The sequence below is a fragment of the Cyrtonyx montezumae genome, unplaced genomic scaffold (assembly GCF_038088225.1).
Source record: "Cyrtonyx montezumae isolate F1298 unplaced genomic scaffold, pur_monq_1.0 scaffold_7, whole genome shotgun sequence".
NCBI lineage: Eukaryota > Metazoa > Chordata > Aves > Galliformes > Odontophoridae > Cyrtonyx > Cyrtonyx montezumae.
In genome coordinates, this window is record NW_027072078.1 from 35,138,409 (window position 1) to 35,280,479 (window position 142,071).

The 142,071-nt window shown below is 49.2% G+C and overlaps 2 protein-coding genes and 2 non-coding genes across 11 annotated transcripts; 2 read left to right on the top strand and 2 right to left on the bottom strand.

Annotated features, from left to right (window-relative positions):
- Window positions 1-32,168: 32,168 nt before the first annotated feature.
- NR4A2 (nuclear receptor subfamily 4 group A member 2) lies at window positions 32,169-36,581 on the bottom strand. 3 transcript variants are annotated; one of them, XM_065750867.1, is made up of 8 exons: window positions 36,432-36,581; window positions 35,698-35,820; window positions 34,668-35,533; window positions 33,983-34,112; window positions 33,790-33,878; window positions 33,098-33,300; window positions 32,601-32,779; window positions 32,169-32,513 (listed from the first exon to the last, which is right to left on the bottom strand). In XM_065750867.1, the coding sequence occupies exons 3-8, from the start codon at window positions 35,529-35,531 to the stop codon at window positions 32,257-32,259; spliced, it is 1,722 nt and encodes a 573-aa protein (XP_065606939.1). In that variant the 5' UTR covers window positions 35,532-35,533; window positions 35,698-35,820; window positions 36,432-36,581; the 3' UTR covers window positions 32,169-32,256. The 3 variants fall into 3 exon arrangements, with proteins under 3 accessions (XP_065606939.1, XP_065606938.1, XP_065606937.1); XM_065750866.1 differs by having other exon boundaries at window positions 33,715-33,878; XM_065750865.1 differs by having other exon boundaries at window positions 32,169-32,779; window positions 33,715-33,878.
- Window positions 36,582-45,262: 8,681 nt separating this feature from the next.
- TRNAA-CGC (transfer RNA alanine (anticodon CGC)) lies at window positions 45,263-45,334 on the top strand. The gene has a single exon. It is a non-coding gene; the product is annotated as a tRNA-Ala (tRNA).
- Window positions 45,335-45,530: 196 nt separating this feature from the next.
- On the bottom strand, window positions 45,531-45,601 carry TRNAG-GCC (transfer RNA glycine (anticodon GCC)). Its single transcript has one exon. It is a non-coding gene; the product is annotated as a tRNA-Gly (tRNA).
- Window positions 45,602-52,628: 7,027 nt separating this feature from the next.
- On the top strand, window positions 52,629-99,872 carry GPD2 (glycerol-3-phosphate dehydrogenase 2). 6 transcript variants are annotated; one of them, XM_065750859.1, is made up of 17 exons: window positions 52,629-52,722; window positions 61,713-61,820; window positions 68,182-68,353; window positions 72,127-72,251; window positions 73,242-73,339; window positions 73,926-74,089; window positions 85,260-85,424; window positions 85,930-86,074; window positions 90,295-90,488; window positions 92,874-93,008; window positions 93,290-93,465; window positions 93,847-93,978; window positions 94,226-94,384; window positions 95,229-95,341; window positions 95,427-95,505; window positions 95,782-95,880; window positions 98,864-99,872. In XM_065750859.1, exons 2-17 carry the CDS (start codon window positions 61,719-61,721, stop codon window positions 98,987-98,989), a joined length of 2,184 nt encoding a protein of 727 aa, XP_065606931.1. In that variant the 5' UTR covers window positions 52,629-52,722; window positions 61,713-61,718; the 3' UTR covers window positions 98,990-99,872. The 6 variants fall into 6 exon arrangements, with proteins under 6 accessions (XP_065606931.1, XP_065606933.1, XP_065606934.1 ...); XM_065750861.1 differs by lacking the exon at window positions 52,629-52,722 and adding an exon at window positions 52,864-52,881; XM_065750862.1 differs by lacking the exon at window positions 52,629-52,722 and adding an exon at window positions 53,147-53,168.
- The last annotated feature ends 42,199 nt before the right edge of the window (window positions 99,873-142,071 follow it).

Genomic DNA, 142,071 nt, shown 5'->3' on the forward strand with positions numbered 1-142,071 from the left:
GGAGAAAGTCTGTCCCACACACAGCAACCCCGGGCAGAAGTCACTTCTAACAGGTTACAACATGTGTAGCTTGCTTTTCCAAAGCCACCTTCTACTCTTTCTTCTTTCACTCAAAGCACTTCTAAAACAGAGTGCTGTAAAGCCAGTATCTTCCTATCTTTGAGGCCACAAAAACCAGAGGCTTGCTTTGGGGCCCATGCCTGAAATTCTCCCTCTCCCATGTACCAAATTTGGCACACATCAAATCCCCATAGTCAGACCCACACAGAGGGACCAACACATCCCCACTGTAAATCCCCCACAGGAACAGCAGTCCTTCAGAGAGAGCACCGTCCACCAACCTCTGAGCATCACATAAGGACACCATGCTTTCACCCAGCCCTGCAGCACTACAGAATCAGTAACACCTCCAGCAATGCTGAGGCACATCTCTACTGCCCAAAGCTTGGGCTGCTGCACGATGAACCCTGGGTAAGCAGAAACAGAGCCAGATGATGGGCTTCCACGGGTATGGAAGTGCAAAAGCTATTAACAAAGCAACAGAATCCCTGGAGAAGTCTCCTGCTCTGGTAAAGCAGCGTTACACAAAGGGAGGTCATCTGCACGCATGGGTTTGTTATGTTCTAGAGCATCCAGCACAACAAGCAGCTACAATCACTGCCCCTCAGAATGCTGAAGGGAACGCTCAAAGAGCATCATAAATAACTGCACTGCTTAAGTGAGCGTCAGATTGCCACAGATAATTCATAGGCAGAAGCAAGTCTTTCAGTTCCACCCCCACTCCACACCTTCACTACAGCTCCTCCTTTTGAACCATATTTTCTTACACCAGGAAAAAGGGACTGACCAGGGACCACCTGGCAGAGGGGTGAGGGCAGTCCTGAAGCACCGTGCTTCCTGCTCCCCATGAAAGCAGAGCAAGGCATCAGGAAGGACACCCCAGGGCTCTGCACTGCTCCGGGTACCTCCCACCCCATGCTCCTTTCAGACACAGCCCTTGCAGTCACCATTCATCCCTTTGTCGCCTTCAGATGGGATTACTGCACGAGACTGTGCCAAAAGGTCACTCGCTCTCCATCTGGTGCAGAATGTGGCAATGGGATTACTTAAGGTCGTCAGCTGAAGACAATATATCTTTATATCACCGTGGTAGAGGCCATCCTACTTCCTTATTCACCAGCAGGGCCGATTCAAGGCGGCGATTACGGCAAGAGATGAATTATGTGCAGGGAACATTTTTTTGACAAATGCACCACCCTCTTCTGCTTATGAATTATCCCTACATAAACTTCTGTTGATACTCATTTGTTACACTCATTTATAAGTTACTTTGATTTATTCAATGACTCATTTACAATAACAAGAGTAACTAAAGAGTGCTGACAGACCATAGAGCCTTGCCTTGGGCTTTTGTTTTCTGTCTGCTTGGTCGTTTCAGCCACACAGTGTTGTTTCCCATCAGTCAGTTATCCTACCATTCCCCAACAGCTTGCACACCCACAGCTAAGGGAACTCTGGATGTAAAGGCCTTTTGGCAGGGTGTATTCTTCACTCCAGAACTTTTCTGCTGAGCTTCTGAGAACGAGATGCCTCTCTGTTTCTGCAAGCTTTCCTATTACACATAGATAGGAATGTATTTTCTCTCGCTAGTCAAAGCATTCCTTTGCTGCAGATTTTCACACTCGAAACAATCTCTTTTGCTCTCAGATCTTATCTAACTTGTCACAGAATCATTGAATCATTAAGGTTGGAAGAGACCTCAAGGATCACCAAGTCCAACCATCAACCCATCCCACCATGACCACTAAGCACATCTACTTGAAGGAGCGAGTTCTATAAACAGCAAAACAAATGCTCCTGATTCTTAAACAAACAAGATCTGAAACTATTCTTTTAGAAATCATCACTGCCACTTTTCTAAGTGGTGCAGCACAACAATATGCTACGAGGAATACACTGAAGGTAAGGAACGGTGTCATACCTGCTGCCAGCACACCGGGCACGGAGCCCATCTAACACCCCCACAACGTTCACAGGTAAAGAGAGGATCTGCACAGAGTTTGACAATGTAAATTCTGTTTAGGTAGAACTCAGACAGTAAGATAAAGACCACAAAATCCATTTTATCATCCTCTTTCACTGAAGAGGTACAAAATCCTCTTTCAGTGTTTGCAGTAGCCATACAAAACCTACAGAGAGGCATGCACCACGTACAATAGGAAGTTATTATCTGTGTTCACACCATCTGCTGGTTTCATTCAGGCTGTCATCCAGACCCAGCACAGAAACACACAAGTGACCCCAAGGAAAGCCTGTGCCCATGCAGCCCAGGTGATGGTGGCAGCAAGGTGTGGGGCAGTGGCTCTCAGCAGGCACCAGCCCAACCCTCCACCACCCCAGGATGCTTCTAAGTGCTGCAGAGCATTTCACAGATAGCCTGTAGAAGTTGTTTGGTCCCAGAGTTAGCAGTCCACGTGTTTAACCCATTTGAGGACATCTGTAACTGAAGAAAACATTCAGATGCTGTGACTGCTCAGGAGGAGCTCTGCAGACTGCATGGGGCACTTAGCTTCATTTCTTGTAGATAAATGCCGAACATATTTACAGCTGTCAATGACAGATGTTCAGTGCAAATATTATTCCAGCAGATTTCTTAATCAGATGGTGTAATGTAATGCATGATAGCATCACTGTTTAAAAAAAAGTATGAATACAGTGAAAAAATTGCCATTCAAAAGGCAGAACTATTCCTGCAGAGTTCATAATGAACTATTTTTCCTCATCAACGGAAATGATGCCACAAGACACACGCAAAACTTATTTCCTCCTTGTCAGAGACCAAATAATTTAAAATTACATACATGTTCACCTTTATGTTCAGGTGCAGAGAAGCCCCGCACACTATGACCTGTGTTTGTTCAGCACCATGGAAACCATTTCACTCCATTATCCAAACATTATTTACATAAAACCGAGAGGGAAAAGGTAAGAGAAAATAAAAGTGACACAGGCAGAAATAATAACAGCGATCGGATTCATAGTGGAGAAATGGGCAAGGAACCAAGAGGGCTTTAATGAAATTTACATTCACTGAGGGTATCAGTTTATGAGGAGCTGATTGCATCAAGATGGGATAAGTCAAGGCTTTGTGAAGTAAGGTTTCCTTCTTCCCGCAGTAGCACTTGTACGGCTACTTCAGAGTGATGAATCTTAAACAGGGCAGGGAAACTCGGCACAAAAACCACCATGGTACGACAGGTAAACAAGCAGCAACTCTGTGATCACAGCTCGTTGGTAATGGGCAATCAAACAGCGGTCTGGAAATGAGACACCTCTATGGGAGAAACATTTTGGCTGAAGGTTGCAAAGAGCTACCTGAGAATCACATCCAAACCCAGTTCCCAAACCTGAGGGTTGCTGCTCTGAGGTTGCTCCTCCATATAGGCTGCAGCAGCCTGGCAGGGCTTTCTCCTTCCCATCCCAGCCTGCTCAAGTTCCCTGAGCCCTACTCCCCACCCTCAGCATTCAGGGCAACCAGAATATTGGGCCTAGCAGTAAGAGCTGAATTTAGCACAGACACTTCCCCGCTCATCCAGCTTGTGAAGCTGCTGAAGCCAAGAACTCGGCAAACAGGAAGGGAAAGCAAAAAACAAAACGGTGAGCAACACAAGAACTGCCTCATGCACAGATGCACCTCAATGGAAGCACAGCCTCTCCCAGGATGTCAGCCCCAGCCCTGACATCAGCAGCCCCACACACAGCCCCAGCACTGTGAGCCTCAGTGGGACGGCTCCCAGAGACATCCACAACCAACTGCTGGAACACCAATACTGCCACATCACTTAAAAGAAGTTAATTAATGCCTTCCACACATTTAGAGCCAAATAGCATGAGGTGTAAGTACTCACATTTCAGCCCAGAACTCATCATCCTTAATTGCAAATGCAATCCTCTTCTTCCTCTGTCATGTCTCACCATCAAAGGTTTCATAACACTGGGATGTTTTATGTGCTATGAAACAGATGCCGTGTTCTCATCTTAGTAACCACTACATGATAAGCAAGTAAAATAATTTCACATGTACCACACATGGTTTTCAATGGTGTGGAAAGAAATGCTAAAAGTAATTTACATCATCAACAGTTCTGAATTTTCAAGTGCAGCACAACACCTCTCCACACCACACCTGTGTAGTACACCCAAAGGACTTCACAACAGCAGAAAAACATTTGACCTTCAATGGAGTTCCACCATTGGCATAATACAAATGAAGAAGCTGGATAATCAGGATTAAAAAAAAGTTAAGTGGTTTCTTTCATTTACTAAAGCAGGAAGTATCCACTAGCATCCTGTCCTGATACATCAAACATCCTCAAATACATCCCACAGTAGTTACTGCTTACTCTAAACAACATGCACTTAGCACAGGCCTATGTGTATCAGTGAACTGCAGATGGAAAGACCCAGGCTGCATGAGAAGATACTTTCCCCACTCTTTCCCATCTAACCTGACAGCATGACAAACCGATGCCAGGGTGGTTGGTTTGTTGTTTTTTTAACCCATCGTTGCCTATCAGCAAGAGGACATCACAGGATGCACAAAGAACAATTTGCTACGGACACGAGCTCTGGAGATCCTATTTTCACTGTTTACAAACCCTTGCCATCCTGCTGACATCAAGGACTCACCCCAATCAACAGAAATGTGCAAGAACAAAGGAAGTTTTGGAGAACACAAAATGAGGACCGGGAAGAGACACAGGAGCAGTGAGACCTAGTTGTGTGCTAAAAAATACAAACCTCACTACATCAGAGATCAGCTTTAAAATTGCTTTAAAATTGCTTTGTTTGTTATCTCCATTGAGAAAGATACCGTGTCACCTCCTTCCCTCCGAACAGTTTTATTTTGATTTCTTTCTCTAGTTTCTCTCTGTGCCTCAGTTTACATGAGGAGAACGTACCCCAAGAGGAAAACACACTGACCCACGCTGCTGAGTAACTGAATGTACCCCACAACTGCAGACATTTAAAGTTATCCTAACTATTCTGAGTTAAAAGGGGTCTTATCAAACATAATAATAATAGCAATCCAACTGAAACACACCAGCTGGCTTTTTCAGGTTTGTTTTTTCTTACATTTTAAATTAATTCTACAGAATATAACAGACTTCTAACTCTTAATTTGTTAAGACCTCTATATAATCCCAAAATGAACCCCCTCTCACACCCTAAAGCTGACGAGGAGCAAGAAAGGTGGGATCTGCCTTATTGAGAACACCAATCTCAGCATCCACCTTCCAGGTGGAAGGAATTTGTCTTTCTGTACATAAAACATCTGGAAATGGGACTGTATAGGGAACAGACCACAAGGTGCACCTTCCCTGTGCTCAAACAGCCAGACAGGGCCTTGGGGGGCAGTGGGTGCCACATCCCACCCAGCTCTTCCCCACCACCACAGCTTTTGTTTTGAGACCTCAGTGAATACTTCCACATCTTCTCTGGGTGTTCCAATCAATATAAAAAATGAACTACACTTGGTAAACACCGTGATCACATCAATTGCTATTGTATTTGTAATTACATTCATTTATCAAATGTGCTACCAGGATGATCATAATAATCTCAACATATCCATAAAAACTATCTAACTAACATTATCTCAAGGTGTGCATGCATCTAAGTCATGAATCATCCAACCTGTGTTACAAACTTACTACCATAAAGCTACAGAGTATCTGGGGGAAAACTCAAATATTGAATGAAAATAGGATAAATATCATCCTCCTGTTCATCTGTAATACTGATAAGAAAAAAAACACAGGACAAAGGTTCAAATTTCACTTCAGCAGGAAAATATTTTGTTCCTGAGGTGTGGATGTCAGAGGGCACAGCAGAGTGACCTGACAGCAGTAAACAATGGTAGTAAGGAGTATCACTTATTCACAACACCTCACTCATCCTGCACCCATCCAGGTTTACTTTGAGAACACGAGAGATGACTGACATCACATTCTTGGATGCAACACACAATGAAAACAGCACATGACAGCACTTCTTCCACTCACCAGCAGTCTGATAGAGCCTGCATTCCTCACTGAGTCCTCAGACAGCTGAGGAACACATTTACTGAGTAAAAAGGCTTATGGATGACCAAAGGAACAAAACAAAAGTGACAAGCACATACCTGTAAGAATCTACCCTGTCTTCAGCCCAGGACCTGTTTTACATCTCTGTATTCCCCTGAGGGCATCTGAAGGATGCATCACATTGCCCACACTCAGGGAAATCTCAGAGTCAGTTCAATGGTAGAACTGTCTGAGCTTAGGGTATGCATCAGATCATCTGAAAATGCAAGTATGTTTCAAGAACGTTCATAATTTCACTGTTTGCCACCTGCATCATAAAGGGCAGTCATTGGCAAAGGTTGGTCTGATCTCTGAGCCCAGGAAGATAAAAGGCAGCTGTGGTTCCAGAGAGCAGAAGGCTCTGAAGTCTGCTCTGGATGGAGAAGGAACCAGAAGATGATATCTGTCCAGATCTGGATTCATAAGCACCTCCACCCAACCAAGGGCAGGCATCCCTACCTTGTGTAAGCAGCACCTCGTGTCTGCCGGTCACATCCACACAACCAGACAGGACCTTTCTGAACAATATGGTGTATTTTAAGGTACAGTTAGAAGCTGAGGGTAATCCTTTTACTCCTAGAAGCTTCAGACTGCCTTTCAACACCAAGCCAGTGTATATATTTTGCTTCCCTTGTATTTACAACACAAAGCAGTTCTTTCCTATTCAATCACTGATGTCCTGGAGCACAGTGACGTACAAAGCCACCCGGAAGCTGCCACAAGAAAAATGTAACCCATTAATAATGGCATAAATTAGTCATGGGGCACTTCCTTGCCAGCACAAAGCAGAGTACAAACTTGCAATGACATGGAGCACACTTATGGAGATGTTCTACAGCTATCAGGTATGAAGTTGCACCATTTTAAAGATGCTATACAGCTACAGGGCTGCACGTAAGGGAAGAGGGCTTCTCTGGCACGATGCACAGGGTGTGAGCATCACAGTCTTATTCACAAGTGACGCCCTCAACCACCACCAGATGTTCTGCATACACCTGAGCCCTCACCCTGTATGCATGTCACACCCATTAAGTCCCAGGAAGTGACAACGATGCCAGGAGCATGCCAGCAGATGAACCCAGCCTGTAAACCTCCCCTTCACTTGTTGCAGCCAATTCTTGCAGGCGAGGTTTGCCTGGTTCCTTCAATATCTATCTCTGGGAAAAACTACACCTGAAACATAGTGCACTAGGTCTCCCTGACAAACACATTTCTGAGGTGCTCAGAGAGGACCAGAAGCTCTCAAAGAGCACTGAACCCAACCTCTGCCATTCTCTGCACATGTGGTAACGCTGACTGTGACAGCCCAAAGCCCACTGGAGCCTAGGGAGACTTTTTTCCCCCCCTCTTAGGAATGGATTTTGAATCGTGTCCTACAGGAGCAAGTGGTGCTGAGCCAAGACCAAAACCACAAGCTCGTTACAGACAACTTCATCTGTGAATACACAACAGGTCCTTAATCTTCACTTCTACATTTGTTTTTGAAGCAAAAGAAAGCAAGCTGGATAAATAACTAACAAAAGAACAACCCTGAAGTGCTCCATTTCCACTGTTTTCTTTGAAACGTGGTGGTCTCCCCCCCAAACTCCATCAAGCATCAACGAATGGAGAAGAGACAGAAAAGTAACTAATTGATAAAGATCCACTAAAAGAGAATTGGCAGTATCATCTCAGCTATTACGATTGATTGGTTAGTTAAATGTGTGTTTATAGTCAATTGCCCTGCAGATAAAGAGGTGTTTTAGCCTGAGCGGTACTCAGGTCACTAAGGAAAGACGCAGGGTAAGCCCTGAGCAATCCCTGCTCCTAAAACGGGCGCCCACGCTGAGTCCACTAACAAATCCGAGGTGCTGAAGCACTGCCTGTTGGGTGCTCTGGAATATTAAGAACACCGTGACAAGGTGTAATCTGTGACAGGGACACAAGGGGGGAAAAAAAAAGGAAGAGAGGGAGGAAAACAAAAAGTGCACCCACGGTGGGAGCAGAGCCGCGCGCTCCGGGGGGAGGGGAGGGGTGCGGAGATAACAGATGGGTCTACAAAAATACAACGGCACGATTCGAGGAGGGACGGTGACTTCACTAAACCTAATAAAACCGAACAATTGGGAGAGAGGGAAGTTTCCAAACCGAACCTGAGAGCAAAACCGCGGGGGAAGCACACGTGCAGCAGCTCCGCGCCAGACCAGACGGAGGCTGGCTTCCGGTCCGGAGCCCCGCCCCCTGCCCCCACCCCCCCCCCCCGAAACCCCCCCCCATTAACTCCTCGTTACCCAGCATGATGCTGGGATGTGCAATACCGGCATCAAAACCTCATCACACCTGGCAGGTAAAACGTGTTTGATGACAGCTAAGTGTGAACACGGATGGATTGGCTGCGCACAAAATGCATCACGGGCATCCTCAGCTGCACATCAGCTCTGGAGCATGATCTTTGTAACATAGAAGTACACTACCAACGAAGATAAAGCTGAAAATCGAATGAACACAGGGAGAAGCTCATTCTAGACAACGTTAGCTTCCATTTGCTGCCACCAGCTGTGAAGATGTCCCATGCATCCACTGTCTGCCATTACAACAGTAATTAAGTCTTGGGAAAGGATTACAGATGGCACCTGCCTTCACCCAAAGGCAAGGCTGAGAAACACAAACATCACCTGTGTGATGCAGCTCCTTCTGTACAGACTCAGGATTCTGTCAGGAGTTATCTGTTGTCTGCCTTTCAGCAGCTTCCCAGCACCCAACATCAGTGGCCACTCACAGCGGAGCAGTCAGCACATCATACTGCAAGCAGCCCACAGAGCCCAAGCACCAGGTTGAGCACACACAGACCTCCTGAACAGAGGAGATAAATTCAGTGCCACTTCCCTCATTTCCCCTTTTCTGAGGAAACAAATCTGTCTCCATACAGTTAACTTCATCAGAGAACTTCAACTAAGATTTGGAAGACGCAGTGAGCTGGAACGAGTCTGAGCCCAAAATAACAGCTCTGGAGAAGTACTGTCAGCACTGTGTGAGCCAGGAGGATGAGCTACGTCCAAAGAGCAGCAGTACAGAGCCCGAGGTTTCCATAGCTCAGCTACACACTGGGCCTGGGCACCGACGGGTGAACAGCAGGCACTGTGGGGCAGCCAGGCACAGGGCTGTTTGTCCCATCTGCAGCAAAACAGCTCTTTAGAAAAAAAAAAGGCAGCCCTTACTAGATTTCCCACCCCGAGTCCACTTAATGCAAGAGGGGTTTGCTCACTTTGCTTTTTCTGGGAGCAGGAGTATCTTACTCTGTGGCCACTTGCCATTGTTTTTATGTTAAACTTTCATTATATGCAGGCCTTAAACTCACAGCATCATACATAACACCATTATCTTCCTGGGATGTGCATTTCAAGAGCATTCTAACCAGCAGCCTTAGCTCTGCACAAGAAGCCCTGCATTCCTTATGGACAAAGCACAGTGGTTCTGCAGCTCTGCTGCTGTACTCCTCTGCTAAGAGCAAAACAAACACACTAATAGGACTCGCTTGGCTGCACCGCTGCTGCTTGTAAGGCCGTGTGTTACTGGTGCAGAAGCACCAGGCTGCTGGGAGCACATGGGATCCCGGCCAGGCCAGGGAGCAAGGGAAGCACAGCACGTGTGTGTCCTGGAACACAATCACTGCGTCACACATCTCTGAACAAGCAGCGATCACACCCGTCTGCGATCTCACATACCCTTCAACCTCACTTCAAAACCACAAAGAGCCTCAGGGCAGCTCGGCCCCACTCAGCATCATCGTGTGATGCTCAGCCGCTCATCCCGAGGCTCAGGGCAGCTGCCTCCGCACACGCATCAAAGCTCGAAAACTGGTGTAATCACCATTAAAAGATGGTCGCCTCTGCAAGTAAACACGATTTGCCACAGCCGTGCCATCACGAGACCCCACCGCAGCTCCCCGCGGGGACGAGCCGCACCCGCAGCCCGGGATCCCGCAGCCGGCAGAGGGCAGCGGAGGGCAGCGCCGGAGCCGCCGCCCCGACGGCAGCGTTAACGCCGCCGGGTTGCTTCTGAAGATCTGTTTTTCAGACTTTTGCTGCGAGGAGAACTCTTGCCGCCGCCACCGCCAGACCCGCGTAGCGCGTTACAAATAAAATAAAGGGTTTAAGAGTCGCATCAGCTAGGAAAGCGTCCCCCCCGGGGGGTGGAGGAGGTCCGTTGTGCAGCACGCTGCCGTCGGGGCTGCCCGGCCGCCCCCTGCCGTAGGGTGAGCTCGCCGGGATCGGAGAAGGACCGTGGCGGTCAGATGGCACGATCCACTTGGGATCCAGGATACCACGATGCTTTGGGTGTGGGGGCATATGTGAGCGTGGTAGCAAACAACCGAGGGAGAGCAGGGCAGGCCTAAAGGATGTGGGCAGAGAACCAGAATTGCACTAATAAATGGAAGGCCTTGCCCTGGAAAGCTATTGTATCTCCAGGCCTCACTCCTGGGTGCCAGATCAGAACTGTATTTTCACCAAGAAAGCTCTTTCAATGCTTTATATAATTCCCTTTTTGTCTGATGCTTCATACCCAATTTCCACACAACTCAGAACTACCTGTGCCATCCCAATCACACATGCTCCGGAATGCATCCTTCAAAGCAAATACAGACCCCCAGAGCACACAGAGCTGCTGGGAGCAGAGCCCAGTCCTGCACACCTCAGCTGCAGCCCTGTAGCGTCCTTCTGCATTTATCTCCCTGATTGCAACTCAAGGAGAGCACTGCAGAGGTGTCTGCTTTTCCACAAGCACTCCACACAGCCCTGGATGCCAGGCAGACACACAAAGCCCTACAAGTGTGGCTTTCCTACTACAAACAGATAGCAAAACAAGAGAAAAAAACATCACTTTAAGCAAGGTGGAGAGCTGTTTACAGCAGCAAAGAATAGTGTTCAAGTGCCAATTATCCTAAACTTGCAGGAGAAAAACATTCCAGGGTGAGCATTGTTCAGCTGCTGCCTTACATTCATCCTTCAAAACCTGACATTTATTCCCCGAACCTTAAAAACTCCCCTGTATAATCAAAAGAACCTTCCAGAAGTGTGAGAGCTCCACCCTACAGAGCACATGGAAACCTTCATTAAAGCTCCACTGAAAAACATGAGTGCTGTGCTACTTTTTCCACAGCAAAAAGTTAACATACAAAACAACACATTCTCCCTCCCATATCCTCCCCTTGAAGATGCCCAAGCCACAGCAAGGCAGGAAAAGCACACTGCCTCTTCAGAACTGCCATTGAAAGCATTTATGGTTAATTTCTTTTCTCTGAGATTGAAGTAAGAAACCAAAAAGTCCAAAAAGTTGCTGCAGAGCGCCGGATTTTTTTAAATGTCAAAGAGAAATGCAATAAACATATGCTAAACTAAGAGCATAAGCAGATGATTCAAGAGCGAGTCCAGCATTAGGAAGTACCTCTTGTAAGGTAAAATGCAATCATCCTGCCAATGAAAAGCAGTCAGTTACAACAAATGCTGTGTGAATGCATCTCGTATGCTTTCTGTGCCACGCACACACCAAAGCAGAACTGTTGAATTGGTATGATTTGCATGGGAGAATTACAAACGAGACGTAAAATACTCTTTTGAAATGCAAGTTATTTTTGTTTAGGAATTATCATGGTCCCCTGCATGCCAATCACCAGGCAAGGCAGCAGGAAGCACAGAGCACACAGGATCACTGCCTGTTCTGCACCTTTATCATCACATGTGCTTTTTATCCTGTGTACTCACAGGGCACTTTTTTCCCCCAGATATTCAAGCTTATTCCAGCATCTAAGTGTGCAGAACCACACGATGGAAGCTAGCTATTAACTGCTCCTCTCCACCCTATTTCTAACCTCCACTTTGTCACAGATGCCTCTGGACTACTCATTTCATACAGGCAGTTTTCTCAGCCCAACTTGTTTAAAGCAACCCAGTGACCTCATGCGACTCAGATGCATCAGGAAGGGAAATAAACCAGTGAGCTGTTAGCACAGTATCTGCGGATGTTGAGAAAAATCAAGTTCTTACTCATTTTCCTCTGTATGGAACTTCAACTGAGCAGACACCTATGTGTTACATCAGTTAACTCTTGACCACGGTATACTTAAATGTGAGGGACACTCCTCAGAGCCTATTGGGAGACCAAAGGGACGGAAGGAAATGTCAGCTGTCCAGTGTTTCTAAACACTTTATTTGCAGCTGAGGCCAAGAAGGCCAATGGCATCCTGGAGTGCATTAAGAAAAGCACGGCTAGCAGGTCAAGGGAGGTGATCCTCTCCCTCTACTCTGCCCTGATGAGGCCTCACTCAGAGTGCTATGTCCAGTTCTGGGCTCCATGGTACAAAACAGACAGGGATCTGCTGGAAAGAGTCCAGCAGAAGACTACAAAGATGATGAGGGGTGTGGAATACCTCCGTTATGAGGAGAGAGTGAGAGAGCTGGGGCTGTTCAGCCTTGAGAAAAGAAGACTCAGAGGGGATCTGATCCACGTCTATCAATATCTGAGGAGCGGGAGGCAAAGGGACGAGGCCGGACTCTTCTCAGCAGTGTGTGGTGATAGGATGAGGGGAAATGGCCACAAACTGAGGCATAGGAAGTACTGTACCAATGTGTGTGGGAACTTCTTCCCAGTGCAGTGACGGAGCACTGGAGCTGCACACAGAGGTGGTGGGGTCTCCTCTGCAGACATTCAGTACCCATGTGGACGCAGCATGCTCTGGGTGGCTGTACACTCAACATCTGGACTGCCAGATAGAAGCATCTTCCCCACAAACATATTGCTTTAATGCTATGAAGACAGCATCACAGCTAACACTCACACGCTCATTAGCTGTGAGAGTGACTCATCATCCTGCTGTGCCAGCGCTGCATCTCTACGCTCCATCCCAGCACTGCTCCCCTTCTGTGTTTGCTGGCAGCAAGACCACGTGGAAGCATTACCAACCAAGGACATGTGGAGCTATGGAAAATTCCCCTTCCAAGTTTATAATCTACTGGTGGAAACTTATTGATTTATCCATAGCAAGAACTTTTACTACACACTGGAGAGGAATAAGTTTATGTTTTGTTGAGACACCACTTTGGCAACTATTTTTCTGCTTGAAATTCCAGTGGGTTTTTTTGCTCATGCTTCTCTGATCCTATTCAGGAGGAGACAGGACACTAACTCCACCATTTACAGCTGCTAAGATGCTACATATGACCTGAAAACCACTAACTTTTCCCACCACCTCCATTTCTTCCAGTTTCAGCATTCCACTTCTGCAAGCTATCATTCCCTAGGTCCAGGAATGAGTCAGTGGTTGAGCATCAGAGCTAGAGTTACTGTTGAGAACTGGAGAAGGTGAGGCTTCAGGATTAATCCTGGCTCAAGAGAGCAGCAATGCCACTCACAGCCTGGAATCAAAAAGAACACGCCTAGTTTAGCCAGGCTTTCACTGGTCTGGTGCCAAGAATGTGTTGGTCAGTGCTGGTCAACTAACTCCTAGTTTAGACACATTTGCTTAGGACTTCACTAGCATTATTTGTCATAATTGCATCTTGAACATTCCCACTGTCAGCCTGTGTTGTCACCTAAAGTTAAGTGAATGGTTGAGGATGAGTCGGCCATCCAGGCAGAGAACAGCATGCTGCACTCCAAGCTTACATAACTTACATAACACGTGCATGGATTTTGGTTTCCAGGATGGAGTACATGTTCTGTCTACAACTGGGGACAGACACGGGCACGTGAGCCAGGCTTACACCACAGACTACAGTCTGCCCAGGAGAAAGGTCAGACCTGAGAAGTTTATCAGGTAATCCTATGAAATACTTCTATATATCAGAAAGCACCACTAGCTAGACTTGTAGTTAAGAACATCCATGGGGAAACAGGCATTAGAAGAAGCAATGAGACATTTCAAAGCAGCACAGCACTTTGGATTCATTCTCACTCAGAAGAAACAGATCATTTTTCCAGGGACTACCAAACCTTGCAGTTGATTCATAACTCATGGCCTGGTTTCAGAGGTAGCAGGTAATCATTTATAGAGGAAATATAGAGGAAATGGCAACTGCTCTGCTCACAAAGAAACAAAATTGTTTCTGACAGGTTCTCAGCAACACCAGGCAACTTATTCACAGGTAGGCCAAGCATCAGACACAGAAAGAAGAGCTGAACTCACAACTCACCCAGCTGATAAAGGGGCTCTCTGGCTACTCCTCCTCAGGAAGCAGCCCAGGTCCAGGAGATACTCTCCCCTCCATTGCTGGCTCTTATATGAGCCCAGAGCAGCTCCACCCTGTGGCCAATCCTTCTGGTCAGGTGGGGAGCACAGGTGCAGGCAATGTTCCTATGCTCCCTGGGCCAGCCTCCTCCTTCACCTGGTGCTCAATCACCATTTCAAGTTGTGACCACACAGTTCCCCTAGAACAAACAAAGAGAAGCATCAGGCTTTCTGCTGGATAAACATATGCAGCTGTTTGCTTCACTTTAGAGAGAAGCAGATCTATCCCAGATGAGTTTCAGGTGATGGAGGTCTATTCAAAGCCGAATCCTTCTACTTCACAACTCCAATGATGATGATGCTTTTAGTCATGAGGAGTGCCTCTACACAGCAGTTAACATCCCCCCAAAAACCCAAAGTTCAGCTGTGCTAAAGAAACTGTGATAAGAGGGGACAAGCTTCCATGGCCTCAAACCAATACCTGAGAAGGCAATCTCAAAACCTTCAACCTCTCTAAGGAGTGCCAAACAACCTCATGTTTTCTGCTGAATTTCCTTTGCTGTCTGGTAACTGGTTCTGATCCCAAATCCTCTAAGCACTGTCATCCCATCAGTGATGGCATAATGAGCAATAAAACTCACAGCTATTGTGCTTGGATTGGGTGGGATGTTTTGATTCACTTTGTTATAAACAAGAAGGTAAAGCAGACAGCAGTACAGGATGAGCAAAACAAGATACAGGACTATCTGCTTGGCAGGAACATGCAGAAACTGTGAACATATTTTCCCTCTAACTTTCAATTTCAGTATCCTCTATTGCCACTGAAGATGAGCAACTCTGAAGGTAGGGCTTCTCACTTGGGTTTCTGCACTCTTAAAATAAAGGCAGGGCCAACAAAAATTGGGCTTGTTAACTACCATGGGCTGCAGTTATATCCCCATGCTAAGATGGGTAAACCTGTCAGTACATGTTATGTGTACTCTTTGGGCTTCTTCTAGCTCGATGCAGGGTTTTTTGTTAATTACTTTTGGACTCCAGCATGTTCTAAAACAAATAAGCAGGTATGAGGAGGTATAGCATTGGATTGCCATTGGGGTGGAACTTGGGGGCTGCTCAGGTGAGTGTTTGCTCCTCAAGTGCTCCAGAAGCGACAGGGATTCCCTCATCCCATTCTAACATTCCTAATGCCTATGGCACATGGATGACCTGATCAAATAAAACGCACCCCTGACTGATCAGCACTGATGGCCACTATTTACTTTCTCCCCTGGTTTCTATAAAACTGAGTATTTTGTTAATATTCCTGTGAATTTCCAGTATCTGTCAGCTCAAGCAAATCTATTCTCCATCAAACTATATATTTAAAGGAATATCTATAGCAGGTACTCTGTTTCCACCTCATTTTGAATCAGCACTGAATTAAAGGCACCACAGGAAGGCGAGGTGTGCACAGACTCAGAAACACGTGGAAATCTGGCTTTGGGGACATTTGAAAGCACATCCACCAGAACCTGCTTTTAATCCTCAGGTGAATGTAATTTCTTTTGCCAAATACCTGCATGACTAGATCCAAGACCCCTGCCTTGGAGTTCTGCAGTCACAGCCCTGTCTTTCAGCCACAGCTCAGCACAGACTTGGCTCTGACAAGCTGCTGGCATCCATGGCAAAGCCTGTTTTCAAGAGTCCAGCGGAGACAGACAGACACTGTGAAGCATGCCAGTACGCTGCTGAACAAAGGGAACCATCCTCCCAAACATCCATTTCTTCATCGTTACTTCTGTGAGCAGCAAATGATCAGAACTCTTGGCTGGAGCACTTTGCAAGGGCGGGGAATTCAAAACCAGTATCCCAGTTTGGGATCTGTTCACCCACTGTGGATTTGAGATCTGCCTGCAGCAGCTGCCTTCTGCTCCTTCTGTTTCCCACAGCGGAGGAAGCGAAGCACTGGCAGTCCCAAAACAGGACACCTTCCTCTTACAGGGAGTTTTTACATGTATGCTCACTGAATACAAGCAACATAAGAGCTTTGGTCATGTAAAGGGGATCGGGTAGGGAGGTAAGCACTCACAAGCAGCTCATGCCTGGATTCCTTTAAAACAAATTTTTAAGCAACTGAGCTGTTGTCATACTGAAGTGAAGGTGCCTCGTGCCTTTCTAATTGCTCCTCCCATATCTGCCTCAGTAGCACCGTTTTTGTTAATGGACTACAATCAAATTTCTTCAATTTATTCCACATTCCTCAAAGTCTGCTAGTGTAAAGAATAATCCTTCTGAGCTACTGCCTTTCATGCGAACCCTCAGGTGGGTTCCAAATATGATTATATGATTACTAGACCCTACACATTCACTGGTTTCCATCGTATCTATCATACTTGCTTCATTTCCTAAGAGAAAGGGCCTGATTCATTAAAAATTATATGCCCCATTTAAGCAGGTTTTCTGCATACTTTACTCGGGAAAAAAAAATGCTGAATGCGTTTTTTTTTTTTCCCCCACATAAAAGTATGTCCTTTTGGTGATTTATTGACCTCATAGAGCCGGCGGAGGAGCAGCTGCCCCGAGGCCAGGCAACCCCCGTGGGGCAATGGGCACTTCCCACTGCCAGCCGTGGCTTCAGAGCACCGAGGGTCGTGTGCCCTCACTGCCTGCAGTATTTAATTGTTGTGCCTCTGTATTCGAGCGCCGTGACTCAGCTTGAATTTCCTGGAACGGCGGAGTTCACGCTAAGTTTCATTTCAGTTTGGAAAGACACCTCCCCAAGTATCTGTGGGTCACATGCAACCCAGAGACGATGGGGGGGATTTTTCTTTTTGCAGAAGCACAGATTTTCATATTACTGTAATTCATCTGTCTTTATTACTTCAGAGACTTAAGTGATCGTTTGCTGTTAGCCATGCCACGGTTAAGCAGAGGCACTTTTAATAATATAGGGGATGATATTCACTCCTGGGCACAGAAGGCAAACAAGGTTTCCAGCCCACTTGGAGGCCTCCACGTGGAGTTTGCACAACGAGGCACCTTTGCATAACCTCTGTATTATGACAAATTTCATGGCTGAGGGGGAAAAAAAAGGTATTTTCAACGCTTACCTCACTAACCTGCTGCTTCTTTATCGTTCATTTTCGGTCTGGGAGGGTGGCCTATGGGATGAGGAATGGGATATTAGAGGTATGACATACATGGGCAGGCCTCTCTAAGATGAGAAGCTGAGCAGTGAAACCAATATCTCAGCAGATATTCCAGCACAGCGAGGAGCTCCCGCTGACCACGTCTTGAGCTGCTGCTTGAAAATACAGCAGACATGGAGCTACGAGACCTGGGGGAGAGAGGGCTCTGCAGTATTCTCCGGGGCCATCATGAGTTTGTTCCAATGAGTTCTCTGCTGTGTTAATCCAGCAAGGTTCTGCACAAACTCTTGGCCTGCTGGAGCAGGGACAGCCCTGAAAGGCTCCTTCCTAGGGGCAGCTATTTCTAGTGCCGTGTGCCACAGCCCCCATGTCTTATCACAGCGATCCATGATGTGACTGTGGGTCCCACAGAGCCCTTGCTGTGACTGCGTTGTGTTTGGCACAGAAGCCAAACCCAAGACTTCTATGCCCAGCTTTTATTTCGCCTGACAAACACAGTTAATACATCCCCTTGTATAATTCTAAGATGAAATTAGAGAATAAAAAGATCACCAAACTGAGCAAAGTGATCTATCTTTAAGGTGATGTATTTCGTGCAATTGTCTCCAGTCTCAGCTTCAGAAGGCAGATGTTAACACATCAGAACACTGCTATTTTACACCGCTCTTCACCACAAAGACCAACAAAAGCCAATATTTTTTTGTCCAACACAAGGAATGCTTCTCCTGTATCACGCTGTTACAGTATCTTTATCTTTTATGCCATAGAATCTATGACTGAATCAGACAGATCCACTGTTGCAGAAGACAGTTACTTGCTAACGTGTGCAAAGGATGCAGGAATAACAAAGGCCCTGCAGTCTCAGTCTCTGTGGATGTCTGAATGTTACATGCATTAATTGCTTCTCAATTAGACAGTGCCCAGCAGAAATGCCAATAGGGAAATGCACTCTTCCACAGCCGTGTGAACCATTACCATGTAGGCATGCCTGGGATGTGGCTGAGTTAAAATACAAGTTGTCCATATACCAACAGGGGATCGAAAGCTTTGACTTGCAGCTTTTAAGATTCTTTCTGAACTCAGTGCCTGTACGGCATGAGGAGGGGGCAGTCATCACATGGAATAACTTTAGCTGCTCACCGAATGCTGCTGCACACCGAAGCTCCCCCGCTCAGAACCTGGGTTACTCAGAACTGCACCATTTCAGCTATTCTCTACCTGTTTTTCAAAAGCTATCTATCCCACAAGCTGGCAAAAAACAAATGGTGGCAACAAGCTTTCACCTTGGCAAATGAAAAACTTATCCATCATCTCTAACAAAAGTGAAAAAAAAATAAGACCGCTTTCTGTGAAATAATTAGATAAATTATACAGCAATCAGAGCTGGACAACAAACATTTAAAGCTGAGGGCAAACATCTTCAGCCGCTATGAGCTCTCATTTCTGCATTCTAACAGCACGCCTGGGTGGGGGTTTTCAAACAGTTTGGATCCCATTTCATCAGAAATGCAGATGGAAGTTTTCATGACTGCTGTGACAGTTTCCCTCCTCTCTGTTTAATACGCTCTCTCAGCACACGTTTTCCACTTGTTTCACTCTCCAGACTGGTGTCCCGACTGAAAGAATAACCATAACTTTGCAACCACTCTCAGTGCTCCCGTCCTGCCATTGCAGCTGTGCCGTTGTGCTGCGCTGAGCAGCTCATACTGCAACAGCTCCTTCTGCAGACACCGCTCAGCCTGCACCTCCCTGGTCAGGCACATTGGATCTCGTTTTGTGCCATTCCTCACGCACAGCCTTGCAATTTTGTCTTCTGGATTATACCCTCCAAACATTTCAATATGTTTAGATCACCGAAGGAAGCTGCTCTGATACCCACTGCGTCTCCCTCCCCTGTGCTGAGCGTGACATTCATCCCAGCACACGGGGGAAGTGAGATTAAATTGTCGGGAGCAGTTACTGGGAGCAGTGCCTGTGACAGGGAATCAGATCCGGGAAGGCGGGGTGGGAGGGGCCGGGGAGCCCTGCAGATTGGAAGGCCTGATGGAGTTTGGGGGGACGCGCTCGGAATCCATCAAACCCTGACATTTGAGGGAGCTGTATGTTTTGCTTGGGAACGGTACAGACCCTAGCGAATTGTATAATGGAATGCGTCTCCCCGATGTAATCAAAGTTGACCTAACAGATTTGTCTTTCTGGCCGTACAATCCACCAAAAATCTTTACTGTAAGGAAATCAGAACCAGATTCTAATGACAGAGAGAAAAATCACTTTTTAAAAACACGGCAGGCCCAGAGAAAGCAACTCCTACCAATTACAGATATGGCAACGAAAGCCACCTCGGGAAGTCAGGGGCTCTCCTGCTCACGGCCCCAAGGACCCAACAGCACTGCAGCCCAGGCCTGATGGGCACAGCACAACACACCTGCAAGAGTCACAGCCCAGAGTGTGCCCATGAGCCTACAGAACTGAAAGCACCTCCTGATGCTGCACCTGAGGAACTCAGTGCTGAGCCTTCAGCACCCACCTCCAGGTGACACAAACAGCCAGCAGGAATGGGAGCTCCTGCTTTCCAAAAGAAGCCCAGCGTGTCCAACCCGCAGCCCAGCTGTGTGGCAGCAGAGGCAGAACCTTCCCACTGACATCCCATTAGGCGTTGTGGCCGTGTGACAAACGGCAGCAGAGGGACACTGTGACCAAACGGTGTCCAACGTGGGACTACGAGTGGAGCAGAGCTGTCACTGAGTTCCTCCATGCAGAAACGTGGTGCCTGCTGGCATTCATCGGTGCTTGTGAATGCTGATGGAGACCGACCTGAGGGTGTGAGCACAGTGAGAGGGTGCTGCGTTTCAGCAGGGGTGACAGCAACAGTGGGTTACCTCCTCTGCTGCAGGGTTTGAAAAGCACTGTGTGAAGTCAGTTGTTCATTATTGAAAAGAGCTCATAGCTAATGGTGCTGATCACGTAAAAAAAAAAATTAAATTAAATTAAAAAACCACGGTGTTTTGTAGTTGAGAATTTGTTCTATCACATAGTGTTACCCTGCTCATCTGTTGTAGTTTCCAAGTAAACAAACAGGAGGCATTACTTTTGGAGCAACATACGCATATGTAGCCTAAGACAAATCCTCTTCACTCAACACAGCCCAGGTAAACCCAAAGGTTGGACACTGCAGCAGAAGGCAATGGCAGTGCCTTCTACTGGGATACAAGTGCTATGAACCTATGAACCTATGACAGAGAAGAAAAACCAGCTCAGCCCTTCCAGCAACCAGTGAGAGCTCAAGAAGAGTGCAGTCTCTCTGGACAGATGCTACTCTCTCAGCTGCAAACCCTTACATGAGGGTGAGGAGGGGCAGATCCTGGCTTCATCCCTTCTGGTCACCCAGGTGAACTGCTTACACCTCATGCTGTGCCAGGGGAGGGTCAGGGTGGGCATAAGGAACAATTCCTTCTCCAAGGAGTGGTCGGGCACTAACACGGCTGCTCACAGAGTGGGGCTCACTGTGCCTGGGGGTGTCCTAGAGCCGTGGGGATGTGGCACTGAGGGATGTGGGCAGTGGGTGTGGTGGGCGGGGGATCTGGAGGTCTTTTCTGACCTTAATGATTCCATGCTTCTCAGAGCACGTGAAAGATTCCTGAGGAGAAGTGCTGATCTCTAAGAAGCTCAGAGAAGTGGATGCAGAAACCCAAATGCATATTGACAACTAGCACGGGAACCTAAATGAAATGCAGCCACTGCCAGGCTCACGGGTGCACACAGTAAGGCCGGTCAGATTACATTCGTTAAAACATGTTACTCAATTAATTTTTCTTTCTTTACTGGATAATCTCCTTGATGAATCAGTGCTTCTGGTAAGCACTAAGCACTTCTGCACCACACTGACACTGGCACGAGCAAAAGCAGCTCTGTCAGGAGTAAGAGCAGTTCCCAGGCCCAGAAGGAGCAGCCCCTTCCCCACGGTGCTCGGGGCCCCAGAGCAGCCCTGCTAGCTTCCATCCTCCAGCAACCTGCACTAATTTAAACCAGCAATATGGATGATGACGCACGCGTCTATTTCCCCCGGCTGTGTTAGTTACCGAGATCCTCCCCGGGTATTAAATATGAGATGGGAACTATCGAGGCCAAATTTTTATTTACAGATAGTTACATGACTAGTGGAAAACGCTAACATTTCTAAAAATGAGGCTTTCCTGTAAGCACCATCAATTTCCTTAAAATGTTTGCTGTGAAACCATTATCTCAGAGAAAAGCTAAACACGAGAGTACAGAGACAGAGAGGAGATATTTCTGCATCTATTTGAAGAAATCTCATCCATAAAGAAGCAAATTGCCATGGTAATTATCACCATCTTTCTTGTAATTGTAAGAATAACTGTATGTGGTTCATACATATGGACCTCTCTCGTCCCGTTTGCTTTAATTCTCCCTAGAAAGAAATGATCTTTTATGGAGCAGAAGCATTAGATGTGTTCTGGCAAGCAGGAAGCGGCCGCTCATGGGGGATCTGTGCCACAGAGCCCTGCCTGCAGACCTGGGAGTGCTCTGGTTGTGCTCCAGAGCAGCACGAGCAGGGACTAAAGCACTGCAAGTTCTAGGAACACCAGCTCAGCATTGAGCAGCAAAGCAGAGAGCTGTCTGCACGTCCACTGGGACGAACAGTGGCAGACAGCCTGCTTCATAGCGGGGTTGGTCCTCATCACATCTCCTCAGAGCTAATTGCTGCAGAACCAGGGGCTTTATCCAAACAATGAACTATCTAAATATCAGGAGGTGAGCAAACCAGGGAGGGTGAGGGCTGGGGGAGGCAGGTTTTGTTTTGGGAGAGGTTAAGTGTGACCCTGCAAAACTAAAAACCAGATTTGCGTTGTAAAGCTATCCGTGTTTGGTTCTTCTAGCTGCTCTTCCAAATGGCCAAAGAGTGAGGCCCAGCCAGTCAGCAGAAGGAAATGATCACAGCCTCCTCAGTGTGCTTCAATAAACTTGAGTGCTTATTCCCCAAGTGTCAGCCAGACATCAGTAGGCACAAGCTGGACATCTCTGGGAGCTGGGCTTCCTTGCTGCCCCACCCCCAGCCATGAATGTGGCCTGGAGGAGCACTATCTCTACCTGCAATCCAACTTCTGTGCGTTACCCCGCAGCCATCCTACCCCACAGGCAGCTTCCCAAACATCCTTCCATAATTCGCTTGCCACTGCCTCCTCAAATTGAATCCTAGGCAAACAACGTGCACCTAATTTGTGCTTAAAGACAGGGAATTAAGAACCACAACTGCCTTTGAGAGCTTGTATCGAGCCACACTAGCGGCCTGACACAGGGGCTGTGGACAAGTCTTGGTTGCTTTCTAAGATTGAGCCACGTGCAGAGCTGTGTTCATTATTTAAGGGCTACTCCTTCACATTGCAGACATCTTTCCTGCAGGATGTTCTCTCTAACTAAATGAGATGGGTCCATTTTTCTTTCCAAACAGCATCAACGTGGACAGAGATTACCACAGGGAATGTTATTAACAACAAATCCACGTGTTGTCAGTGGAGGACAAAGGGAGAGGCAGGGTGCAGAGGAGGGGTTGCCCCACCTTGGACTGGGGCATTTTTATTCTGTCCTCAGACCAAAAACCTGAAGCACTCAGCAGTACATGAAATCCCATCCTAGAATCGTAGGATGGTTTGGGTTAGAAGAGATCTTTAAGATCATCCAGTTCCAACCCCTCTAGGCAGGGACCCCTCCCTCTAGCCTAGGTTGCTCACAGCTCCATCCATCCTGGCCTTAAATGCTTTCAGGGAGGGGGCACTCACATCCTCCCTGGGCAACCTGTTCCAATGTCTCAGCACCCTCACGGTATTGAATTTCTTCCTAATTCATAGTCTACATCTATCCACTTCCAGTCTAAAACCATTTCCCCTTGTTGCTACCTGCCCTTATAAGAAATCCCTCCCCAGCTTTCCTGTGGGCCCTTTTCAGGCACTGGAGGGCCACTATAAGGTCTCAGAGTCTTCTCTCATGTTTAATTATTTTTGACTCATAGATGACACAGCAATTCCCCTTTTGAAACACAAAATTAGAAATCTGATCCTCTCCTCCTGCACAGAAGCGTGACTGTCACTGTAACATTATTTATGAGTGCTGTAAGCAAAGACATTGATTTCATCCACATCGTCAAAAAAGAGCTGTTGTGATGAGCACCACAAACAGGTGCTGGGCCGGAGGAAGGCTTCGACACATCTTCTAAAGGTGCCACTCTTTGTAATCAAAGTGGCAAGTCAGAATGTTAACAGAGAGCCTGAGCCACGCCGTGCTACACGTGCCTGGAGTTGACCCGGGCTGGCGATGGGTGGAAGGATTGAGCCGTGCTCCTGCTGGCCCTGCAGCGAAGCAGGCTGGATGCAGCTCAGACACACTGCAGCAGTGGGTAAACACAAATCTCTGCAGGAGACGCATCCGTTTTTCCCCTATAAATGCTTTCGAAGCCCCGGCTTCCAATGTTTTGGGGTCCTCGGGGCACACTTCATATATTGTTTTTAAAGCTTATTACAGACCCTGGGGAGGGAAACTTAGATCCAATACAGTTTGACAGGTAAAGGGCATTCTGAAGACTCCATAAGCATACCTGCTACAGGGGGAATGCGCTCACAGTGCAGAACACCCTTTCCATGCCGTGCAGGAGGACGTCTCGCTTGCAAGCTTTATCAAACATTCCTTCCCACAGATGAGGAAAATGGTACATAAAATAAGTGAAATGATGAGCGCTACTTCGCTCCTTTTGATCCTCGCTGTCACCTCGGTGCCACCAGGCCAGCTGCAGACACCACGAAGCACAAAGCAGCATCACAATATCCTCTTCATATTTGAAATAAAAATATACTCTCCATATACGGAGCACACGCTCCAATTTCCTCCCCACGTATTGGACAGTGACCATTCTCCAACTGCAGAAGTCGGGATTTACTGAGATATTGCAGGGGAAATTCGCGACAGGAGAAGCTGATGAAAATAATACAGAGGTGTGAATTGTGCTCTGTGTTAACACAGCAGGTGAGGGCCCAGCTCTTCCAGCCCTCCATTCCCAGCCCAGTGCTGCAGGGACAGCTGAGAGCAATCGCCTTCCCACCTGGCACAACGCTCACATCAGCACTGAAGGAAAACCAGCTGAGCCTCCACAGGACCTAGGGCTGGTGCTGAGGAGCACTGTGTCCTGCTCTGGGTTACTTGTCCCTACAAAAGTGATGTTTTGCACAGCTTCAACCCAGGAAAGCAAAGGTATCTGGTGGATTTTTTCCCAAGCTGACGTCTCTTGGGAATCCATCTCCTTTCCTTCACAGCGTGCACATCTACACAGGGAAATGCTGAATGCTAAACATCAGTACAGACACTCTCCCCAAATCCGAAATTAAGCTGTTGTTATTGCACTGTTGGAGGAACTGGACGGCTACTAACCACAGTTTAACTAAGATCGAGTGTAAAATCTGTTTAATAATACTCGATACCTCCTCTATCTGGGAGATTATATCCTGCATTTGCAGGGCATTGACTCAATAATCTAATAGGTCTCTTCCAGCTCTGACTTCTATTAGCCTATGAGTTATAACAAAAGGACCATTAGGCAAACCATAATTGTGGAAACAGCCTTTGACACGTGAGACTAAATGCTGCTATGGCACAGGAGAAAAAAAAACGAAATTAAAACATGGACGGACAATTGAAAGCAAAGCTTTCCCTTTATCCAAGTGTTACCTCCCTTGATTAAAATCAGGAAAAGCCCTCAGGAAGGCACGGAGAAGGCACACTCCCTCCCTGCACTGCTGTAGGTGCTTTCCATGAGCTACTGGCAGCCCCACCTGAGTTAGTTCTCATCAAAATCAGATCCTAGGAAACATCCGAGCGAGGACTGTGATGGCTGAACAGAACCCACGGGGGAAAAAAAGCACAACCCCAGAGGCAGAGCTTGCTGGGTCAAGGAGGAATGCTCCTTGCTTATGGCAACTTCCATCTCCTCTGGCTGCAGTGTGCAGCACTGACCACAGCCCAGACACAGCCACCACGGGTCAGCAGCTTGAGAAGCCCTGCCTGGGCCCTTCCATCACCTCTCCACTCCCAATCCCCTTTCCAGTTTTCCTTTGACTCCCGCAGTAGATCGCTGAGGAGGAGCTTCCAGAAACAGGGCTTCTTCCCAGCCCTGTGCCAGCCAAAGTCATAACCTCCTCTGCAGTGCAGCAACACGTGGCAGATGCCTACAGTTCATCCCAGCCAGCAGCCATCACTCCCTGATGTCTTCCATACCAAATATCCTCATGCCACCTCTTCACTTTTGTTTGTAGTTCTGCTAAAGCACAGCTCTGAAATAAAGGTACTGTGGGAAACACGTATTTCTCATTCCTAACCTTACAGGTGATCAGGGAAGTAACGTGAGTGCGTGGCATTGATTTGCTTTTGTTGGAAACGAAGTAAAAATTTTCGTTCCTGAAGTTCTATGAGCTCCATTTGAAATTACCACAACAACTGAATGTGTAAAGGTTTTGCAGGAGCAAAGACACCCGTGTACGACTTGAAATTAGCTTGTAATAGACACAACTGTGCTTTATTATCCTCCCTTACGCCCTCAGTTGAGCAGGAGATTACCCTTGCCAAAAAAAAACCTCACAAACACATGGTTTGGAGTTCCTATTGCTCAGGAGCCTCCGCCACCACGTACAGGGATGATGGTACAATGCCATGCTCGCACCATCAGCACCAGTACTGCTGTGTGCTCAGTGCTGCCAAGCAAAGCACGTGGGGCAGTGCTGGAGCAGCACACAGGGATCACACCTCCAGCACTGGGAGCTCCGTGCAGGGAGCACCCAACTCCCCGTGGACACACACAGATGGTAGCACAGTGCCCGGTCCTTTGCCTTCATGACAGTGGTGGGTGTAGGGAAACACTGTGATTCGAAAACGATGGTCTCAAGTTGCAGTGTCATAAGGTCAGAGCACGTTCAGGGGAGCACTGAGCCCTGCCCCGTGTGCCCAGCACACCCCCACCCTCACGCTCGGATTTGTGCTATTACATACAACAGCAAAAGTGTCAAAACAGCTCCTAAACCACTGGAAACGCTCTGAACCCAATTTCCCCAACAGCTCAGTCACCGCTTCGGCTGCTTAGGGAGGGATTTAGAACCGGATGAGCACAAAGCAGGGATTGCAGGCGGCCCTCCTGCTCCCTGCCCCACCAACCGACCCCGACCGGCAGCGCTCAGCCCGGGGGAGCACATCGCAGCCAAATGGCAGCGGCCTGCGGGCAGAGCTGCGGAGCGGAGCGGTGAAGCAGAGCGGCCGTGACACCGCTGCCCGCGGGGCCGCTCACCTGCCCTGCACCTGCGGGGCCGCGGCTGTCACCCCCTGACGGCGCCGAGCGGAGACAAACCGGGGAAACTGGGACGAAAAAATGTCAGCCCTCGCGGACCCGGGAACAGGCTGCAGGAGAATAACATTTAGAAGGGTTCCTAAACCACGGCAGCGTTCAAACAGAGGCATCGCTGTGCCGGGGGCGCTCAGCTACTCTGCAAGTTCGGCAAACCTCGCTTGCATCTGCCCAGGAGATGCTGTGCAGCGAAGGAATCGAGTTTGCACCTTCTCTTTTCAAAACGCAGTCCAAAAGGCACTGCAGAGCTGTGCAGGGCACACGCACGCAGCCTGCCGCATGCACGGCCCGCAGAGCACCGCGGCTCAGCCGGGGGACGGACCCTTCCGCGTTTTGTTTGATAAATGTCACAGCTGCTCTCTGCTTTCCGACTGCACGCCAAGCACGGCCCGGCTGCAGCTGGGATCCCAGCACCCAGACCCCCTGACAGCCACGCAGCCCGGAGGCAGAATGTGCTGACACACCTCCCTCAGTGCTTGGGAAGGACTGCAGGGCTCGGGCTGCACGGGATGAAGAGGGGCACTCAGGCCTAGCACTTCTTGCTGCACACACAGCGTGTCTGTGCAACACCCGTGGGTCACACGTGGGAATGCTGCCAACCCGAGTGACAGAGCACCTCCAGATGATTCGGTGTTTCTCGACGCGAGCAAGCCCGTATTTCTTCAGCAGGACACGCAGCGAGCTCGAGGCAGCACCTCGGCCAGCGCTGGAAGCAGAGCTGCTCCAGGAAAGCCATTAGTTCATCACCAGATGTGCAGCGCTGTGATTTGGGACATCAGCACAGCTCATCCCAACCAGCCCCGCAGCACAGCCGCACCCGGAGCCGACAGGAGCTGCTCCAGCATCGCTCCCACCCGACAGGAGCACCCTGCCCGCGTCCTGAGAGCTGCTTCACCCCGAGAGAGGGAACGGAGGGGCACGGCACTGAGCACCCAAAGCATCCACCTGGCCCTCTGCATCCTTTCAGCACAGAGAAGGGCCTGCGTTTACCAACAGGAGTGGCTTCTGGACAGAGCACTGAGTGCATACGAGCCAGAAATAAGCCAAGCACGAGGCCTCCCCACCAGCCACGCTGTTTACACCCACCCCACATTTGTTTTAACACAAACGCTTGGCACGTCTGCTATCCCACAGAAAACAGGGCGTTAAAGGCAGGCACGGCCTTGCTGAGGTGAGCCCTGCTGCCTTGCTGCTGCTCTAACAATCCCAGGCACTCACACCCCGGCTCTGCAGAAACCCCTGCTTCTGATTTCACAGCCCTGCATGCCACCACAACCGGGGAGGGGGACACGGGAGGAGATCAGAAAATCAGAAAGAGCGCACCGTATAGGAAATGTCAAACACGTCAAAACATTCCTGAATACCAACATCTCCCTGCGCACCGCAGCCAGCCATGAAGGTTACTCAGGGCTAACGTTTTGGCAGATGCAGATGCTGCAGCAGCAATCACCCACAGGTGCATCCGAGGCGTGCAGCCAGCGTGGGGACTTGTGCTACCAGGGAGCAGAGAGAAGGCTGGGATCACACGAAGCACACATCCCCAGCTCTGACTTCCCCAGACATAAATTCCTGCTGGCTGTTCCCTGCGCCTGTGACATATGCGATGAGGATAATTAGGTAAAGGGCTAAGAAAGCAAGTGTTGCTGATTGCATTCCAAAACTAATAAAGCTCCTGCGAGGGTGTCACGCCTGTGGTAATTCATCTCTCCCATACGGCGCTCAGAAAAGGCAGTCCCAGGATATGTCGCGACAGTGCCTCGGTCCTGAGCCGTGAATCCCAGCAGCACCGCAGACGTTGGGATGGGTGGGACGCAGAGCCCCACGCACGCGTGGCACTGTCTGGGCTGCAGACAAACACAGCTTCCATGAAATGTCAGGAGAGGGCACTGAGCGAGCCGACACCTGACCTGAGCTCACCCCGGTTTGTTTGGCACCTTGAGAGCTCCAGTGTGTTTTGGGGAATCACACACGAGCGCTGTCCCCTCTCTGAATCGTGGGGAGAAAGGTGCCTGGCAGCGGGACGGCCCGCGGTGCCGTGCGGGAAGAGGAGCACACCGCTAGGTGAGCACGGCAAACAGGCTCTGTCCCGACGCAGTGCTGCTCTGAAGGAGCCGCTCTCGAAGTCAGCGCAACGTACAACCAAAGAAGTCGGGTAACAAACTGACAACAAACCCGAAAAAAATAAAGGAAATGCCGAGGGGACGAAGCGGAACGGCTTTGTCTGCCGTCGCACGCAGGCCGAGCTCACAAGGCAGCCCCAAACTAACAACGATTCACGCCGTTACTAATCGGGGATGCTTTACATCTGAAAATAACGCCGTCGGATCAGACCGCGGCGCGGGGCTCGGCCGTGGGGGGCTGTGCCGATCCGACACGGGAGGGGCCACGCGCGGGGAGGAGGACGGCTGCTGTCCCCGGGGTGCGGGGCACCCGGCGCGGCAGAAAACTTAATTCAAAGACGCGGCCGAAAGAAAGCATGGAGTGAAAGCCTAAGAGAAAGCTGGACCAGGTGGAGTCTCGGTGTGAGGGTTAAAGTCTCCACGTCGTCGGCGTTGCCAAGCTGCACACCGCGGCCAGCACGCTGCACCCGCACCCGGCCCGCACCCGCTCAGGCACCGGCCCTGCGGCGGCACTCGCTGCTTTCGGCGCTTACCGGGAATCCGCTCCTCCTCGTCCATCCCAGCCATAAAACCTTCACACCCGACGGTTCCGTTCCGGCCTCTGCGTCGGCGCTGAGCGGCGCGGGCGGCCCCGGAGCGGCACGGGACGGGGGGAGCGAAATGGGGCAGCCCCCAGCGGCACACGGCAGCTCGGCCGCGGGCGGAGCGCACCCGGAGGGGCACACGAAGCTCCGCTGTGCTCGAGGAGCCGCCGCCGCAAGAACCGCTCTAAACCCGACGGGGCCCTGCCCCGCGGATCCGCGCTCCACCTGGGGCCGCCCCACACCTGGGGCCGTGCCACCCGCCCGACCCCTGCCCCTAACCCGGCCCCGGCCCCTAACCCGGCCCCCGTGTGCTTCCCCGCTCCCAGACGGGGCCGCCGTCGATATCGGCCTCTCCCAGAGCGCCCTGCCCGCTCTCCCCGCCGGCTCCGGCCGGACACCGCGTTCCCTTCCCGAGTGCCGGTGCCCCCGGGCTGCCCCGGTCCTCCGGAGAGGAGGGAACCGGCCCGGAGCGTTCCGAAGAAAGGCTTCGAAATAGCCCTGCCCGTGCTAACGGCCGCGGCCCCGACGGGACAACGCCTGAGGTTCAAGGGCAGCACTGCGGAGCGGACAGTGCCCGGGGGCTGCAGGAACAGGGGGGGGGAGAGGGTGGGGGCAGGGGCAGCTCCGCTCAGGGCACGGAGGGGACTGTCTCTGCCCGCCGGCTACTCGGGCACGCGGTTGCGGGAAGCATCGCAAAGAATCGGAGGGAGCTCTCCGAGGAGCAGCGCTCCGACGGCCGTTTCATTTTTCCCCCGACGCAGGAAGCTGAACTCCCCCAAATTCCCCAGCTCCGATCCGGGGCCGATCCGCCGCTCCCCGCCCGCGTCCCGCAGCCCCCAGCGCCGCTCCGGGCTGAAACCGACGAGGGGGGGGAGGGGGGGAAGGGGGGGCTCAGCCCGGATTAGTTCCTAAGCGCGACGCTGACCGCAGCCGATTCCTACAAAGCCGAGTTGCGTTTCGCTTTCCCCGGAGCAAAGCTTCCCGGGACCCGCAGGTTTTGCGGTGCGGCCGCAGAACCGAAGCGCACCCCCCACCCCCCACCCCCAGGGCCGCCCCGTCCTGAGCTGCGGGCACACGGACCGGGGCTGAGAGCGGTGCGGAGCCCCCCGCGACAAAAAGCGGCCGAAGGACCAAAGCTCTCCGAATGAGGATAAAAAGCGGCGGAAGGACCAACCTCTCCGTGCGGGGCTCTCCTCCTCCTCCCGCAGTGCCGCTGCGTTCCGCCGCACGATACTGAAACGAAACCGCCCCGTCCATTCTCGCGAGCAGTTTATTACTACATTGTCAGGCTATTGTCCTTTATTTGCAATGGGTGCCGGCGCTGCCGCTTCTCACTTGGACAGAAAGAAGACGAGATTCTGTTCGTTTACACGTTTTATTGTTGTAAACATTAAAATTGTCTTTCTCAAAGAAAGAGTTATCCGCGGGAGGGGGGAAAAAAAAAAACCAAAATAAAACAAAACAAAAAACAAATCCGCCTTTCTAACTGTGGTACACCATAGAGGAAAAAAAAAAAAAGGCAGCGACCTGTATCATGTGCCATACCGGAAATATACAAAGAAAAAATACTACAGTATATGGCAATATTAAAAATATTACTCCAACATAAAATAATATATTAACCGACGATTTTAGACATTTAAAAAATATATATATATAACCAACAAAACAGAACAAAAATTCAAAGTGCTCAGTAATCTCCGGGGAGTTATGTCTATTATAAGCACTCTGGGAGCGGCCAGAAGCTGCTGCATGCAAGGTTCGTTTCGCTTTAGACAACAAAATAATCGAGATATAAACTTCTTTCCTTTTAATCAACATCAACAGTACATACAACACTTACAAACAAGGAATGTGGACGGTGCTTACAAACACTATGTGTCCCTCTGCGAGGAGCTGGGGTTTGGTAATACTTGTGCCCACCTATTTTACAACTGAGAAAACGTTTGAAGCTCAGAGAACTACCAGTCCTTATAAAAGCTAACAGACTACATAGTGTCTGAAATACTATTTATAGAATATAGACATTACTGAAATAGCAAGTGCCTATAACATCGCCGCCCTAGGATCGTCACGCTTCCCTCGCACGGAGTCATCCGCTTTCCCTTCTCTTTATTCTGCTTTTTCATCCGTTATTTTCCCCCCTCCCCCCCTCCCCCAAACACGTTCAGCTTCGCTTCGTTTTTTAATTCTGTAGAATTGATTCCCATATTTATTCGTAGCTAGGCACGGGTTCGTTTTGAAACAGCCAAACCGCATCTGATAAATGTACAAGCCTTTCCCTTCCTTCCTGGCATGCCACCCACGGAACATTTAGGATCTGTGTATATTACAGCTTTCTTTTACAGCAGAAAACTTTAGTCTTTAGGAGGCGAGCCCTGCGGGTCCCTCAGCGCGTGGGCTGCCCCGCTCGCTCCGAGCCCGGCGTCGCCACATCGCTTCGTCTGTTTAACCAGAAGTCCTCAATCATAAACTCAATCTATAAGCCGAGAATAAAAAGTTTATACCATGGGATTTGTGTAGTCCGAGATCTGCAGCCGTGGGGCCCCAGAGCCCAAGGCCCCGTCGCGCTCCGCCCGCAGGAGGCTCAGCGCTCCCTGGGGGGCAGTGCCGCCCCACGCGCTGCCTCGTGCCCAGGTGAAGTCCCCTTCCGACGGGCGAAGGTTCCTCAGGTTCAGCGTCAGTGCACGGGAAGAGTCTTAAAAAGGTAAAGTGTCCAGGAAGAGTTTGTCGATTATTGCTGGCGGTGGCACCAAATCCTCCAGTTTCAGGTAGAAAATGCGCTGCAGCCCCTGCGTGCAAAGCGTGCGGAGTTCGGGGAGCTTCCCCAAGAGTTTGGACAAATAGTTGGGGCGATTCAGGCCCCCGTTGTTGAAAGTCACATGGTCCTTGAGACAATTCACTATCTTGTTCTGCAGCTCTTCCACCCGCTTGGGTTCCTTGAGCCCGTGCCTCTCTGCGAAGCACACGGAAGGGGACGGGGCGTTACGGGGCGACACCGTGGGGCGGCAGTGGGGGCAGGGGGTGGGCGAGGGGCACTCACCTGTCACCATGGCCAGGGCGGCGATGCAGGAGAACGCCGAGATGTCGATGTTCATGTTCTGCAAGTTGGAGGAAAACTCAACGATGGAATCGATCCATTCCCCGAAGCCACGGACGCACTGCAGCCGGTGCAGGACCACCCCGTTGCAGAAGATGAGCTTCCCCTCCACGGGGTTCGACCTGCGGGGAGCGGGACAGCCCCAGCACGGAGGGGGGGGAGCGGGTGAGAGTGGAAAAGCAGATGGGAAAAGCGACAGAGAGAAAAAAAGAGAGAGGGCAGAAAGGGAGGAGGGGGTGGGGGGTCGGGGGGGAAGGGTGAAAGGCGCAAAGAAGGAGACGATGGGGGGAGAAAAGCTAAACAACTAATTACTCGAGGAGCAATAAATGAAGGATTTAAGAGGCACCTAATTACCGCGGAGTTAATAAAGCACGGCTCCATTAACCGGCCCCGGAAGGCTCTGCTCCCCACCGGCCGCGTCCCGGCTGGCGGCCGCTCACCTGTACGCCAGGCGCAGCACGAAGAGCTCGAGGAAGGCGGACTCGAAGAGCAGGTCCTGGTCGGTTTTGGGCAGGTCGGTGAAGCCGGGGATCTTCTCCGCCCACCCGCGGATGATCTCCATGGAGCCGGTGAGCAGGTCGTAGAACTGCTGGATGTGCTGAGTGTCGTCCCCGCTCATCTGGTAGTCGGGGTTAGCCTGGAACTGGAAATTCATTTGGAAAAGCGCTCAACGAGGTTCTCCGAAGTATATAACCCGTGAAATTGCTAACCCCGTTTCTAGGAGGGGAGCCGGGTTTTTCTAACAATTAAATCTCTCTCTGACCACTAAGGAAATTAGATGTTCCGGGGCAATTAATTCCATTAGGAACGGCACGACGAGGTCGCCGCTTGCAATATGCAAATCGCCGTTTCCCCGCAGCCCCGCGCGGGGCCGCCCCACGGGGACGGCCGCACACCCCGCGAGGACAGCGGCTCAGCCGGAGCTGGGGCGGCCCGGAGCGCGGCCGGGGAACGTCCCCCCGCCCGCCGCAACGCGCTGGGGCCGGGCCGCCCCGCTCCGGGCTGCGGGCTGCGGGCGGCCGCGGCAAGGTCCCAACGCGAGCTCGGTCCAGCTTACCCTGGAATAGTCCAGGCTGGTCATAGCCGGGTTGGAGTCGACATGGGCTCTCACCAGCGCACTGATCAGACTCACCGGGGGAGAGGGGGGAGAGGGCTCCTGGGGGCTCTTCGGTTTGGATGGCAAGCGACCCCTCCGGCCTTTGAGGCTGTCTGTGCGAACCACTGCAAGAGAAGCGCGGCTCAGCCGCCCCGACGGGGCTCGGCCCGGCCCGGCCCGGCTCGGCCCGGCTCGAGGGGCCCGGCCCGGCGCTGAGCCCCGCACTCACCCTCCTTCACCATGCCGACGGCCAGGCACTTCTGGAAGCGGCAGTACTGGCAGCGGTTCCGGCGGCGTTTGTCCACCGGGCAGTTCTTGTTGGCCAGGCACACGTACTTGGCGTTCTTCTGTACCGTGCGCTGCGGGGCGGGACGGGACGGGACGGGACGGGACGGGACCGCGATGTCAGCGGGGGTCCGCAGGAGCCGCCGTCCCCATTCCCCGCCGCCGCATTTCTCCCTAATTCCTTTCCTTCTCTTTCCTTTCCCTTCCTCATTTTTTCCCCCCATTTTTAATTTTTCCTCCCTTTTTATTTTTCTTTTCTCTCTTTTCTCTCCCCACCGCTCACCCCTCTTTTTTTTTTTTTCCTCTACCTCCTCCTCCCCCCCGGCATTTCTCCATTTTTTTTTTTTCCCCAGAGCATTTAACGGCGGAATATTGACAGCGTTAACATCTGAGCTAACCCCACAGCGCTTTATATGCCGAGAGAAGGGACGGAGGCGCTCAGCAAATACACATCCGTGGGCACTCATACTATTCGCGTCCCTTGGAGACCTTCTCCATTCCAAACGATCCGATTATTCAATCAGGACGCCGAAATAAAGAGATCCTTTCGCTCCGCCGCGGGGAATTCCGCTCTGCCCCGGCCCCCGCCCCGACCGCTCTCCCCCCCCACCCCCAGCATCCCCGCTCACCTTGAAGAAGCCCTTGCAGCCCTCGCAGGTGCGCACGCCGTAGTGCTGGCAGGCAGCGTTGTCCCCGCAGACGGCACAGAGCCCCTCGTTGGACGGGGACCCCCGCGACGGCGGCGAGGGCACCTGGCTGTCCAGCAGCTGCGGAGCGTGGCCCAGCGGCAGCCCGGGGAAGGCCATGGAGGGCTGCTTGCGGATGGGGCTGGGCACGGCGAAGGGCTGCCCGTCCACGCCGTGGTGGGGGCCGGCCGGCTCCGCGTTCATGGGCACGTGGAGGGGCCCGTCGAAGCGCATCTGGCAGCTGGAGACGGGCGTGCCGGGGGGGGACTGCTTGAAGGAAAAGAGCGAGAGGCGGGAGACGGGCGCTTTGCGCTGCTCGATCATGTGCGTGGTGGCCACGTAGTTGGGGTGGAAGTTGTGCAGGGAGCCGGCGTCGTCCCACACGGGGCCGTGCTGCACCTGGAAGCCGGGCGTGGAAGGGGTCGGGGGCGACGAGGGCTTGTAGTAGACGGAGCCCGAATGGGCCATCACGTCGTCGGGCTGGGGGGGCAGGTGGCCGTGCTGCTGGTAGCCGTGCATCTGAATGTCTTCCACCTTAATGGAGGACTGCTGTCCGGACAGGGGCATTTGGTACAAGCAAGGAGGCTTCACGTCGTAGCTGCTGTTGTAGTTGTCCATAAAGGTACTGAAGCTGGGGAGAGAAGTGGTGGCAGTGATTTCAGTGTTGGTGAGGTCCATGCTAAACTTGACAAACTCCGGAGTTAAGAAATCGGAGCTGTATTCTCCTGAAGAGTGGTAACTGTAGCTCTGGGAGGCCGGGCTGGCTCCTTGAGGCGAGGACCCATACTGAGCCTGAACACAGGGCATGGCTGGAAACGAAACGGGGACACACACTCAGCCCGGGCGGCTCCGCGCCGCTCCCGGCACCCGGCACGGCGCGGGGGCTGCGGGATCCCCGCCCGGCTGCGGGATCCCGGCCCCGCACCGCGACCCCCGCCCCGCACCGCCGCTCGGGCTCGCGGAGCTCACAAACCTTCAGGCGACTTGGAGGAGTTTTCGAGGGAACTAAAGGCGGACAGCGTCGGGACGCGGCGGGGAGCGAAGTTTCCGCGGTGTCAGCGCTCGGAGGGGGACTCCAGCCTGCCCGGTGCGCCCGCTGCAACACACGCGCGGAGCCGCCCGTCAGATGCTCGCGGGCACCGAACGAGAGAAGCACCGTCCTCTCTCCTTCCCCCTCCCCCCCCCACTCCGCCCCAACCCCCGCCCGGCCCCGGCTGCGGGAACGGCTCCGGCGGCTGCGGGAGGCGCGCGTGGGCGCGGCGGGGACGGGGTCCGTGGGGGGGGAAACTCCGCTCCGCGCACTCGGGCGGCTCTGCTCTCGCTTTTCTGGCAGAGGGAACCGCTTCGGTTTTTCCTCCCCGCCGCTCACGTCAGAGCCGCCCCGCCGGGAGAAGAGAGGAGCGGAGGCGGCCGCACCTCCCCGAGGTCCCGGAGCCGCGGTGACATTTGGAGTCCACCCCGAGGGGACACGGCTGACGGCGAGCCCGGATTCAATTCAAAGCAGACGGAAAGCACAGTCCCAAACGGTGCGAGCCGCTCCCGGCCCGCGCCCAGCCGGGAACCACCCCCCTCCCCGGAGCCGTACGGCCGCGCCCGAGCGGGGACACGCGCCGAGCGCGGCCCCGCCGCCCCACGCATCCCCCGACGGCGGCCGCGCCCCACGCGCGGAACGCCACGGGCAGCGGTGCGCGGTGTCGCGGGACTCACCGGAGAGCGGAGAGGGCATCCAAGCGGCGGGCAGCGGCGGGAGCGGGGCCGGCACGGCTCGGCACGGCCGGGGCACGGCGGGACTCGGCGCGGGAGCGGCAGCGCAGCGCCGTGCGAGCGGAGCGCTCGGAGTGCCCTTCCCGCAATGTGCCTTTGTTTATGTGCGCTCCGCGTTCCCAACCAACGTGCACCTAAAGGCTTCGAGCGTCACCGCGCGTCAGAGCCGCCCGCCCAATCAGCCCGCCGGGGCCGGCCGCCCCGCGCCGTTGGCCGGCGCTCGCTTTGGTAAATTTCCGACGTGACATCACCGCGAGTCACGGCTTGAGGTGGGCTCGGGCCGCCCCTCGCTCCCCGCCCTCTCCCCGCGGCCGCCGTCGGGGGTTCCGCGCGGGACGCGCCGTGCGGCGCTCGGAATGCGCGGCCGCTCCCGCAGCGCCCGGAGCAACGGGTGCCCGCAGCGGAGCCCACCCCCCCCCGCGAGGCTCCGGAGGGGGCGGACCGCGGGGGCGCGCCCGGGGATCCCCTCCCGCCCCGTCGGCGACGGCGCCCTAAGCGGGGCGGGGCGGGAAGGGCGTGGCCTCATTTGCATGAGCACCGCCTCATTTGCATGGTGCGCGGCGGCGTCACCCGCGGGCGAAAGGGAAAAAGTGACGGCGGGGCGGGGGGGGAGGGCGGGGATGAGAGGGGGGCGGGGCCGTGACGCAGTGGGCGCCGCCATTGACGCAACCGCGCGGCGCGCCAAAAGCGCCTGAAATAGCCCCGCGCCCGCCCGCCCCGACGGGGCCCACGCTGCGGGAGGGAATGGCCCGGAGCGCCCCGCGGAGCCCACCCGACACCGGGCTGGGAGCGGCTTTGGAGCGAAATGAATGGGATTTGGGGGAAAAAAAAAAAACACAACGAAACAGAGATGCACTCACTTTGTGCGGCGAAAAGAAGGAGGTGAATACGGACGTCTGGCGGGTGCTCTCCCGTAGGACCCTGATCCCGTGCGCGGCTGCAGCCCAAAGGCTCTTCCCAAGGGCTGGGGCACCGCGCTCTCTCCAGCTCCCCAAAGGAGACGGTGGGCTGTCCGTCTCTGCTCCAGGTAACAGCAACAGGACAGGAGGTGATGGCCTCACGTTGTGCCAGGGCAGGGTCAGGTTCTGTACTGCTAAACGTTTCTTCCAGAAGAGCACTGGCACAGCTGCACAGGGAGTGGGGGTCACCATCCCTGGGGGTGGCCCAGAGCTGTGGGGATGTGGCACTGAAGGACGTGGGCAATGGGCACAGTGGGGGTGGGCGGTGTTGGTGACCCTGGAGGGCTTTTCCAACCCTTCTCCACGGCTCTGTGGTTCTAGGGTTCTGTGAGCTGGTGAAGATGAGGAAGGAGACCCCATCATGCTGCAGCAGCGCATGGTGCCGTGCAGCACAGCGTCTGCAAGCCGACCCACACAGCAAACCCTGCTAGGGCCCAGAGAGGCACCGAATTACCATATCCTTCCAACAGATGTATTAGAAATTGCATTACTCTCCCTTAAAAGTTCTGAAGTTAACAGCATAAACTTGAAGTTGAGTAATTAAGTAATCCTTATATAGACACTTATTAAAGTATTTATACATATTATCTTAAATCTACATCTATCATTTTGCCAATTAAAATTAGGACTTTAATTGCAATTAAGTAATTTAATTGCCAATTGAACAGCAAAATTGCTAAGTGACTAATTTTAATGCCTATTTTAATTACCAATCATGACTGGGGAGGGAGCTAATCAAGCAGTATCAGAGTAATGATGTGAAAAAAAAAACGGAGAACAAACATTTGAGACTCGGTGCCTTTAAAAAGAACTCCAAATTAAATAAATGCAAACACAATTTCATACATGTGGCGAAACGTCCGTATTTTGGTACCTGGATGGGAGAGCACAAAGGAGGTGTTGAATTAAAAAGAAACAGCCCCAGGGCTGGGTTTGGGGAACAGGCCTGGCCTGGTAGTTGGGTTTTTGATGTAAGCTCAGAAATGTGGTGGATCGCTGTGTGGGACACAGCAAGGGGAGAACTGCCCAGGCCCAAAGCGGTGCTGGAGGTGGAGAAGTGCAGGAGCCCACTGGTGATGGTAGCATGGGTCCAAGTACGTGGCACCACCTGGGCTGGGGAGCCCGAACACTCGGGTGCCTCATTCCGCATCTATTTACACCGGGAACCCCGCCCTCGGGTTTCCCTACGTTTCTGAACGAGCATCATCCCTTCCCTGCCCTGAGCCCTCCCATGACACCACGCAGAGCGGGCGGTGCTGAGCGGCACCGAGCGCTTCCGCATCCCCTGGTCCCGGCTCAGGGGGTGGGGGTGGTCCCCAGCCGCTTCCCCCCCCCCCCCCCCTCCGGAGCCGCTCCGCCGTCCCCAGGACGCGCGCGATTGACACCCGTCGGGTCGCGAGGCTAAACGGCCCATCTGGCACCGCTGCAGCCCATATGCTCTCTGCCCATCCGTGCTTAAGCTGCCATTAGCAACATCTGCACTCCCAGAAATCCAGCTGTGCGGGATGCTCCGCGCTGCTTCCCGGCGGGCGGAGGGGAGGAATTGGGGGCGGCCCGGCCCTTCCCCCCCCCCAACCCCCCGCGGGCGGTGGCAGCGGTGGCGGTGCGGCTCCGGCTCACGTCCTCCGGAAAGTCGGTGGGCAGAGGGGCCCGCGGATTTCTCTTACATAAAGCACACATCTATGCGCTGGAACAGCCGCCCACGTCCCTGCTATAGCACATACGTAGTTGGGGTTTTGAACGCGACAAAGACTTCCTGAAAGGTTTGGAAATGCCCGAAGTAGCGACTTCATTTTTACAGCTCCCAGGTCCCACATCCCATCTCCCACACCACCGCTGTCACACCAAAGTGACAGCAGCAGGGCTGCACGGCTCAGCCCTACAAGTTACTTTGCTTCCAGTCGGACGTATGAGTGCAACGGTTCCTCTTCTCTCCCCAGACTGACGTGTGCAGGACGTGCAGCTGCATGCAGACCCTGACTGAGCTGCTCGGTGCCTTTGGCCACCAAGCTGGGCTCCTAGGCAGCCTGGGGACAGAGCCAGTGAGAACCCCACACCTTGTGTCCCAGCCCTGCTGCCCTGTGCTCCCATCCCTGGGCACACGGGATGGGGGCTGTGGTGCACACTGACAGCCACTTGCTGTTCTGCAGCCCTGGAAAACCAAGAATAACAGCACTCGGGGAATGTGGTTGTGTCACAAATGCTCTAAAATAGCACAATTACACACGGTTGTTTTTTAAATCCTGTATTATGAGTATTAACCAACAGCACCCACAGAGATCTGGAAATATCTTTCCTTAACCAAGCCCCTTCCCATCGCTGGGGGTCCCTGTGGCCCTCTTAGCACTGAGCCGTGGACTCATCACAGATGGTGGTGAGCAGGGGCACTGGGGCCTGGGGAGCTGTGCAGCTCCTTCCACGTGTGACTGGAGCAGTCACTGGGGACACATGGCACACTGGGTTAACAGTGAGCCAAAAGAAGTTGTGTTTTGGATGGCAGAACTTAGAAAAAAAAGTACTGTAAAAATCCTAGACTGCACGGTTACTCATTTGGCTTACACAACAGCCAGCAAAATCAGCCCGTATTGATGGGATAAGCAGGAAGAAGTATATTAAGTTTGCAGAGCACAGCGTTACAGTACAAGGTACCATTGGAAAAAAGAAATGCATGGATGGGAGAGGGAGTGTCTTTATTGAGGCCTCATCAACATTTGGCATGGCAGAACGTGCAGGTCTGCCCTCCTCCATTATCTGTGCACCCATCAGCTCCCGGGAGTTACTTTGATGAAGGAATCAGAGGAAAATTGGAAAATACCTTCAGCTCAAGGCCTCAGTCAAGTGCTGTTATTAATAGCGTGCTTAATTACGAGTGGCATCAAAATCAGGTGAGTCTGGGAAGGTAAGATGAAGGGGGAAAATTGCCGTAAGAGCCTCTGATTAGTGAGTAAAACACAATTAGCCGTTCTCAAAGAGCAGCAAAGCCCACACCTGATGACCACCACCTGCAGCCCAGGGCCGTGTGTCCTGCAGCTCATGGTGCGTGGGGCTCCGTCCTCATGCAGAGGAGGAGGATGAGGATGGGTGGTCCTGCAGAGGTGTGCACGAGGTCCTGCGTGCAGTGGGTGCTCGGGTGCAGGGGCTGTGTGTGGCTGTGTGACAGCTGCTTCCCTTTGCTGCAGGGAGGCACATCAGCCACACCTGGGCTCCGTGTCTGAGGTTAGGACATTTACAATGCACACGCTCCAATCTCCTGAGCAGAGTCGGTGTGTGCACCAAAATCGTTCCTTAGTCCCTCTTTTTAGCAGGTGCCTGAATGTCAGAGGTACAGGGTAGGATGCTGTGGGTTGGGATCTCTCTTTTTTCAGATACTGGTGTGACTACTGCTTTATCTAATTGAAGCTCTGAACTGTATAATACTCCTTATTCTCTGACTTCGAGGTCTTAATGAACATATATATTTTTTCTGTTTTCTGACAGTACTCCTGTTAACTTGTGCACAGGGATAAAGCTCTGCTACTTCTGATATATAATTAAACATCAATGAAATGAGATAAAAAGTGAAGCTTCTAGTTATCTTGGCTTAAGAGTGACCCGGAAACAGAAATAAAATCCAGTTGTGTATATATATATATGTATTTTTGCATGAAACAGAAGTGTTATGGTTCTGCAAGGTGCTGCAACTGAGCCTGAGGGCACTCATCCCCCTCTGGTGGGGGAGGGCACTGAGCAGTGTCAGACAGAAAGCTGCCATCCACTGGACATGACTTTTCGTCCGTGCAGGAATCCAAGCTTTCAGTGATATTCAAAGTCAGCATCATGCATGGAAAGAACTGTTGGCTGCTGTAATCAGCAGTGATGAACAATCACGATGGAGTGTTGTTAATACAAGGCTGCACCTCCAGGTCAGTTTGACTGCGCGATTGTGTGAGAGTAAAGACCTCCACACCTCATCCTGCAGTTAAAATTATTTACTCAGATGATGAGCAGGAGCCTTGCCTTGGTGCTGTGCAGTGCCAGGCCACCAGGAAGGATCTCAGCTAATAGTGGCAGTGATGCTGTGGCTCAGACTGTACGAGTGTGCTGTATGCTGCTTAACAGCAAGTGATGCAATTCAATGGAGATATATATTCCCAAACCTTCTGCAGGAACAACAAAGAACTCTTGTTCCAAGAGGGAATTCAGAATATCTCTTCCTTAAAAATACAACACTTAGCAAACAAATGGAAGGAAATGTATTTTTTTCTTCTGTGTTATCCTTCTGCTTGCTGTGACAGAGTGAGAACTGCAATCACGGAACGAGAGGGTTCACGAAGAGATCCATGCTTAACCATGACAACAGGGGTGCACTTCTGCAGGGCTGTGGTGTTTTCCATGATAGTGTAGTTGGGCATTCCCTGCACAAAACATGAAGGACAGTGCCATGCTGGCTAACAGCAGCCTCTGTCCCGGCTTCACAGGCAGCACTGTGAGCTGAGTTGCATTTATCTGTCCAGATGCATCAGCTTGATCATCTGTGCAAACGTGTGCAGTCGGCTCCACCCCTCCTTTCTGAGTTTTACACCAAGTTCCTGTTTGCATCAAATCCCAGGCTGCTGATGTCCTTCTCTGGCTCTGCGGGAGAACAGCTGAGGTTCCTCTGACTGAATGGTGCGGATTTCCACCTGCTCCAAAGGGGCTGGATTTGGATGAGGAAACCGCTGTAATGTTGGGTCATTAGTTGGTCAGCCAAACAATTCCTTCCAGGCTATCATTTATTTCTGCCTGCAAACCCATTGGATCTCCCAGCTCAGAGCTCTACTCCCATTTTCTGCCTTTTAATCTCCTCTTTTCACTCTGACTTTCAAAATTCTAGCTATTCAGTGGGAACAACCAAAGCCAGGTGAGCACAAAGATTTTGTGGCACATACTGAATGTCTGGAGACCAACAACAGACCTCCTGGAATGGGATTCCTCCTTTCCAAGCAGTCCACCACGACAAATAAGGGACTGAACAGAAAGAAGAACACTAAGGATAAAGGAGAAAAAGCAATTTGCATTTGGAAGGTGTATGAGAACTGTTGAATCACGGCCTGAACCACTGATGGATCACCTGAGATGAGCCCTGAGTCAGCTGCAGGAGCACAGGTGAAGGCAATGCACCTGTGTGATTGGAGGGGTGGGGTCTGGCTCCACCTCTCCCAGACCCCATTTAAGGGCTGACCACCACTGGGGAAAGATTTTTTTTTCTTTTTGGAGGTTGCTCCTTTGTGAAGTTTTTCCCTGCAATCCTCAGAGATGGGTGAGCATTCCTCTTTATATCAATTATCTCTTTTCCATCCTGATAGTCTTTCTAATTATGCTACGTATAAAATATATCAGCTAATAATGCCATTTGGTGCTGTTCATTTTGTTAACTTCATCCCTTACAGAGGGATTATGAGTGTGACTTCACTCAACGCTGGCCTAGCACGTGGGCAGAGCTTCCTGAGTGTGGCTCTTAGCACTGCATTCCCTGAGGTTGAAACTATTTGCTAAGTGCTAGAAGTTGGGATGTTTTGTGGTTGTTTAACTGCAAATCACAAATCTGCCCTCGTTTTTTTCCCTGACATGCTTATTATTGAAAGATGGTTTGGTGAGTGTCTGAGTAAGCAGTCGGTGTTGTTCCCAAGCATTGAAATTTGTCACTTTGGGTACATCTCTCTGATCTCTGACAGTGTTTCCTGCAGGAGGACAGGAATGCTAAATAAGGCATAAATAATGCAGGAGATCTGTGAATAATCACCCGAGCGCTTGAAAACGAGTGGACAGTGTGATCATATGGTAGAAGAAAAATAACGTTAGCTGCATATTTATCAATGCCTGGTGCCATTACCAGAGGATCCAGCAATAGCTCAGAGCTTCTAGGAGACTGCACACGGTGCTTCAGTACCCAGAAATGCAGGGAGAGGGCATATCTCCAGAGCAGGGAGCTTGCTTGGGCTGGGCTGGTCTGCAGCTGCATGGGGTAATGACCAGGGATGGCAAACAGCACCGATGAGATGAGCACTCTTCATATGTTTCTCTTGTGCTGCTGTGTTTTGGCTCTGTCTGTTGTTGAATTGGTGTGTCTATTTGAAGAAGGACTTTTCAGTGCAAATGTTTGATCCCAGAAACAAATGCAATTGTAGGAAACTATACCAGAAAGAAACACCTCCATCCCACAGTTGTGTTGGAATCGCTCTCAAGAAGTCTGCACTTCAGGTGACTTCAGGACTGAACTCTTTTTGGGCTGAATGAGAGGGATCTGTCGGCTCCATCAGGAGAAAAAGTGCTGCGGAAAATACAGAGTGAATATAAATGTGCATCTAATGAGAACTGACAGAAAATCTGAGCAGGTGCAATGGGACAGCAGCAGGGAGGAAGGAAGGCCCCACCATGCACAGCACTGCTGCTGAGGAACGAGTTAATGCCACTGAGCAACAAGCAGAGGGACGGCTGAGAACACTGACGTTGTTGTTCCCTGATGTCAGCACAGAAACCCAAACACAAAGAGGTGAATGTAGTGCTATGAGAGGGCCCTTGAGAGAGCTGAATGTTGGGCCTGTGCTGGGGCACCCAGCACAATTAGAAACCTCTTGGCATGGGATGACAAAGTGTTTCCTGGAAGCAGGGGCTGCAGCCAGCTGTGGGCAGGCAGGGCTGCATGCGTGGGGCACTGGGCACTGCTGGCCCTGTGCGCTTCTGCCTGTGGTACGAGCAGGCAGTGTTGGTAGGCTCGAGGAGATTCACATCCATAAAGGATTTGTGATGTTTTACTCTATAGCTCAGTGTAAGGCGTCTTATTTCCTTCTGTAGGATCCACACGTTGAGCCTTTCCTGAATGGTTTAATTTAGGATGCATTTGGTGGGTGGTGCTCTGAAGGATATTTAGATCTAGCTACAGTAGAGACATTGCTTTGCTTTAATATAAACTGCACATCAGGTCTTCTGTGTGTAATGTGGGGAAAAAAAGACAGCGATCTCCTAGAAGGAGTCCAGTGGAGGGCCACAGGGATGATGAAGGGCCTGCAGCATTTCCCTTGTGAGGAAAGGCTGAGAGACCTGGGGCTGTTCCGCGTGGGGAAGAGGAGGCTGAGATGGGATCTGATGTTTATAGATATGTAAAGGGAGGTGGGAAGCAAAAGGATGAGGCCAGGCTCTTCTGAGTGGTTTGCAGCAATAGGACAAGGAGTAATGGCCTAAAACTGGAACACAGGAGGTTACGATGCTGACGTGAAGGAGAGCTTCCCGGTAAGGGTGACGGAGCAGTGGAACAGGCTGCACAGAGACGCTGTGGAGACGTGCAGGACCCGGCTGGATGCCTGATGTGTGACCTGTGGTAGGGCTCCCACTTTGGCAGAGGGATGGGACTCGAGGACCTCTTGAGGTCCCTTGCAACCCCTGCAATTCTGAGTAGTGTTCATTGCATGGGTTGGCAGTTGGACTCGAGCTCCTCGAGGTCTTCCCCAGCCGTGGTGGTTGCATGGCAGCGTGGCTGTCACCCTGTGGCCATGCCCTGCCCCGGCTCTGTGCTCAGACTGCCGGGCTCTGCTGGCGCTGCCTGGGTTTCATGGTGGGGGGCAGATGGGGTTCCTGAGCTGCTGCCACAGAGGCACAATGTTACCCACACGGTTCATATTTATTCTAAAACCCACAGGAGGGTGAATGAGAGGAGAAAAACCCGATGTACAGGCTTAGCGCTGTGTTTTAACTCAGGGCGGGCCGGAGAGGCCGAGTTAGCGCGGCTCGCTCCGCCCGGCCCGGCCCCGCGCCACGGCCCGCCCTCTCATAGCGTCCCGCGGACCCGTACCTACAGCCGGGGATGTAGCTCAGTGGTAGAGCGCGCGCTTCGCATGTGTGAGGTCCCGGGTTCAATCCCCGGCATCTCCAGCGCTTCTTTTGCTCCGCCCTCCGTTTATTTTTCCGCCGCCGCGGCTCCAGAGGCGAAGTCCTCGCGGAGGGCGGGAAAGCAAAGCGGCACCGCAGCTTCAGCGGCCGAAAGAACGCCGGGCGCTCCTCCGCAGCGGCCAAATAATGAGTACAGCCATTACAGGGAGGAATAAAAGGGACGCAAAACGTTTGGAGCTGCATTGGCCGGGAATCGAACCCGGGCCTCCCGCGTGGCAGGCGAGAATTCTACCACTGAACCACCAATGCGCTGTGGAGATACGTTCAGCTGCTCTGCCATACAGCATATCAGCACTTGGCTTTCTGCTTTTCTTCCTTTCCCTTCTTTGGCTTTCTGCTTTTCTTTCCCTTTTCCTCTTCTCAGATCCGCGCTCACGATCATACCTTCAGCCACTATTTCCACCAGAAATGTTTTTAGAAAGTTAGCAATACTTCTATACATTCCCTCCCTCCCCCCAGATTAAAAACCCTCTTACTTTGTATAATAAGTTCATTATCCCTTAAAAGCATTCATGCCGAGTAACAGCAGGTGAATTCTCGTTCCTTTCTTGTGCTGGGAGGGCTGTGCCACACCACCAGCAGAGCTCAGAGATGCTCTGAGCACAGCCCTGCTCTGGGGGACACAGGACGTGGTGCAGTGATGAGCAGTGGTGTGACACTGACATAATGCCATCGCCACTCCTTGCTCCCCCAGACTTCAACTTCTGGCTTTCCACTGGCAGAGAGTAACAGAGTAAATGCATCAGGTAATAATTCTTATTTAGGCTGTGCTTACGGTTCAGCCCTGAAACGCTTTTTCCAGAACAAGAAGTCCCAAAAGAAGTTAGAGGTGGAAAACGCTCACACTGAGAAGAATTTACCTTCCAGTTTTACTGAATGCAGAGAATGATTTTACAGAGGATCTGCTCTGAGCATCCGTGTGTGCTGGCTGAAGGGCTGCAGAGCCCTTGGTGCAGCAGGGGGGTTTGGCCCTGCTGGGGCATTGCTCCAGAACATGCTCTGGAAGCAGTTGCTTGAGCAGTGTGGCACAGGAACTGTACATGAGAGAGTGCTGAATGGAGAGAATCAAGACCTGTAATGATAGGAAATGAGTAGAACATTGTTCTCTACAGCTTAGCTCAAAAATCTTTCTGGAAGTTAAAGAGATGCCATAGACCTTCAGCAGAAACAAGGCAAAACTTGTTATAGGAAGAAAGGTTATTCTTAGGTCTTTTTATCCATCAAATAGGGTTCCTCCCATTCCAGGTCACCTTTAAAAGGGCTCTGCTCCTGCTGCTTGTGGCTAAGGCTTGACACAGCATCTTCCTAGCAGCTCTGCTGCTGCTGCAGGGTGGCAGTGATGAGCTCAGGGCGTTGCTGCTGCTCCTGCTGTGTGCCTCTGAGGAGCCCAGGGGCACTAAGAAGGGCATCTCAAGTGTAGATGGCACAGGTACAACAGGAACGAGGTAATGATTTTCAGACAGGAAGCAGTAAAACTGCTCAAATCAAGCTTAAAACTGGAGGTGTGAGAAACCTGGGGTGCAGTAAGTGGGCATCATTCATTCCCTCTTCCCTGTTAGGTATGGCCATACATGGCCATGCACCACTCACAGTTACACTGGGGTTGTACCCAGCTCTGTATCGCTACACAGAAATAAGAAAGTGTGATGCTACAAGCATACCCCAACTACTCAATCTGATTCACATCTTCATGCTGAACTGCGTTAAAAGGAGTTCTTGTAGAGCTAATTCCTAAGGAATAACTCAAACTGACCTGAAATGTAACAAACTGCCTGGCCACCCCTTCTTTGCATTTAACAGACTAGTACTTAACTCTTAATATTGCCAGGAAAGTCCAGACAACACTTACAGCTGCCTCAAAATAATAACTGCAAGCCTTTCAAAATGGTTTCTAAAAGCTTCTTAAATAAAGGCTTCCAAAGTGTGTTATTGTCTCTGTTTCCAGAGTGCAGAAAATGTATACCATCCCTGGCAGCCTCCGCTGTGCACAATAGCATGCACATCAGCTTGATTTTAACAGGCCAGAGAGTAAGTTGGGTGCTTAAAAATACCTACCTACCTAAAAAGACAAATGATTCTACACTGTGGAGCCTTCAGCAAAGACCGCTGAGACAAAACAAACAAAACAATTGTGGTAATCTTTTAAGTAAGACTTATAATGTAGAACAAGTTGTCAGAGCAGGTTACAGCTTTAAGGGCTAGCAATTTTGACAGTGTCCCTTTGAGCACAGGAGAGCACAGGGACTGGCAGGACAGCAAAAGGTCACTTGGTCACACGGATCTGCTGCTTCTTTTGCGTTCATCTCCATACCCACTAGGCTTGTCCCAATTAATTATTAAAATCTGCAGGGAAAATACTGCTGTATATAAAAAGGTACAGTCTTAAATTCTGGGGAAGCTGGAGGATGGCAGAGTGGTCAAAAGCAGTGCAGAAAAGCAGCTGAGCCATGATATCCAGCCCACAAGCCTCAGACACAAACAGAAGTCATTTACATCCAGCAATGCTTCTGCACTTCAAATACCAGAGAAAGGGGAACTCCAGGATTTTCCTCCCTTTGTCTTCAGCTCAACAGTGCAGGATTACAAAAGGTCACCAAACCCAAATTGACAAGATATATGTGGATATTTAAAACAACTTTTTTTTTTTTCCAACGTAACTATTGATTTCTTTTGCTAGTGAACTGCATAAGTCCCTTACAGATCTGTGGGTGCCCTAAAGATGTCTGTTCCAGACAGGATTCATATGGCAGTGAGGCAAAGCTATCCATCAGCAGTGCTGGGGAAGCAGACATTAGAAGTGGACAAGAGAGTCCCATCCTCTGTTTCTTCATTGTTGACTGGAATCTCAGGGTAAGGCTTTGAAAGTGATTGTACATACCCTTGGACAGGTTTTCTAATATTTTTCCCTAACCAATGCAGCAGGGAAAATGTGTGGACAAAAAGCACGTGGGTACATTCACTGGGCTGGTCCTGGTCTACCATCATCTCAGAGAAAAAAATACCAACATGCATTCCAAAGAGCTTTTCCCATTGCAAATTCTGCACGTAATCTCTCATTCTGGAATACGTAAAGAGAAAATAAAATAATTATTTTAAAAATATTGTTCTCACATCAAATCTTTAAACAGAAAACACACATCACATCATCAAAGCAGCAATTCTAAAGTCATCACCTTTCTTCTCTCTCTGTCAACAATTTTGATTTCTTATTAGACCTAGCTCATCTGTAAGCCCCAGAAAAATAGTGACAGCCCTCCTGCACACTGCTGCTTTCCATTGCCTGGTTCTCCTGCAGTTAAGATGCCTGTGCTACCATTGCAGGGAGAGGCCAATTAATTATTGTGTTTGTTCTGCAACAAATAATGGGACCTGTGACCTTCTTCTTTTAAAAATGCAATTCTTGCATTTGCTCCCATGACTCAGCCCTGATTTGTTATCTTTATATAACAGCAAACAATAAGACATAATTACGATGATAACAAATTATTTCCGTTTTCGTAGAAAAACTGAGCTGCTTTCTCCTTTCAGACACACATACGGATAAACACAGCAGAGCTTTTAAGTGCTGGGTGCAAGAGGAGAAATATTCAAACACTAGCAATACAGCAACACAGCCCTAGTTCAGGTGGTAAATGGCGTGCCTGGGAAGAGGCAACACCCTTTTACTTCCAAGGGATAGCTGACACACAGCCAGCAATGGGAACACAGCTCCATGTTCAATTGGTGCTTTCACTTCCCAGCAGTGGGACCTACCATGCATCCTGCTCGAAGAAAGCTCAGCACAGGTCCTGCTTCTGCCTCTGTCACTTCCTTTCAACTTCTCTGCGATTACTGCCTCTCTCTCCTCAAGAAGACATTTTCCTATAGACAGATCAGGAGAAAACATATCTGTGAATGTAGGAACAGATTTTCTTCCTATGATACATAACTCTGGCATGCAGTCAGGTTGCGACGATAAATCTTTTTCCCTATCTTCCCTTGCTAATGAAGAGGAACTGCCTCTGGGGCTAAGGACAGAAGGTGAACTCTCCCCGCTTGCAGTTTACACCTGCTGAGCACATGATTCCAGGCATCCTGAATTCCAGGCTGGCAGGTGGCCCAGCAACCAAGCCACATGCACTCAGGCTCAGGAGCTAATATTTTGATCTAGACATTAAATAAAACACCGACTTGGAGGAATTCTGTGATGTGCCAAGGCATAACACCTCTTTTATTCTTTTTTAACCTGTTAGAAATCTTGCACTGTGGAAATGCAAAGACCAACAAGCAAGACATCCCAGCTGTTTCTACAAAAGTTTTCACTCCTGGGATTTCCCTATGGTGAGAAGAGTAGCTCTCCCATTCCTCCCCCCTTTACAGTTGTGCAGGTTTGGAAGAGATGTCTGGATGAGGAGCTATGAGATACAGTTTAGCAGCTTGTGGTAGCAATGGTAAGGGGAGGACGGTGGGACTTGATCTCGTAGGTCCTTTCCAACCTTGTGATTCTGTGATTCTAAGAGTTCATGAAGGTAGAAGTTCTGAGTGGACAGATTTAGTAGCCACACCCTGCCTTGTTCCCAATCAATCAAAAAGTGCCATAGATTGGTGCTGACAATGCAGCCACATCCAGGTGGACAACAGCCTTCAGGACTGCAAGTGTGAATCCTTGCTTCCTAGTCCCTAGAATAACTGCCATCTTCTGGGTTGGTGGTTGTTTTTGTTTTTTTTTCCATTTCCAGTTCCTTCTGATCAGTGGAGATATTCCCACAGATTCTGCACCTATGGAGTACTAATTCCAGCTATCCCTCGGGATCTTGTTTCCTTTTCAAAGGAAAAGGCAGTACCACACCCCCTAATTTCTTTGGGATTAAAACTACTTCCAGCCCAAATATCCATGACTTTGCAAAACTTCTGAAAGCCAACCCATGCAGTTGCTCACGGCCTTTAAATGCCACCCAGAGAGCTGATAGCCATACTTAACTATTGCAGCTTTTAATTTAGCTCCTGGGGTTACATGTGACCCACGGGGAGGGATTGGGTTCCCCATGGCCCCTCAGAAAGGACCTGTTGCTGACATTTAGCTGCCAACAGGAGGCCGGAGCACACCCCAGGGATGTGGGTGGGGGGGAGCCGTGCCCATTGCTCATGCCCACAGCAGGTTGTTTTTCTGTGCCTGATAGAGAGCACGTCTCTTGCTGCCTGTAAAGCACATTGACTAAGCAGTGAGTACAAAGAACGGCAATAAAAGCAGTTTCTGGGAGGCAGCCAAGAAGCATGGCTGGAGGCTGATGCCTGGAAAGCAGAGACTTGCAATCAGCAGGATCCCACATCCGTGGCATCAGCTGCACGAAGACACGGGCTGGGCACGGACAGCCCTGTGGGGAACTGGTTTTAGACACAGCCACAAATCTGCTGATGCTTTGGGCTAGCAAAGGAGATCCTGAGCACTGGTGGAACCGTGACTTCAGTACACTCCAACGTACAGGACAGCCAAAGGTTCGGCCAGGAGGTTTGGAGAGGAGAGGACCGTGGTATATTGCTGCTGTGTGCCTTCTCACTGCTAAACACTGGTCAGGAACTGCCAGCTGGCTTCCAACAGCACGGCTGCAGCAGCCAGCTGTGTCCCTGGAAGCCCAGCACATGGCAAATGGGATGAGAAAGGGAGAGCCCTTATGGACCACAGCAGGTGCTCTGCCAGGGCTGTCCCTGGCTATCACAGAACACGGAGCTAATCAACAGGGTATCAAACAGATACACAGAATTTCTTCTCCAGAAATCATGTAATCCACTGGTATGTCATGCCGCTCACTTTCAAGCCCCATCATCCGAGTGCCTCATTTAACTGTTAGAAGTTTGAGGTTCTGCTGTTTTGCACAGCTAAAGAATTGGGAGACCTTTTGAGAAGGAAATGCTCAATAGAGAAAACCAAGTTTGCATGTCCTGCGCTGCAAAGCCCAAGCACAACCTCCATCCCAGCACTGCAGGTTTACTGCACCTGGCCCCGTGGACTCCACTATTCCCCTGAGGCAGCAGTGTTGAAGTCAGGCCTCTACTCTGTTAAATCTGGGGCTAACAGCTCACCAGTGCTTCCACCAACCCTCGTAAAAATCAGCAGAGAAGCTGCAGCTCAAGGACGAGATGTAGCAGACATCTCAGTCACTGAGAGGTGGCTGCAGGCACCAGCTCCTGACTGTGCACACCCATTAGGCACTGCCTGTTTATTGAAAGGTGGGCTCTCACAGACTGAGCACTTCTCTGGGCTGGAGCTTTAGGAGTTCTTCCACCAGTCATCTGTATTATGAATGCAGTGGCCCTACCACACATCAGCAGCTCTGGGAAGGTCCTGTCTGTCCACAAGTGATCAGGTCCTCCGTACTGAACCTTGCTGTAGAAGTGGGCAAGGACCTGCAGCAGATCAATGATGTCAACTCAACACAGAGCTGCTCCCTGCTAACCAGCTCTGCGTGCTGGGAACCGCCTGCGTCCTAAAGTGAAGCAGCAGCTGAATTCTCAGGAAATCACAGAATCAGAGCCATTAAGGTTGGAAAAGTCCTCTGAGATCCCCACACCCAACTACACGCACCCCACTGTGCCCACAGTCCTGAGGGCCACATCCCCACAGCTGTGGGACACCCTCAGGGATGGTGACCCCTCCATTCCCTGGACAGCTGTGCCAGCACTCAACTGCTCTTTGGAGAATAAACTGCTCCTAATATTCAGCTTGAACATCTCCTGGTGCAATTTGAAGCCACCACCTCTTGTCCTATCGCTGTTACCCAGGAGCAGAGGCCAATGCTTCCTCGCTCCAACCCTTTTTCAGGAGCTGCAGGGAGCTGGAGGTCAGACTGAACCATCCCAGATCCCTCAGCCATCCCCAATAGCACTGCGCTCCAGCCTCTGTACAACTCCATGGTCCTTCTCTGGACACACACACTCCAGGGGCTCTTACGTCTTTTCTGTACCGAGGGGCCCAGGCCAGAACACACCACAGAACGCAGGGGCTGAAGGCGGCTCTGCAGCTCCCCCAGCCCGACCTGCAGCAGCTCAGCGCCCAGGTGGGTCCGGCCCCATCCCCCTGACCCCGCCCTTCAGGTGCGGGGCAGCGCAGCTCAGACCCCTCGGCCTTTTCGCCCTAGGGCGCACAGCCCCGCGCTCTCTGTCTGTCCCCGTCAGCTCCCAGTCCGCCCCGCAGCGGGCCGTGCCGCTGGCTGTGGGACGGTGCAGGCCGTGCCGGGGGAGGGCCGAGGAGGGGCCGTGCCGCGCGGCGCTGGAGCGGCGCCATGCGGGCAGCCGCAGCCCGGCCCCGGGGCGCGCCCAAATATAGCCCGGGGCGGGGAGGCCGCGCCGCGACCGCGCCGCTTCTCCTCATCGCCCGCCTCCGGGAGCACGGGGTAAGAGCCGGGTGCTGCCGGGGCCTAACGCGCCCTTCTCCCGGCACGGCTCGGCCGCTCCGCGCTGCCATGGCCCTGCAGCCGCCGCGGGAAGGGGCGGGCGGGGCGGCGGCGGCGAGGGGCTGCGCGGGGGCTCCGGCCGCTCCCCGGCTCTTCTGTGTAAGCGTTTGGGCGGCGGGGAACGAATAGGAGCGGGTGCGCGGGCGGGGTCTGGCTCCGCGTGTCCCGCGGGCGTCCTTCGGCCCCGTGGCTCTGAGCGTCGCGGTGCCGCGGCTGTGAGCCCCGGCCCGGGGTGAGCTGGGGATGCTGAACGCCGCGGGGCAGCGGCTCCTCTGGCTCGCCTTGAGCACTTGCACGGCGTTGCTTCTGGGTGAGAGTGTACGACGGGTGTAATAAGGAACTGCTGAGCTTCTCTGGGGCCTTATCTCTCCTAATCGGCCGCTGCTGTCAATGTTTGTAAGCCTGTTACTGCAGGAAGGTCGGAGTTGCACGTGGACACCGTGAGCGGAGAGCAGCCGGACCCGGTGGCTGCCTGCTGTGCCATGAGCGGACCAGGCCCTCTCCACGTGCTGCACTGTGCCGTGCTGCCCTGGCTCACAATGGGCAGAGTATTGCATTGATGGGTGGAGCGGCACAGGAAGGCATCCCAGCCTCGCTCACTGCAGCTGGAAGCATGGGGTGGCTGCGGGCTGAAGGACTGCTGTGCTCTGAGGGTTTGGAGTGCTGTGCCTGGGGCCGATACCACTGCAGACTCTTGTGTTTATCATCTGGCCGTGTTCAGGTCGTGGCTGTGCTTTGTGTGTTGTGTTTTCATGCTCTCTGCTGTGATTTCTCTGATCTGCTCTCACTATCCCGTGTTTCCAGACGGTGAGCTGCCTGCATGCTCAGCTTGCACAACAGTTGTTAGCCTGGAGGCACCCAGGTCCCCCTGTAAGATAATCTCCAGCCATGGATGAGGAGCTCAGGAGGCAGCTGTTGGGAGCGCAATGTATTTTTAACTGAAGTTCATCACGCCTTTCCCTTTCCTCATTTGGAGTAGGTGTGGTTCTTCAGCCCTGTGCAGTGATGGGAGCAGTGACTGATAAGTAGTAATGACTCAGTCTGGTGTTTGGAGATCTAACTGGTGATAGTTAAGGTGTAGTGTGACATTGGCTGTTCTATAATAGCAACAAGTGGGGTGTTATTAATGTTAGATGCTTCCCGTGCACGTTTGCTGTAGCATTGGATGAAAGCTTTCAGTGAGGTTCACTCATTGAAAATGAGTGAACATGAAAAATTAGGCAGACTTTATGGCTAATGTAGAGTTTTACTTTGTGTGCATCTTTCTGTAGATGCGTGCTTTGATTTACTCAGCTGCATGTGCATATATGTATACATGGGAGCACAGTGACTGCAGCATCATAGGCTGTGCCCTTCTACACGATGAGCTGCCTGGTAATCTGTTGCTAATAGAAAAGTGGATGGATTCAGAGGCCTTCAGCAGCTTTCCAAGTGAAAGCTCATACAGGTTCCCTTCTGCTTCATGCTTACCCCTCGCAGTGCTCTGTGAGCTTTAGCAAATACATTAGCGTGCTTTCCCCTCCCCCCACAATGTCCTGTTTGTAATTATTACTTTACTTCCATGTGTACTTATCACTGCTTTCACAAGGAGGGCTCCTGTTTGCAGGCAACCCTGTTGGGCTACAGCTTGCATCTCTCAGCTGCCTTGTTTTAGTGACTTTACACGCTGGCAAATAGGATTTCAAGAATTCATTTATCTTTTCTAAAGCTTGCGGGCCTTTGCTGCACTTCATTTAAACCAGGGGTCTGATATTACAGTTGTGGATGTCTGCTGTATAATGCCTGGCTTTCCGTTTGTAGTCTGAGCCTGTTTTTTGAGGGACTGGCTCTGCAGCTGGTGGGAGCCTGCTGGTGCAGACTTCAGGAGAAGGAGGTCCCTGTGGCAGTGACCTGCCTGGGAGCGTGCTGGCTGCCTGCCCTGCGTGCTCCTGGAGGAGCAGGAGATGCTGAGCAGTTGCTAGGTGAGTGCTGAGGCCTAGGGTGCAGGTCTAAAGCAGATCAGACAGAAGTGGGAAGATCTCCCTTTAAATAAGGAAGGCCTCACGTAGCTCAGCTGCTTTGTGGGTATCTGCTGCTTGAAAGCAGGTGCCCGTGGGTGCACTGTGGAGGCTGCTCTCAGCAGCACCTGCTGTGGGGTTGTGCTACTGCAGTGCCATGCTCTTGCTAACGTAGGTATCTTCTGCTTCTTCCAAAAGGCACTGCTTTGTAAAACTTTCTGTATTACATCGCAAGTAAACGGTTTGCAATCAGAACTCAGAACATAGAAGTTATCATAGCATTGATTTTTATTTTCCTCTTCCTAGTGGTGCAGGGGGAGAAGCGTTTTCTACCTCTAAATAACTGCATTTGATCCAAGTTCCCAAGCGAATGTGTAACTGCCTCAGAGGATTCCAAATGCCAGATGAACTCGCCCAGAGTTATAAATGTAAAGTGCCAATGGAGATTGGGTTGGCTGGGTACCGAGCCTTGGATGGGGGCTCATTTGCTTCGCTAAATGTTTCTCAAACCAAGTGTTAGTTCTTCTTTCACAACAGTACTGACTGCGTGCCCCTCCTGTTGGCTGGGAGCTGAGTTTAACTCCATGTGCACAGCTAGGCTACTTCCTTGACACGCCTACGTCATTAACCTCATTTGTATGTGTTTTCCTGTCTTTGAGCGGGTACCTGTCTGTATGTGCAGATCTGTGTCCAATCCTGTGATGTGTTTAGCATATAGCAGTTTGCTTTTCTCCTTTAGTGTCTGCCTTGGAGTGGGAGGATGGAGGGAAGGAGCTGTAGGTAGAGCTGAGCATTAGGATGAAGCTGGACTGGTGGGCTGCCTGATTTGTATTATTTATCTGTATTAAATGTGAAGTGAATGTGGAATGCCAGAAAAGAAGGGTAACACCTATACAGTAACTGTTTCTAACTCCTCCTTGCCTTATCTATAATACAAGCTGGGTGTTTTTTTTTGTAGGTTTTTATTTCATTTTGGGTTTGGTTGTGGGGTTGGTTGGTTTGTTTATTTTGGAGAGTGATGGTAGTGTGTGAAACAAAGTAAAGTTGTCACGCACATGAGGGAGAGAAGTCCAAGTTCATCCCTTGTAGGATTCTGCTTCTGGCTCCCATCTAATTCTGGTGGGAAGATCTTGGTCACCAGAGCACAAGCAGCAGGCATGTTGGAAGCAGTGGGGAGCAAGAGAAGGATGAAGCTAGGACTTCCTTTGTTTTCCCGTGGTTTGTGTGTGATGTGCCATGCAGCTCCTTTCGGGCCCGCTCACCGCGCTGGCGTGTGGGCAGGATTCTCCCCATATGGCAAACTGCTGCTTTGCTTCCACTAATTAGTGGAAGTTGGCCTGTGGGATTTGGGAACTTTAAATTTAGGGTGCCGGAACTTCAAGTGTGTAGTGCGGTCTGTGGCTTCGAGGGACTCTAACCCTGCCAGCTGTTCGGATATTATGGGCTGTGTTTCTGGTGAGGTTGTTTTGGGATAATTACTTTAATTAAAGTGCTGTAACTTGTGTTTAAGAACCTGAAGTAACCATCAGAGGCTTTAGGAGAGGATCTGGAGTGTCATCCTCAGCAGCGTTTCGGTGACAGCTGAGTTCTGCATCCGCTGGAAGCTTCTCTTGGTGTGTGGCTTCACTTACAGCTGTGGCTGGCAGGGGTGAGATTGAGAAGTCATAAGGGCACTTGTCAGAGCAGAGGGCAGCCCAGGAGATGGGAGCTGAGCAGAGCAGTGCTTGGTGGTTGCAGGAGTGCTGCAGGGCAAGCATCTCCAGAGCTGGCTGATTGAAGCTTTAATTACTGCCTTTGAAGATGCTTGCTTCTCTTAGTGTGGTCTGACGTGCCTTATAAAGTGTTAACTGATTTAATCACTTAAAAGCAAGCGAGGACAGCTACACGGGACGTGGCAGGTGATTGTGTTATGTGTGGGCTGTTAATGTGATCCCATGACATCCTTTATATTTTTTCCATGTTCTTTGACCGTTTCCTACATGGGTGCATTCTGCAAGCTGTCAGTATCTGCTCTTGAGTAGTCCTGCATTAAACTCTTACACTGCCCGCAGCAGGAGTCCTGATTATGGGCTGGCTCATCACAGCCCTGGGCACCAGCTCTGCAGCCACCTTCTAAGTAGCTCAAGTAGCCCAGCCACAAGGGTCAGAAGCTTCATTACAGGGATAGCAGAGGCAGTGCAGGGTGCCCAGCTCAGCCTGCAGGGAACTTTGGTTTGGGGTTCACATCACCCAGTGTTCACCTCTGAGAAGCTTTGGAAAAACTGAAGAGCTCTAGATGAGACAATGCTACTGTGCAAATGGCAGGTTATGCAAACCCTGGTGGGGATGATTATAAGTTTTCTATTTTTGAGTCTTCCATTGAATGACTCACTTTATTAGATGTGTTCATTTAAAATGGAATGTGAAGCACCCAGATTCCATGGTAATGGCCTCATAAAGTGCTCAGATATACAACATAACAGATTGGATTTCTTCTCTTAATTTAACAGGTTTTGCGTCTCATACACCATGTCTGATGGCAGCATACAGGGCGTCACACTTATTGCAAAGCTTTACAGTTTGCATCCATCTGTCTCTGCGTTTTTGCTAAAGTAGTCGTCTTCCTTTGCGGTAGTTTGTCTTCCAGCTACTGCGTCTGAGCCTCCCTTCGCTCCCTCCTCCCCCGTGCCTCTCCTCCTTCAGCCAGCCTTCCCCGTGCCCTCCCTAGCTCTGTACCTCGATAATTAGAAGGGACCGGAGCCCAGCAGCCGGGCTACCTGGGGAGGGCTGGGAGTGCCGTGTGCTGGCAGGCTGCAGTGTTACACAACCCCAGCTGAGATCCCAGCCAACAGCAGGCTGCCTGCTCAGCCTGGGCCGGGCGCTACGGGGAGCAGGGCATGCTCCTCCTGGGCATCGCAGCGGCCGGGGAGGCAGAGACGTGTCCCGTGGGATGTCCTGCTCGGAAGCTTGAGGTCGGGTGTTGAAATAGTTTCTTTAGAAACAGGATGTAAGTTGTGCCGTCTGTCTGCTTTTTGCATGTTAAGCGTGGGGCTGGAAGCAAAGCCCCGTCTTCGGCAGTGTTACTGGGGAGCAGGGCTGGGGGTCCTGCAGCTCTGGGTTTGAGTGGTTGCCATGGTGAGCTGCTGGCTGGGCAACCACGCTCCTCTGGACCACCGGGAGCGTGCTTTGTGCAGCTGGGTAGGAATTCAGCACAGGAGGGAGAGGTTCGTGCCGCGAGGGCAGTTTGTAGTGAGTGCTTGGAAACCGAAAGCGTGAGTTTGTCCTGATAAAACCTCTTGAGTGGTTCCCACTTCCTGTAGGCTGCTTTCTTTTCCTTTGTGCTATGCGTGCTTCTGATAGGGCGTCTTGAGATAGCTATGAGTTGAGCTGATGCTGCTGTGCATCCCTGTGCTCTGCTGCCTTGCCGGAAAGCTTTCCCTGTGGGTTGCTTACCGCGTCTGGGCAGGTCGCACTGCACACGGTGCTGCTGCTCGTGGTGTGCCCTGTGGCAGCAGAGGGCTCCCCAGTCCTGCTGCAGCTTCACCCGGGGCCCACCAAGGGCTGCAGCAGCCCTGTGGCTGAGGACATGGATCCACAGGTGCTGCTCATCAAAACCTGCCTGGAAAGAAGGGCTAAGGCTTGCTTAACCTGGGGATTTACACCATTAACCCTTTATGTGCTGTTTGAGCCGGTTTTAAGGATCATTCAGGATGTTTGTGCTCTGGAAGGATGACTTATTTCAGACTGCACTGCTTCTTGAGCTGCATGCTCTTATGATGCATCTTAATATAAAATTCTGAGTTTCCATCACAAGTTGCTGATCACAGCTTGGTAGAGAGTCAGGTTTTATTATCTTCTTGCAGTAGATGAGGGTTTTTGAGTTGAGGCACTTGTCTGCATCCCAGGCATTGCACGCACGATCTTTGCTGTAATTACATGGCCTGCATTCTTTCCTATTTCCTCTTCTGCTCTCTGGTTCATCCTGTTTGGTGCTTGCAGTAGCCCTTAGAAGCTCCTGTGGGACACAGGGAACACCTCCACAGGTGCATGCTTAGCGAGCCTGGCATTTCTCTGCCTGTGCTGCCACTGAGCCACAGGGCTGCCTGGGCCAGGTTTGGGCTGCTCCTGCTGCCCTCCTGCCTGGAGCAGGGCTCTGTGGGTGAGGAGGAGCTGCTGTGGTGCAGGGGTACAGAATCACAGGGGCTGGAAGAGGCCTCTGGAGCTCCTCCAGCCCAACCTGCCCTGAGCTGGGGAGCCCAGCACTGTGCATGGTGCTCCAGCTGTCCCCCCCCCCATCCGTCCCCCTCCAGGGCAGAGCAGAGGGTGTAGAGCTTCAATGGGAGAAATTTGAAGGTGGGAAAGGATAGTTTGCAAAACTCAGTGGTGTGAAAGATACCATTCTGAAGATTTTTGCATGCCTCATCCAAAACTTTTGAGAAATCAGTTTTGAATTGAGCCTTTGTTTGATTCTCATCATCTGTTAAAGGATGGTTGGTCTTCAGAAGCTGTTCATGCGTACCAAGGAGTGTGGTGTTCTGTGTCAGTGCTGGTGACAGAGGTGCTTCGAGGCTTTCTGGCAGACCTGGTGTCTGATGTGGCCACTGAGTGAGAGCCTGCCACATCCTAGATGGCATTGTCTGTGAGTACAGCTGCACACTGTGACTTGTTAAGCAGCCTGCCCTGGAAGGGCAGTGTTGGGTGTTGGCACCAGGCTGCAGAAAGAGACGTGGCATTGGGAGCTGCTGAGCTGATGCAGCTGAGAGTGGGAGGCTTTGGGTTGGTACCTGCTGGTTCTGGAGAGAGAAACAGGTGAGGTGTGGCCCTTTGAATATGAAGAATAGGTGTAATATTTGCTAGTATCTAATTTCCCAGCGGTGGCCTGGAAAGGCTTTTATTCCCCGTGTGAGTATGGAGTTTGAGGATTTTAACAACAGAATGTAATCGGGAGAAAATAGCACTTCAAGCTACTGGAAAAAATATCCTGTAGTTATTTATGTAACTGACTGAGTGTAGAGTTTTTCTTTTATTATATTCATAAATTTGTGCAAGCAGCTTGGAAACGTAGTACACAGATTTTGTGCTTTTTCATATATGCAGTGATACTTCTGCTTGGATCACGGGGAGAGAAGATTTAGGGTCTGGTTGGTGCGGCAGGAGTTCTTCAACAGGAGGTGCAATGGTAACTGACTACAAGACGTAATGTAATTCCTTTTTAAAGGCCTGGATTTTTTTCAGAACACCCAAAGTTCTGTTAGTATGATGTGGTAGGGCGCATCATCCTGGTATCCCAGTGCCCTTACTTTAAAGACAAGCCAAAAACAACAGCTGTAGTTGTGAGGAATTTGGATAGCTGTGGGAACCAGTGCAGGGAATGGTCTCTGGGGCACTGGGTGGGCAGGTGACTTGCAGAAACCATATAGTGGGAATGTATAGTACACAGAGTGCTTGAGTACATGCCCATTTGCCATTGCCATGTGCATTGTGCAGCCGTGGGGCGTGTGACCTGATGCTCGTTGCGTCCGTGTGCTCTTCGTAGTTGTGTTAATGCTGGGTGGTGTGGGATTTGGGGCCCTTCCCCCAGTCATGATATAGAGATGAATTTGGTCATTTTTGAGACAAATATGAAGTCGGTGGAAAACTTGGTACTCTATTGACAATCCAATAAAGGTTGTCTTTGTGATGGGAACCTTTCAGAGCGTGTGTGCTGCTCTTCCCAAAAACGCTGGGAAGGTGCAGGCCCTCTGTTCCTGCACAGTAACTGATGCATTGGTGCACACAACATCCATTCCTCAAACATCTGTGTACAGCAACTTTGTGTGCTTTCTCCCTCTGTGCAAGCATAGTACACAGAGGTGATGAAGGGATCAATCTTTAAAATGAAGTTATTAGAAAGTTTATAATGAAGTTTGCCTTGTTTTTAAACATCTTTGGTGTCACTTGCAATGCCAACTGAAAGATGGAACGGGGCCCAGACCTTCCCCTGCTGCACTGCGGATGCACGGGGGCTCACAGGGCTGCGTGTGCTGCCTGTGCTGTGTTGCAGCAGTGCTTTTGTGTTGAGGCTGCTGTGTGGAGCCAGGGCACAAAACTCCCTTGTCACCTCAGGATTCGGAGTGCTGTCTGAGCTGTTCTGACTCTATGCATGTTGTTTCTTTGGGGTGTGAGCTGCCTTGGTCCTGGGAGGATGGGTTGGGTTGTGCCTACTTAAGATTCAAGTCAGTTCCATGCAAATTTTTCATTCAGCACCCAAACACTGGGCCTTTTAAGAATGTGCCTGACCTACATAGGCCTGGCTTTAGTACCTCTGAAGCTGGATGAAGAAGTTATGCATTTGTTTTAAACCACTTGGTCTTGTCCACTGCCTCTGCTGCTGCTTCTTGCTGAAGGAGCCGTTCCTGGCTGGCAGTGCATCGCTTCCGCGCCGTGCCTGGGTAGGATGAGCTGTGAGAGCACGACTGTAATTCCTGGTGGAGGCATGGGATAGGGTGCTGCTGGGGTAATTGGTTGTAAAAATGATTTTGATGGGATGGAGGGTAGCTGAAGGTGATCTTGCAGGCAGATCAGCTGTTCTGCTGCACTAAGGATTGGGTGGCCATCTGGCTGATGGCAATGTTTATGCTCTGCGTTTGCCACTGTATTGTAAGTGCTTGTCGTGTAGGCAGGTATGCATGTACAGCATCAAGTATGCATGTACCCATAGATATCCCTGTATGTTTAAGTAGTCTTTTGTTATTCTACTTCAGTAGCAAATACCAGAGCATTCTGACTTGCCTCTGTCTACATTTGTTTAGAAATCACTACGATTGTCATGAAAATCATTAATTACTCTATTGCTACTCTTAAGTTCCAACTTGTCACAACATCATCTTCGTCTTCTACAAATGGTCTATTCTGTGTTGCCTAGATTCTGACATGGTATAACTGCCTATTAATTTTTATCTTCTTTTCTTACAGTAAAAAATGGCATTTCAGAAGGCAGTGAAAGGAACTGTTCTCATTGGAGGAGGTGCCATAGCAACAGTTTTTGGCCTCTCTCAATTTTCTCAGTATAGAAACAAACACGTAAGTATTAATTATGACTTCTGATAAAATATGAAGCTTAAAATCTGTTTGAGCGTATGTTAGGCTTATACGAATAGCTTTGTTTGGGAAGGAATGCCAAGAGCCTCTCAGCTTGATTTGCTGCATGCTATCTGGAGGATGGCATTAAATGATGTTTCACCATTGCGGGTCTTTAACCAGTGGCAAAGAGTGATTCATGTAAATCATTTTTCTTGTTTAAAGAAATATCCTTTGGGTACCATCAGGGGTGTTACTTGGTTGTGGGAGGAGTGAGCAATACCCACTGAAGTACAAGCTGCTTGAAGTACATAGAAACACTAGCATTACCTGAGAATCTCAGCTTTAGTCAGAGGTCGTAGTCAGTTCAGAAAGCTGGTAATTGTTTTAGGGTGGGAGCTGTGGGAAGGCTTCTGTTCGTGGTGACATTGGTGTCTCACTGGGTGCAACCCAGACACGGATATGCTCAAGATGTGTATAGTTAACAAAATGAACAGTTCCAAATAGTACTGTAGGTAGGATGGTATTTTACAGCTTGTATAACTAGAAGGATTATTGCAGTGGAAAGGAATAATCAAAAATTAATGAAATGCTCACCTGTGTCCCAGGCTCGCATAAAAAAAACCTCCAAAGTGAGCAATCTCCAGAAAGAGATCCTTCCCCAGTGGTGGTCAGCCCTTAAATGGTGGAGAGGTGGAGCCAGACTCCACCCCTCCCTGTCACACAGGTGCATTGCCTTCACCTGTGCTCATCTCAGGAGGTCCATCAGTGGTTCAGGCCGTGATTCAGCAGTTCCAATACACATGGTTTAAGGCTGTATTTTGGGTGATTAAGACACGCTGATGAGATAAGATTCCCAGAGCAGTGAAGGAAGTTGTTGTAAATATTAAGATAGTGGTAGCAGAAAGAGATGTATTATATTCTGGTTCTTGTCTTTGGGTGTCACTGCCATAGTAGTTGCTTCCAGGTGAATTGGAGCAGCCATGTTTTGTTGTTGGCTTTCTTCTTTTCCAACTTTTCAATGCAGAAACCTAGGAAAAATGTCAGCAGAAGTAACAAGAGATGTGGTCTGCTTTTAAGCAGAGTCGGTGCTGATCAGCAGCTAGTGGTTTTAGGCAAATAGCTCTTATTTCAGTGCAGTTGTGCTTTGCCTGAGAAGTCTTGTATGATTGTAGGCTGTGCTTGTAGAGAACATGCCTTCTCATCTATTAAGCCAAGGCAGCAAGGCTGGTACCTCACTCTTGGCCAACAGCATTTGCAGTTGGTGTTCCATACAGTTTGAAATAGGTGCAGGCAGTGCTCTGGCCTGGTTTGCTTCCATATGCTTTTGGAAAGAGCTTAAGCCTCAAGAGGGGCACCTCGTCTCTCCTTTCAGATGATACCAGTTAAGCAGCTAGGTGAGTGAGTGCTCTTTTTCCAGGGAGCTTTCTGCTTCTTACCTTAGAGATGCAATTGGTCAGCTCCTTATCAACAGCAAGTTACTCTGAGCTGCTTAACTACCACGTATTTACTGTGGGTTCCTATTCAAACCAAGAAAACTGAAACCCAGGGATGCAGGTAGGTCTTAACTTCCTGACGGTGTGCCGGGTGGGCCTGAGTGAACGATAATCTGAAACTTCTGGCTGTTTCCATGTGAAGAGGAGTACAGTGAGATATTGGTAAGGCAGATGAGATGAGTCATTCCTGGGGAACCTAGCTGGAAAGTGGATAAGCCAGGATCCTTATAGCTTCAGATACTGTTGCAAAAAATAAAGCCTAGCATTTGAAGCAAGCTTCCCATTGGACTGCCTGTTCTGAGTACTGCATCTAACTCTCTCTGGAGCCGTTATCATAGGATTTTACAATCTGGCTTCATTACTGTTGGAAACTGCAGCTTCAAATCTTAGGACTGCTAAATAAAATAAGGAGTTGGAAGGCAGAACTGATCTGGATAGCTAGTTTGTCATCTACGCAGTGTTGAGGTATCCAAGAGTTTCTGGTTTTCTGCTCTTATTGGATGATCATTACAAATTTCCAAAGGCAAATTAAAAAAAACATGTGGTGTCAAAATGAAAAAATCCACTTGTCCTTCCATTTCTGAACCTATTGTGTAGTGTCTGTCTACAAAGGATCTGAAAAATTTCCAGCATATGTGTAAGCAAATGGATCTGTCAAGTGAACAGCATGTTGTTTTCATGTTGTACTAACTTGCACGTTCCCCATGTGATGTCCCTTAAAGCTTCTGCCTTAAACACCTAATGTAGGGCAGCAGGTGGAATGTAACTGGAGGGATTGACACAAAGGAGGACGGTCCATTTGTAGTGTTGACACATCTAAGCTGTGGGCATGTCCCCCAGCCCAAGTGTCCTCTTTTTAATAATGCCTGCCAATCAAATGTATGCTAGGGCAAAGATCAATATCCTTGTGCCAATTCCCTGTGCCAGGGAAGGATATTGCCCCAAGATGTGCACTAATTGGCTACACATTGTAGGAAGTCTGCTTGTTATTTCAAGATCAGAATCTGTCACATAATAGGACAGAAATAAAAGGCAAATAAAGCGGTGTGCTTGGTTTTTGTGTTGTAAGCAGCTCTGGGTGTCTGTGCTGTGTTAGCATCCTGGAATTAGGGCACCCATGCACAGAACGGAGACCTCCACTGGTCAGTAACCCTGAGTGCACGGTGTGGTTGATGTGTCTGTGTTTGTTCCGTGTTTGCTCAGCTGATGCTCCTGTGAAGCTCAGCTCTCCTGGGCTGCTCAAAGGGAAAAGCTAAGGGGCAGTGAGCTGCCAGCTCTGCAGAATGGGTGGGACATGCCTTGGATCTGTTAGTCGGGCATATTAGTGAGTGGTTTGTCAACCGAAAGCGATGAGTATTGGCAGCTTCTGATGTTGGAATTGAAGTTGCTCTTACTGGGCTGAAGGGTGAAAGCCTGGATGAGAATGGCACGCTTAGTGCCTGGGTGTAAGGAACTGGAAGGAAATAAAACACCGTGGATTCCGATCTGTCCCTGTGTCATGTTGCTTATCCCAACTTATTTTCCTGTGAACATAGAGATGAAAGTGCTGACGCCTGGGAGACTGTTTCTGCAACAGCAACTGAGGCAATAGAGATGTATATTCCCTGATTGTATGTGGCATATGCAGACATGCAAGCAGTTGAGTCAGTTCTCCTGATTGTGTCTTGTTTTTTGACAACACACAGCTCCTGCTGAGCAGAGGGAGGATGGGAACATGTGTTGACATGACAGAGTTGTTGAATTTAACTCATAAGCTGATAGATGAATACTTCTGTGTTTTGAATGGTAACCTGATCACTGGGATATTTACTGGCTTAATAAGATGGCTTAGTTCCCTTCAGCGCCGCCACTGTAAGTGGAATTCATTTTAAACAACGCCGACGGTTCTCAAACGTGGACGTGCTGAGTTCACTACTGCTCATCATTGGGGTTTTTAATTACTTTCATTTTCCTTTTTAATGAATAGGGATGATGGATTTGCCTCCGTGAACCTACCTGGAGATTTACATTAGCCAAATTAACAAGAATGCTTGCTTATGGATTACTAGATCACTTTATAACTTGATGATTGAATTCAGACTGCCAAACTACATTTCTTCTCTCTAAGAGTGTAATCAAAACCATTCAAGGAACTCTTGCCTGAGAAATTGTAGATATAAACAGCAATTGCTTATTTCAGTAAACATACTTGTTCACTGCCAAACTAATCACGTTATTGCAGATGGAATCCCTGTATGCAGCTTTTCTTCAGTCGCACATTTAATTGACAGCAAGATGAATCATATCTATATCAATTCCTGGGCTGCTAATCACTTTGCTTACGTTCAGTCACTCGTGTACTGATCTCTGTGCTTCTGGTGCACTGGGGCTGCTTGCTTGGAGCTCTCTCTTAGCATATTCGTCTCAGATAACGCGCTTCAAGGAAACTAAATGGTGTCAGCACTTCGTGAGCTCTGACTTTTGTTTTTATTGTATTCCTTTCCCCAAACTTAACGTAAGCACTTAAAAAGCAACTCTGAACTAGAGCAGAGCGTTCTTCCTATGGTCCCACTTTGCTTGCTGAGGTGTGATGCCTGGAATGGAAGTGTTCAAGTAATTTCCACGAGCCACTTTTGTTACAGTCCGTATAACTCATGATTATGAGATGAGCTTTGGTCATTAGTTGTGTGTTTCTCAATGTATGCTTCCTTTAGGTGGGACTAGAGGCTACTAGTCTGTGTTGCCAGTTGCAGTGATAAGTTTATAGCAGCACTGAGAATACATCTCACAGTTCAAACAGAGTTGAGGCTTCAGAGCATGGCCGAATTGGATGTTGCAAGAATCCCTTCTACCTTAGGCTCCCTGGGCCTGCTAACAGAGCTCCCAGAGCACGGAGTTGCTAGCTGAAGAGGAGCTGCACCATTTGGCCGGTAGCTGCTGGAAACCTCTTCCGCTGCAGATAGGAACAGATGGCTGCAAGTGCCAGAGCTACCTTTTGTCAGTCAAGCTGTTCCACTATGGCAGGTGTATTTTCCCTTCCCTCTGCAAATGCCAGGGAAGAAGTGCTTGGAGTTCTTAAAACCTGAAGGTAGCTTGTACATGCAGACAGCTCTTTGTGGCTCCTGGGGAGAGCAGCGAGGCAGGGCATGCTGCTGGGGGGGTGTAGGTGGGGCAGGGCCTGGAGGACTTCCTTCACAGTTGGCAGTGCAACAGCTGGTAACACATTTTGGTAACTGAGGAAGTCATCCAGGTCCGCTCGTTCCGGAAATGGAAACCTAAATGAGGGATCTTGAGTGACAAATTAATGTATGTTGTAAGCAGTGGGTGGAAAAACATAGCAGACTGTTTTTGATAACAGTAAGAAGATAGTATTTTGCTTTGTTACTTGAATGTAGCTGCTGTCCTTTCTAGGAGGCCTGGTCTCAGGCTGTCTGACATCAATTAAATCTGCTGTTTAGACTTAAGATGGATTATGCTCATAGAGTCATTAGGGTTGGAGAAGACTTCTAGGATGCCCAGGCCCACTCCACCCCTACCATGCCTCATGGCTGTGTCCCTTAGTGCCACATACCCAGGGATGGGGACACAGAGAATGGTGCTTAAATACTTGGATTGTTGTTTTCTGTGTGTGTGGGAAGTGTAACTTCCAGGGAACTCTCTGAAATGAGTGGCTTTAATTTCCTACTGATTTTTATCTGTTCTGCATCTCCCAGTTTGTTACCCTGACCCTGGTCTCCCACTCTCTGTAGTGCATGTTTTAAAAATGCAGTGGTTAAAGAGCATCTTCTGGAAACATTGGTGGAAAATGTGGGTCCTTTGGGTCTTCAGAAGAAAGAACCAGATAGCAGTTAGAGAACTCACTGCCTAGCTGTGTGCAGAATGAGGGGTGGTGGTGAGTGAGGGGAACCTGGGAGGAACAGAGTTGGAACACAAAGTAAAGCTGGAGCTGCACACAAAGAGACAGCAAGCGTGACTCTTGTGATGTTGCATCATATTTAACTGTTTGAATGGTTATGATGCCTGCCTACAGCCACCGGTGTGAGCTCACATTTTGCTGAACGTACACTTCAGAGGATTTGGTGGTACCCATGGCCGTGAAGATGTCCAGAATTCAGTTTAAATCAGTACTGACTGAGGAGAGCCTTTGTAACTTGGTTAAAGGTGTCATGCTTCACCACGACCCACATCAGTGGTGTGGAGAGCAGGGCTGGCTGCGGGGCAGCATTTGTGCTGGGGGGTTCCCATGAGCTCACAGGGAGCATGCACATGGCTTGAAGCAGCCACCTCTGGAAGTGCTGGTTGCTTGGAAGACAAGCTGTGTTCCAGCATGCTGCAGGTACCAACTGCTTGCCTAGAGGATGTAAGAAACAATATAGAAATTGCTTCCTCACTATTAGTATGCCATATGTAAACCTTGTAGTCTCAAGTACATGGTCAAACTTGAGCTTAGATTAATGTCACTGTACGAGTAGTCAGTAGTCAAATGAAAAAATGCACATTGAAGTCCTTTCCTTAATGTAGTTTCTTCTTTTGTCAAAGAGCTGAGAACATAACCAAGTGTAGTTTTAATTTTTTTTAATGCTTCCTGTGCATGTGATATTCTTTGACATAGCAGAAATATATTGTTAGGTAATAGCACTTGAGTATACTATTATAATTACTTCATTTTGTCTATTTGTATATGCTAACTCTTAATGTTTTTGATAGTATTTGCTCCATAATGTTTTGATACGGTATTATCATTACATAAAGCTAAAGTGGCTTGAAATACTTCAGCGTACCTTCTAGGTAATAGAAGGTGCTGTGACTTGTTGTACGTGTATGTAAGTGTGTGTGGTTTTTGGATACGTGTTAAATATGGATCTTTGTTTTGTTTTTTATCCTCGTAGGGCACCTTGGGGAATGTCCAAGCTGCAGAAGCAGTGACTGTTCCCATAAAGAATGATTTTCCAACAAGAGAAGAGCAGATTTCAACGCTAAAAAGCACATCTGAATTTGATGTTCTTATCATAGGTGGAGGAGCAACAGGATGTGGCTGTGCCTTAGATGCAGTCACTAGAGGTAAGACTTTCATTCTTGGATTACGTGGTTTATAATAATTAACCAGATTGGCTTTCAGTAGCCACTTGAAGGTAGAAAATGCATCCTCTGAATGCCTGGTTATAATACTGCCTTCTGATCTCAGGAGCTGAAAGGAACCCAAAGAAAAAATCTTATTTCAGCACAGTTTTCATTGTCTAAATGCTAGTATGCAGTTCACATCATACTAGCCCTTCTGCTGGCTGCTTTTGGATGGATTTCTCCTTCTCTTCTTGCTTAGTTGGTTTATCTGTAGTCACACTTGTGTGCTTGCAGCGAGAAGATAATGCTTGCACAACACTTCTAGCACTATTTCTGAATGGAGCAAGCATGAATTTACAATGAGGCACATGGATCTCAAGCTCATGTTTCCTGTAATGTGAGAGATGTACAACCTCCACTAATGCTTTGTAGCTGCTTGTTGCATTGCTGGTGTAGGGAAGCTACTCCCACCATTCAGGCTGCAGCGGCGTACAGTAGATCTGTGCTCTGTTGGCTCCTCTTTTGTGGGATTAGCTGTGTAACTGGTTCAAGAAGCTACCTGAAGTGGAAGAACTGATTGTTAACCTTCCATCAGAAAGCTCAAGGTCAAATGAGTTCAAGGTGATGCTTTTTACCTGACATTTGCAGGAGGCTGAGAATGTGTGTGCGTGGCAGTGGACTGCTGCCTGGCAGCTGTGCAGCAGCTCATCTGTCCTGGGCAGAGCTCTGGTTATGGGGGGATGCAGGGCATGAGCACCTACTGTTGTCCTCCTCACGTGGTAACATTAGCCAGAAGCTTCTAATCAAACTCGATGGCTCTAGGAGACAATAGTTTTACAGATTTGGAGAAAGCAAGTCTACAGATGCAGAGGTGAGAATGCACAGGCTTCTGAGAGTGAGGCTGGAGCTCCTGCTCAGCTGAAATGCTATACTGTATTTTTATTCAGAAAGCTCTAAAAGATGAGTGAGAAAAGCTGACCTTGGGAGGTGTTCTTTCTGTTGTTGTTTTCAGTGCAGTCAGCCAATGAGAAATGGGCATCAATGAAGGTTGGTTATATTTTTGACCTTGCTGTTTACATTTTTCTTTTTAAACTGAAATAGAAAATATCTGTATAAAATAGTCATAAAGTTCTTCAGGTTGCTGAATGTGTAGATGTATGTCAGAAGCAAGAGGCAAAACCTGACTCCAGGATTGTTATGTGGAGTTTGGTTTGGAGAATGCTTGGCCAGAAGGTGTGATCGTTTTGAAACAGACTGAGCAGCAAGGTATGCATCATTGTTAGGTACCTGCAAATCAAGTTACTTTTAATGACAAATTAAAAAAGAAATAGTGGCTTTGCATCTTTTCGTTTCTCCCTTTGCTGTATTGTGAAGGAAAATATAGTTGTGAAGCATACAGAAATTATTGTAGGTAATGGTTCCTTTTACTAGATATTCTGATTATATCAGTGGATTTCTGAAGTGTGAAATATTCTTAGGCATTTGGTTAATGAATTGTGTGTTGTTACTGTTCATTCATGGAACTTGCTCTTTTATTATGTTTGCTTCACTTAACAACAAATTTTGCTTTTCATGAGTTTGATATATTTTCGCCAAATTATTTCTGATTGTATCCATTAATCTTCAGTCACATTTGACAAAAATAAATTACTCTGATCTTTGGAAGTTACCAGTAATAATTAGTTTTTTAAGGACAGAAGTTTTGGGAGACCAACAGATGTTAAAATGGTATAAAGCAGCCCTGGAGGATGGGGAGGAAAGACCCAAGGGCTGACTCCTAATGCAGATGCTCCTTGGGCGTGTGTGGTGCTGGTGGTCCCAAAGCCGTACCACTGAGTTTCATTTTTGCCTTGTCTGCCTGGTTTTAAGATTCCTCTGGTTTGGGGGGAGGGGGGGTGAACTGCTACAGTAATTTCTGTAACTGTGTCTGCTCTGTAAGCAAAAGATGGCTGCAGACCTGCCCTGTGCTGCAGTCCTGGCAGCACTGTCACAGTCACATCCCTCACCTGCACAGAGCTTTATCCTGTGCTCTGCTGCACCTGAGGACACAGCAAGCATGCAACCCCTCTCCAAGAGTTGATCAGAATATGCATTATAATGCAAAGTGCTCTTTCTGAGGCACTCTGTGTTCTGGAGAACGTTTTGGAGCCCTGTGGTTATCCCTGCTGTGTGCTGGGGAAACACAGCACCCAGCAGCATCACACCTGGGTGTCTGAGAAGCTTTGTGCTGTCTGCTAGCACAGTGTGCCCTTTGCCTAGACTGAGTGTAAAAGAAGGATGCCTGTGTTGCAGTATGTGCATAGTAAGCTGCAGATCAACTCTTCTTTCCTACAGTTCTTAGCAAAGTTGCTGTATTTTGTATTAAGTCTTAATTAAATGACGACTTAATTGCAGGATGCTATATCCTTAGAGCATGCGTGTGTGTATCATGCTCTTTATTGCTCCTCTGGATGAAAATGCAGAGAATAATAATAACAAAGCAAAACAGCTTCTGCACATCTTCAGAGATGGAGGAGGTCTGGTTTGTGACTCATAACTAGGGAAGCTGGGGTTTGGTAACTTGCATATTGATAATGACTGTTCAGTTTTTTTTTTTTGTAAAATCAATTTATGTCAAGCTCATGTTTGGACAAGCAGGATCTTAAGTTATGAGTGAGAAACCTGAATATTAGAAGTAGTTCATTTGCTTCACAATAACTGTCAGGGGGAGCTGGTTAATCTTTGAACACTGGGCACTGTAATTTTGGATGGTAGCTTTGAAGCTGGCACACACTTGGGTTTGGATGAGCTGATCACTGGTGGTGAAATGCTGAATTCTTCATCCTAAAAGACTACTTGGACTTGGATTCAGACAGCTCTGGAATTCTGCATGCTCCATCTTACTCCTGCAGCTGCTGGTAGTCTCAACGCAAAGGGCCATGAGTTTTCAACCTGCAGTATGGATGCATGTCTGGTGCTCTGCTGCATTTATGTGGCCTTGTGCTGCACCTTACGTATCTTCCTTCTACATGAAGGAAAACCTTCCTGCACATTCTGTTTAGCTCCTAAAACAAATGTGGCTGTGCTGGAGCCCTTCTGTCGTCACTGAAGTTCACCATGCTTTTCCTTTCAAGTCTTCGTCCAACACCCCATCACTCCTCAGTGGGATAGCCTTAAGGTTTGCCTGGTTCATTCACCGTGCCAGCAGTCTTCTTGGGAAACTTTCTGGGGAGCAAATAATGGCAGTGCCCAGGTTCACAGAGATGTCATGGGGATGATTTCCAAGTGTCAGTCCCATAAGCTCTCCCTTGAGCGCACCCATCGTAGATGGGCCCTCTCCTGGCACTGGGAGCCTCTGGAGCAAACTTCAGGGAGAAGGCAGAGTTGCCAGTTATCTGTCTGGCTGCTGTGCTGCTGAAATAATTAGTGTGATAGTTTGAGCTCTCTGCTGCAAAGAGTTAAGGGTATTCATGAAAATATTCTGTTCTTGCTATGAATACAAACTATAATTTGCTTGAGGGAGCGTGGCCCCTATAATGTACTGTAATGCCTTTCTATTGTGAAATATCCAGGTTTTAATGTGCTTCTGTTTAAGTTCTGTTTTGACTTTTCCCTCAGGAAGAGGGCTAAAATTTTTCATTACAATATAGACAGTGCACTACACTTTGAATACAAATTTATCCATGTACAGAGTAATTTTTCTTGTGATTGTCTCTACCCTAGAGAAGTGTCTTTAATGAATTACATACAAATTGTGTAATTTAAGAAGTTAATTTGGTTTTCTGGTAACACAGGACTAAAAACAGCCCTTCTAGAAAGAGATGATTTCTCATCAGGGACCAGCAGCAGGAGTACTAAATTGATCCATGGTGGAGTGAGATATCTTCAGAAGGCCATCATGAAGTTGGATTTTGAGCAGGTAATTGTTTATGCAGGTTGTTAAGCAAAAATCGCTGGTAGACACTTCCCCTATCTCAATTATATCACAGTTCTTTCTTTTGTTAATACTTGACTGTGCACACACTGGCCGTGGATTGCAGTGTCTGAAAGCATCTCCAATTGGGCTTTCCTGAATAGGAATCGGTGGTGCCCTCTCCTGCTGAATTCACTTACAGGCAATCTAGATGGATTTTAGACTGTATGTGTTGGAGAGAGTGAGCAGAGACACTGACTTGAAAATAAAAAGAGCTGCATAGCTGTCAGGATCAGAATCAAGGGAGCGAGGGGTTGTCCCCATGATCCTGGAGTGGATGGAGAAAATATGATAAGTGATTATATGTTAACGCTTTGTACTTTCATGTTGCCTCAGTCTGGTGGAAGTGACACCCTTGCTTTCAGAAATTGATTTGTCTCGAGACTTCTCTAATTTAAAATACATTTTAGTGATAATACTGCTACAGAAACCACGACCTCTCAGGGGTAAACAAAACCAAACACAGTTATCCACCTATAGAAATCAAACTCTTTTTTTTTTTCCCTGAGAGAGCAACCTGATATTGGTTGATAGCACTGATCTGGGGGGGGGGGGGGGGGGGGGGTGTTTCTGCATTTGCGACTCAGAGTTGTGTGGGATTTAACTGTGGGAATCCGCACAGAAGCAGCACTCGATGTGTTCTGAACCTCAGTGGCCTCCTGCTGCTAGCTGGCAGTACTGCAGTGTGTTGGGATGGAAAACTGGGCAGCTGACCAGCCAGGGTACTGAAGTGAATCCACTTAAGCTTAACTTGCTTGGAAAGTATTTTCCTTAATTTCTGATTTAATGTTTTTTCCAGCAGATCTTAGCATGCTTCTGCAAGATCAGGGTGGTTTGTGTGAGACAGCTGTAGTGATAAACAGTTTTCTCATTAAATGTTGCGTTATGAGGCAGAATTGGGTAACTTGAAATTCTTATGTACTTATTTTTTTTCAGTACAAGATGGTGAAAGAAGCACTTCAGGAGCGTGCAAACCTACTTGAAATAGCTCCTCACCTTTCAGCTCCTTTGCCTATCATGCTGCCTGTTTACAAGTAAGCTCTGTTGTCATACCTCTTCTTTAGCGTGTCCTTTAACAAGCAAGGCATTTCCTGGAGAAGTTTCCAGATGCCTCTTCCCAGGCATGTCTTTGACAGCACTTTGAAAGCAGTGAGTTTTTGATTAATCTTCCTAATGTGTGGCCTTATTCCTGTCCTACAGAGCAGGCTTATAGCTGGAGCTCATGTAGGTCAGCAGTGGGCTATGTTTATTTGATGTTGTTTGTGCAGGAGGTGTCAGCTCTTCCAACTCCAGCTCATCTCCATTCCTCAGATGCACATGTCAAAGCAATCTGGTTCTTCCTTCAACACAGAGTTCTGATTCCTTATTGAAGTAAAAAACAGTTTATAATCCTAGGGGAAAAAAAAGTACTGAGTTTAGGTGGCTTCCTGAAGGGAGGAGATCAGCTGAAAATAGCACCAGTACATAGCTTTTTGCACATTTACTATGTGATACTCTGATTTTGTTAAGTAGTACAAAAGGAAAACTAGTGCAGTACAGTACGCTGGGTTCTGTGTTACAAGAAGTGTGTGCTTTCTCTTTTTCACTTCCCATGAAATCAGAGTACTTTTTTTCCTGCAGGTGGTGGCAGCTGCCATATTACTGGATTGGAATAAAACTGTATGACCTCGTGGCAGGAAGTCAGTGTCTGAAAAGGAGTTACGTCCTCAGCAAGTCACGAGCCTTGGAGCACTTCCCAATGCTGCGCAAGGACAAGCTTGTTGGAGCTATTGTCTATTATGATGGTACGTTCCCTTACGTGAATTTTATTGCTTTGTTCTGTATTTTGGGGGGAGGAGGAAGGGAGGAGCATGTGTACATCAGCTGCATTCTCTCCAAAGGGAAGAACGACTTGAAGGATTCAGTTTGCATCTTAATTTATATCTGTCAAATTCTTGCTTAAGGTGCTCACCATGGTAATTTATGGGATGTAGAAGAGGATGTGTTTGTTTTTCCAGCTAGTAGGTGTAGTGATATGTGAAAGCGAGTGGATCTTCTAAGCAGACAGTCCCTGCCTTTGTCCCATCGAGGTCTGCAGATACAGGGGCAGTCTGAAAACAAAATTGGTGAAGGATTCGTTGGTTTCCTTGACGTAGGGCTACCTAGAAGTCTTGCTTGCCCTGAGTCACAGGTATCTTGAGTTTATCCAAACCGCATAACAGTGGAAAGCACTGAGATACAGCAGGTTGTATCTCTTACCTGTCAGAAGTTTGATACTGAATTTTGTATAATGCTGGAAAGCACTCCTTGAGTTGGAGTACAGGGCATAATGTCATAACTGCTTCCTTGACGTGCTTGGTTCTGTTAATATATCTAGAAGATAGAGCACTTTTATTTTGCAGCAGAGTTGCATGCTGTTTTGTATTGCGTTCAGTTGGATTGTTTATTCCCCATTTCCCATTTTTCTACTAAAACTTTCTCAGTAATTGAGCCATCTTGGTAGTATCAAAACACAAATGTGTTAAGGACAGTAGGCCCCGGATCCTTGCAGGCCTGGAGGAGCCTTCCAAAGAATAGATAGTTGAAATGCTGACTTGCTTCAGTAGTGGTACAGTTCTTAGTTTTTTACCTGAAGATGTTGGGTTTTTTTGACCTCTTGAAAATCACAGATGTCTTCACACAGAACTGATGACAGAGGTTGTACTTCTCCTTTTTTAGAACTTCATTTATAGCATTCATCAGCTTATCAATAGGGGCCTTTGTACTGGGAAGAAGTAGGGAGGGACTCTTGAAAGATGCTGGCTCGGGTAGCTTTAGTGAGGCCTCTGGCACACTGGTAATTGTAAGCTGCCTTACAGAGTCCAACGGAGTGAAAAACAGACCTGCATGCTTTTATGCATAGGTTCTTATTTGGGGGTGGAGTGAGATTTAATAGGTGGATGTAGATTCTATAGAGCAAAGTGAAAATGTGCCTCTCTGTATTAAAGATACAGAGGAAATAAGAGGTTATTTAAAAACAAGGGGTTTTTTTAATGGAGTTTTGTGGCATTTTAACTGTGTCAAATGGAAGAAATGAAAGCTTTCATGTACCAGAACAAGAGCTGCTGTAAATAACATACACAGAAGTAATTCAGACTTATTTTTTTCATTATTATAAGCTATTCCTTCTCTTAGACTGATAGGAGATCCCAGGAGTACACGAGAACAACGAATTACACTGTAATTATGCCTCTTGTAAGAGCACTATAGCTTGGGAATCTATAACCTATCGAAGCCTTTCCTGATGAAGTAGTTTGGATATATCAGAGCTCCGTACTACTGCAGCATCCTAAAAGTGTACATTTACAGGATAACCTTAAGGATAAGCTTCTTTGAATAATTGTTTCAAATGGTGTTGCAGTAAATGTAAAAGTTCAGCTCCAAATGTCTCATGGTCTTTCAGAGGCAGAGATCTGTGCTTTACCTGCAGCCAATGGACAGAGATGGCCGATGGTTTCCTTGCCTGCCCAAAGAGTAGGGAGCAAACCCACCCTGTGTATTTAAAACAAAGCATAAAATAGAAGGAAGAATAAAAGGGGGGTGGAAAAAGGCAAGGTATGAATTCTGAAGGCTGGCTTATGAGGAGCGAGGGCTGTGATAATCATAATATAAGCATATAAGCTCATAATAATCATCACTTTGCTTATTATTATGAGCTTGACAAAACAAGTGGCTGGCAGAAAATCTCACCATTCTCACTGGTGGAACAACAATGGTGCTGGCAAGACTTCCAGACTGATGGGGAGAGAGATCTCCGAAGTGGAATTTGTTTGTGTAACTGGACTTACTGTTTTTCTCTTCAAGCTGAGGCTACTGCAGAGTAGCTGGCATGCCTTTCTTTTTCAGAACTTTAAGAAGTGCTACTGGCAGTTAACAGCACCACCAAAATGAACTGTGCAGCTCCTTGAAGCCTCAGCTGAGTGCAGAGGTGTTTCTAAAACACAGGAGGCATCATCACCTGGATGGTGCTGCTTTGAGGCTGTGTGTACGCAGTTCTTATGGTGCCCCATTCCAGAATGAAACTTTGTAGGTAGATGTGTGCCACAGTATTTCTCCGCTGGTCAGTCTGCAGGGCATGGTATGGGCTCACAGTCCTCTGTGAAAGCATTACTTTGTTTATCTTGATCAATTAACTTGTGCTCTGTCAACACCAGTCAGCCCGCACACTACATTGTAAACCTGTTAATTTGAATTTTAACGAGTCCAAAGGAGTGGAGGACAAAAGGAAATGGAACTTAAAGTGGAGAAGGGAAAGATCTGGCTGAATTTTGCTCACTTTAATTCTCTCACCAGAATTAGTCATGAATGAGAGCATTAAATAACAGCAAAAAAAAAAAAAAAGCCAACAACAAACAAAACAACCCTCAGAATGTTTGAATCTTAAAATAGGTCACATCTCCCCTCTGTGTCCATATTCTCCCTGTGTAAGGCACAAATAAAATGGGCTGATGTTGTTTTCTTGTTCCCTGTGTTCCTGTCTCTCTCATAATTCCTGTCTCTGTCGTGCTTTGTGTCTGCAGTTGTACACAGCAGCATCTCTCTGTTGGGCACGTTGACTGCCACCAGCGAGGGGAATAACTGAAGATGTTCGTTATGTGGGTTACTTTTTAATCTGGTAAAACCACCTCTCCAGTGATATTCCTGACAGTGGCAACGTTGTCTTGCAAGGAAAAGAAACAAAAATACCGTGCTTTTCTCTGTAATCGGTGATCAAGCCGGTGCCACGTCAAGTGACCCGTTATTCTGAATATTTTGTGTTCTGAAATGTTGCCACGGTTATCTTAATTACATTTTTTTTTTAATTGTTTATACAGGCAAAAAAAAAAAAAAGATGGTACATTATAAATGTTGAAGCACCAGCAATAGCAAGTCACAGGCTTTACCAGGGGCTATTCTTGCTCTGTCTCAGCATCGGGAAACTAAAGCATATGTTGGATGTTAGCCTGGGTGTACACAACGTGTCCTATTTATTCAAGGTTTTCTTTGAAGCCACAACTTACAAGTTTGTTTCTTAGGGGTACATGTCAGACTTCATTTAGCATTTGTTGGTATTAGGATACTCCTGAATAGCAAAAAGGCAATATTTTGGGGGAAGAACGTGGCTGCTATCTGAGCAGTGATCTGTCAGTTCCATTTATGTAGCTCAAGGAAAACTGGAAGAGAGGCACTATGGAGAGCTGGCCTGAGATCTCCAGATCATATGCAGAATTATTTTAAAGCATTTTAAACGGAAGAATTAATCTCCATTTAAATCATACGTAGTTTATGTTAAAACCTGGGGAAAGCATTAAGGAGGAGATGCAAGAGGACAGAATATTTATGTAGAAATTGTAAGTGGCACAGATCTTCTTAAGATGCGTTGCTTCCTATTTCTGTTACTCGCAGACTTCTCTGCCTACATATTTGTCCCTCTCAGGATGAGCCTTTAGGTGTGTAAGGAGATTTTTGTTCTGGAGCCAGTCATGAATTTAAGATTGTTTTAGGGTATTTTTTAATTGACCTCGTGCTTGGAATTTGCAGTTACTTTCTGAAAATAGGGATTAATGTACACTGCTCCTGTCATACTCTGTGTGGCTTCAAGGAATCTCATTGCTTAATGCCTCCTCCTTTGACTTTCCAGTACGCTTACTGGGATGTACATAGCTGTTCTCTGCATTCTTGGTACTTGTTCTCTCCTGAAATGTTTTAATATGAAGGTTATTTAAACATAAAGGGGAAAAAAAAAAAGAAAGCATTGGCAGAGAATTTAGCTTTCCTCGTGTTCAGCAAATCCCACGAGAAATCCTTCCTGGGCACACAGGCACACACACCGACACGCACAAAAATCAATGCAAAAGAGTAGGGCATTCATTAAGCTGTCAAAAATGGAATAAATGCTTTTTTTTATTTAGGCTCTTGTAGCTATTTTTCCCAGTTTTCACATGTGTCCTGAATTACCAACTGGCTCAGCTTTATAATTCATATTTGACAAATTAACATTTTGAGAGCGTTGTGAGCCGTGGTAGGGGGGTTACCCTGTTACAGATGTGGACAACTGTATGGCTTTTCTCCTTTCCCTGGATATGGAAACTCGATGACAGTTGGTCACTGAAAAGCTTTTTCTGTGGGTGAAATACACCGCTAACCGTATTTCTTGGTATTTCAAACTTGAAGGGAGATGAATGAGAGAAGCCTCGCAGGCACTCGGGGCGGAGGTCCGACCTGGCCGAGTCTGCCACGCGTGCTTCACGTCCAGCGCTTCTCCAATGCGTTTCGTGCCATGTTTTATGTAGTAGGGCTGGACTCGGGGTGCTGAGGTCTCGGGAAGGATGGCGAGGAGCAGCCGGCTGCCTCCAGCGGAGCGGTGCGCGTCGTGGGCTGAACCCGGAGCGGCGATGGCGCTCTCGTTAGCGACGCGAGCGGAAGCATTAGCGGGCAGCGCGCTCCGAGCGCTGCTTCCCCCGCTGATCAGATCGGACGGCTGCTTTTAGCGGCCGCGTCTCCCTGCCTGGAACCGCGCTCTCGCCTTCCGCCGTCGTTTTCAAGGGGGATAAAATCACTCGCTTAAAACGGCTTGCGTCTTTAACCCGCTTTTCCCTCCGTCGGAGGGCACGGCCGTACCTACGGGAGCCCTAGTTCAGCAACAAAAGGCCGTGCATTCCGGAGCACTTGTTCTTTCTTTGCTGGAGGCATCGCTCCCGATAGCGCGCAGATGATAACTGCATCTCCTGCTGTACCTGTAACAATTTAATTGTGTAAGTCAGCCCAGTCAAGCATCCCTGGCTCATGACTGGGAGACATGAAATTCATTGTCATTATTGTCCCTGTCATTTTGGATCATTATATCCCGCTGCAGAATTTTCCTCACTCCAGTGCTTTCTTACCTCCAGGAGCCGGGGATTATGGCTGAGGTTGGGGTGGGGGCAGGACTGTGAACTACATTTACCTCAGGGGAGCCACAGATTAAATTGGCTTTGCTCTCTGACTTGCTGGATTCATCTGTTTGTACGCTGTGGGTTTAGGGTTGGGAGTGATGAATATTCCAGTGAATTCTGTGCCTCTGTGTTGGTGGGTTTTTTGTTGTTGTTTTTGCTGTTTGTTTTTGCTCTTTAATGCTCACAGAAGCAAAGGAAGATTTTTGTGTCCCTTAAGAAGTGAATGGGGAATAATTCTTCAGATCATTTTACCTAAAAGATTTAAGATTTATTCCCGAGTAAAATGATGCTGTTTGTACATCGTGCCGCAGACACCTCGTTGTGCCCCAGTGTGCTGTGATTTTCAAGGGGAAGGCTCCATCAGAGCACATAACCATGCTGTAATTGATATGCAGGTTCTGTGTGAGCATAATAGCAGGTCATGCTTAATAGGTACTGGTTCTGTACACCAGACAGGGCTGTGTGGATGGTAGGGGCCATCAGCTGTGTGTTCCCATGCACCTCAGGCAGATGTGGGTATGGGGCAGTGGGGCTGGGGCTGCTCGAGGGAGTCTGCCCAGAGCACCTTGTTGTATTGTGGGCAGAGCAAGCAGGGCATGCACTGGTGCCGTGGTCAGGCTGCCCTCACAGCTCTGTCCTTCAGCCTTCATCCCCAGCAGGGTTCCTCCAGGCCTCGCTGCAGAGCTGCTCATCCATCCTGCAGGACGTGCCGTGTCCCCGTGGCACGGCCGAGGCAGGCTGGTCCTGATGCTTGTGTGCTGTGACATCTCAGCATGGCTGCCACAAACTGACAGTGACAGTGTTTGGTCTCATTTTAACACTGTGCTTTTACTTACGCTGACACCGCAATATGACTGTGGTGACAAGTTGAAGGCTGATAGAAAGAAGTGGGAAACAACGTAATTACAAAGCAGCAGTGCTGAACAGTAATTCCAAATTCTCTTCCCTAATGTGTTCAAATAGCACGGTGTATTTTTATATGCCAGTGCTGTGGCTTGAGTTGGTTTTAGCTTGTGTGCCATACCGTGATGCTACAGCTGAATATTGTTATGTGCTTATTTGTTTATAACTGTATATAGGTTGGAGTGCATTGTGTTTTTCTTTCCTCATCTTCCTCGTGACCCTGTTTGCTTTTTGTGTGGCTGTGCAATGTGCTTGGTTAGTTTTCTTCGCACAGATAGCCAGGTGCAAAGCTGAGCATGGTTCTTACATGATTTGTATCAGCAGCGTTAGCAGTGTGCTGAGGTACTGCTGTGGGACTGAGTGGGCTGAGTCGGAATGATGTTCCCTCTGAAGCAGCCCAAGAACAACTCCACGTATGCTGCGTGTCCTAGAAAGCCTTTAAGTTTTGCTGGATTTTTGACCTGGCTTAAGTTGCACATGATTCAGGGAGTTAATAGCTGAAATCTGAGGGCATTTCTGATGACTTGATGTGTGAGTCAAAACTGAAGTTAACATCTCCGTTTGTTCCACGTAGGCTTGGGGAGAAGGGCTGACTGCATTCCTCTGGAGGGAGCCTGGAACTACTTGTAGGCACTATGAATCAGCTGGAGTGACTCAATTGGGATGCAACTGGTTCCACTGTCTACAGCAGATGTTGAGATCTCGTTTTAATACTTGTAATAAAACTGTTCCTGTAATTAAGCACTTTCTATTTAGAAATTGGTGAATGCAGGCAGCCCTGATAACTTAATTATATATCACGGTATGTAACTAGAAATCGACTGCCTTAAATTTGGTAAGCTTTGTATATGCACAACAGGAACGTTTTGGTGCGTGTGGCACGTGTTGTTGGACTCCACGTGCCAGTTTCTGTGTTCTTTTACAGCATGAGTGCAATTAGGCACGAGTGATGTAGAACTATAAGGTTATCATTTTAAGATGACTTCAGAATATCAGTGCTTTTTAGGACAGTGGGCATTGATATTGTGACAGTGTAGTGATATCACATCTTGATAGGATGTGGGGCATGTTCCAGATGCAGGTGGTTACCTTGCACAGGCAGAGCTGACTCTTTGTATGGATGTATTATGTGGAGATTCAAAATCGTGGCCTAGTTCTCTCATCCAAATATTTCTTTTAAACTTTTTTCTTCCTTCCAAAAGAAGCCTGGTGTGTATTTCTCTAGAAGATCTGCCCTCCTGAGAAACCACATTAAGGCTGTCGTCCAGCTTCTTGCATGGCTAATCTCCAGCTCTCCATTAAGCTTGACCTCGGCAGCAATAATTAGATAAGCCTAATAGGAAAAGACTGTGAATTGACACAAGGTGAGACAGCATTCGTGTCTGTTGCAGGGACTGCAAGCCTGCTCCTTAAAGCAAGAAGTCTGGAGTAGTACTGCAACAGCATGGATGTGTGACGTGGTTTTGCAAAGTGTTTGGGGGCAGTGTCACTGAACACAGCTGTGGCATGACAGTAGTGTAACAAAGCATTGGTGCTTAGCATAGGAAAGTTAGGTGGATAGCATGTCACTCTGAGGATTAATGGAGTTCTACCCTCTGCAGTCACTGCCTACTGAGCAGTGGTGATTTCCAGCTGTGGAGTTGTGGAGGAGAGGGCAGGAATGGGCCAAAAAGCAGCGTGTGTCAGGGTGACATGGTGCAGAGCTCCCAACGTGCCTCGTTGGCATGCTGCATTTCACACAGCTCCAACTGCTACAGTCTGTGGGCTTTGGTACCACTACTGGCTGTGGTTCAACACTGGTAAAAATAAAACCCAATGTACGCTGTGCACGCTGTAGGAGGATTCTCATAGTGCCAACGGAAGCATTGTCTGTTCTTATTTGAAGAAATACAGCATTTGCTCAAAGGAGTGAAAATAGAATTTTCCTGAATTACAGGGGAAAAAAAATATTATAAACCGAGTGGCATCACTGTTGATCTTATGTGGAACACACTGACAAAATGTCTTCTGGCCCCAGATGTCTTCAATAGTATGCCTTCTAAGAGCAGTGTTTATATTTCTGGAAGGATTAAGTGTCCCTTCACTGAAAGCAGTTACGCCAGCGTCTCGTTAAGTGTTGGCTACCCGTGATGAAAACGAGCTTACTGCAATTATTGCTGTACAATGAGCACATGACAACAGCAGTAATGAGATGGGAGGCTCTTTGTTTTGCTAGAAGTCATGTGAAGGATTTCAGTACCTGTTTTTGAGTTGTACCTTGGGAGGAGGTGTGAGGAAGGCTTGACAGGTTCCATCAGGGGCTCCTGGATGCTCATCCCACAGCCGCTGCCGGGTGCAGCCCCTGGAGATGTACTTGTAACACAACTCTTGGATTTACCACTCACATCATGCAGAAGAAATCCATGGTATAGTAGAAGGGGGAGCAAGGGGAGGTGGTTCTGTGCTTGCTTTGGAGCACCAATGAATGATGTGGAGGACAACGGCTGCAAAACTGCCTGGAGTGGATGATGCAGAGCCTCCCACAGGTCTGCGGTCACCTTGTCCTTGGCACACGCCCGTGCCTTGGGTTTCCTGGGCATTTTCTGAGCGTGCTAATAGTGCTAGTGTCAAGAAGGCTTTACATCTCTGTTTGGAGAAAGTTAAGCTTGGAGGCATTTATCTTGGGTTTGGGGAACCTGAATGTTGTGGGAGGAGGATGGTATTTTGCTGAAAAAATAAGAAGACTGAGAGGCAGGAGTCTTGTTCATCTCCCTCCTGTTTCTCTCGAGTGGTAGTGATAGTTGGAGTGCCACAGCACATTCTAGCCTGTTTGGATTTGGGAATGATTATCTCAAACTGGCATGGCTGAAGGTAACTAGGTTTATTATAAGGCAGCAAAAATGTTTTCTCAGCAGTGAATGGTGCTGTAGTGAGCTGTTCTGTAGTACCTTTGCAATAGCTGCTCTGCATGGAGGAGCAGCAACGGCTCATTCAGATGTCAAGGCAGAAGGTGATCACACAAAGTGCCAAGTTTTAATGTCATTGTTTGTGGGAAGACGTGCACGTGCGAGTTAAAGTTAAAAGCACACAGACACCTCCCGACAAATAAACCTGTTCCTGAGTGGAAGAGCCATCGTACCGTGACCCCGTCTTACCGAACTGTTGAGGTATTATTCTCCATAGATGATAAATTTATGAGCCAGTAAGTCACTCCTCATTGCTTTCCAATCTAGGCCTCCACAGATCTCTGCTGTTTATACTGTGAAATACTCCAGGACTCCGTGCTGTGGATTCCATTAATCTGAAACCAGTGTTGTTTTTTCTAGGGGTGTAGTTAATCAGCAACTGGTTGTTTCCAGGTCCTCTTCCTGCAGGCACATTACCTAGGCACTCAGCACTCCGAGTTCCCTCAGACAGCCTGGAACTGAGCAATGGCAAAGGTTTTCTCATGGCAGAATAGCGATGAGGGGGATGTGGATGAGAAGAGGGCTACCATGAAGGGGGTGCAGTGCACAGCTGCTGCTTTGGGCCTTCATTTGTGTGGAGGTGGCACCTCCTCCCGGGTGGCAGTTGTGGTGTTTCCTGCCCTGTGCAGCAAACCCCTGCAGCACCCCATGGCTCATGGAGCTGCAAACAGAGCACCAGAGCAAAGAGGGCTGGCTGCAGGCTGCCCTGCTTCTGCATGCCTTCAGCCCTGGGCTAGAGGAGCGTTCTGCATGTGCTTGTTTGTTATGGTAGCTGCTGTAACGAGGCTTGCTGCTATTCTTTGTCTTCTTCCCCCCCACTCTCTGCTGCTCACTGTGTGCACAAGGCGTTGAGCGTTCTCAGCCCTTCGTTACGGTGCTCCGTTTTGAGGTAGGCTTTGTAAGGTCACTTCATCCCTTCCCTGACACTGCTGTAGCAGAAATGTTGATGCGTTTGTTTAATGATTTGCCTGCCACTTCTGACAGATGGCTGTTTAGTCTCATGCATCTGCTGTGTTGGAGCATCTGCAACTTTTCCTGACATCTTGCTAAGTTGTTTTGCTGTTCTTTTCTGCAGTTTATTCTGGGCATTGTTTGCGGAGTTGAATCAGAGTTAGTGTTTGTTTCTTCATCGGTGCTTCATCATATCACTGTTTCTGTTCACTTCGCATAACTTGCCTTGTGCTTGAAGACTGATGGCACACATTGCCTCAGCTGGGTTAGAATGAGGATGAGGGGAGGGGAGGTGGCACCTCCAGGCCATTGATCCCATCTTTATAACTTTGCCCTTTTAGCTGGGAACAGATTATGTGCACGGCGGTTTGAGATGCGCGGGCAGAATCAGAAGGACCAAACTTTGCATAAACCATTTGTACTGAACGCTCAGAATGCTGGCAACATAAATCAACAACAATATCTATTACAAATTCATCACTTTACCTGTATTATCTTTGATGGAACTGCTCCGGGCACGTGGGCAAGTGAACCACATCTGAGGAAGTTTAGCCCTGCTGTAAATTAATTATTCAGGACACACAGAGCCTGGCCCCTTCAGCGTATAGTAATTCTTTCCAGCCAGCATCCTGGACTTTAACTTCAGTGGCAATAATAAATAGGAAAAGTCTCAGGTGAAGCCCGTGTTTTAAAGTAATTAATCATCTTCCCCTCGTGGTCCCTCCACCTCTCTCTTGGTTTTCTTTAACGAGGGAATTTCAGTAATAAATCTTTAATGATATGTGTTAAGAATCCTTTATTAATTCCTGTCCACTTCCTTATTTTCTGATGATTTTATGCTGTATGTTGGGAAGCTGAAATATCTATGAGGTAGTAATACAAAAGAAAGTTACAGAGAACTTTTCATTTAGCACAGCCCAGAAGATTTGTTGTGTTTCACACGTAGCGTGGAGCAGGAGCTGGTTCTGGATTGCAGCAGGGCTGCACGGGGAGCAGCATCGCTCTGCGGGGTGGCTGAGCCCATCGCCCTCAGCCCCACGGCAGTGAGGGGCGTGGGGTGGGAGCACGGTGGGGGCCGTGTGGAGGACGTGTCTTATGAGCATCCATCACAGCTATCGGATGTGACAGGGACAGCTGTGACAGATCGGTTCTGACACGCTTCCCTACCCCGCGTCCGTGGCTGGAGGTGACTCACATCCTTCCCCCATCCCTTCCCACTGCAGGACAGCACAACGACGCGCGGATGAACCTCGCCATCGCCCTCACCGCTGCCAGGTACGGTGCTGCCACCGCCAATTACACGGAGGTGCTGCGCCTGCTGAAGAGCACGGATCCGGGCAGCGGGAGGCAGCGCGTGTGTGGGGCACGCTGCAGGGACGTCCTCACAGGTGTGTGCCACGGCTGGGAGCTCTGCTGCTGGGAGCACCAAGCGCTGCCGGTAGATATCGACGAGCTGACAGAGGAGCCATGCAGTGGCATGGCAGTGGTGTCAGTCAGCTTGAACTTCTGTCACATTTTTCACTCGGATCCCGATGGTTTGGCAGCGTAGGCTGAGCTTTACATCCAAACCCTCCTGTCAAGCAGAGGCGCTGTTGTAAAATGCAGCGTGCCATATGATAATAATACCATTCCCCAGCCCCATCCTGCTGCTGGAGAGGGGCAGTTCAGCTCGCTCCTCCTCCACCTCCTCCCCTGCCTACACAGACAGCACTGAACTCTGCAAATCGCTTCCTCTGAAGTCTGGTGTTCAATGAGAACTTGGTTGATTTTTGAGAGCAGATCCAGCTGTTCCGAGCAGACAAGCAGTAGCTTAGGTTCACAGATTAATAACGCGGGGTGTCAGCAAGCAGGGAAACAAATGGGGCCCGTGATTGATGCTGCTTTCTTTCACAGGGCAGGAATTTGATGTCAGAGCCAAATGTGTTATCAATGCTACAGGACCTTTCACAGACTCAGTGCGCAAAATGGATGATCAGGAAGTACCCAACATCTGCCAGCCCAGCGCGGGCGTGCACATCGTGATGCCGGGTTACTACAGGTAACGATAGCCCAATCTGTTTGAAACAGTCTCTGCTGGTGTCTGTCCTGAATAAGCTTGTGGGGACACCGTTGTGGTTTTTATGGTAGCTTTGAATGCACGCTTCAAGATGTTTTAATTATTTTTTTTTTATTTAGAAGGTTCTGGTACTCTGCCTGTTAAAACACCAGCTTTGTCTAGGCAGAAAAGAGTGGAGCCTCTTAGCTTGTAGACGAAGCTTACGAGGGCAGAACTGCTGAAGCAGAAGGGCATTTAGGCAGTAACTGCTGTAAGGTGGCTCTCTCAGTATGGGGTGAGCTGGGCATGCGGCCGTTAAGAGAATGAGAAGCATGGAAAGCTTTCCAGGGAGGTTCCTGCCTTCTTAGAAAGCTTTCTGTCTTGGAAAACAGCATACTATCTAGGCAGTCATCTGGCATTGCACTCTACCCCTAGTATTTGTCTGGATGGACTCCACTGTGTTAAGAATGAAGCATGTACACTATGTAGCACGTAGTTCAGCGTAACATTAAGTGCTGGTAGGAAGATGCCCTCTCACCCTTGGTAGTTTGGTGCAGGGGGCTGCTCTGCCTGCACTGAGCTCACTGCAAGCTCCTGGGGCCCTCACTCTGCAGAGTCCTCCTGCTTCTCTCCTTATTCCTTGCTGCCAAACCAGATCCCCTTCTACCACACGTAAGCCGTTTCAGTTGAAGCTCAAATATTACCTTTGGTTCCTGAAGTCATTAGCATCCTAATGGAAATTCACATTTATAGACTTATACCGCTTCTGTTGATACAGTGCACGTACAATGATGCCTTCCATATGACTGTTGCAATCCTCTGTGAATATAAATTTAGACTTCAGTGCACAAAGTGTTGTTGTTGCCTGAGCTGTCCCAGTACGACATGTCCAGAGATTATAAAATTGAGGCAACTTTGGCCTACTGGAAAATCACTCTTGCAGTGTCTATTTTTTGTGTGTTCTCCCCCATGACAATCAGGGATTGACTCGATATCTGCTTTAAAACAACAGCCAAGTTTGTAGTCGTGGGTTTATCTCATACAGCACGTGCACAGCTAGATGGTTTTGGTGTAGGGCCGCAACGTCAGCTGATTGGCTTTGAATCACTTTGTAGGTTCCAAGTTGAAGATGGCTTGATACGCATGAGGGCTCTAATTATATGTTTCGTAAATACCTAATAATTGTAACTGCTAACGTGGAGAAAATCTCTTCTCCTTGTTCTCCTGTGTGTACATCAGCGTGTGGGCACTGCTTTTCTTGTCTGCCCACACTGCCTTGGTGCTACAGCTGATGAAATAAGACCAAATTTCCGTTTGGTAGAGAAGCCTGATCCAAGGAGCTGCATGGAAAACGCTTATGGTATTTAATCTCAATGGCACTGAGTCTTTATTCCTGGTTCCAAGTGGATGGGTATTCCTTAACAAATAAGGCTTGTATAATTGCATCTACTTGCCTTTGTGATTAAACAATTTGTAAAATCTGTGCAAGATTGGGCTGAAATTCTGTAACATAGGATTTTATATCTACACACGGTTAAGATTTTGTAAAACCTAACATTAACCTAATGCGTTCACTTCCCATGGGATTCTTGCTCGTTTGTGTTCTTCATTAATAGTCCCAGTATTCCTCCTCTCATTAATTCTATTTTTAGTATACATATCTGTTCTCGTAGCTGCAGTAACTCTTCTTCGCTCCCTATTGTTTAAGCATAATATCTGCAAAAGGAGAGAGGATTCTGGCCACCTTTGTTCAGATTAGCACATCTCAGGCAGGAAGCCAATGTGTGCAGTACTGACTCCCACTCAATGAATTGCAGGTATTTACAGTCCTCTTAAATTTTCCTATCTGCTCCATGTTCCACGTTCCAATTAAATTTGAATTATGGAATAGTTTGAGCCAGAACAGAGCCTTCAAGGCCGTGTGGTCCCAGCAGTGCATGGGGACAGCCACAGCTCCATCAGTGCTCAGGGCCCAGCCCCTGGCCATGCGTGTCTGCAGGCATGGGGCACTGCCACCTCTCCAAGCACTGTGCAGTGCCTCACCACCCTCAGTGCGATCAACTCCTTCCTTATCTCCACTCCTTAAACCTTAGCTCTGCTTTCTTGGAAATCACCTGTTTTCTATTTAATTGCAAGTGTGGTTTTTCCACTAGGAATCTTTCACGTTTCTTTTTAACTTGGTGAAACGCCGTCTTCCAACAACCAAAGTGAATAACTTCCTGACTTCAAGCTCGGGAGTTCAGACCTGTCCTTCATATAAGGTTTTTCCTAATTCAGCAGGAGTGTGTATTCAAGTTTCTTGTTTGTTATATTGTCTCTGAGTTGTTCAGTGTAGCCTTGCTGCTGCTGAGGAGCAGGAAGTGTATTTAGATCAGGCGTGCCCCCAAACACTTGGTGAAGTCAGCTGTGCTGTGTCATTAGCCCTCACAGGAGCGGGGTATCCTGATGTTTGCTCTGCTGACAGCCGCTCCAGATCCATCTGTATTAGGCTGCTAAGCTCTGTCTATTTGCTACTATATTTCTGTCTCGTATTAGAGTTTACAGGTCCTAATCTTACCCATTTTAGTGATCTTGGAAGATCACTAGAGGATCGTGACAGTGGGTGACAGTGCTCCCACAGCAGAAGCTGCCGTGTGAACACGCGTGCTCAGAGCCGTGCTCTGGGGAGCAGCACACTTCTGCAGGCAGGATGCTGCTGCTTGATTGTTTCAGTTGCTCTGCCATTAATTCTATAAGATTGAATAAACAGAGCAAGGGGAGGCTGAGAAGAACTTCCCAGGATCGCTGGCAGTCATTAAGTCAGTAAATTAATTGACACACACAAGGCTTCTTCATCCTTTCTCATGCTTGCTGTGTTGCCCTCTTGTCTGTACTTCAGTCTGTAGGTGTTACAGTGAAACTTATTTCTGATTCTTTCCTCATTTCTCTTCCACAGCTTTTTACATAGATTGTCTTAAAAAAAATATTATTCTTCTGTGAATGTCTGAAGTTATCTGAATATTCTGATGCTGTATATTAAATCTCTAGTTTCCTGCCTCTAAATCAATAGCTTTTTCATTTTAAAAAGTAATCATTTGTCTGACGTGATTTACCTTTCACAAATCTGTGTTGACTTCCCCTATTAAATTGTACTTTTCCAACTGTATGCTTAAGCTGTCTATAAATATCATCTAAAAGATGTTGTAATATACATGCTATGCATGAAACTTTCAGCTGTGTGCAGCCTTTCCAGGTAGTGCAGACTTGCCTTCAGTAACCAGTTCAGGCTTCCTAAAAATGAAATAATCCGTGATCCAGCTTGTAGCTTCCTTAACCAGGTAATTCTGTCCGACCCTCAGTCTGTCCCCCTTCAGCTTGTTGTGTTGGTAGTTACTTGGGACCCACTGAATTATCCTTCTTTGTCGCTCAGGTGCATGCTTCCTGTATCCTTGCAGCACCAGAAATAGGTGCAGAACCTGAAGCTGAGCTGCCTGCAGATGATTTTAGGAGGACTTGTAGCACCTAATAGCAAAGTCAGTGTCTTTCCTTTAAGTAGAAGCTAACAGAAAAAGGGGCAGCTTGAATATTCCCTGAATATTCCCTTGAATATTTCAGTTCTCTCCCCTTTTTTACTTCTTGTTCCTAACTTTGCCTTCTCCCACCCCACCCTTGTGAATACAGGTTGCAGTGGGTGTCTTCTCTGCCCCCTAAGTAAGAGGCATAAGTCACCTGATAAATGCTGTTACTAATGGTTGATCTTAAATCTCCCATCCCTTAGATAAAGCACATGGAAAGCAAACTGGAGTTTGGTTGGGTTTTTTTCCCCACTGCAGCCTGCACGCTGTTTCAGCTTCAGCTGTTCTTTGTGATACTGTATAGGTTGTTGTGTGTTCCTTAACACTAAAAGCAGTTGTTCGTTCCATGACAGGGGGCTTCCAGTAAATGCTGTGTTAAATTTCACATCCTTATATTTGAGTTTCCAGTGAGCAAGAATGAGTGGAGGAGGGAGGCACACGGTTGCTGTCACTGAGGATGTGTCCTGCTGTCTGGCTTAGGAGGTCACGTTCTGGGAATCACATTTAAGGGCCTTAGTTCCAGAAGTTTTGAGAAATATCTTTTCAAGTTGGATGGTGGTGATCTCTTTTGGCATAGGAGCAAGAGTGATGATGTAGTGCTCGAATGTGCACACGTTCAGATCCCTGGTGATGCCTGATCTGTTCTGAATCACGTCCCTTCTTTTTCAGCCCTGATAACATGGGTCTGCTCGACCCAGCCACCAGCGATGGCAGAGTGATTTTCTTCCTCCCATGGCAGAAGATGACTATCGCAGGGACCACGGACAGCCCCACAGATGTCACTTCCCATCCCATACCCACGGAAGAGGATATTAACTTCATTCTGAGTGAAGTGCGCAGCTACCTTAGTGTTGATGTTGAAGGTAGGAGCATCAGTTTCCTCTGGCAGGAATATCTGCCATGTTTCAATCTGAGTACGTGCTGTCTGTCTGAAGTTTTTCCAGTGACTGATAGCTGTGGTTCTTGCCCCTCTAATACTAGTGGGATGTAAGTGTCATCTTCATCTGTTTCAGAGCTATCACTGATGCTTTTCCAGATGTACTCTCCCCACCTGGACTATTTAAATGGAAATTGGTTGATATCTGGATGTGCAGATTTCCTGTACCTGTCACCTAGCAGGCAGCAGCTGTCAGATGACTCGTTCTGGCCTTTTTTGGGTGGCAGATGCAAAGTTTGGCTGCAGCGGGTCGATTTGGTTGTGTGTCTGTACAGGTGCTTCAAACAGTTCCCCTGATTATAGGAAGAGTGGTTCTGACTTTTCCTCTGTCTTCACTTCCATTTTTCTGGACACTTAATTACATTTATTGATGCAGTAGATACCTAACAGCTCAGCTCTCAGTTGAAGAGAGAAATATAACAGGCAGAAAGGGGAATTCATAGAAATCACATGGTGGCTGTTGAGCTCAGGATCTGAGCTGCAAACAGCTGTGTTGGAAGATGCTGCCTTGCTTGGCTGTAGTGCTACTTTAAAAGCAAGAGGTTTCCTTACTTTGTAGTGAGGTTTACAGTTTTGATAGGGTTTTGTTTGTTTGTTTAATGGTTCTGTGGCAGTGTCTGTGCTGCTGTTGTACTAAAGGAAACCTGAAAGCCCCTGTTTGTCAGGAACACTGCAGTCTCTGAGACTTAGGAAACTCACTGTCCAGAAATACCAGATTCCTGGGATGGGCAGCTTGATGGCTGCCTGTTGTACAGCTCTGGGACTGAGCCTGGAGGAAACGTACCCTTACATTTCTGGAGCAGAAACCACTGTAAGTCAGCATGGTGAGGCAGGCAGGCAGCTGCTGGCGTTCAGCCTGAGCGAGGCAGAAACCTTGCAAGGTATTTCACAGGAGTACATTATGAAGTGCTTAATTCTTCTGAATGAAACCTACCTAGGTGCATACTGTTTTTCACATGTGCAATTAGCAGTGTTTATAGATTGCCTGTTATTGAATTAACAACTGTGCTGGCCGTATCAACTCACTGCAGACCTGCCTTTTTGCTGCCAGAGACAGTGCCAGGGTTATCAACTTACACAGGCTTGGATGTGTTCCAAGTGTTTAATTATAGTGTCACGCATGCTGCTTTTTCTAGTTTCATTAGTTTATAAATGTAATATGGTATCTTATTTCTGTGATTAACACTTCATTTTGGCAGGTTAAACATGCTGGCAGAGCACCATTGATTTCTGAAATCTATTTTGTGTTCTTTGGGGATATTTTTACACCCTGTTACTGATTTTCTTTTATTATTATTTTTTTTTTAGTTATCAGTTATTTGAAAGCTGCATCAAAAATTGTTTTGGGGCTGCAGTGTAAAGTAAATTGGTCAATCTTTACTGCTGTAAATTTAACAAGCAACAAGATTAATTAGATTAGATTATTGGTTCCGTGTTTTATATATTCCTGAAAAAAGTACCTTTCAGAGGATAGGGTATTTTCCTACAAGTGTTAAGGACTTCTTTTAACTGCTTGTTGCCTTCACATTTTATTCTTTCACATTTAGTGGAAGGTCAGAGTTGGTTGTAGGGATATAGTGACTTGCAGGGAGTGGAGGAGTGGCATGGGGGCATGTAAATGGCCGTTGAGTTGGGCTTCTTGTGAAGTGTGAAAATGCTTCTGAAACAGGTAAGGTTGGAAGGTAGGGCTGGAAGAGGTGGCTGAGTAAGAACAGTGTGGACTTCTGGATGATCTCTGGCAAACCACCTGGGCCCTTTGGGGTTGCTGTGTGAATGCTGAGGGCTCAGGTGAGCAGCAGGCTTAGGAGATCTGCACCTGCAAGGCTATATAGCATGTGTGCCATCAGGCTTCTGGCAGAGGCTCTGATTAAAGATCTCTTATTTTCCAGATTTTCCTCTTGACAAATTCCATGCTACATTAAAAGCTTTTGAGTCCTAAAAGCAAATGTTATGGGAACAGACTTCATTCTGGTTTCTGAAATGCCATGTAGGGACTGCCCGGTCTGCGGAAGCACGGAGGATAAGACTTGGTGCTGGGCTGGGGTTGGTTATGGTGGGGTTTGTGTTTTGGATAGAGGGTTTTGTGAGTCTGAAAGCTGAGTCTCATTGCAGATGAGTTCCCAGAATCTCTTCTGTTGAATTCTTAGACAGATTCTTTAGCTCTGTTTAGGATCAGATAACAGCATTGATACAGAGAAGGACAGTGCTGTTTTCCATGGTACTTAGAGGTAGCACCACAGAGACCATAAGATGGATAGGAAATAAATACAAAGTTCCTGACTGATTTGGGTTGACTATCTCTTCTGGACAGTGAGAAGAGGAGATGTGTTGGCAGCATGGAGCGGCATTCGTCCTCTGGTCACTGACCCCAACTCCAAAGACACGCAGTCGATAAGCCGGAACCATGTTGTTGCTGTTAGTGACAGTGGCCTTGTCACCATAGCAGGTAGTGGACGTTCATTTTGACTGTTGCTTTTGTTTGGCTCCTCCAGTCCCCCAGTGTGTTTTGTGCACACATCTTTCTTCTTGCAGGGTGATGCTTTGCATTCCTCCAGTTAGGTAGTGGTCCGTCAGTGGCAGTGTGACTAGAGAACAGCTCTAGTAAGAGTAATATGATAAAATACATCACAAAGTTGTAGGGGTTGGAAGGGACCTCTAGAGATCATCTAGTCCAATTTCATGCTTCCCTTGCTTTCCCCAAGTCAAGAAGCAAATGTGTGGTTACAGGTGGGAAGTGGACAACATACCGTTCCATGGCTCAGGACACCATTGATGCTGCTATTCAGGCACACAATCTGCCTGCAGGTTCCAGTAAGACAATTGGGCTGCTGCTTCAAGGGGCTGAGAACTGGAGCCCCACACTCTACATTAGGTTGGTCCAGGACTATGGACTTGAAAGTGAGGTGAGCCATTCTTACTGCTCGTGCACTGATACTTCTGTGTTGGAGGGTATTTTTTTTTCCCTTAAAGACAATATTGCATAACATCTTCACTGATTTCTGCTTTAAAGTGTTACGAGATGCTAGAGTCTCCCTTTCTTTAAGCACAACAAACCTGTGCTACTCGCAGATCACATCTGGAGCAGACGAGTGGAAGCACCACAGTCATTTATTTGGATATGTACATAGCAGCATTAGCATTGGCCTGACTCATTCGCAGTGCTAGCAGTTTCCTCTCACACCATCAGAACCTGATACCCTGTTGTTACTAGCAATGAGACAATGAAAAATGCATATATGTGATGTGCTTTCAGAAGCATACTGAACTTGTTTTCAACTCCATAGGTGGCTCAACATCTGGCTTCTACGTACGGTGACAAGGCTTTTGAGGTGGCCAAAATAGCCCAAGTTACAGGAAAGAGATGGCCTATCGTTGGAAAACGCCTTGTGTCTGAATTTCCTTATATTGAAGCTGAGGTATGTGGAAAACCTACAACACACTCGAGCACTTCTTGGGAATGAAGCAGATTGTAGAGCAGGTCATCCCATTCTGAAAAATACCTTCATGAGCCCTTTCCTTTGAGACTCGGATGCACCTGACCACTCTTAGAGAAGAACTTTCTCCTAATATCCAACCTGAAATAAATGTTTTAATATGAACATGTAATATTCAGTATATCTAATATGCACTCATCTACGTTTTTGCCTTGTCTTACTCCTTTAGGTCATCTATGGAGTGAAGGAGTATGCCCGCACCGCTGTGGATATCATTTCCCGACGGACTCGCTTGGCCTTCCTGAATGTGCAGGCTGCTGAGGAAGCTCTGCCAAGAATCGTAGATATCATGGGGAAAGAACTTAACTGGAATGAGCAGAAAAAAAAGGTGCAAAGGGCCTTTTTCATCTGGAAGTGTTTTGTTTTTCTCAACTAGTTTCCATGTTAACAATTGAAATTAATTGAATGGAAAACATCAGTGGGACTTTCTTCCTGAGAGGATGATACGTTTGGTGTTACTTCGTTTTGAAGCCTTCATCAAAATAGCTGTGAAATGAATGGGTGTTGGTTGGGGTGGAGGGGAGAGTGAAAGTACTCCCTGACTTTAAAAATGTGGCAGATGTGGCATTACTGTCCTGTTCCTGTTAACAGTTTTGTTCAGTGTCACCTCTTATGGATCCATCTCAAAAGAGAATTTTGCAATCTGTATCACTTTTATTTATTTATTTATTTTCCCATAGAATCACAGAATGGTTTGGGTTGGAAGAATAAGATCATTCAGTTCCACCCCCCTGCCTGGGGGCAGGGACCCCTCCCCTCTAGCCCAGGTTGCTCACAGCCCCATCCACCCTGGCCTTGAGCCCTCCCTGGGAGGGGGGCATTCACAACCTCACTGGGCAAATCTGTTCCAGTTTTGAAAAGTGATGATACAGTGTTTATTAATTCTTGTTTTGTTTCTTCAGTTATTTTGAAGGTCACTGCTGCCTTTGCCCTGGTGGTGGCTCAGTGCTCATACAGACAGTGTAATCCTAAAAGCATTTAAACAGTAATTAGAAGTCTTTCCTAGGCTTGATATCCCTTTTCAAGATTAAAAGGTGCCAAAACTCAACTTTTTAACGCTTTTCAGCTCAGTTTTTGGACCTGAGGTAAATTCTTGTGAACTGGAAGGAGCAAATAAACTGTATAAGAAACTTGTTCTTCAGATACGTGAAGGCTTTTCTTTTTGGTCGTAGGAAGAACTTAAAGCTGCGAGGAAATTTCTGTATTATGAAATGGGCTACAAAGTAAAATCTGATCAATTGACAGACAGCTCTGAAATCACTCTAGTGCCTTCAGATATTGAAAGGTGAGTAAAATCAGAGATGCCTGAGTTGCTGGGAGTTAAGAATATTGAGTGTCGTTGTTCTCCACTGATAGTCCTTATCCTGCAGGTACAAGAAGCGGTTCCACATGTTTGACAAGGACAAGAAGGGGTTTATTACTATCCTGGATGTGCAGCGTGTCTTGGAGGTGAAGTTTCCTTCTGTTTTTTGAGTTTGATTTTTAAGCCTCTCATCAAAATTGCAGCGTGGCATAAATAGTGCTGAGCAGTGCAGTTGCTGTACTTTGTTGTCGGTAGAACAAGTCCAGAATGCAAAGCACAGTGCAGTGCAGATCTGAATTTGGCTTTTTAATACAGAAATTGTTTAATTCTATTGGAAGTGAGGTGGTTGTTCTGTGGAAGACTGATTGTAGTTATGTGCTTACCTGACCCTGTTAAAACTGGTTTGTTTGTTTTTTGTCTAGAGCATCAGTGTGCAAATTGATGAAAAAACACTTCATGATATTCTGAATGAAGTAGACCTGAACAAAAACGGGCAGGTTGAGCTCATTGAGTTTTTGCAGGTAGGTATTTCTCCATTCCAAAGACACTGTAACTTTCCTAACCGTGGGCAGAGGTGTTGAGTCCCCCTCCTCCTCCCATGTGGAAGAGCTGGCTTGGAGAGGAGGTGAGTGCTGCCTGGGTACCGTGCTCGTGTTGATGCTGTTTGCCAGACTGCAAGACAACAGCAACATGAAGAGCTAGTTTCAAGCACCTTCCAAATTCATGGATTTTTTTTCTGTGCAGCAGCAATTAACCCAAAGAACAGGTCACATTTTCAAAGTATGCCACAGCACAGATCTGAGCTTGGCTTTTTTTATATGGAGATTATGTTTATATTCCAAGTAAGATGGAAAAGCTTGGAAGATATATTGTAGTTATGCACACTGACACATAGCTGACCCTGTTAAAAATGATTACAGTGTTCAAAATAGCTTGGAAAACTATAAAGAAAGAGCTTTTGGTTAGAGCACGTGTAGTCCATGTTATCCCATTGTAACTCCTGGATTGAGAAACGATGCCGCCGTTTGGATGAAGAACATTATGTTGGGAACCTTATCTGCTGCTTGCAGGGCTTTAAAATAGGAAAATTAAAGGTGCAGACTGAAATGCTTGTCCTGCTCCTCTTGGGTATGTGGTCTGCTAGCCAGCTGCGTTCTTGTGGGATCTTTCTTGGTGTGGCATTTCAAGTGAGTGCCACATCTTTCCTACATGGTGGCAATGATGAATGCTGAACATGAGATAAATTAATGCTGGGGATTTTGGTCAGTGTCAGCCCTTTCTTCACTGTGTCAAGTTAAACAAACAAGATCAAGGCAGAGGAAATGGTAATTGTCTCTCTTGAGATGAGCTGTAGATAAGAGGAGAATCGTTGAATCTAAATGCAGAAAATTTTCACAGGTTGTGCCCAGCATTAGAAAAAAGCTCTGTTTATTTACCTAAACGCAGCGAGTTAGCTGGGTAACTGAGAGGTGCGTTAGTTGTAAGATAAAAGAAAAGCTCCCCAGAGCCATCTTACTGAAGCAATTGCAAGAGGAAATCACAGGTGGCTTTCTGACTGTTGGGAAGGGTCTCCCTCTTGTGTCCCTTTGCATGTGAAAACTTCATATTAGGGAGGAAAAAATCTCAAAGCACTCACTGTAATGGCTTGGGTAAATGTGGAAATTGGTTCGCATGGATACGCTGTGGTTAAGAAGTCCAAGCAACACAGCTGTTGTGCATTTCTTATTTTGCTTTATTCTGGTGAATGATCTCATCAGGAGTTTCCTGCCCCGAGTCAGAAAGCTTCTACAATACAAGTGTCAGGTTGCTGTTTTGGCATGGTTTCAGAGTTGCTGTACTTCAGCTGTTACAGGCTCGTCCTCAGTGCTTCCCAAGTGCACTTCTGTCGTGCAGGGAGCTGCTGTGCAACAAAGGGAGCAGTGGGAAGCGTGCTGATAAGGCCAGCAGCAGGTTGCCATGGAAGGAGCAAAATGCACGTGGTGTTTGTAGAATTTTTTAATGGATCTGTTAAGCCAGTTCCCAATACTTTCGTGTTTGCTCTCTGAAAACTTTCGAGTAATTACATTGTGCTGCCGGAACGCTTGTGGAAAGCGGTGTGCAAATATTTGTGGACGTTTATGTTGGAATATAGGAACACGTTGTATCAGAGTGGCTGCCTCCTTGTGCAGGTGGGAGCAGAGCAGTGCCAAGTGGCTGCATTTGACCTGCGCAGCCCAGCAGCCTGGCTCAGTTGCCTTGGGAGAGCAGCTCAGCAGTGCTTACAGGTGTTTCACAGATGGAACACAGACCGGACTGATGAACGCTTTATGCAAACAGGTTGTTCTGATTGAAAGCATGAGCCATTTTTGCTTTTACTCACACCTGCTTTTTACTGTTACTGCCCGTGTGTTTCCTCAGGTGGTCACACACGGCAGCCCCCTGGCACAGGGAGCTGTGTGATGGCAGTGGTTGCTTCCCTGAAGGCTTGCCAATGGAAGCTCTGTTCTTGTGGCAGTGCCAAAGGGTCAGCCTGCTCCTCCACAGAGCATGCAGTACAGGGGGAAAAGCCACAACAGACTGGTTGTGGAGTGTGTGGTAGGGCAGAGTGAATAGTAGTGATGGCAGCACTGCTCCTCTCGGAGCCTTGTTGGTGTGGGTTGCTGGGGAGCAGCCACAGGGATGCCCCGGACTTCTGCTCCCTGTCTGCAGCATCTGCCTTCCTTGGGGCTCACAGGGTGACCAGAATGCCCCCAGCAGGTGTGGAGGTCCTTCGGCCTCAGCTGGGTCTGACCCTTTCCCTCCCTGGGGAGTCATTCCTGTTTCTGAACTGCAGTACTGACCTACAGAGGTCTGGCTGCAGAAGTAGTAGACTTTCCTATAGAAGGGAAGACATCTGAAGGATTCCTAATGCTCACTGAGAGTCAGAAACTGTGTTTGGTAAGTGCTGGTTGCTTTGCATAGTGGTCTTTGACAAGCTGACTGTATGTAATTTCAGCTCTAATGCTCACTTTATCCTTGGGATAAAGAAGAATTAACTAAAGTCTTAGCACTAGCGTGTTTTAGTTAAGGTGGAGCTGAGTCCAGTTTCAAGGACTTAAGGGCAAATTAGTTTTAAAAGTCTATAATACAATTTGGATTTGAAAGAGTTGTGGGAGTCAAGTATGCTGCCTCTGCAGAAAAGGGCATATGTGAATGGGAGGAGTACAAGCTGGGGTCAGTGCTGGATCGGGAGCGACGTCCCTCGGTTACTTCAGACTGAGAGGGGAATAGGAAAAAAGCGAGGGTGGAGGAGGGCCTGTAAAACAGCTGGGTTATCCCACACGGTGCAACATCACTGAGAAAGCACTGCTGTTAGGGATACCTGTGCTGCTGCTGCAGGGGTCATATCTTGCAGCAATACTGATAAATGTAAAGGAGCCGTGACGTGGGTTATTTGCAGAGCGTGCAGTGAGTGGAGCCGAGCCCTGCCGAGGAGCTGTGCCAGCCACAGGGGAAGCTGACTGCTGCTCTCTCTGTGTCTTTCAGCTGATGAGTGCCATTCAGAAGGGCCACGTCTCTGGCAGCAGGCTGGCCGTGCTCATGAAGACGGCGGAGGAGAACCTGCGGCAGCGCGTGGTCATCCCGGTGGACCGCAGCGGTGGAGGGCTGTAGCTGCACAGCTCTGCTCCTACCTGCACCTGCTGACAAACATTCCAGTGCACTCGATTGCCCTTGCTTGATCAAGGTGACTGGTATCTGTCCATCACTGTAGCTTCTGTAAAACACATGGGTGCTTTTGTTTCTGTACTAATGGCTCTTAATACTCCAGTATGTGGCCTTTTGGGTTGGGTATGCTGTAGACGGATGAGTTTATCCACAAGAGTTCAGGAATGTGGTCTGGAGAGACCGGTGTGCACACAGCACATGGGCACGTACTGCCTTGCTCATTAACTTCTATATCACCTTTACCTTTCAAAAAAAAAAAGTGAATCCTGCCTTCAAAGAGAGCATTGCATTGAGATTTGCAAAGAGGCGCTTAGTATTTAAAAGCTGCTGATCTGTCTGCTTCAACAAAGGGCAGCTGGTGCCTGGGATTTGAGAGAGCCCTGCAAAAGGAGCAGAACTTCACCTTCCGGGGGTACTGGGCACAGTGAGGAGTGGGCCTGGCTGGTGCTTGGCCAGACACAGACATCAGCAGTACAGAGCTGGGAAAAACAGCACATTGCCTAGGCACCCAAACTACTAGCAGCTAGGGGACAGCTCTCCTTCCTCCCAGATTCATAAAAACGAGCTGCCTTTAGTCAGCAGTGTTCTTTCACAGGCAGTGTTTTATGCTGCAGAGCGCTCCGTGCTGTCTCCAGTTCGGGACAGATACTGGTGATGTGTAAAATACGTTGGGTTTTGGTAACATAAGTCTTAATTTATTTAAAAACTCTCAATTTGTTGTGTGTTCTGCTGAGTTTTCAGTAGAAGTGCAAGAGCTGTGTTGTTTTCTATGAGGGCTGAAAGCTTGAGAGCAGCCACCCATGGGGGCTGAGCTCAGTGTCAGGTGGAGCACCCCAGGGGGGAACAGGAGGGGGGTTTATTCAACACTTCATCCTCAGGTTACTTGAGTAGAAATACCAGCTGACAATACCAGTCCCTCTGTTCTGAGGGCTCAGGATTTCTCCTGATGTAAAAATGATATTTTAACTGATGTCATCACTTTTGCTCATGGAAACATCGGTGCAGGAACAGCCAGCAAAGATTGGTTCTGCATCTTAAGGGAAAATGATTGCACACGTGAAGTGGAGGGGCTGAGTATTGGTGTGTAGCTGAGGCAGTGGGATGTTTGGGGCTGGAGAGGGAGAGTGCTCCTAGGAATAAACAAAGCACAAGGCTTTGAAAACCAGATCTTAAAAACAGCCAGAGAACAGAAACAAGGACGAGCATCATCTGGGCCCCTGTCAGTCTACACCACTGATAGCATGTCTCCAGGTTTCTCTCCAGAAATACTGTTTCAGATGCTTTCCAAATGGCTTCTGCACGTTCCCCCAGGTAGATGAAGGAAAGGCTGTTGATGTAGTCTACCTGGACTTCAGCAAGGCCTTCGACACGGTCTCCCACAGTATTCTCCTGAGGAAACTGGCAGCCCGTGGTGTGGACAGGTTCACTCTTCTCTGGGTGGAGAACTGGCTGGAGGGCCGTGCCCAGAGGGTAGTGGTTAATGGAGTTAAGTCCAGCTGGCGTCCTGTTATGAGTGGTATCCCCCAAGGGTCAGTTTTGGGGCCCATCCTGTTTAATATCTTTATTGATGACCTAGATGAGGGAATTGAGTGTACCCTCAGTAAGTTTGCAGATGACACAAAGCTGGGAGGATGTGTCAAACTGCCTGAGGGTAGGGAGGCCCTTCAGAGGGATTTGGATAGGCTGAACAGCTGGGCTGAGCAAAATGGGATGAGGTTCAATAAGACCAAGTGCCGGGTCCTGCACTTTGGCCACAATAACCCCATGCAATGCTATAGGCTTGGGGCAGAATGGCTTGAAGAATGTACAGAGGAAAAGGACCTGGGGGTGTTGGTTGATGCTCGGCTCAACATGAGCCGGCAGTGTGCCCAGGTGGCCAAGAAGGCCAACAGCATCCTGGCCTGTATTAGAAATAGTGTAGCCAGCAGGAGCAGGGAGGTGATCATCCCCCTGTACTCAGCTCTGGTGCGGCCGCACCTCGAGTACTGTGTTCAGTTTTGGGCCCCTCACTACAAGAAGGACATTGAGGCCCTGGAGCGTGTTCAGAGAAGGGCAACAAAACTGGGGAGGGGTCTGGAGCACAAGTCTTATGAGGAGCAGCTGAGGGAGCTGGGATTGTTTAGTCTGGAGAAGAGGAGGCTCAGAGGAGACCTTATTGCACTCTACCACTTCCTGAAGGGGGGTTGTGGTGAGGAGGGGGTAGGCCTCTTCTCCCTGATAAGTAATGACAGGACGAGAGGGAATGGCCACAAGTTGCGCCGGGGAAGATTTAGATTAGACCTGAGGAAGCATTTCTTTTCTGAAAGAGTGGTCAGGCACTGGAATGGCCTGCCTAGGGAGGTGGTTGAGGCACCATCCCTAGCGCTGTTCAAGAAGCGTTTAGATGAGGTGCTAAGGGATTTGATTTAGTAGTTGGGTAGGGATAGTGATAGGAGGATGGTTGGACTAGATGATCTTGTAGGTCCTTTCCAACCTTATGAACCTGTGAACCTAAGTTGATGTTGTAGAGCTGCTGTGTAGCAGAGCTGTGCTGAGTGCTGTGCTGAGTGCTGCCCTGCAGCCCGTGGCAGCGCTGGGGTAGGTAGTGTTTCTGATGACATGCTTTGTGGATGCTTTCTGTGTTCAGTTGTTTTGAATGTGTTCCAATACATTCAAGTGTGCAAATACTCAATGCTGCTTCACTTTCCTGAGACCCTCCTGCGATAAGAACGTGGTGAGAGGTTTGACATCGAGCACATGGGCGTCAGTGTGCAGCTCCCTTGTGCTCAGCAGCAGCAGTGGGGCAGGGTGGGGCTCTATGGTTCACTGTATTATTTAAAAATGTGTACATGTGAAGTAGTGAGACCTTTTCCAGGCCACGTAAAGAAAAATGTTTAAAATATTTAATAACTTTTGTACGGTTTGAAGACAAATTCTCCTCCACCCCTCTGTAAATGGAACTGTTAAGATTTAAGGCTGCACGTTTCCCTATGACACCAGGATGTTCTGCTTTGCACCCGCTGTGTCCTTCTCCCCCCCGTTTGGTGATGCTGCATGCCGTGTGACTTTGGGGCTCTCCTGGCTACTCGTGTCCTCCGTAGGAGTTTGCTTTGCACCGCCGTGGGTGCTTTGCTGTCGTGGCTCTCTGTCGTGGCACAGCAGGGTCTTGTGTGGCTGAGCGTTGGCCCGCAGTTGCTCACTGCAGCACCTCAGCTCTGCTCCCAGAAGGCTGTGGGGTGCTTGGTGGTCACTTTCAGTCTGCTTGGCTTTTTTTTCCCCTTTGCCCCTCTGCTTTTCTCCACCGAGTGCTGGCCGTGTCACTGCCCTGCTTTGCTTTGGCCCCGGGTGGGTGCCTGGCCCTGCAGGGAGCGTGCACACGTGTGTGTGAGTTCACACACCTCTTAGCCCAGCACCTGCTGTGCTTTGCTGGGGGGACGCTCTGTGCTGAGCCGTGCGGTGCTGTTTGAGGCTGGGTTGTCGTTTTTATAGCTGTCCTGGTGTTTTATTGCCGTTATTTATTACTTTTGATATCCAGAATGAGCCGCATGCATTTATGGAGCAATAAGAGGATGTGTTTAATGTGCCTTGTTTTTGACTGGGGAAGAACTGAATCAATAAACACGATGCGAGGCGCTCGGTGCCGTGCCACTCTGTTACACAACAGCTGCAGCACACCCCGACCAACTTCCTGCACAGGACATCAGCACCCCTGGCATCACTGTGACTGTGCCTGCTTTTCCAGGGCAGTGTTAGGGCACGGGGCTGCCTTCCTTTGTGCTGCTCCAGCCTTCACAAGTGCTGATTTATTGCAACCTGTGCTCCCCACCAACACGTACGGAATATGGTCTCAGCATTAATAGTAAAGCACCAGTGCTCGGACTGGGTGTTCCCTGTGTCAGTCTGCTGAGAGAAAGCACTGCTCGTGAAGAACGAGCTTCGCTGCGATGTCGTGTTGCTTCCCACTGTAAGGAGGAGTCCTCCCATCCCACTCCTTCCCTGGTTTCACTGCCTGGCACGGAGCACAGCACAGCTCGCAGTCCTGCGGGCAGCACTCTCACCATGCCACTGCTGCACGTGTGTGCTGGATTCATCTTCCTTTTTTCCTCCCTTTCTTCACATGAAGGCAGAGTGTAAATTCTGCTCCGCCAGGAAGCCTTTCCCTTGCTCATTTGGGTTTTTTTTTCACAGCAGTCTCCTGTGAGGACAGCCACCTGTGCCAGGTTACCCACTCACCTCTGAGCAGGGAGGGATTGCTTGGTGCAAAACTTCAGCAGCCATCACCCGTGTGTGCTGTGGCTGTGTGGCAGCCCCGGCAGCAGTGCAGCCCCGTGCAGGCATTTCCCTGCTCCCCCCCTCACTTTGGTGCTGGTTTGTTTCGCTGGGCTCGCTCCTCATTTCCGCATCTCTACAATTAACTGATTTGCAATTCATTCTTATGCAAGCTGAGTTTCCCCTGTCCAAGTCAAGAAGCTGTAAATCTTACATCTATTGAACTGACACCGGAATATATTTCATTTTTCCCCATGAATCACTTGCCAGCCTTGGTGCAGAAAAATGGCAAAATTATGGTGTTTTCATAAATTACCGCTTTTTCTCGACTCCCCCCCCCCCCCCCCCCCAATTTGCTCCGGGCTGCGCTCCCTCTGCGTGCCGCGTTGGGCCGATGGCACTGAACTTATTGGAGGCGGGGGAAGGGGCGGGCGGGCGCAGGCAGCAGTGGGCTGCGGGTGGGGGGGTGGGGTGGGGGGGGAGCGGTGCTGCTTGCAGCAATAAAAGCAGAGCTCGGACCTCTTCCCAGCAGCGGCCGCATCCCGGGGAACGCGTTTCCCATCCGTTCGTGAACGTCTCCCGTCTCGGGGCCGCCCGCGGCCGTGCCCCCTCCGCCCGCTCCGTCCCATTGTTCGCGTTTCCCCGCTCCGCTGCCGCCCTCTGCCGCCCGGCCGCGCGTGGACGGCGTGGGGCCGCCGTGGGCTATCAGCGGCGCTCAGATGGCGATGCGTGACATCCGCGGCGGCGGCTGAGGACCGTCTCTATTGTCCGGTTTGATTGCCTGAATCAAACTGATTTACGGCAAATCCATCTGAGCTTTGATAAATCTATTACAGTTTCATTTCGCTGATTTCATTAACGTGAATAAAACCAGCCGTGCTTTCTGCATAACTGCCTTTTAATGGCTTGGCCCTGTCACCTGCCTGAATATTAATCCCCCTGACTTATTGCTCCACAGAGGGAATGAGTAATGGGTATTTGAATGTGATCAGCACAGTACAATGCAATTAAGGGAGCAGTACTGTTCTGTGCCTTTAATCCTGAACTAATTTGAATTGCAGTTTGATAGCACAGTGAATCCTGCATAATTACGTAGGGTGCATATTAAACTCTGTGACAAACCGGAGAGCTTTTAACCGCCGCGGCGGACGGCGGAGGACCGCGGGCGGACGGACGGAGCTCCGCAATTAGCGGCCCCTCTTTGTGCGCGTGCACGCGCGCCCCTAACGAGCGGCGGCGGTGCGCGCGCCCGCCGAAGTTCGCCGCGTGGCCGTGGGGGCCGTGGGCCGTTCCCCGCAGCCGTCCCACGCCAACGGCCGCAGGAGCACAGCGGGGCCGGGCAGCTCCGTGGGCCCCATGGCGAAGTGGGACCCGGAGCTCCAGCCCCAAAACCGCGTGCACCTCTCTGTTTGGTGCCGTCCCCCGCGCGGCTGCTTTGTCGTGGAGTTGCCGTGTTTTCAGGAAGCGATTTTGGCGCTCTGAACTCCGGCCTGGCTCGGTCTCCCACCCGCTCGCCGTCTGTTGATGATGTGTCACCATCTCGTCTTTATCTCGGAGCACGGTGGTGGGCACTGCTGTGTCCCTGCAGCCCTCGTCCCTCGAGCCGTTTGGGATGGAGGAGGTGTGAATGGTGTTTGTGCTCCTCGGCACAACGAGTGCCTTTCACCGATCCAACGCTGCACAAACAGTGATATGTTTTTGAATCCCCCCCCTCTCCCCTCCCCCCACCAATCCCAGCCAGCGAGGGCAGCGTGTTGCTTGGGCTAAGGCTGGGCTGTTAGCTAAATTAAGCCATTGTGACTCAAAATCCTCCTTTAATAAGGTTCATGCTGTCTACAACTTCATCATTTTCTGCTGAATGATAATTACTTTATTCAATCATGTTCAAGGTTTTAGTGAAAGCTAGCATTGATTGATTAACTTCAATTACCATGCTTACATTTGCATAGATAAAAACTGCTTTTCAATTTGTGAGTGGCACGCTGGTGGAAACCCTGCGCCGATATTTGCATTTCAATGTGGATAGTGAAGAATAAAGGTGGAAAAGAGGTCTGATCAGTGCTAAGCCCTTTCTGCTTCAGCGCTTAAGCATTTTTCCATAAACACTCCTGTTACGATGTTAGTTTGTTCCAGCGCTGCGAGGAGCGGGCACGGGCTGCTGGTAACTGGAAAAGTTGGTCCTCCCGTGCGGATGAGCCCCGCGGTGCTGTGCAGCACTTGGCACAGCTGCTGTCTGCACGCTGAGCTCCTCTCTCATTTCTCCCATCTCCTCCACGGTTCTCCTCGAGGAGCCAGATGTGTGTGTGTGCGACCGCTGCAGTCCTGGCAGTTTCCTCCCCATCTCCTGGCTCTGCAGGCCGTGTCCGTGAGCTGCAGGCTCCTCTGCCTCAGCAGCGCCGGGCTGTGGGCACACGGCATCTGCTGCACCTCGGGGCCAGGGGGAGCCCAGCACTGAGACAGCGTGTGCCGATGTCAGGTGAGCACTGAGAGTCTGAACGTGGGTGACCCAAGAGCTGCTTCACGCGGTGGGGCAGGGGAGCACTGCGTCTTGTTTTCCCCGTTGCAGGCAGGGGCTGCTTGGCTGCGTACCCTTCTCTGGCACTGACCTGGAAGGGTCGGCCACGGTGCTGTTCTGTGCTGCCTTCGCTGTGCAGTGTGTGATTGATGGGGCTGAGAAGCTGATCCAGTTCCATCCACTGTGAGTGTTAATTGCTGACAGCAGTCACCCACCTCTGTTTCCCTATTTCTCCTCTCTGTAATATTTCCCTGAGCTGTGTGGAAAACGACCTGAGATATTTCAAGCTGCTCTTAACCCGGGCGTCCACACTCAACGCACACAATGTCCAGAAACACAACAAAAGAGAGCGGCATCTCCGAGGTGTGCCACAAAGCAGGAGTGTGTAGGCAAGCTGAAACCGGCTGCAGGGCTGCAGGGTGTGGGTACAGGATGTGCTCTGTGCTGCTGCTGGGCCTCCCATGGACCTGCAGCTCTCCAGAGGACTTGCCCATGCTCACGCCATCATTGCAGCACCCTGTCTGCTCCCATAACCTTCTCCAGATGGTGACACGAACAGATGACTTCAGTAAGAGATCCCAGTTAAACGCAGCGTGCCTTGGTGTCACAGCGGATGGTTTTTTTCTGGATTTCACAGGTTTTCGTGCTTCTCCCTTCGCGTGCTTCTCCAAAAGGCACTTTGTGAACTTGCCTTTGCGGCAGAAGCCAGGGGATGCTGCCAGCACTTGGAACGGGAGCGTTAGGAATCCGTGCTCTGTGAAGAACGCGGAGTGTGAATTCCATCACGGGTCGTGGGGCACCAGGAGAGAGAGGGGAGGGAGGAAATCAAAGCTTTTGTAGCAAGCCTTCTTTGAACCCCAGAGCTCAGCTTTTCCTTTTGGTTCAGCATGCTGTGCAATATGTATACGTATTAGGCCCGAGGTGCTGTTTTCATCTCTGTCAGCCAGCTCCAAACCAGGGCCCATCTGGGACCAAGTGCAGCAGCACTCCCGATGGAGAGCTACATGAAGTCTGTTGCAGTTTTCTGTGGGCCATAAAATAACTTCTGCCAAGAAGGAAATGCAGCATCAGAGAGCCCAGGGCTGACCGGCCGCGTGTGCGGGCACAGACTCACAGCTCCGTGGTGGTTTCCTTTTGCCTCAATATGTGGCCCTTTAAATGATGCACAGTGAGATGATGGGCAAAACGGTGGCGTATTTGATATGAAGACGACCGAACAATAGGAAGTCATCAGTTTGTTTTCTAGATCCTAATGCAGCGGTTGCCATAAGAACACAAATTATGTGTACATTTTAATGCGTCCATGCTTCATAATTATGCATGGTTGTATGCTGTTATAATTGACATAAAATATAAAACAGGTCAAAGAGCAGCTATTAAAACTATTCTTCATTTTGCTTCCTGACAGTTAGCAGCATCAATGCCTGCTGCATTTAATGGGACCGTACGGGGAATGCAAAGATAGCTATATGATTTCAGCCGTATTAAAGCCTCCAGAACGTGCAACCCAATTATTTCCCGCAGTGTCTCATTGTGAACTGGACCACTTTATTTGGAACGCGTTCGTTTTCAGATTAAACAATTGAGCTGCATTAAATCAGCACAAAGGGGACAGCCATAAAACTTTGGGATGTGTTTCGCAGAGGTCGTTGTGTTGGGTTAAAAATTATCCCAGGAGCAATGATTTTCTGCCAGCCAGGATAAAAAACAGCGTCGGAATTGTGCTAATTCTGCACAGTTATTGTAATCACTGGAGTAAATCCCAGCCAGGAGCTGAGCCCTCACCCTCGTCGCAGAACAACTGAAAGGTGCAAAGCAGAAGGGAAAGGATGAGCACGTGGATGTCCCTCCTTTTGGTGACAGCGGTGAGGACGGGACGTCAGGACACAGTCTGCCCCATTTTTGACTCGTTATTGATGATCCTACAGCGCGATAATTACCGAGGGGCCGTGCTCAGCTGTGGGTGTTCAGACTTGTGGTGGAGTGCATGCTGTGCGTGGCCAGTACGTTGGAATAAACCCCTCCTAGGATCAGGCAGGAGGGCGACATGCAACCTTGGCTGGGAACACCCATGGTGCGCGTCTCTGATGAAGGTGTAGAACAGGACCGGACCCAGCACCGACCCCTGAGGAACACCACTACGTGCAGGCCTCCAGCTGCACTCTGCACCACCGATCACAGCCCTCTGAGCTCTGCCACTCAGCCGCTTCTCACCCCACCTCACCATCCACTCATCTATTGCACACCTCCTCAGCGGGGCTCTGGGGTGCTGGGGCTCTTCCTCAGTGCCATGAACACGAAACCTTCCAACGGAGCACTCAGCTCGCTGCCTCCTCAGCTGGGAATCCAGCAACCAGCTGAGCCGTGCTGCAGGCTGCTCATTCCTGTGGGCTTTGCCTCTCCTGTCCTCAGGCACAGCTTTACCCTCCCGGTCCTCTGAAGTAAAGACTGAGAAGCATATAAAAGCTTCGGATTCCATTACTGTAAAATGCATCAGAAAAGTGTTGAGCTAGGTAATTACCTTAATCCAACCGAAATAGTTGGTCACAATATACATTAGATGAGCATCTGGAGTCAGATTTGAACATGCAGTCAACCTGAACAAAATTAGCTCAGCAATAGTGGTCCGGATTTCTTAATTAGTTCTCGGTGACAAGAACATTTAATGTTTGCAAAAGTCAAGTGCAAATTCTACAAGTGACACCATTTGAGAAGACTTGGGGAGGCTGAATTAAGCCTGGCGTGGTGCCCCACTGTCAGCTGCAGCCTCTGCTGCCCTCATTTAATCCTCTCTGTCATGGTTCCTTTAAACTTCTATATCCCGAACCACAGTAAAAAGTAATGGTATGATTAACTTCGTAGTAATAACCTATTGCATTGAAAATACACATTTAACTCTGATTTTCACTGAACTACACAGAAGCTGAAAATATAATAGCATTTCCCAGCCAGCTGACAGTACATTTTAGTGCACTGTAATTGGCTGTCTTGGCTTGTCTTGGTTTAATAAAGTAGATGGGATTCATGGAAAAGCTCAGTGGTCACTTAGCAATTGTTTAATTCCTGTGACGTTGTTTTCTGAGTTAGAAAATTATCGTTCTTCAGCGCTGTTAAATATTGCTGAGGTGCAGTTGGGATGTGTGGCACACGGCGTAGTCCCACTGAGCTCACAGGTTAATGACCTCCTGAAGGAAAAGGAATACAAAGTGGCACTTCTGTGTAAAAGAGGTATATCTGACCCTTGCAGTCTACAGAAGCTCTGTATCACTGAGTTTTTACTTTTCTAGAGAGGAGATACCGATATGTTGGCTCAGCAGAGCTGAACCATGCTGTGCCATGGCGAGCACATGTGTACTGGTGGCAGAGATGGCAGCAGCTTAAGCTTGCTTGATGCTCAGCATCATTCCCTGTATTTCTGAAGTCTTTTCAGCTTTTGGAGTGAGAGGCGGAAATCTGAAGCACTGTGATGGGACCTAGGGAGGAATAACTGCGTGCACCAGTACAGGTTGGGGATGAGCTGCTGGAGAGGAGCTCTGAGGAGAGGGAGCTGGGGGTGCTGGTGGATGACAGGTTGGCCATGAGCACTGTGCCCTCGTGGCCAAGAGGGCCAATGGCATCCTGGGGTGCATTAAGAAGAGCGTGGCCAGCAGATTGAGGGAGGTGATCCTTACCTGTACTCTGCCCTGGTGAGGCCTCATGTGGAGTGCTGTGTCCAGTTCTGGGCTCCCCAGTACAAAACAGACAGGGATCTGCTGGAAAGAGTCCAGCAGAGGGCTGCAAAGGTGATAAAGAGTGTGGAACAGCTCCCTTATGAGGAGAGGCTGAGAGAGCTGGGGCTGTCCTGCACTCTCAGCTCCACAGCTTCACAGGAGGGCAGTGCTGACATCTGATGCTTCCAGCACGCTTCACAAAGCCAAGAGGAAGGCCCCTTGTGAATGAGCCAGGCGGGCTGAGGGCGAGGGGAAGGAGCTGCTTTGTTCAGGTTGGCAGCTCCTGTCTGCAGGGTTTGCAGGGGCTCAGTGCATACCTTGCTCTGCATATCTGTGGCCTCCAACAGATCTTTCCTATTTCAATTTGTATCCCAGAGTTCAACCCCAGTAATGCACAGCGAATCGGCGTTGTGAAATGCCACGTCGTTATGGTGTGCTCGCAGAAACATTTCAGTTGAATAAAATTCTGGGTTCTCCACCACTCTTTCATTCAGCAATGGACCTGAATTGTGACATCTTTTGTCAAAGACATCTTCCAAAAAACACAGCAATTTCTGCAGGAGAAATTAGATTGTCTTTTAAAGTAATATAACAGTTGTGCAATTTTTGCCTTTTTGACCCTTCTTATTTCCTCTGGGTTTTAAGTAGAGGCCTCCAATTTAAAACCTATTATACTCCAGAGGCTGCTTCCACCCTCTCGGCAGCGTGGCCACGCTGTAGTCCCTGCCCTGTTATTTTAACACTTGTTGGCTTTGCTTTGCATCACCCTTTATTTACGAACATGTGGTGTGTGCACGTTGCCTTCTGTATGTTAAATGCCTACACGTTAAAGCAGGCACTGCTTTATGCTTTATGCAGTGCCTCCTATCAGCACGCTGCCTCGCAAAGAAAAGCAGCACTGATTATTTCTAGCAGCAGTGTGAGAGTACCCGTGTTTCTTAAAAATAAAAAAATTAAAAAATGACAGCCGAGATGTATTATGGAAGAAAATATTTGCATGGAATTTCTCATTACTTGTCGACAGAAAGAAACCCGGGAGTGCTGGCACCAGGTGTTTTCCACAGCAGCATCTTCTGTGTCTTGGGCAAGAGGCGATGCTGCTGCCAAATCAACAAAATCTCACCCACCTTATCATTTCAGCTTGCAAATATCAGCCTGCTTCTCAGACAGACATAGAAAAACGCATGTGAAAGCATCATGTTTCAGGGGGCTCACTTGGCACAATTTTATTCAATGAGAACCCGTGGCCCCAGAGTCATGTCTCCGTGGGAAAATATCCATAGTCATCTGTCAGAGTGCCAGATCCCTCGCTAGATCTACTGTGGTGAGGAGAAAAGAGATGTTAATGAATTCCATGAAGAGGACAGTCTTAAGTAGTAGATGAGAGCCATGTCCAAGGTGTGCCCTGTCCTTATCTCCCGATCTTGTCGTGCCCCGTGCTGCTGGGTGAGGGGCTGGGCACAGGTGCTGCCCCTGTCCTGGTGCTGCTGCTCGTTCTGTCCATGTGGGAGGGGGAACACCAGGAGCTGCCTGGTGTGAAGTCAGCAGTCAGAGGAGCCCCGGGAGCTGTGGTGCAAAGCAGAGCCATGTTAGTGTCACATGCGGGTGGTTCATCTGCTGGGAAGGAAGAAGTGGGATGTGCACGTAACGTAATGGCACTTCTGTGCATTCAGAGCACAAACATCACATGGGCTCACTTCTGCCTTTTTGTTTTTTTCCCCTCTTGCTTCCCTGCACTGCAGGGCTGGGAGGCAGAAGGAAAGCCCCAGGGCTGTGGGGCTGCCCAGCTTCCCAAGCCAGCAGGGCAGCGCAGGGCACGTGGGGTGGTGGCACAGACATGAGGAAGGAGAATGAGACAGAAGTACCATCACTGCCCCCCATCTCTAACCCCTGCTTTGGGCAGACATCTCCACCAGCTCACATTACTCAGGGCTCAATCCAGCCTGGCACCTCCAGGGATGGGGCACCCACAGCATCTCTGGACACCCTGTGCCCGTAGCATGCAGCAGGGCTTCAAAGAAGCACACACAACTTGAGTGATGTCCAGCATCAATCAATCACCCGTGCTTGCAGCGTCAGTCCCCTTTGCTGCAGACCTGGAAGGCCTTGCAGCACCATACAGGGTGAGCAGTGCTGGCAGCATGCACTCGAGAAGCTGATGTGACTGAGGACATGTTAGAAAGAACTCAAATATTAATAATATAATAAGCTATAAATTAGTTATTAAGGTTTTGATCCACTGAAGTCAACGGCACATTTTTCACTCACTTCAGTGGCAGGAAGGACGAGCCCTGTGAGCATCATATCGTGTTTAAATGGATGATGTTGTGAACTGTAATACTTCTAAAAGCAAAGGGAGTGCAAAGCAGGGCAGCGCTATGCTAATCTGCAGCTGGAAGCCCGATAAAGCAGCAGCAACGAGCCCCATCCCTGAGCTGCTGTTCAGGTTTCCTCTTCTCCTGCCTCTCAGATGGCTGGGGCAGGGTGAGCATGCTGTGGAGTTCCTATTCTGGTGCTATTTGTCACTCCCTCGCTGCTGCCATCGGCTCCCATGGCTGCAGCTGCAGATGCCAGCTTTCCTGGGCTGCAAACACCGGGGGCCTCTGCTGGAGGTGTCCCCAGGGATGGCCAGGGATGGTGGCCCTGGAGGTTTCCTTGCAGGACTGTGCACACAGCAAACCTCCATCCCAGCAGCACCCCTGGCAGTGTGTGGCAGTGCCATATCCACACCTGTGCCACGTCCTGTGCCCATGCTGGGTCCCTCCTGTCTTCATCCTAGAGCTCTGTTGGCAGCACAGCATGCTGTTGGGCCTATGTGATGTCCTCCTCCTTTTTCTGGTAAGCTGTTTAAACTCTGGTGTTTTCATAGTGCACATAATGTTCTCTCACACAAAACCAACAGAAAGGAAAAAACAGCATTTTTCAGCTTGTTTTCCCATTGCAAATCGAGTGGGCACACGTTGTTGGACATTCCTTTGCCAGATTTTGCATACTGATTGTATTGCCAAGTGCCTGCAAAAGCTAGAAAAGAAGAAACCCCCCCCCCCAAAAAAAATGTATATATCAAAATATCAAAATCAAACGGTAAACTCTGCATTCTTCCCACAGCTTCATTTAACTTTGCCTCTGTTCTTCTAATGTTTAAGTAGGGTTGCTGAGAAAAACTAGGCAATAGCAGGAAGAGTTCTTGTTAGCATGGACAAATAACATCTCCTGATTGGTTTGGAGGCTCTGAGTGCTCTCGTTAGAGACCCCCACGTCTCCTCCCCCAGCACACTGCTGTACGTCTGTGATCACACAGCGCCCGCACGCCACGCAGAAGTGTGCATGCTGCCCTGCACGTGTCTGCCAGTTACCATGGCAATGATGCTTCCTGGTGAACAAAACAAACAAACCACGTTAAAAAGAACAAAACCCAAACAATCGGTAATTAAATTAGGATTTGGCAGCAAAAATAACACTTTTTTCCTCTAAACATTAAACATTTTAAGGAGCCCATTGGCCACATCTGTTGGTGACACCAACTCCTGTCCTCTGCTGTTTACGCATTCCTCAGTCACAGAATGACCTTCTGTGCAGTATGGGAACGGTTGAATCAGGACCTGAACCACTGATGGATCACCTGAGGTGAGCACTGAGCCAGCCACAGGAGCACAGGTGAAGGCAATGCACCTGTGTGACCAGAAGGGGTGGAGTCTGGCTCCACCTCTCCCAGACCCCATTGAAGGGCTGACCACCACTGGGGAGTTTCTTTCTGGAGATTGCTCCCTTTGGGGTTTTTCCACTGTGAGCCTAGGACACAGGTGAGCATTCCATCTATTTTCAATTATTCTCTTCTCCTATGGTACTCTTTCTCATGATGACTACTTCTATGTCACCAAGTTTTAAGGTTTTGTGTGAAGGATGTGATTTCAAGAGGAACTGGGGCCCTAGGAGACTCTGAGAACTGCCCACCACAAAGTATTTTGCAGTGTGGGCATCTGCTCCTCAGGGACGTGGTGAGTCCCCATCCCTAGGGGTTTTCAGGACCTGCCTGGGCAGGTACCTGGCTAATCCCACAGAGGTGCCCATTTCCCATGGGAGGTTGGACCTGGTGATCTTCCAAGATCCTTTCTGTGGTGCCGTGGTGCTATGGCGCCCAGGTGCACACAGCAGTTTCCTCAGGTGAGATGTGTGCGTAGAAATAAGGATGGGGGGAAAGTGAGGTTTCTGTCCTGGGAATGTGGAGTCTGTCCTCCTAGTGTCTGTAACACACTGACATGACCAGGCCGGCCACTTGCAGGACACTGAACAGCACTGCCAACGATCCTTGGAGGCAGAAAAAGTCCTTGGTAATCCACATCACACCACAGCAGCAGTCAGTGCAGGACGCATCTGTGCTGGGGCTGTTGCTCTGGGGTCACCCCATACGTGTGGGCTTAAGGAAAATATCCTGACCCATTTGAGCTATCTCACTTTGTGCAAAGCATGTGCCTCATGCTGCAGCCCCCAGGATGTCCCCGAGCTGGATGCTGCCCTAGGGCTGTCCCCTCCCTCTGAGCTCTTATTACTGCCCAAACATCAAGCTCTCTGTCTCTGAAGATCATTAATCATAGATATAATGTAATGACAGCCGGGTCATGTCCCACTAACTAAGTACACCTTGTTTGCCTCAAAATGCTAATCACTGCTCTGAAACATTAATGAGGGACAATTGGTATTAAGCCTAATAATTGTGTGTGGTCTTGCCACAGATTTATTCATAGGAACCCGTTTCTTTTGTCATGGTAAAAAGCAGCAAAATCTGTGCAAAGTACCTATAGCACCAGCATAACAAACCCTCTCTGAAATGTCTGCATATTGATCACATTAATTAACGTGGGGGTTTCCCAGGAAAAGGTGGAGTCAATTTCTGAAAATCTCAGCACGAATCAGATAGCACATAGGGAAGTCTAGCCATCCCTAGCTTTTAAGGAAATCCGTGGGAAATAACTTGTTTTTCCACCTGGAGGAGCATCTATGCCTCTGCCCAAAGGGCTCTGCTCAGGGCAGGGATGTGCAGCCTGGCGAGGGGATGGGCCTGCACATCGTCCTCTGCTGCTCCTGAAAAGATGGATTATATCAGGGAGTTTCCAGGGGAGGAGGGGTGGCGAAGGGCTCGGCAGCTCTGAGTGGTCTTCAGTGCCAGCAGTGTCTGGGGGCCGTGTTCCAGGGCAGACAAGGCTGTCTTTTGAACACAGCAGGATGCCCTGCTCGCAGCCCTGCATCAATGCTGTTTCTGAGCGCTGCTCTCAATGTGGCCATTTATCCCTCCGTGTTTTGTCCTCTGGAGCTTCCCTGCCCACGGGTCTGGCCCTAATGTCGCCCTGGTATGGGCAGACCTGGCCCCAGGCGGCAGACACAGAGCCACGGTCACTGCTGGGTGCTCCCCTGTCCCCACCTTGGCACTGGCACTGCCCACAGCACAGAGTTGGGGTCTGGGATAAACACAGAGCATGTGGAAATAGTGGGCAGCATCCTGCAGTGCCTGCAACACTGCACTTAGCTCTCTTGTAATGCTGAAGCTCATTAGGTAAATGAGGTGAGGAGGAGCCCTTGGCACGCACGCTGGTCTGATGCTGTGGTTTTATTTTGAAGTCTTTTTGCTACTGTCACTAATATGCTCATGATATGCCCTTGCTGCTTGGAAGGCTCCCAGTCATACAGCACTGGCTGCATTTCTGCACACAGAAGCAAAAACCTGGGATTCAGCAATGATTGCAATCTGCTGCTCAGCGAAGGAAGGGCTGGTGGCACAGATTTAGATATCAGAAAGAATGGTGATAATCTTATTAATGGAGCTTTTCATCTCCTTCGAGTCTTTACTTCGCAAGGCAAGAAATCTAGCAGGTGGCAGATAGATGTCAATTCTTATGCTTATTTAATACTTGTGCAGCATTTCTTCATAAAGAAACAGGAAGGAAGCCCTCCAGATTTAGAAAAAAAGAAAGATCAGACATTATGCCTTGATTAAAATAAACTGCAAAGAATCAGCTTGTACACATCTACTTGATGGGCTCTGGGAGGAGTGGGTCTGGATCCCCCTTGTCAGAGCTGGGGAGCAGCTGGGCAGCTGTGCTGGTTGCATGCCCAGCTCTTACATGCAGGTCTGTGCCCAGCAGCAGTGCGGGCACGGGGCAGCTCTCTGCGTGCCAAAGCAGGACAGCCCCTGCTGTGCTGTGGCCCTGGTGGGGGCCCCATGGCCTCAGAGCTGGGAAGCTGTGTTCTGGCAGCAGTGTGGGTTTTCTGGTGCCTGGGCTGAACCGAGGAGCTGGCATAAAGTCAGTCCTGCTTGGACCAGCATGAAAAGCCTTCTTTTTTTTTTTTTTTTGTCAGTGACACAAAATGCTGTTTTGGAATGGCTGAATGGCCCATTTGACCAAGAAGAAGTCTTTCAAGTTACATGGTCCGTTAAAAAGTACATTAGTCCTGCAGCTGAAATCTTTCTCTATTTTCTCCTCTTTTGTATATGCCTTTGGCTAAGCTTAACAACTGGCTTGTGAATAATTTTGGCTGCTGGAAGTTCTCCTCCTTCCATGAACCCATCTATCTACAGAACTGCTCATTTCTCTGTCCTTATCATCAACCCTTTTCTGCAAAGACTTTCCCATTCTTTCTGGCCTTAGAAGGAAAAGGTGGCTGTGCCAGAGCTGAACTATTTGTGCCCTTCAGCTGGCACACGTTTGCTGGAAGTTGAGGGACAGCTCTGCTGTGAACAGGTATCACATCCCATGTCCTCATGGCGTGCTGCTGCTGAGCAGAGTACTTTGGGGCCACGAGCAGAGGGGGAATGGCCAGCTCCCAGACATCTTCCTCCATGAGTATTGTCATCCTTCCCTGCCTTTAGTTGCAGGCCAGAGACCGCCTAGGCTACGCTGCCTGAGGGTGGCAGGCAGCTAAATGGAGTAAGCAAAAGCAGAGGCTAGGAAAATAACAGCAGTGTGTGATTTATAGTGAGGCCTGGGGACCTCCTGAGCAACCCTGGGGTCCCCTGCAGAAAGCAACCCGAGGAATCGGGCCTGGAAATGGTTTTGTTAAAAATCAGCTGTTATTTTATTATTATTTTCTTTAACAATCAAAATTCTTCTTTTAATTATGCAAATTAAAGTTAGAAAGGAACAATTGCTTGATTAGAGCAGTTGGTACTGACCTAATAAATAATTTTGAATATTTTTCACAGGAAATTGATTTAATTGGAGCTTTTGTTAGTCACTGTGAAAGCGTTGGTTCGTGCTGCAGCACCCAGGAATTTATAAATGGGCTCCGAGTGTTGTTCAGGCACCAGAAAATAAACCTCCAAGCTATTTACTACCTCCATGATATATAAAGTTTGCAGTTTTGATTTTGTGTGATTATGTTCAGCAATGGTGACCTTTAGAGGCAACAATATTGAAGTGTAATGAGGAGATGTTTGATCACTGGTATACAATGAAGAGTTGGCGTGACTTCTCCATTCCTTCCTGGAATTTGTGAAATCCAGCTGACAGGCTTTAACCTTTAGACTGCTGAAGTTTTAAAATGTATGGGGATTTAGCCTGTTTATACACCACGGTGGGTATATGAGATTTTCTACCACCTTTCCCCCCACCCCACGCTGGACACTGCCCGCTGTCACCTGCCAAGGGCACACAAGGATCCACAGGGGCTCTGTCTGAGCAAGGCTTGCTGCAAGCAGGCATCGTGTGAGTTGGCATCAGGATGTGGGGTTACAGACCACGAGTCCAAACAGTTCAGAGAGGATTTGATTGGAATTCAAGGCACTGACAGAGCGTGAGATGATCTATTTGCTAATAATTCATCGCTGCCTACTGCACTCACAAGCTTACAGGCATGTGCATGGGACATACCTCTGTCCACGTAAGTGTATATATACATGTATGTATGCCTGCCTGAGAGTAGGCATGGGGTCCAAAACCATCCCACAAGCTGTCACAAGCACGGGGGTGATGCTGGCAGTGCGAAGGGTAACTGGTAGCACTGGGAAAATCAATTAATTAAGGGCTGCTGTGATCACTGCCACCCTGACCCCACCCACCCAGCTCATTGCCTGCTCCACAGCTTCAGCTGTGCCCTGCAGCTTCTAACTTCCATAAGTTAGCCTGCGAGCAGCCCCCCCCACACTGCTGGGCAGTGTTTTGCTTGGAGGAAAGTGCTCAGCTGGAGAGGGTGATTTGTTCAGCCATCCAACAGGAGAGGTACCGTGCTCCCCAAAAGTCCTTCCAGGACAGACAGTGCCTTAAAAAGCACTAGCATGTAGAGGCTTAATTAGTGCGTGGGATCATTACGACACCTGGCTCGTTCCCTTGCTCGTTGGCAGTTGGATCTGTCTGCTGGGACCGTGGAGTTTCTGCCCATGCTTTGCCATCGCGCTGCGTGCTCCAGCCGACAGCTTACCTGTGGGGAGGAAGGAACGTGGCACCAATTAGAAAGCTTTCAGCCCAGCACCCATGGAAAAGCCAAAAGCTGATAAAGGTCAGCGTGAAATTTGAATGACAGGGCTAAAGTCTTTTACTCATAATTTTGTGTTTGCAATAGAATTCAGAGCAATTCACAGCCTTAAAGGCCTTAAGTGAGAACAGCAATTAATTGTAATGAATAATCTGACAAATCTGGTTGACATATGGCTGCTAATGCCCTCCTTTCTAGTGGGAGCAGTGGAGGGATTAGATTAACTCAAATGAAATCTGGGACCGCCATGCCATCTGCATGTGCAGCGAGGAGCGGCGCGCGCTAAGTGCTGAGCGGGCGGAGATCCGCCTCGTCCTCATCCCTCCCTGAGCCCCCAGCAGACATGGGAATACTGCCTTTATTATTGCACCAGCTGCCTGTCAATCCAATAATGCTGCGAAGTCAGAGAGTACAGCCTCCAAAGCTAATATAGCAAAAAGCTGTTAAAAATTAACCAGGCAAAATTAACATAAACAGATATATCGCTGTTCATGCGGTGTGTGTTCGTACTCGGGTCACTGTGCCCTTCAGCGTCACGTTTGCTCCCTGCCCGGCCTGCAGCAAGCTGTGCAAGGCCATCCTCAAGCCTTGTGACAGTCACCGCTGGGAGAAAGTCAGCAGAAAGTAGGGGTGAGGCAGAAGGCAGCTCCCCACAGCTTGCTTCGTGTCCTGGGAGATGCCAGGCCAACAGATGGCCAACCACAGTGCTCCTGAAGTCATCCTGCTGGAAGTCAGCTGGGTGTCCTACCAGTCACCAGTGTGGTAAAGCTGCAAGCCCTGCAGAGCTTTCCTGTCACTGGGCAGGCAGGTAACTTGCTGGAAGTGGTATGTGGTTCTTGATGCTGCTGCTGGAAGATGGCCCCCGTGCCTGGGGTCTGGGTGGGAAATGACACCTTGCTGCTTGCATCCGCTGGCTCATGCTTTTCTGGTGCAAAGCACTCAAGCTGCAATGTGCGTAAGAGATTTTGTCCACTCTTCATTTTCTGTTGCATCGGATCCTGCAGCCTCTCCTCAATGCATGCTTTTGCCATGGCTTGCAGCAGCCTCCTGGGCTCACAGCTGCTCTGATTTGTCACTGGAGGATTGTTTATGGAGCAGAGCCCATCGTGCACCCTCTGCACGCTTTGTTAAATACCTTTCTAAAAAGAAGTCATAGAAGTGGCATATTTGGTATGTATGGGTAACAGAATGAATAATGTCAGATAGTACTGTAGCTGAGATATTTTACAGATGGCATAGTTAGAAAGATTATCGTGATGGAAAGAGACAATCAAAATACAGGAAAATGCTTGTCCACATCCTAGGCTTGCAATTAAAAACTCCAAAGGAGGGATCTCCTGAAAGAGATGTGGTGGTCAGCCCTTCAATAGGGTCTGGGAGAGGTGGAGTCAGACTCCACCCCGTCCAATCACACAGGTGCATTGCCTTCACCTGTGCTCCTGTGGCTGGCTCAGTGCTCACCTCAGGTGATCCATCAGTGGTTCAGGCCGTGATTCAGCAGTTCCTATACAGCTGTGTGCACTGAAATGCTGTGCTGTCCAGCCCGGAGAGAATGTTGTGTCCTTAGGGAGCACTGCTCTGCCCCATATGAGGCCAAGGAGCAGCATGGAAGTGCTCCATCGGTCACAGCGAACCTCAGCACTGACGGCACAGCATTCCATCTGCCCCGTGCTCAATGGCCTCTGCTGTGAAACTCCACCATCTGCTGCAGGAACTCAAAAATCTCTCAACTCTGACTTAGAAAAACAAGCAAACTGAACAGAAATGATATTATTTTGCTCTAAAATGCATACAAACTGCCAACTCCTGCCTGGTCACCAGAGCTGGGGGGAAGGATGCAGCCCCACAGCAGGGTGTGTTGGGGCAGTGTCTGCTGCGGGAGCTGGGCTCTGTTCTGTCACCTGGCTTAGAACTTATGCTGAGCTTGAAGATGCAAACAACACTGCCACTTCTGAACTTATTTGGTTAGCGCATCCACTACGTAAATTTAGCACGTTATTTTTTGGGTTATTAATTGCTAACAGTGGAAAAGGGCTAAATTCAGAATAACTCTGTTTCAAAGACCTAATTGCCAAGGACCGAGCCTTAATATTAACTAGGATAATTATTATGCAAAGCATACCCACCCAGAATGTTTGCATAGCTATCACAAGCGCTTTCATAAATGATGCTTTAATTAGTCTTAATTAGAATTTGTTTAAGTCAGCAGGGAATGCAGAGCCCGTGAAATGATGTATGTAATAAGCATCAGGCTCACTTTTTACTTGGGGAATAGAGCTGACAAAATCACATCACGTTAAATTGATTCAGTCAGAATTAAAATTCTTATGGTATTAATTAAATGGGGGATCTCATTAGCAGGCTGCAGGGTGACAGAGTGACTCTTTGGCGACCAGATGTGAAGAAGCAGCACTGAGCAAGAGTGCCATTAGACCAAAAAGTCACCCTGCGAGCCCAGAAGCGGCAGCAATAGGCTTTGTGCGGGGTGCCACAGCTCTGCTATCAAGGTAGTGGGCAGTGAGTGCTTTTCTGCTGGGATTCAGCTGCTTCCACCCGCTGCGGCTCTGGGAAGCAGGCTGGAGCCCAGGAGGCAGCAGTGGGGTGAGTGCAGAGGGGCAGGGGCAGCTGTGGGCTCCCACACTTCCCTGAGGACCACAGTGATGCGGGCCGGGTGCTGCCTGCCAGCCCGGGTGGCAGCGGGAGCTCTTTGTGCTCCTGTAGGGCACGTCTGACTTCGTGAGCCTCGTCAAGGATGGATGGTGTTTACCTGCAATTAGCATATGTTTTGTGAATGGCAAGGGGTGCGCGCCGCTGCCGTGTGCGGTTTTTTGTCACTGTTCATGATGCAGTGTTTTGATTTCTGTTTCCTAAATTTCAGTGTTTGAAAACTAAGCTCCCTCCTTGCCCGTAGCAGAAAGGTGTGCAGTGTGCTCCACTTGGGGCCGCGAGGGGCAGATGGGATGGGGCTGAACACGGTTGGCATGGCGTTGGAACTAGGTGGGATAGAATGGGAGGGAATGGCAGGGCACTGCACGAGGATGTGATGCAATGGGATGATGCCACAGCATAACCCTTGGCAACCACTGGCTCCATCAGCGGGTCCACTGCCCTGGGTATGATATCAGCCATGGTCCAGCATTGGTTTTGGGGGGAAGCACAACTTGGTGTCTCGCTCTAGGTTTGTTTCAAAATCAGCATGCAGTGCCGGGGCCCCCACTTCGGCCAAGTGCTTCTGCTTTTTGCTTAACAGTAAGAGGAAGGTAGCCACAGCGAGATGCCATCTCTGAATGCCTCACACATGGCAGAAAGGAAAAAACTGTGGTGTGTGATAGTGCCTTTTGCTGCCTCAGAACAGTGATTCACTGCAATTCCTCCACGCTGAGCCCCAGGTCTGCCAGCAGCCCCGAGGAGCAGCCCATCCAGGCTGGGGTGAGCTGCCTGGTGCTGCACTCCGTATCACACACATCCTGCCACACGCTGGGTAGTGCTCAGAGCTTTACTGGTGTTGCTCTTGTGGCTGTGCATCTGCAGAAAAAGAGGGCACCTCTGCTGCCAACAGGGTGCTCAGGGCAGGGTGCAGCATCAGATCCTGTCCCAGCAGTGTAAGAGGATAGAGGGTGAACTGCTTGAAAGCAGCACACAAACACAAACCCAAGTTGTGTGAGCTCCCAAAAGCTTGCCTGTGCTTTCAGACTTCCCCTGATGATTTTATGAGTTAACTGAGCACCTGAAAGAGCTTTGTCATTGCTACCTCTGAAAACAAATAACAGACAAGGAGGACTCAATTTTGGTAGATGCATACTCATCTTTTCCTAATGCAGTTCAGCATACACATCTTTTCCTAATGCAGTTCAGCCATGTTTAGGACAGGGTCACTTGGGAGCTGGGTGTTGGTGGATGGGCATGGGGTGCCAGGCACAGGGCTGTGGGGTGGTGGCACCCTGAGCTGTGTGCCAGGGGAGAAATCCTACACGCTCATCTTTGGAACAGCTCCTTGTTCCCAAACTGCAGCCCGGGAATGCTTGGGACTTCACCAGCTTCTGCCTCATCAGTATGCAGCCTCACTGCCAAAGTGCAAGAGGGGGAGGAAAGATAACCAGAAGGACAAGAGATAACCCAGAACTCAATAGAAAACAGAGACAAGCACTTCTGTGTCTGCTCCGTGGACTTCTCCTGCCATTTAGATAACCTCCGTGCTGGGCCAGATCTCCTCCCCGCTCCCTGCGAGGCGTGGGGGTGGGCATGGCTGTGCCAGGCTCTGAGCTGCCTTCAGGCTGCCTCGTCCTGCTCTGCTCTGCTCCTGCTGCAGCCAGGACGGGTCCTAGGATGCTTGGATGGGGCCCGTGCTGCACACGTTGCTGTGCACATTGCTGAGCACCGCAGCCTGAGAGCTGCTGTGTTTTATTTCCAAGCAGATATTTTAGGACTTCTTTGAAATCAAATACAGTTTTTTTTAATCTAGTCTAAACCTACTAAAACATTCACTATTCTCACTGCCTAATGCATTTATTCATGGCCTATATATATTCCCCTCTATAACTAACCTCTTTTTTCATGTCTTCATTTTTAATAATATTGCTTATGTGAAAATTGCTGGATAAATTATTCAATTCTCTCCATAATCTGGTATATCTGCAGTAAAACTGCTAACCCGGCTCTGTAAATACATCCACAATAATTCAGGTGGGCCTCCTCCTCTCGTTCATCCTCCTCTCTCTCCTGCCCCACGCCCCGAGCGGTGCCACCGAGAAGCGCTTTGCTCCTCAAGTTAATAGTTACGTTCCGTGTGGGATTTTGTTAGTGTTTATAAGCCCAGAAGGTGATGAGTAATTAATTAGTGCCATAATCAGGAGCCCACAAAGCCCTGAGCAGCCCTTGGTGGGCAGCAGCTCGGGTCGGGCTCTGCAGTGCCAATGGGTTTGGTCGCTGTGCAGGCTGTGTCCGCTCCGTGTGCATCCTACAGCCAGGAACAAACAGGTCAGGGCCATCCCTCCCAGCCAGGGCTGCTGCCCTCAGCCCGCCTTGCTCCTTCCACATCTCTCATTCATTCAAAGACATGGAACTGCAGCAGTATGGAATAAAGAGGGCTGGACGGGATGCTGAGAGCCGCGTCGCTCCGACTCAACCTTTTCCAAAGACCGCACTAATTTCCGACGTAGGAATTCGACTGTGTGTTTGCCCTCCTATAAACAGGGCGAATAAACACTATATCATTTTTACACTTGAACTGCGTTATGATTTTAATGCAGGCTCAGGTGAGAGGAGGTCAGAGGATACAATTAAAAGGCTTTGGTACCATCTGGAGATTAGGGTCTCTTTAACCATGCTTGGGTGATTTATCCATCAGCAACTCATGTACTGCTTCATAAAAACTGGTATCTGTTTAAAAAATGTATTAAAGGAGAGTGTGTTTTTAAAATTACAGCCAGCAATAGTGTGAGGTTGCAGGCAAGTGGTGCATTTCTGAACTGCTGAAACAGAAATTCCTCCATCGGAATAACGGCGCTCGTTGACATTGACCACATTTACCTATTGTTATACCACGCTTGTTTGTACAGGGAAAAAAACAAAACAATACCCAAATCCCCCCCCAGGGAACACCCAAGGCAGGCTGCAGGGTTGCAATGCTCCCTGGAGCTGAGCTCCTGCTTCCCATGGAGGGTTTCATAGGTGTTATTGCTTTCTCGGTGGGTTTGTTACTCGTTATCTCATCCCTGGGGGGTTTTGGTGTGCTTTGTTTCTTCCCGGTGGGGTTTGGTGTGCACGGTCACTTCCCCAGCAGGTTCAGCATGTGCTACTGCCAACTCCATCCCTGCCACGTGCTCCCTGGAAGCGCCAGGAGAGCGGCTTTGTCACGGAGAGGAGAAGTTGTGAGCATCCTTCTGCGTGTCGTTCCGAGACCGCAAGTAATCGCGTGTGGCATTAGCCAGAATTTATTTGGTAATAAAACAAAACGGGTGCAAAATCAAATATTTAAACTGTCAACTTTCAAAGCAAATGAGTAGCTAAAACTCGGTTTAATAATTGATCCATCAATGTGCGGATCAAAAGCTGAGGCCAAAATTAAACAATTATTTTTCTGAAATTATATTTGATTAAAAATTTCCTGAAAGGAAAACAATTCAGCCATTCTTCTGGACAGTAATTTATACAGTTTAGTGATCTCGCTGTCAATAATACACAAATAGCACTAATATATTACTATAATGCTTCATTTTCATTAAGACATCTGCCAAGTTCTCAAAAACCTTTTCCATTTGGGACTTGACTTATAATTGCATGATCCCTTGGGGGAGCTTCAATATTATTTTAATCAATTTTAACCACGATACACAATATGGATGATTACATTGCAATGTCATTTCCAAAGTTACTTTCCCCCATTACTCATTTGCAAGACGAGAGGACACTAGAAATATTTGCAAAATGTATTCCAGATGGGAAACAAATGGCAAGCATGCAGAACGTCTTCCTCTGTCTTTCGGAGGGATGGCAATTGCCCGTCAGCTGCATGGGCCATGCTGTGCCGTGTCGTGTCCAGGTCCCTTGCCCTGTGCCAGCAGCACCAGTTTGGCCTGGGGACATCAGCCTCTGTAGCCCAGAGCAGAGGAGGCTCAGGGGAGAGACAGTGACACTGCAGTGACACTGCTGGCAGAGCTGTCCCTGGTGTGTGGCTCTGCTCCCAGTGCTGCATTACAGGGGTAATATTTTCACAAGCGCGACCTCCTCCGAATCTGGGTCTCCAATATATTCTGAGCAAACACACTGCCCTCCCTCCCTGTCAGGCACGCTGTCGATATCTTCCTCCTCCACCTGTTTTTGCCCTAATGAGCGTGCTCCTTGGGTATATTTAGGTCCTTGAGATGAGGCGTGCTGTGCACACACGCTGTGGATTGAGAGTGATGGCTGTATTTAATTGTTGCGCTAGGCTGGGTGCAGTTTCTTTATAAATGTTGGTGTTAATCTCACTCAGCAAAGGTGTTATTTAAAGCAGTGAGGAGTAACTCCCTGTTGCATGACTTTGATGATCTTTTCCAGAGCAGTTCTTGGTGCTGCACTGCTCCCAGGGCTGCAGAGCTGTGTCCCCCCATGACAGAGGATGAGGGGATGGCTCCTCCTGCTCCTCTGGACACAGCAAGGCCGGGCATGAGGTCACTGCACAGAGACAGAACCAGTGGCTTCTTGGTGGGAGCAAACAAACGCAACACGTTCTGACTCGGTTCGTGTGTGAGCTGAATTATTTCTCTGATGATCTTCAATAAATAAAGAGTTTGCTCTTGGGAACACACAGGGCATGGAGAAGCATCAGCAGAATCATGCTCCTTTCCCCTCACCCGTCAGTTGGTGCTTTGGGTCCATCTGTACACCCAGAGAGCTGCACCACTGTTAGTAGGCAGAACTATTACTTTTGACCAAAGCTTCAAGAAGAGCTTAAATGTAAGGCACCAATCCCAAAATCAGCCAAGAGCTCTTTGTCTTCATGAATAATTCCCTGCTAGATCTACGGAATCCGCTGTGCCCCAGAAGGAAACCATTAAAAAATCTTCTCCAGCATTTAGGAAGTCTTAAGAAAGTACTTCTAAACCAACCCCATGTGGGCACAGGTGGGGATGCCCAGGGTCCATCTTCTCGTGACCCCAGGGCTGCACTCCTGTCCCGTCCCATGGCCGTGCCGCGGGCGGTGAGGAAGATCTGTCTGCTCTACTGCACGCATGCCATCGGTGAAACGCACTCTGAATCTCTCTTTTAAAGACACATAATTGCTTCAGATTCTTTATATTATCATAACTCTTCAAAACTGATTGGTTTTAGGTTTATGGAAGAATATGCAGATTTGCAGACAGCGACGCCCGTTCCTCGTTGCGGTGTAAAAGTGGTTCACAGAGAACCCGTGTGATTGAGTTTGATTACTGAGCAAAATCTAATTATTTTAGATACACAATCAGGCTTTTCTGGAGAGGCATACTGAAGAGAGGAAAGATTTGGTATACGTGAGTGGTGTTTGCCTGCTCAGCTTTGTTTTTTCCCATATATTTTGACAGTCCTGAATTTTGAATAATTGATATCAGCATTCACTTTTCAGAGCAAAAGAAACGAGTGCAATTGCACAAAGCATGCATGTGTTGTGTATGCCTCTGTGCAAGCAACTCCTGGGCTGCTTTAGTAATGCCTTTGGTGCTGGGTCGATCTTTGTGCTCCTTCTGGTGACTTTCACTCATTCCCAAGTACAGTGCTCTCCATTTTTTGTTGAATGAGATGCTGAATTTGGATGTTTTCTCCCATGTAATAAAACCGTGTGTCGCTGGGGCCCGGGGGTATAGAGATGTTGTGGTAATATCCAGTATGAGAATTGGACCTGGCTGGACCAGGCTCTGAGCAACCTGGTGGAGCTGTAGATAGCCCTGTTGGTTGCAGGGGGTTGGACTAGATGACCTTTAAAGGTCCTTTCCAACTCAGACGATTGAATGATGCTGTGAACATCCCAAGTGGGAAGAAATTCCCGTCCGGGTCATTGAGTCCAGCTGCTGTAGGTTTCCATCTCTGGATGGACCTCAACAATTGCAGTGACGCACCAATGTTGCACAACCAAAACTCTTTGTATTTCAATGTAGGCATCACTGAGGTTGGAGGTGAGAAGGGAGAGGCTCTTCCCCATCCGGTGCAACGGGAACAATACGTTCCACAGCTGCTAGCACTTCTCTTTGTGGGATGAAGGGTTACTGCCAATCAAAGTCATCTTCACGCCCCTCAGGACGGTGTTCCCACGTGGGTGAGCATGGCTGTTGGGTCACCAGGGCTGCCCACGTTTTGAGGAAACCAGTGTGCAATAAGTGGATGTAGAGCCCCTCAGATACACCTGTTATCTAACAGAACAGCATTACTTATGCATTCTGTGGACAGGCCCATCATTAATTAGGAGTCTTACATTTTAATCGCAACATGTTAAAAACTGGATTGTCCCTCTTTGTGGAGCTCAAGGTGAGAAGAGGTGGCTCCAAAGCTCCCAGCTGCTGGGCACGGCTGCAGGAGGAGGCCTGGGGCTAGAAAGGGCCGGACGGGGTGCAGCCCCTCAGCACCTCCTACCCAGCACAGCTCCAGTGGGGCACTGAGCAGCCGATGGCAGCAGCAGAGCACTGGGGCTGTGTGCATCTGGGCAGCGGCTTCGTGCAATTTTTCTTCTGAAGATGGCTGCTTAGGAGACAGAGCAACCCACCCCGTGTGACAGGAAGGATTTGCACTGCATCACCGATGCCAAAAACTAACTCCGTCTCCTCCACTTCAGTACAAATCACAATTTATATGCAACTCCCCACTTCAGGTGGGCAATCCAAAGAAATTAACCTCAGGAGAAAATTGCTTTTTTTTTTTTCTGGCTTAACACATTGCTTATTATCATGTCAGGCAGAGGAGTCAGCGGGGAAAATGCAGAATCACAGATGATACAACAGTGCATCCATATATTCACAGCTAAAGAACTATTTATTAGGAGAAATGTTTTAAATTAGAAGGGCAGGGTTCATCCTTCATGGCAGCAGGCAGATATTAGCAGTCAGTCTCATGGGCTAATAAAATGAAAAAGACTACAAAAGTTCACCTCAAGTGCTGTGCTCGGTTCTGGGCCCCTCTCTACCAGAAAGACATTGAGGTCCTGAAGGACCCCCAGAGAAGGGCAGCAGAGCTGTGAGGGTCTGAGCACAGTCCGATATGCAGTGGCTGAGGGAGCTGGGAGGAGGCTCAGGGGAGACCTCATTGCTCCTGAAAGGAGGCTGGGGAAAGAGAGGGTCACCCTCTGCTCCAAGGTGACAGTGACAGGACGAGAGATGATGGCCTCATGTTGTGCCAGGTTGGGTATGAGGTATCTCCTCCTGGGAGGAGAGGTCGAGCACTGGCACAGCTGCGCAAGGAGTGGGGTCCCCATCCCTGGGGGTGTTCCCGCGCCCTGGGGATGTGGCATTGGGTTGGGTTGGGCTGGACGTGGTGATCCTAGAGGTCTTTTCCAACCTTAATGATTCTGTGGGTCTATGACTGATCCAAGAATTACTAAGCCTAATGGAGAAGATGTGTTTCTGACACCAACTCGCAGACGCAACGCTGTTTTCTGCGGATATCCCAAAGCACTCAACAAACCCGACGGACTTTTCTTAGGGCTGCGGGCACACGGCTGCTCTTTCCGGAGGCACTCGGGCGAGCCGAGCGAACAGCACACCAGAGGAAAGTTGTCACACTCGCTGATTCATCAACACTACCTCCGGCGGCGGCGGTACCTGTGCCATCTGTGTTGAGCGCTTACAAAGAAACCTCTCCGCAACTGCCATACAAATCAGGGGCAGCGCCAAGGTCGCACGGCGGGGAATTTGGGGACGCGGGGAGGATGTTCGCCGGCAATAACCGCGTCCCCGCGCGTCTCGCCGCATCCCGCCCGCTCCGCCCCAGCCTGGAGCGGCGCGGGCCCCGCTGGGAGGTGTGTATTATGCCTGGGTTAATTTACTGATTAATCTCCAGTCGGTGGTTTGTGCTTTCCCCAGATGGCCAATTAAAATTTACAACTGGCAGAGCAGTGCCCCGTCGGAGGGCTGCTGCGGGGCCGCGGCTGCAGGCAGCGACAGACGGCGTGGGCACAGCGATGCTCCCGGCCCCGCTGCCCCCAGGGCACGGCCCCACGGCACGGCCCCACGGCACGGCCCCACGGCACAGCTCCGCAGTGTGCACCCCACTGTGTGGCCGTCAGCGTGCAGGGAATTCCCGGCGAGCCAAACGTGGCGAGGCAATGGGTGACAGCGTGACGATTTGCTGCTTCCAATTGCTGTTCTTGTAACTTGGGGCAACCCTGAGAAAAAATAAAGGGAGAGTACGCTGAAAAACGTCGCTCCCACGAGTGCCTCCCGGAGACACCGCCGCTCCGTGAGAGCAGAATTTCCTGCTGCTGCTTTTTTTTCACTTCATGAATATTGATGGTAAACATAATAACAGCAATACTCAGGAGTATAGTCAACTCTTGCTGTACAATTCACGTAATTCCCCTTAAATTAACGGCAGTTACCCGCGGGCCCTGGATGGGGCCCGCAGCCCCGTGGAAGCAGAGCGGAGCCGGCAGCCCCAGCTGCAGGAGCACGAAGCGATGTGTCGCCCTCCAGAAGTGCACACCCAGCCCTCACTGCTGCTGTGGTTTCCCAGCTCTGTATGTCTAATTCTGTTGCACTGAATCACGTACACTCATACATGCTCCTGGGCTGCGTAGTCATTGCTTTCATAAAGTAAATCCCACTGATGGTTAACCTGTACGTCCCCCAAGCACCACCCGCTTCCCTCAGCTCTTTAACAAACCCTCCTGGTGCTCAGGTGCTGTGCCTGCCCTCACCTAGGGCTCACCCTACACACATGGGTTCACCCAGTGATGGCCTGACATGCTCTGATGGCGCGGTGATGCCAGGCAGCAGCCTTTGTTACGGGTGCATCCCTCTTTCCCTTTGCCCAATTTCATTTGACTTCGTATAAATCTTGACTGTATTTTTTTTAACTTCTCAGCGTTAGGGACTCGTTGGATTGCAGGTGGAGAAATGATGTGCTGCTGTTCCTGCTCCCGTGAAGGATGAGAGCATAAGCTCTCTTGCTAAAATAATACATGAGAGAGTTTCAGATCTGCAGCTCTCTCCGAAGCAAACCCTGCGACATTTTCCTCTGCCTGTGATGGCCAAAACGGTGCTGGAAAACAGCACCGATGGGGGATGTGTGCAGGCTGGTTCAACGCTGGGGATCAGCACCAGAGCACGTGTTGTATGGCACTGCCTCCTGCAGGGCCCTCCATGGGATGTGACCATCCAGGAGCAGAGCGGTGGTGCCTCAGCTGCCTCGTGTCTACCGCAGAGTCGTGGGGCTCTGAGCGTGGTGGATGTGGCAGCTGAGTTGAGGCAGTTTCATCAGAATTGCTGTCCTGCTGTGACAGCCTTGGCTTGGGGGTGGTGATGATGGTGGCAATGGTGAGGAGGGCATTGGACTTTCACAGCAGGACTGGCTGAGCAGCGCTGCCCTTCCAGGCGCCGTGCAGCGGGGATGCACCATTGGCTGCTCAGCAGCAGGTTGTCTGCACTGTGATGGCTGTGCTCAGGGAGAAGGTCACTCCCTGTACACCTCAATTACCGGGGCTAATTGAGGGCACCCTGCAGCAGCAGCAGGCTCAGCACAGGGCCAGCACAGGACAGACACGGGGCTCTGTGCACTCAGTAAAACATGGAGCCCAGCGCTTCCAAACCAACTCATTGGCATGCAGCAAAACGTGCTCCCATGGCTCAGCATGTTGTCTTCTCTGGAACAGTGAAGAGTCTGGAGCACAAGTCTTATGTGGAGAGGCTGAGGGAGATGGGACGGGCTCAGGTTGTGACAAGATGGGGGTCAGCCTCTGCTCAAAGGAAACAACGATAGGATGGGAGATGATGGGCTCAGGTTGCCCCAAAAAATGGTTAGGTTGGGTATTATGAAGCATTTCTTCTCAAAGAGCAGCTCTGCACTGGCACAGTGTATGGGAACTGTTGAATCACGGCCTGAACCACTGATGGATCACCTGAGGTGAGCACTGAGTCAGCCTCTTGAGCACAGGTGAAGGCAATGCACCTGTGTGATTGGAAGCGGTGGAGTCTGGCTCCACCTCTCCCAGACCCCATTTAAGGGCTGACCACCACTGGGGGAGGTTCTCTTTCTGGAGATCCCTCCTTTGGAGTTTTCTACTGTGAGCAAAGGACACGGTGAGCATTTGTCTTTATTTTAGTTGTCTTTTCCCATCACGATAATCTTTCTAACTATGCCATCTGTAAAATATCTCAGCTACAATACTGTCTGGTATTATTCATTCTGTTGACCATACATACAGCTGCCCAGGGAGTGGGGGGGGGGGGTGGTCACCATTCCTGGGGTTTTTCCAGAGCTGTGGGGACAGTGGATACAGTGGGGGTGGGCTTCAATTGAGTCTGGGGATCTTAGGGCTCTTTTCCAACCTTAACAACTGTATGATTTGTAGAGCAATGGAGGGAGCCAGGGCAGGCTGGGAACATGGCAGTAGCACCATGAAACCTGGCATTTTGCAGGGTGCAGTCAGCACTCTGCTTCTGGCAGGCTTTGCTGTGAGCGCAGCAGTGTGCAGAAGCTGTGCCTTGCATGAGCTGCAGGCTCTTAGGTCGGCTGGGGCTGGGGCTGCGTGGAGCCTCTTCTCATTTCTGAAACCATTTGCAGACTGAGAAGTAAGAAATTCCTGCAATCAGAAATGAGAAAATAGACCTATTAGGTCCACTAATCTGTTACCCTTGTCAATGCAGTGTGTTCTCTCCAGAGACCTATCAAGTGCCTCATTCAGCACAGTTTTAGCTATTCAAGTGATGTTGCTTCCTCTGAATCCCATGAGAGACTGCTAGGAATGCCTACAGGACAAAGGCATCTATCCAGTTTTAGCCCATGGTTTTTGTTGTCTACTCCATCTCGCAGTGCTCTCATCCTTGAATCTTGTTACAAATGAGCACTGTGGTGCTCCTGCCTTCCAGTGCTACTGCTGCAGGGCTGGAGCCATTCTTTGGGTCAGTGGGGTGTGTTGAGTAAGTTTGTGTCAGCTCCTGGTGCTCAGCATTTGCTTTCTGCTGCTGCCTGCAGCTCAGTCCCCCATACCCATGTCCCAGCCCCCAGAACAGCTCTGTGTCTGGGCTGGGCCCAGCACTGCCAGCAGCAGTTCCCTGCTGGAAGATGGTGTTTTTCTTCCTGGTTTAACTTACATTTTTGTCACTGGTTACACCACTTTGTCACACCCATTTTGCCTCAGCCTCCTCTCTGCACATCTGCCCAGCAGCAGGGTGTCTATGGAGCCATACAGTGAGGCTGTGGCCTCGGCCACGAAGTGAGCTCTGGTGACAGCCACTTCCATCTTGTGATAGATATCTATTTGGTGATAGCTGCCACGTGGGTCACGGGCTTTTGTTTCCCTCTTTTTCTTTACAGGAGAAGATTAGTATTTTGGAAAAATCCAACACATGTTAATATCATGACCTGCACGGTTACTGTCAATAGAGATGGGCTGGTGATCTTTAAAAGGAGATTTTCTCAGGGTGAAGGACAAACATGACATTAGAGTCATCAAACTCCCCATCTGACAAGGACATATAAATTGTAAATGGTCAGGGGCACAGAGATCAGGCTGCCTTTCCTCCAGATGCTTCTCCATCAGCACAGACTGCCACCTCTCATCTGCACCTTGTGCCACATGCTCGGGGGAGAGGAACAATTAATTACTGCATCCTGGTGCCCAGCCCTGCCTGCAGGAGGGAGTGCAGAGTGGGGCTGCAAGGATGAGGAGCCCTAGAGTCCTGTCCTGGGCTCTTTGCACCTCACTGGATCCACACCACTGGATCTGGGGAGGTCAGGTGGCCTCAGTCCTTGCTCCCAGTGGGGATACTGATTGTGTGAAAACACTGCCACGGTGGCTTGGAGAGCATCAGGGAGCTGGGCAGAGTGCAGCTCCTATTGCACTGCTGTACATCTGTGGGAACCTCATCAGACTGAGGAACCTCACTGGATTTATCCCATCTGAGCAAGAGTGGGACTGAGATGAAGCTAGTCACTGAACTGCAGTTAAAAACAAGAAGGCAATCAGCACGCATGTGGAGCCCGGAACTGCGCAGAGGAAGGGTGCTCATTCCCACTGTTCTGGTGAGGAGCTTCTGCCCGTGGGTGCAGCACCCTTTGTGCAGCTGGAAGAAATTCAGGACAAACCTGGGTGCTGTTCCTCACAGGGAACTTCAGCTGCATCCCACTCACCGAGCAGCAGCGTTCTGAAGTGGTGCTGTAGGAGTTCTGAAGTTCCCCTGCACACAAATCAATGTTTGTCAGTGCTCGTGGCTCTCAGACCGTGAAGTTGCTGATCACAGCCCATGGCTATGACAAGCATGGGGAACTCCTCACACAGAGCAAAATATTCCCTATTTTGTAACGTGTTTGTTCACATGCTTGTTTAGACGGTCGTGTTCAATTAAGAACGTTTCCATTCAGCTTGTAAGACTTGGTACTGGAATAACACAGAGAAGTGTGGATGTTCACAGTATCCCTGAGCAACCAGCTCCAGCAGCCCTGGGTTAGATTTATGTGCACCGGATTAAATGACCCTTTCCTGAGAAGAAAGGAATCAACTGAGCAGGAAACAAAGAGCAAGCGGGGAGTGCAGGACTTCTGTCACTCTCTGCTTGTGCTCAGCAGAGTGTGGTGTGCCATGTGGTGCAGGACCATGGGTGAGAGCAGTGTCCCCACGCAGCCACTGTCAACAGCAGCCCAGGCTGTGCCCAAAAGTGTGCCCTGTGACAGCGGAGTGCAGCTGGAGCTGTGTGTGCAGCCCTAGCAGCATTGGGCCCAACAGCTCTGCCCGCTGTGTCTGCACGAGGAGGGCACTCCTGCGTGGATGGATGGGAGAGCTCCCAGCCTTGCGAGGAACAAAGCCACATCCAGTGTCACTATGGCATAGAAATGCCGCCTCCATCCTCGGTGTATGCAGAGATGTGTGCATCTCACTGAAGTCATGTGGGTGTCTCATCTATAGCGGTGTGTGTGTGCATTTGGTGATGAATCCCATCAGAGTGCATCGTGGTGCACGTTACTGGAACTTAGCAGCACTATCCACATTTAATTAGTAGATGTTTCTTCTCTGTGCATATTTACTTGAATTCCTGTTCCTACGGCAACCCAGCAGCAGCGCAGCGCTGGGAGCAGCCTGGGCAGGCACGGTGCTGAGCGGGCACGCTCTGTGTTCAGATGGTGCTGCAAAGCCTGGGCTCAGCCAGAGCAGCATCACAAAGGCAGCTCAGAGGCTCCTGGTTCATGGAGCCTGTGGATGGCATGCCTGGTTTGTGTGTACTGCAGGGTGCCTGTAGCACACGGGCTGAGGGATGGCTCACTTAGCGCTGAGCGCTCAGTAATTGCCTATCAGCTCAGGTAAGGGATCTTTTTTTTTCCTCTAATAATTATAATCCATTTTCATTTTAAAATCCTTACCGAGGGAATATAGCTGGGCAATATTCATGCCATTTCTGTTTACAGGAGCTCTCCTTGCCGTTGTGGTTGTAAAGCACACAGAGTATCTGCATTACTGAGTGGCACCGCAGCTGCTCTGAGCAGAAAATACTCCTTAGGAGAGGACAGTCATTGCCACCTCTGTTTGCATTCCTGCCTGCTCTCCTTGCCCAGTGTGAGCACTGTGTATGCTGACCAGAGGGCTGACAGGAGATGTGCATCCAGTACTTAAATCCTTCCTCATTTTGGTTGATGGATGTCCCATTTTTAGACTCACAAAGGAAAAATAAATTTAAATTATGAAAAATGACTGTTTTTAAATTACAGAGAAAATCACCTCACTTAAACATGTTTTAATGCTTGTGGTATCCTGGTTCTTTGGCACAAAAAGGTGCAATCCCATCAGCCTCGCATCTTCGTTTTCAAACCTGTTTGCACCATTCAACTCAAGAGCAGAGAGCAGTTCTCTGTGATACGTACAAGTGGTTAAACCAAATTGTCAGTGCACTCTCTGAAGCATTAATTTTTACACAGGTATTCTGGATGTATTATGGACTTCAGAGGTTAGAATGTGTGTATATTTTTATGGGTGAATGTCTGAGGCACTCTTAGGGGAAAGATGTCTGCAATTGGCATAATAAGGACAAAGGCATCCGGAAACCTCTGAGTTAGCAGGGCAGGGAAGGAGGGGAAACTCTTCCCACCTGACCTTTCAGCACCAGTTAGCTCTGGGTCCACGCAACAGGTTTAACAGGGAGGGCTGCAGGGGCTGCTGCTCTGCGTTCAGACTTCCACTGCAGAAAATATTTTGGTGTTGGTCATCTGCTTTGCAGGCAAGTGTGTCGGGCTCTCGTTGTGCTTGAGCTTAGCTTTTGTCTCCCTTCCTCCAGCGCTCCTCTCTTTGTGTCAGAGCAAAGTATTTAAACAGCCCCACACATGATGCCTGTCTTGCCAGCGTACCCCGGGCTTGGAAGTCGTCACACAAACAGATGTGCCATATCCCTTTGGTAAGCAATCGCTGGGAGCTAATTGGCTGTATTTATCCCTTAATGTCACGAGCCTGGAGCCCAAAAATGACTACTTTTACAAAAATAACTTTCAGGTGCAATCAACAAATGCAAACACACTCAGAAATCTTTTAACTCCTATTTTGCTGCACAGTGGTGGGAGATAGCAGGTTGTGTTTTTGTGCATTATTACTTGCTACCAATGCTGTCGTTCCCCTGCAAATATTAGCTGTCCCACTGATTAATTAATCCCCGTAACCCAACAGCATGTGCTTTCCTCCACAGCCCGTGCCCTGAACCTGAGCATCCTCCCGTGCTTGTCTGGAGTGCGTTTTAATACCAAAGAACACAACAACTAAAATGCCATTCCCGGTTTTATGAAAAAGCAATATCGGAGAGTAAATAGGGCAAATACCAACAAGGAGGGACACACACGTTGAATCGAACAATGAAGACAAATAATATCAGTAAAAGGGAGTGTGGTGGTGGTGGGAGCTCTCTCTGTGAGCTTTCCAAGCGGCTGTGCTGCGGAGCAGGGGAGCACCCCATCCTCCTTTGGAATTAGCAGCAGCAGCAGCCAGGACCGGATTAAACCTCTTCAAATAGCTCTCCAAGCGGAGAGAAAGCATAAAAGAGAGTGAAAAAGAAAAAAATCCAGCGCGTTCTTTTGCCACTGGTAATAAGCTTATGCTTGCAATAGACTTGTTAAATAATTAGAGTTAAATTGCCTCCTCTCCTACCACCACCTTTCTCAGCTTTTCGCTCCGGAGTTGCAGTCTGATGGGGAGGAATCAGCAGAGGGAGGAATGCACAGGAGCACTGTGCCACGCGTGCCATGGGCTGCTGTGGTTCCCCCAGTACAGCCATGTGGGCACACAGTCACGCAGGACACGGCCCCACAACTGCACACACGTGTGGCACAGCCCTGCACACGCGTGCACCCCCAGCCCTGAGACAGAAGGCACTGAAAAAGGAATTGAGATTTGCAGATCTGATAATGAGCCAGTTAATGACATAAATGATACCTCAAGAACCTCACTAAACCATCCAGGTCCTACAATTTAATCTGTAATAAATACTCCTGCATCATTGTGAGATGGCTGCTCATAATGGCAAATGAAATATGCTGGTATGATAGGTACAATAAATCTGGATTTTCCTATGGTTCCCTCAGGCTAGAACAATATGTAACCAGAGTGCGCACTGTCAGGATGAGCAGATCTCAAAGCCATCATAAAATCTAAATGGGGACTAATTAGGAGGCCCTTCCCTTCTAGAGTTACTATTTCTATTGACATTTTCCATGCATGAGCCCCTCCATAACATCATAAGTCACCAAGATAAGAACTCCCTAGATTATAGGGAAAAAGCTTTAATGGAGAAGTTGAACTCAAAGGCGATGCATAAATTTTCCTTCTGATACCATGGGAAGTCTGTGTTCTCTACTTTCTTTACAAACTTTCCTCCCTGGGCCCGACTGCGGCTCTGCCAGCCCCAGCAGTGCTCCGGGGCTGGGGGATGTGCACCTGTGGGGCTCCCCCTGGGCACCACCAGAGCCTCCGTGCTCAGGACAGGAGCACTTGGACCCCCCACTCAGGCCTGGCCCTGTACTCAGGGACCCAGAACTGTGGGGCTGCTCCCTGCCCAGGCCTGAGATGCGCACAGAAGCCAAGATTTATTGGCTGTTTACAGCAGGCTTTATATTTCATTTTCCCTTGTCACTTCTGCACAAGTAATTGCCCAAGTGTGTACGTGCATATTCCTGTTTGCTGGAGGTGCAGGCATGCATCCTTGCTGCCTCCTCAATTAATGGCCTCAGGCCTGGCCTCCAGCTGGAGGGTTTGGGAATCATCCTGCCGCTGCGATGCAAGGTGTGGTTATGTTACAGAGGTGAATTGCCACTCCATGCCATGCCATGCCACGGTGTGTCGTGAAGTGCTGTGCCGTGCCGTGCCGTGCCATCTCTTGCCATTCTGCACCATGATGTTCCACACTGTGCTCTGCCATGCCATGAGATGCCATGCTGGGCCAAACCATGCCATGGTGTGCCGTGCCATGAGGTGTCATAAAGTGCCAGGTCATGCCATGCCATGCAGTGCTCTGCCGTGGAGTGCTATGCTATGCCACCCAGTACCACAAAGTGCCATCCCTGCCATGCCATGCTGCCATGCCAGCAGGAGCACAAGCCCACACAGTCATCACAGAGGGAGCAGCTGTTGCTGCTTTTGTAATGGAAAGCAGAGCTCTCACCTGATGGCATTGTCGTAGCAGCTGCAGTTGCATAGAACTGTTGGTAGCCATTATCATCAAAGTGAGCAAATCCGCTAATTCAAAGTGACCATACAATTGGGATAAATGTATTAAAAACTCATAGTCTGGGTGCTGACAGCTCTGGAAACCCAGCAAGGGTATAGTGTGGGTCGGAGGTGCAATGGCCCATCCCAGCACCCCTGGGCCTGGCAGCACCGGAGCATCAGCTGCGTGCCTGCAGTGCACAGACACACGGGGCTGGGTGTGCTCAGGGAGTGCAAGAGCTGCAAATGCAAAGAGAAAAAAAAGTAGCAGAGAAAGCTGTGTCATACAGAATGCACAACGGCTCCTACCTTCGGTGGCATTTACCTTTACTCATGATGGAAGGCCCAGGACCGTGGGTTATCGGGTCCCTTCTCCCTCATGAAGAATACCATTAGGAAGGCCCCACGGCCCCGTGCAGTTGCTGTGCTCGGTGCCAACCCCTGTGCCATCAGAGCAGGCTGCTGCCTGGTGCTCTCACAGTTTCCATGCAGCACGGTGAGCCTGCACGCGGCCGTGTTAAAATGCAATCCCGCCGGAGCTGCGACCCCATTGAAATGCTGGAGTTCTCTCATGTGATTATCTTTGATCTTTGAATGCACATTATATTCTTGAAAATTACTGACATTGGGTAAACAAACATTTTCTCAAAAACAGCATTCCTGGAGGATGAGTCTAAATACCCTTCCCTCAACTTTGTGTTTACACAGAGTTCTACGGGGGAAATGAGCCTTCGGAGAATTATTAGAGGGCAAACGAGAAGCGGCCAAGTTTATGAAAAAATAGCACCAAAATGGCTGAGAGGATAGAGAGCTATATCCTAAAGTCAACTCCGGTTCCATTTCATTTTTTTAGAGGAAAATCACCATCGGCTGAGATTTCCTCTGTTTCCTACCGAGGCTTTGTGGGGCAGAGGGGCAGCTCTCCGTTCCCCAGATGTGCCAGTGGGGCTGTGTCTGTCTGCTGGGCTGTGGGAGACGGACCTCACGCTCATTGTGCCTATGGGAAAGTGGGAAATGAATACCTCATTCTCACGGCTCTCCCTTTAACAACTGTATTATTTTATCTGCTCATCGCTTTCCAAATATGCTTTTATTTAGGAAAGTGATTAAATCACTGCCAAACACGGCATGTTAGTGTGCCAGGGCTGTGTTTCCGTCATTTCCACTGCTGCTAACATAAGTACTGGGAACAATTTAGACCCACACGGATACACATTCACTGTGCTGCCAGGGACGGGGATTCCCATCCCACAGCAGTGGGACCTCACCTGTCAGACATCAAGGTTCCCATCTGAGCACCTTACGGAGGCTCCCAAAACGCTTTTGTAATCACACACAGTATTTGCATGGCAGAGGCAGAGCTGTTTTTCCCAAGTTCTGCTCAGGTACTTTGTAATGACAGTGTATGAACATCAAAGATAAACACCCACTCTAAGGCCGTGAATTCAGGAAAATGGGAAATAGATAAATTTCCCATGTTAATGCTACATAAATTTTGCTCAGCATCACTCTGTCCTTCTGGTTTGGACATGGTCTGGGGGTGGTGGTGTGGTATGGCTGTGTGAGCGGGGGCACAGCCGCACACCACGGGACCTCCTGGGGCCGTCCCCACAGCGCTGGCATGGCCTCGCCAGGGAAGAATGAATTATCAACAGATATAAATCAAAATGACTGTTTAGCAGCACAGATGAGCTTGAAAGGAGAACTTGTGGAAGCACAACAGCATCTAAACATGACATATCTGCCTCGGCTGCTGCGGCATGGCGCATCTCGCTTAGTCCACGTGCCCATTTGTGCGTGCCCTTTAGTGCCTGTGAAGATTTAAAATTGGGAAGAGAAGAATTTTATCTCCTATTGAGGACAGTCCCGTTTCACACACACCAGCTCTGTGATCCGGTGGGTGTAATTCAGGCACGCAGGACGCGGCTCTGCGGACACTGCCATACATCACCTCGGCACAGTGCGATGTGTCCCCCGCTCACACCTCCCCTCCATCCTTCTCCGAGAACAGGGAGTGAATGAACCAATTGCACCTCTGCAGTGAGCAAGCCAGAGCATGAATCCTGAAGGCGTGAGAGGAAACGAGGTCAGTGCCTTAAGAGCCCCCATCTCTGGGTTCCCGGTGCCAGCCCCAGTTGCCCACCAGTAGTGCAGGGGCTGCAGGGCTGTGTGCTGTGGCAGCCCCAGGGAAGGGCAGCAGAAACCCTGCTGGTGTGCAGTGCAGTTGGAAATGAGTGGGGGAATGGGCGTTGCTTAGCAATGCTCTACAGCACGCTCTAGTCCTGGGGAACGGGCAACGTGCAGTCAGAACCCCCAGCATTATTGTTACTACTATTTCAAGAGTGCCCAGATGCACACAGAGCTTTGCAGACAAAAGTAATTGATGGTCCTCAGCCTCTGGAGCTGCAGTAGTGCAGGATGCTGCCCCAGGGAGCATTGGGCATGGGCTGTGGAGCAGAACAGCACAGCATGGCTCCTTTTGGCCCTTGCCCTGCACCCGCTGGCAGCATGGGAAGATGTTTGTCCCCAGTTGCAGCTGAGCATGTGAAGGTGAGGAGGGAGCGCTGCAGAACTTCACTTTGTGTCTGTCTGTCCCAAGCTGCAGTGCGGCCGCTGGTGCATGGCATTGCTCTGAGACAGTGTGCACCTGATTGTTTCGTTACCCCTGGTTGGCTGCCGCATCCATCGGAGCAAGGGCACATTCTGAAGGGCTCATGAACACCTGTTGTGTGGGGGGTGTCCTGCAGGCTGGCTGAGATCTGCTAACTGCGCCGGCCGCTCGCTGCAGGAGACGGATATTTCCTTCTTATGTGGATGCTCTGATGTACACACGGACACCCTGCTTCCAAAGGCAGACACACACCTGCTGTTGCACTGGAGCAGCCCTGGTAGTAGATCACTGCACTGCTCACAGCGTCTCCGGCACTGGGACCCAAATATATCACACGTGCACATTTCAGATAGCAGAAAGCTTCCCACGGCTTTTAATGAGTTCTGGACCAGGTCCCAGGTCGCTGTTGTGCTGTTTTGTGAAATCACTGAGATTTATGTCCAGCTATTTAATATTGGCCTGAAACAGCATCCCAAAGCCCTGCCCCTGCTTGGCTCTGCGTCGTGCTCCCCAGCCCAAGGTTTTAACCTTTTATCTTGTGCACTTCTCTCCCTTTGCACTGATGTGTTTTTTTCTAACTTGGCGATCTCGGCACAGTGTTTTGGAGGCACCTGAGCGAGTGGAATGCATCAGCTGCTGCCAGGCCGTGGCTTGCAGGAGGTCAGACGTGGGGCAGGGCAGCCCGCCCCATTGCGGGTCCAGCAGTGCCCACCCCCAGCTGGAGCTGCTGGAGCAGAGCAGGGCTGTGCTGTGCCGGGGAGCTCCGAGCCGATTGTTTTAATACCAGAGTGACACCAAAGGGGGTCAAGTAAATAAATATGCATGCCTCACTAGTTCAAAATAATAAAATTCCAATGTGTGCAAGCCTGCTTGTTGAACATATGTTTGCGGCACGGCTAAGCCATCTGGCTCAATGTCAAGCATTTACACCAACTGCAGTCTTACACTACCTGACAGCAGAAAAGCTTTATTCCCCTGGTGTTTGGGCACAAATGGAGAAATATTATTGAAATGATTATCTGCATCAAGACTCAGATTTGGTTTGACATTTAGCTGGCTCTGTTTAATCCAAAGGGTTGTCTGAATGAATAAAGAGAAGGGTTCCTCCAGAAGATGCTGCGAGCGGCCGGGGAGAGCCAAATGATTAATGAGAGCCAGAGCCAGGCGCACCCTGCCCACCTCCACCCGCATCGGGAATGAGGGATGTGCAGAGCCACAGCCAGTTCTGGACGTGTGGGAACCAGAAGGGACAGCGTGCTCCTTCCAGGGAAGGAGAGCTCCGTGCCCCAGCTCAAATCCATCTGTGAGATGTCCCAGGGCACGTCCCTGCACAACAACTGGTGCTGTGGGTGAGGACGGTGTCCAAGCCGTCCCGGTGCCGTGCGGGGCCCATCGCTGGAGGTTGGAGTGGGTCCATCCCAGCTCCTTTTCAGAAACGCCTCCTGTGACACGGGAACAAAAGAAAAGAGTCACGAGCATGAAGTTTCGAGCAAGTTAATAAACAGAGAGTGTGAGCAGGATTTGTTTGAACTCGTGGGGCTCGCTCTGACAAAGACAAATCTATCCAAGGAATCGGGCGCGCTGGATCTGAACATGAAATGGGATGGAGCTGCAGAGCACGGGGCGATGAGCAGCGTCACGGCCCAGAGAGCTGCTCTCCGCTCTCCTCAGGAGTGCCGGAGCCAACAGCCCCTCCCTCCCCCGCGAATGCACTGTACCATTTTTTTCCCTTTTTCTTTACATTTCCACTTCCGATCGCTGATTTGGATTTAAAATTAATTTGGTGATTTGAGTTTAATAAGAACGTTAGACGTGATTTCCTTCTCACTCTTACTTTTAATTAACTTTTTAATTGAGATTTAAATGAATTCTAATGAACAGAATTGGTAGCCTAATGGATTTGTTGCGGCGGCGTGGTGAGGGATCAGTGTGCTGGCAGCAGCGTGATGTATTGCTCTGTGATGTCAAACAGCTACAGGTTAATTTTTTGGCAGAGGTGACTTAACGTCAGCTGAAAACAATGATTTATTTTAGATTTATCAGTAAGCAGTTCCTCAGCAGTGCACCTTGAGCACACTCGTGATCATGCACGGCCACTGCTCCGCGTGGCGTGGGGAACACGCCGGGCTGAGCGTGAGGACT

Bases quoted from the DNA above. Each gene is read 5' to 3' on its own strand.
- NR4A2 (XM_065750865.1), bottom strand. From the start codon at position 35,531: ATGCCCTGTGTTCAGGCTCAGTATGGGTCCTCGCCTCAAGGAGCCAGC. The intron at 33,879-33,982 runs GTGAGTGCGGGG...CTTCTCTTGCAG, and splicing joins CGTCGGCATGGTGAAGGAGG to TGGTTCGCACAGACAGCCTC. The intron at 32,780-33,097 runs GTGAGCGGCCGC...CGCTCCCCGCAG, and splicing joins GTGCTGCGCCTGGCGTACAG to GTCGAACCCCGTGGAGGGGA.
- GPD2 (XM_065750859.1), top strand. From the start codon at position 61,719: ATGGCATTTCAGAAGGCAGTGAAAGGAACTGTTCTCATTGGAGGAGGT. The intron at 68,354-72,126 runs GTAAGACTTTCA...CTGGTAACACAG, and splicing joins CTTAGATGCAGTCACTAGAG to GACTAAAAACAGCCCTTCTA. The intron at 94,385-95,228 runs GTGCAAAGGGCC...TTTTGGTCGTAG, and splicing joins GGAATGAGCAGAAAAAAAAG to GAAGAACTTAAAGCTGCGAG.